The sequence below is a fragment of the Pelophylax lessonae genome (assembly GCF_965119305.1).
Source record: "Pelophylax lessonae genome assembly, chromosome: 4".
NCBI classification, from domain to species: domain Eukaryota; kingdom Metazoa; phylum Chordata; class Amphibia; order Anura; family Ranidae; genus Pelophylax; species Pelophylax lessonae.
Window position 1 is genome coordinate 629,034,709 of NC_138771.1, and position 144,179 is coordinate 629,178,887.

At 44.1% G+C, this 144,179-nt stretch overlaps 1 protein-coding gene across 1 annotated transcript; it reads left to right on the plus strand.

The window, feature by feature from the left end:
- The first annotated feature begins 2,100 nt into the window (after positions 1 to 2,100).
- Positions 2,101 to 97,374, plus strand: KCNAB3 (potassium voltage-gated channel subfamily A regulatory beta subunit 3). The gene is made up of 14 exons (XM_082257020.1): positions 2,101 to 2,440; positions 25,589 to 25,632; positions 37,049 to 37,086; positions 37,235 to 37,314; positions 44,610 to 44,654; positions 44,792 to 44,836; positions 47,343 to 47,386; positions 54,364 to 54,450; positions 62,077 to 62,162; positions 79,036 to 79,156; positions 86,103 to 86,197; positions 88,041 to 88,161; positions 88,243 to 88,331; positions 96,078 to 97,374. Exons 1-14 carry the CDS (start codon positions 2,220 to 2,222, stop codon positions 96,165 to 96,167), a joined length of 1,206 nt encoding a protein of 401 aa, XP_082113146.1. The 5' UTR covers positions 2,101 to 2,219; the 3' UTR covers positions 96,168 to 97,374.
- Positions 97,375 to 144,179: the final 46,805 nt, after the last annotated feature.

Here is a 144,179-nt window from a genome sequence, read left to right on the forward strand (position 1 = left end):
ACCTGCAGAATACCAGTCTGACCTCTCCTCACCTGGCACCTGCAGAGTACCAGTCTGACATGCCCTCACCTGGCACCCGCAGAGTACCAGTGTGACCTCTTCTCACCTGGCACCTGTAGAGTACCAGTCTGACCTCCCCTCACCTGGAACCTGCAGATTACCAGTTTGACCTCCCCTCACCTGGCACCTGCAGAGTACCAGTCCGACTTCTCCTCACCTGGCACCCGCAGAATTTCAGTCTGACCTCCTCTTTACATGGCACCTGCAGAATACCAGTGTGACCTCTTCTCACCTGGCACCTGCAGAGTACCAGTCTGACCTCCCCTTACCTGCACCTGCAGAGTACCAGTCTGACCTCTACCCACCTGGCACCTGCAGAGTACCAGTCTGACCTCCCCTCACCTGGCACCTGCAGAGTACCAGTCTAACCTCCCCTCACCTGGCACCTGCAGAGTACCAGTCTAACCTCTCCTCACCTGGCACCCGCAGAGTACCAGTCTGACCTCTCCTCACCTGGCACCTGCAGAATACCAGTCAGTCTGACCTATTCTCACCTGGCACCTGCAGAGTACCAGTCTGACCTCTCCTCACCTGGCACCTGCAGAATACCAGTCTGACCTATTCTCACCTGGCACCTGCAGAGTACCAGTCTGACCTCCCCTCACCTGGCACCTGCAGAATACCAGTCTGACCTCTTCTCACCTGGCACCTGCAGAGTACCAGTCTGACCTCCCCTTACCTGGCAACCGCAGAGTACCAGTCTGACCTTTCCTCACCTGGCACCCGCAGAGTACCAGTCTGACCTCTACCCACCTGGCACCTGCAGAGTACCAGTCTGACCTCTTCTCACCTGGCGCCTGCAGAGTACCAGTCTGACCTCCCCTTACCTGGCACCCGCAGAGTACCAGTCTGACCTTTCCTCACCTGGCACCCGCAGAGTACCAGTCTGACCTCTACCCACCTGGCACCTGCAGAGTACCAGTCTGACCTCTCCTCACCTGGCACCTGCAGAGTACCAGTCTGACCTCCCCTCACCTGGCACCTGCAGAGTACCAGTCTAACCTCTCCTCACTTGGCACCCGCAGAGTACCAGTCTGACCTCTCCTCACCTGGCACCTGCAGAATACCAGTCTGACCTCTTCTCACCTGGCACCTGCAGAGTACCAGTCTAACCTCCCCTCACCTGGCACCTGCAGAATACCAGTCTGACCTCCCCTAACCTAGCACCTGCAGAATACCAGTCCAAGCCCCTCCCCCTCCCAGCAGATCTCCCTCATCCTCTCCATCACCTGCAGTCTGCGGAGCTCCGCTCAGCATCACCCTTTAAGAGCATCCTCTCATCCTATCATCCTCATCCTAGCAGGCACCTGCTGTGCACCTCACATCTTCATTGCCTCCGCTGCAAAATGCAAGCCTCTGTCATCGCCTGCAGAGCATCGCTCTTGCCAGGGCAGCACAGCTTAGCCTCTCGCCGCCCGTCCATAAACAAACTGCATGCACTGCATGCAGCGTAGTGAGTGAATCAGGAGGAGGGGCTCCTATTAGCTGCATCGGTGCAGAGTGGGGGGATGAGAGCGAGAAGCAGGGAGGGAGAGGGATGTGTGAAGTCTGTACCCTTGATAACTGCAGAGCTGTCCCAACACTGCACATAGCCTGCCCTCTTCCCATTCCATCCAGCTCTGCAAGTCCTGCAAAAGCAACCTTCACCTCCTACACCAGTCCAATCCCTGGAATCTGCTCTGAACACCTCTGCTTGCAGCTCTCCCTAACCCACGCACCATCCTGCCATTCTCTATACATCCTTCTGGACTCCTCACTTTTTTTTGTCTTACTTCTCCCATCCCCCTCCCCTCCTCCCCAGTCTCTCTCCATCCCCCTCTGTCTTATTCTCTATATACCTCTCTTCTCCTTTCTTCAAACACATCCTCATGCGCTGAGTGGCTCATCGTCCTGGTCAACCCCCCCTCCCCGTGCCCAGGAATATTGTCCCCCCAGGCTACCCCTCCTTGCTGGACCCCCCTGTGCATAAGGATATTGACCCTCCTCAGGCTACCCCTTCTTGCTGGACCCCTTGTCCCCAAGGATATTGACGCACCTAGGCCAATCCCTCCTTACTGGAACCCCGACTTCTCTTACTCCTTTTATTAGCGGGACCCCTACACCCTGTTGCCCCATTCCCTGATTAAGCATCCTACCTTCCCCCTTTTACCTGTCTCAATATGCAAGTTTCATTTGCTTGCACTGAGCAGACTCTAAGAAGTAGGACCAGCGAGGACCGTCTTTGCCCCAATCGCCCCTCTGGGGGGCAAAATGGGGGAAACACTGGGCAGACTAAGCAGCGCACTCCCCCCTTGGGAACCAAGAACCCCAATCAGGTGTTCCCGCTGCTTACGAATATGCTACGGGAGTCTACGGGCAAATCTACGGGTATGAAGTACAGGTAAGAGGATGCAGAATACTTTGATTAGGAGGCTTCTGGGGTTTGACTAATTTGAAGGGAAGGTGACTTTCTCCTATTGGCATAGAGCTGATACATATATGGGCATAGTGCAGTAAATGACATTGGACTTCTTCTACGTATGTCTTCTATACTTGAAAATACCTGCTTCAGTAGGGCTGCAAAGTTTTAAGTACATTTAAGCTTGGCTATCTACTGAGTTCAGCCTGTTATGTACATATAACTACGTGGCCAACTAATTTAGAGCAAAATACACAATGTCACCTTATAATGTCCTGAAGTGACTAAAATTAATACAATTAAAAACTTCTTCACACTTCTAAACTAATGCAAAAATATACTGGCGGACCCCAAAGATTGTATGAGAGTGCGATATACCTGAGATAGTGCTGAGAGGAACATGAGATTGTGCTGCGATATACCTGAGATAGTGCTGAGATTAACATGAGATAGTGCTTCGATATACCTGAGATAATGCTAAGATGTACCTGGGATTGTGCTGGGATATACCTGAGATAGTGCTGCCTGAGAAAGTGCTGAGGTGTACCTGAGATTCTGCTGGGATATACCTGAGTTAGTGCTGAAATGTACCTGAGATTGTGCTCGTATATACCTGAGATAATGCTGAGGTGTACCTGAGTTAGTGCTGAAATGTACCTGAGATAGTGCTGGGATATATCTGAGATAGTTCTGAGATGTACCTGAGATTGTGCTGGGATACACCTGATATTGTGCTGAGATGTACCTGAGATTGTGCTGGCATGTACCTGAGATAGTGCTGAGGTGCACCTGAGATTGTGCAGAGATTTACCTCAGACAGTGCTGAGATGAACCTGACATTGGGCTGGGATATACCTGCGATAGTGCTGAGATGTACCTAAAATTGTAGTGAGATACACCTGAGATAGAACTGAGATGTACCTGAGATTGTGCAGGGATTTACCTCAGATAGTGCTGAGATGAACCTGAGATTGTAGTGAGATACACCTGAGATAGTGCTGAGATGTACCTGAGATTGTGGTGAGATACACCTGAGATAGTGCTGAGATGTACCTGAGATTGTGGTGAGATACACCTGAGATAGTGCTGAGATGTACCTGAGATTGTGGTGAGATACACCTGAGATAGTGCTGAGATGTACCTGAGATTGTGCAGGGATTTACCTCAGACAGTGCTGAGATGAACCTGAGATTGTGCAGAGATTTACCTCAGACAGTGCTGAGATGAACCTGACATTGGGCTGGGATATACCTGCGATAGTGCTGAGATGTACCTAAAATTGTAGTGAGATACACCTGAGATAGAACTGAGATGTACCTGAGATTGTGGTGAGATACACCTGAGATAGTGCTTAGATGTACCTGAGATTGTGCTGGGATATTCCTGAGAAAGTGCTGAGGTGTACCTGAGATTCTGCTGGGATATACCTGAGTTAGTGCTGAGGTGTACCTGAGATAGTGCTGGAATATCCCCGAGATAGTGCTGAGATGTACCTGAGATTGTGCTGGGATATACCTGAGATAGTATTGAGATTTGCCTGAGATTGTAGTCAGATATACCCGAGATAGTGCTGAGCTTTACCTGAGATAGTGCTGCGATATACCTGAGCTGTACCTGGGATTGTGCTGGGATATACCTGAGATAGTGCTGCCTGAGATAGTGCTGGGATATGCTTGAGATGGTGCTGAGATGAACCTGAGATTGCGGTGAGATACACCTGAGATTGTGCTGGGATACTCCTGAGAAAGTGCTGAGGTGTACCTGAGATTCTGCTGGGATATACCTGAGTTAGTGCTGAAATGTACCTGCGATTGTCTGGAATATACCTGAGATAGTTCTGAGATGTACCTGAGATTGTGCTCGTAATATACCTGAGATAGTGCTGACATGTACCTGAGACTCTGCTGGGATATACCTGAGTTAGTGATGACTGAGATGTACCTGAGATAGTGCTGGGAACTACCTGAGATAGTTCTGAGATGTACCTGAGATTGTGCTCGTAATATACTGTACCTGAGATAGTGCTGAGGTGTACCTGAGATTCTGCTGAGATACCTGAGTTAGTGATGAGATGTACCTGAGATAGTGCTGGGATATACCTGAGATAGTACTACCGGAGATTGTTCTGGTATATACCTGAGATAGTGCTGAGATAAACCTAAGATAGTGCTGGGATATACCTGAGATAGTACTAAGATGTACCTGAGATAGTGCTGAGATGTACCTTAGATTGTTGTGGAATGTACCTGAGATTGTGCTGGGAATATAGTGTACCTGAGATAGTGATGAGATAGCCCTGAGATAGTGTCAAAATATGTAATGACATTGTGATAAAATTTGCCTGAGACAGTGCGGAGACACCCCGGAGTCCTGAAATATACATCTGACAGCGCTGAGACACACAGGAGATATACCTCAGATAGCGCTGAATTCTTGCTACAGATATACTGTAGCTGAGATACACTTGAGAGATTGCTGAAATATACCTGAGATAATGCTTAAACATACCGTACCTGAGATAATGCTGAGGTATACCTAAAAATTCTGAGATATATCTGTAAGAATACTAAGATATACAGTATGTGAGAGAGTGTACCTAAAACAGTACTGAGATACGCCGGATACAGTACTGAGTTGAATCTGAGATGGTGCTGCGATATACCTAAAAAGCTTTGAGATACACCTGAGATTTTGCTCAAATACTGTACTTGTGATACTACAGAGATATATCTGAGATATTGTTGAGATATACACGAGATAGTACAAAGATATACCTGAGATAGTACAGATATAAACCTGAGATAGTACAGAGATACCCTCAAGATATACATGAGATAGTGCTGGGATTTACCTGAGATAATACAGAGATACACCTGAGATAGTGCTGGGATATACCTGAGATAATACAGAGATACACCTGAGATAGTGCTGAGATATATCTGATATAATACTGAGATGTACCTGTGATAGTATAAAGATATAACGGAAATAGTGTTCGGCTATACCTAAGATAATACAAAGATATACCAGGAATGGTGTTATGAAATATACCTGATATAGTACTGAGGTAGACCTGAGATGGTACTGAGGTAGACCTGGGATAGTACAGAGATGTATCTGGGGTAGTGTTGATGTATACTTGAGATAATGTTGAGATAAATCTCAGACAGTAAGTGCATAGGTATACTTGAGATAGTATTGAGCTATACCTAAGATAGTATAGAGATATACTGTGTGTATACCTGAGATAGTACAGAGACATACCTGCGATAGTAGAGATATACCAGAGATAGTGCCTAAATAGTGTGAGATATACCTGAGATAGTACAGTGATATACCGGAGAAAGTGCTGAGATATACTGTACCTGAGATAGTAGAGATATACCTGAGATAGTAGAGATATGCGTGAGATAGTAGAGATATGCGTGAGATAGTACAGCAATATACCCAAGATATACTTGAGATAGTACTGAGATACCCCTAAAATATTACTGAGATGTACCTTAAATAGTACTGAGATATAGCCAAGATAATACTGAGATACATCTGAGAAAGTACTGAGATACGCCTGAAAGAGTACTAGGATATGGCTGTATGAGATCCAACATATCTAAACTTGTGACCCACCTCACAGTTTAGATGATTTTCTATCTACTTCAGGCCAGGGCTGTCTTTAACACAGGGCAAAAGGGGCAGGTCCCGGGTCTAGTCATTGTTGTGGGGCCCAAAGCAGCTGCCCCTTGAGCCCCCAAATAGTTGATAAGTGGATTCAAGAGGGCCCAAGAAAATTTTTGCCCAGGGTCCAATCAAGAATAAAGACGGCCCTGCTTCAGGCAATAAGCATACCCGTAACGGAATCCTTTGGAACCCTTACGGCCCATTTTACACATATGGACCGTTCATCCGTTTTTCATCCATCTGTTGACGGATGAAAAACAGACAAAACTGATGACAACGGATGATCATTCATTTACATCCATTTTCATCCGCCTCCGTCCACATCCGTTTTTTTGAACCGATGAAAGCCCTATTTTTCATCCGTTCAAAATAAGGAATGGACGATAAACGGATGAAAAATGGATGACAATGGATGACAAAGGATAAAAAACTAATGACAAGGGATGAAAAATGGATGAAAAAATTATAATAACGGATGAAAAACTGAAGACAAATGAAAAACGGATGTGAGACTGACGTTGACTGAAAAAAACTGATGCGAAAAAAACGTGACTGAACTAATGAATTGAATGGGGTCCGTATGTGTGAAAGGCAGAGTTGTATAAAGTACTCGAAACCCATACTTGAGTAGAAGTGGAAGTGCTCGATCAAAAAGTGACTTGAGTAGAAGTACTAAAGTATTCAACATTTTTTGTACTTAAGTATTGCAAGTAGTTTTTTTAAAAATTTTGCTACTCAAGTACTGAAAGTAGAAGTACAAGTACTGTGTTATGTAGTTATTAAAGAAAGAAGTCAAAAGTTTGAACATCATATTGTTTTTTATTATTTCAAATGCAGCTTTTATTTATACATACAGTAGCATTTATATTCGTATGCGCTGATAATACACATGTTTTGAGCTTCATAAAAACCTGCCATCTACTGTTCTGGCAGTGGTAATTTTTATAATTGGAACGAGTAACTATGCAGCACAAAAAAAATATCAGAGTAGAAGTATTGAAATCATCGAAAAAATGTAGTGAAGTAAAAGTGGAAGTAGGAGAAAAAAATTCTACTCTAGGAAAGTAGATGGCAGGAGACCTCTACATATCTGGTGAAAGGGGCCTAATACTTCCATATTAGAGTGCTAATCCCCTTTCACCTTTGCTCCAGATATGTAGAGGTCTCCTGCCGTCCCCTTTTAACATGGTCGGTGAGTGATTGGTCCATAGTCCCACCACAAGAAGTCCTATTTGGGCTGAATGTTGCTTACCATACACAATCTCTTTTTGGAACTGGCAAGAGGCCAGTGAGGGTGAATGGAGACCTTTGAGTAGGGTGAACCTGCTCTGCACCATACAGTAAAAAGTACCCCTTTACCAGTTCAGTTTCTCCTTGGGGTGAATCCTCAACAAACATCTGTTCGACATGAATCTGGGGCTTTGACAATTAATTTGCTATGGTTTAGGCACCTTAACCACTTTACCACCGGAGGATTTTGCTGTCTTACGTCCAGGCCACCTTTTGCGATTCGGCACTGTGCGAATTTAACTGACAATTGCGCAGTCATGCAATGCCATACCCAAACTAAATTTACATCCTTTTTTTTCCCACAAACAGAGCTTTCTTTTGGTGGTATTTGATCATCTCTGCGATTTTTATTTTTTGCGATATTAATAAAAAAATTGTGACAATTTTGAAAAAATTAACAATATTTTTTTACTTTGACAGTTAAAAAATATCCAATATATTACATTTTTGTCATATATTTAGGCCAAAATGTATATAGCTACATGTCTTTGACAAAAAAATTCTCAATGAGCGTATTTTTAACCGCTTTAAGACCGGAAGATTTTACCCCCTTCCTGACCAGGCCATATTTTGCGATTCGGCACTGCGTTAATTTAACGGACAATTGCGCGGTTGTGCGATGCTGTACCCAAATTAAATTGATGTCCTTTTTTCCCCCAAAAATAGAGCTTTCTTTTGGTGGTATTTGATAACCTGTACGATTTTTACTTTTTGCGCTATAAACAAAAAAAGAGCGACAATTTTGAAAAAATAACAATATTTTTCACATTTTTTTATATGAAATTCCCCCCCCCCCCCCCAAAAAATGTAAAAATCTATATTTTTTAACATTTTAGGCCAATTTGTTTTCTGCTACATATTTTTGGTAAAAAAAATTGCAATAAGCGTATTTTGATTGGTTTGCGCAAAAGTTATTGCGTTTACTAACTAAGGGAAAGATTTCTGTAATTTTTGGTGTTTTTTTTTTAACGAGTAATGGCGGCGATCTGCGTTTTTTTTTGCGGGACTGCGACATTGCGGCGGACAGATCGGACCCTTGACTGACATTTTTGACACTTTTGGGGGTACCAGTGACATTACTACAGTAATCAGTGCTATACATATGCACTGTTACTGTAAAAATGACATGGCAGGGAAGGGGTTAATTTTTATTGGAGAGGGAGGGGTTAATGTATGCCTGGTGCTTACTGACGTGTGTGGGGGGAGGGGACTGAGTGACACAGGGACAGATCGCAGGTTCAGCTATGCTGAAATCTGCAATCTGACCCTGCCTGTCACTTAGGAGATCCGCCCGCTTTGTTTACACAAGCGGGCGGATTTCCACACTAGATCCCCTACGATCGGGGAAGAGCGGCGGTGATCACAATGAATACAGCGGGAGCGAGCCTCCGGCGGCGTGCGTGCGCTGCCGAGAGAGGGGATTGTTTGGTGACGTAGGTCTACGTCGCCAGACGATAACAAGTCACTGTGCCGCAGTATCGGCAATGTGAGCAGAGGTAAAGTGGTTAAACATCTGTTCATATAAGGTTATATAGAACAGAAGGTTTAACAATGAAAGACTTCACCTGGTTATTGAGAGTTGAAATAAATAAATATAAGATAAAACTGTGCATTCCTGAGTAGTGTGTAGAAGATCAAAGACCCCAAATGATAGGACAGAATGTAGGATTGATGCCTCTAGGATGATAGATAAACACATATGCGATCCCTTGTCTCTGCTAAATAAACACGCAGTCAATTAATATTTTATGACTCAAATTCAATTTAGTAAATCTATTAAACATATATCATGTTTATAGAAGAGCCAGTCATTATGAATTAATGCTGCCACTAGAAAAAAAAAAAAAACTCAATAATAAAATGGCACACTATAAAACTGGTCCAAAAATGCTTACATTTTATATGAGTCTGTCAGTACAATTAACAGACCAGTGACATCAAAGACATTTTATATTCATGAGAACACAGTCCATCCAATCACAAGGGACCAGTGACATCCTGAACATTTCATAAGGATGAGAACACAGCCTGTCCATTCACCAGAGACAAGTGACATCCCCAACATTTCATATTGATAAGAACGCAGCCCGTCCATTCACTAGAGATCAGTGACATCCCCAACACTTCATATTCATGTGATCTAATTACTAGAGACCAGTGACATTCCTAACACCTAATATTCATGAGAATACAGCTCGTCCAATCAATAGAGGCCAGTGACATCCCAAAAACATCATATTCACAAGAATACAGGCCCATCCAATCACTAGAGACCAGTGGCATCCCCAACACTTAGAGTTTCAGCCTCAAAAATGACTTTGGGCCATCTGCTTGCTAACATTCACCTGAAAAAGAAATGGATAATGACAATATTTTTTCTTTACTTACCTTGTTATTGAAAAAAATATACTCACCTTTCTTCCGCTTTCTCCCTCCGCGGCCGCGGCCCGCGCCGTCACTTCCTGCTTGCATTGATTCCTGGGAGCTGAACGTCATCGCTATCAGGAATCAATGCGCCTGCACCGGCCCCGCTCGTCAGTTCTGGGGCAGGGGAGTCATTCCCTGCTAAACAGCTTCTGGGCATGCCCAGAAGCTGTGCAGGGATGATGCTGCAGCCCCGGAAGTGACAAGCGGGGCCGGTGCAGGGCATTGTGGGACGAAGAGGACACGGAAGAGGACACCGAAGAGGACGCGCTGGCTTCAGCTGACCACACCTGAAATGGCAGCGCTGGACAAGACATTTTCAAGGTAAGTATTTCTTCTAAAAGGTAAGTGCAACCGGGGACAGTTCAGAGGCTATCCATTATGAAATGTACTAGCCCTGACTGTCCCGGGGGTATTTGTATTGAAAAATAGTTTCCGAGGCCGGAACTCCGCTTTAATATTCATGAGAACATAGCCTGTCCAATCACTAGAGACCAGTGACATTCCCAACACTTCATATTCATGAGAACACAGCCCATCCAATCACTAGAGGCCGGTGACATCTTGATTAATTTATATTCATGTAATCCAATTACTAGAGACCAGCGACATGCCCAACACTTAATATTCATGAGATCACAGTCCACCCAATTACTAGAGACCAGTGACATCATTAATACTTCATATTCATGAGAATACAGGCCCATCCAAAAACTAGAGACCAGTGACATCCGGAACACTTAATATTCATGTGATCCAAAAACTAGAGACCAGTGACAACCGGAACACTTAATATTCATGTGATCCAAAAACTAGAGACCAATGACATCCCAAACATTTCATATTGATGAGAACACAGCCCGTCCATTCACCAGAGGCCAGTGATATCCCCAACACTTCCTATTGATAAGAACACAGCCCGTCCATTTACCAGAGACCAGTGACATTCCCAACACTTAATATTCATGAGAACATAGCCCTTCCAATCACTAGAGGCCAGAGACATTCCCAACACTTCATATTCATGAGAACACAGCTCGTCCAATCACTAGAGGCCGGTGACATCTTGATTAATTTATATTCATGTAATCCAATTACTAGAGACCAGCGACATGCCCAACACTTAATATTCATGAGATCACAGTCCACCCAATTACTAGAGACCAGTGACATCATTAATACTTCATATTCATGAGAATACAGGCCCATCCAAAAACTAGAGACCAGTGACATCCGGAACACTTAATATTCATGTGATCCAAAAACTAGAGACCAGTGACAACCGGAACACTTAATATTCATGTGATCCAAAAACTAGAGACCAATGACATCCCAAACATTTCATATTGATGAGAACACAGCCCGTCCATTCACCAGAGGCCAGTGATATCCCCAACACTTCCTATTGATAAGAACACAGCCCGTCCATTTACCAGAGACCAGTGACATTCCCAACACTTAATATTCATGAGAACATAGCCCTTCCAATCACTAGAGGCCAGAGACATTCCCAACACTTCATATTCATGAGAACACAACTCGTCCAATCACTGGAGACCAGTGACATCACCAACACTTCATATTCAGGAGAATACAGGCCCATCCAATCACTAGAGACCAGTGACATCACCAACACTTCATATTCATGTGAATACAGGCCCATCCAATCACTAGACACCAGTGACATTCCCAACACTTCATATTCATGAGAACATAGTCTGTCCAATCACTAGAGACCAGTGACATCACCAACACTTCATATTCAGGAGAATACAGGCCCATCCAATCACTAGAGACCAGTGACATCACCAACACTTCATATTCATGTGAATACAGGCCCATCCAATCACTAGACACCAGTGACATTCCCAACACTTCATATTCATGAGAACATAGTCTGTCCAATCACTAGAGACCAGTGACATCACCAACACTTCATATTCAGGAGAACACAGCCCATCCATTTATTAGAAGCTAAAGGCGAGCAATAAATTAATAAAATGTGGGTAAACATTTTTAAGGATATTCAAAATGAAGCGAATTGCCTGTTTTTCTTGCCAATCATGTCTATGACACACAGCTGGGTCTGCCCAGTGGCATTGACCCCAATACTATGCAGGCACCCTCAGATGGGAGGTCACTCAGCCATAGCTCAAGGAACCTCCTAGTAATCTCTAGAAGAACCCTATGGTCCCACAGGACCCCGCTTGAAAATGGCTAGGCTAAAACTGGCCATAGACGGTTAGAATTTGGATCTAAGGTTTGTAGAAAAAGAATTAGCTAGGAAAGTTTGTTCGTTTTTCTAATCATAGTGGAGTCAAATTGATGTTCGTGAATGCAATGATAAAAAAAAAAATTGAAGGAGCAGACTGGAAATTTTTTCCTGTGGTTTTTATTCATTCATTCATTCCAAAATCAAATGTTAAAAGCAAACAAAATCTTTCAAATGACAATCAAATGTTCTGGGAGTTTTCGTATGAATTTTCCAAAGATGTTTGAAATTCTATCCATCTACTGTATGGCCAGCTTAAGCCATAGTGTGAGGGAGGTGCTGCAGATAGGAGTCACCTAATGTCCCTATAGAGGTATAGTGGTGGGACACTTTTCTCCTTAGAAATGACCATTTGTGTTACCAGTGGGCTGAGCTCTCAGGACACAAAAGCGTAATTGCAGAATCTGCTAAGCAACCAATATTGACACTTTAGGCCATTTTTTTCCTTCCTCCCTTTTTGTTTCTGAAAGGAGCCCCTTCCCCCATTGGGCCCTAGGGAGCTTCCACCGATGCCTTATCTTGTGCTTACATATGCAAGTACATCACCAAAGATAAAGGCTCTATGTAGACCTTTGGGAAAACAAAGAGAGCAGTATGCAGGAGCAGGGGGATATGTGTTTAATGATGTCCTGTCAATGGAGTAATGTTGCTGTTGTTAAAAAAAAAAAGACAGGAGGCACCCCTACTGTTTCCGTATGGGGATGATGGCATTAATTATTTTATTTAAAAAAAAAAAAAACATCTACATACCTTTAACCTAATCTATTGTCACATGACCCAGCTCTCTCCCAGCCAGGAGGAGCTTCCAGTCCTCTGATGCTGGTCAATTGTTAAAAAAAAAACAGCCTTTGGAATACAGAAAAAAATACAGTAAGTAAATAGGATCAATAAACTGTCTCAAATGGTCATACAAAAACAGTATATATATATATATATATATATATATAAATATTATATATATATATATATATATATATACATACATATATATATATATATATATATATATATATATATATATATATATATATATATGTACATATATATATACATATATATATGTATATATATATATATATATATATATATATATATATATACACATACATACTGTGTATATATATATATATATATATATATATATATATATATATACATATATATATATATATATACATACATATATTATCTATATCTATATATATATATATATATACATATATATCTATAATATATTTATATATATATATATATATATATATATACTGTATTTGTATGACCATTTGAAACTGTTTATTGATCCTATTTACTTACTGTATTTTTATTCTGTATTCCAAAGGCTGTTTATATATATATATATATATATATATATATATATATATATATATATACACACAGTATCCCACAAAAGCGAGTACACCCCTCCTCACATTTTTGTAAATATTTTATTATAATATTATATTTTATTATATCTTTTTATGTGACAACACTGAAGAAATGACACTTTGCTACAATGTAAAGTAGTGAGTGTACAGCTTGTATAACAGTGTAAATTTGCCGTCCCCTCAAAATAACTCAACACACAGCCATTAATGTCTAAACCGCTGGCAACAAAAGTTTGTACACCCCTAAGTTAAAATGTCCAAATTGGGTCCAATTAGCCATTTCCCCTCCCCGGTGTCATGTGACTCGTTAGTGTTACAAGGTCTCAGGTGTGAATGGGGAGCAGGTGTGTTCATTTTGGTGTTATCGCTCTCACTCTCTCATACTGGTCACTGGAAGTTCAACATGGCACCTCATGGCAAAGAACTCTCTGAGGATCTGAAAAATAGAATTGTTCCTCTACATAAAGATGGCCTAGGCTATAAGAAGATTGCCAAGATCTTGGAACTGAGCTGCAGCACGGTGGCCAAGACCATATAGAGGTTTAACAGGACAGGTTCCACTCAGAACAGGCCTCAACATGGTGGACTAAAGAAGTTGAGTGCTCAGCGTCATATCCAGAGGTTGTTTTTGGGAAATAGATGTATGAGTGCTGCCAGCATTGCTGCAGAGGTTGAAGGGGTGGGGGGTCAGCCTGTCAGTGCTCAGACCATACACCGCACACTGCATCACATTGGTCTGCATGGCTGTTGTCCCAGAAGGAAGCCTCTTCTAAAGATGATGCACAAGAAAGCCTGCAAACAGTTTGCTGAAGACAAGCAGACTAAGGACATGGATTACTGGAACCATGTCCTGTGGTCTGATGAGACCAAGATAAACTTATTTGGTTCAGATGGTGTCAAGCGTGTGTGGCGGCAACCAGGTGAGGAGTACAAAGACAAGTGTGTCTTGTCTACAGTGAAACATGGTGGTGGGAGTGTCATGGTCTGGGGCTGCATGAGTGCTTCCGCGACTGGGGACCAGAGTTGTATAAAGTACTCAAAACCCATACTTGAGTAAAAGTACAAGTGCTCGATCAAAAAGTGACTTGAGTAGAAGTACTAAAGTATTCAACATTTTTTGTACTTAAGTATTGCAAGTAGTTTTTTTTTAAATTTTGCTACTCAAGTACTGAAAGTAAAAGTACAAGTACTGTGTTATGTAGTTATTAAAGAAAGAAGTCAAAAGTTTGAACATCATATTGTTTTTTATTATTTCAAATGCAGCTTTTATTTATACATACAGTAGCATTTATTTTCGTATGCGCTGATAATACACATGTTTTGAGCTTCATGAAACCTGCCATCTACTGTTCTGGCAGTGGTAATTTTTATAATAGTAACGAGTAACTATGCAGCACAAAAAAAAAATAATGGAGTAGAAGTATTGAAATCATTGAAAAAATGTAGTGAAGTAAAAGTGGAAGTAGGAGAAAAAAATTCTACTCTAGGAAAGTACAGATACCGCCTTTCGGTACTTAAGTACAGTAGGGAAGTAGTTCTACTTAGTTACTATACATCTCTGCTGGGGACTACAGTTCACTGAGGGACCCATGAATGCCAACATGTACTGTAACATACTGAAGCACAGCATGATCCCCTCCCTTCGAAGATTGGGTTGTAGGGCAGTATTCCAACATGATTACGACCTCCAAGATGACCACTGCCTTTCTAAAGAAGCTGATGGTAAAGGTGATGGACTGGCCAAGCATGTCTCCAGACCCAGTGCTTTAAGTGCCCCAAAAGAGGTGCCGGTACTCTATTATAGCCTATACATTTTTTTTATATCAGGGCCCCCACAGAGCGCCCCCTCCACATTAGGGTCCCCACAGAGCACCCCCCATCCCACATCAGGGTCCCCACAAAGCACCCGCCCTCCTCACATTAGGGTCCCCACAGAGCCCCCCCCATCCCATTCCAACCCACATCAGGGTCCCCACAGAGCACCCCCCTCCTCACATTAGGGTCCCCACAGAGCACCCCCCTCCTCACATTAGGGTCCCTACAGAGCACCCCCCCACATCAGGGTCCCCACAGAGCGTCCCCCACCCCACATCAGGGCCCCCACAGAGCACCCCCCCTCCTCACATTAGGGTCCCCACAGAGCCCCCCCATCCCACATCAGGGTCCTCACAGAGCACCCCCCCTCCTCATATTAGGGTCCCCACAGAGTCCCCCATCCCATCCCACATCAGGATCCCCACCCACAGAGCACCCGCTCTCCTCACATTAGGGTCCCCACAGAGCCCCCCCCATCCCATTCCAACCCACATCAGGGTCCCCACAGAGCACCCCCCTCCTCACATTAGGGTCCCCACAGAGCACCCCCCTCCTCACATTAGGGTCCCTACAGAGCACCCCCCCACATCAGGGTCCCCACAGAGCGTCCCCCACCCCACATCAGGGCCCCCACAGAGCACCCCCCTCCTCACATTAGGGTCCCCACAGAGTCCCCCATCCCATCCCACATCAGGATCCCCACCCACAGAGCACCCGCTCTCCTCACATTAGGGTCCCCAAAGAGCCCCCCATCCCATATCAGGGTCCCCACAGAGCACTCCCCCTCCTCACAGGTTCCCCACAGAGCCCCCCCCCCATCCCATATCAGGGTCCCCACACAGCACTCCCCCTCCTCACAGGTTCCCCACAGAGCTCCCCCATCCCATCCCACATCAGGGTCCCCGCAGAGCACCCCCCTCACATTAGGGTCCCCACAGGGTCCCCAGAACTGCTCCTACTCACTGTGCTGTGCTGGCCTGGAGTAGCTGAAGGGAGGAGGTGGGTGGAGCCAACACTCCACTCGGCACGCAGCAGAGGAGGAAGGAGGCTCTGCAGTGTACGCCGGTGCCTCGCTCTCCTCCTCCTCAGATGACATCACTGGTTGCTAGACACCGAGCGGCGATAGCAACCAGTGCACTGCAATACAGGCCAGCAGCGTGGCAGCTCTGTCGCTGACCTGGGCTGGGACTCCGGAGCATGGGGACTCACTGGTGGTGACTGGTCTGGCTCTGGAGTGGGAAATGAGCATACCGGTACGCTAAGGCGCACGGAGAGGTGGCGGTATGCTCAAGAGCCATATTTGGAAGTGGCGGTACTGAGTACCAGTGCGTACCGGCCCACTTAAAGCACTGTCCAGACCTAAACCCTATTGAGCATCTGTGGGGCATCCTCAAACGAAAGGTGGAGGAGCGCAAGGTCTCTAACATCCACCAGCTCTGTTATGTCATCATGGAGGATAGAAGAGGATTCTAGTGGCAACCTGTGAAGCTCTGGTTTTGTGAGATAATGTATATGCACTGAACAAAATTATAAATGCAATACTTTTGTTTTTGCCCACCAGGTAGCCTGTATAGGGCCCTGTGATTTCTAACAGCAGCCCTGCATGGGTTGCTCAGATGTGATAGGGAAGAAATGCTCCGCATAGAAACTCGCTGAAAACTGAGCATGTGCGGAGTTGCCACCACAGCTACAGAATCCCTAGCTGAATTAAGGACAGAAGGGGGAGATAAAGAGCAGAAGGATCAACAAGGTATTTTTGCAGAATACAATGTAGCACTGCCCCCTAGAGGACTGCTGAGTATTACACTTTCTGGATTCCCCTGGGTTACCCTTAGCAACTGATAGCAGACAAATAGCATTAAAAGTCCTTGGCTCGGTCAATAATCAATCCAGGGGATGTTGTTTTTTTGTCTTTTTATTTAGAACTGGGATAGGAGAAGGGATGAGTGGGATACTCCAACTTATTAACTATTCACAATCTTGATGACAACTAGCTGTAGTGTGCGGCAAGGCCTCTGCTTCACCTTGTCACAGAAGTGAAGATAGACAATGTGATCCTATTTGAGTTACTCTTCAGGGTTCTAACTTGGCACCCCCTTTCTCACTTGCTGTGTGCACTGACACCTGTCCACTGACTCTCCACTGGAACGGTCCCCTTTCCTGGGCAGACCCCTGGCAAGTTTCCCGGTACTTACGGACACTGTTTTTCCCAAGGTTGCTCTGCCTCCAACTCCACTTGTCAGCTTCCTGGACCTCCTGGCTCAGCACCACACTCTTGGCTCACTAGGCCGCCTGCCTGTGACCACCTTCCACAACAGACAGGAGGAAATTCAGCCGTCACCCTCCTCCTGGGACCTGGCTTCCTGCCCAAAGACACCCTGCCACATGTGCTCTTGGCTTTTATAGCCTATCCCAGGATGCACCACTGTTTGTGCCATCCCACTTGGATAGTCATAAAAGCCTGTCACTGGCTGGGTTTCCTCCACTGTCCAACAGGCTCCCCTATTGGATACAGTGGGGACACTCCCTCAGCCCAGATGAATCACACCCTGAGCACATGTAACAGGCCTGACTACTGATCAGGCTCCCCTGATAATCAGATGGGAGCAGACTATGATTTACCTGCTACTCCCCTGTTAAGCAGGCAGAGCAAACTATTCTCCCTGCTACCACCTATCTAGGAGGGCGCTACAACAAAAATACAAATTTCATAGTGACTGAGTGAGTATGAACAGCATGGAATACAACATTTTTTGATGATTTTTTATGATGTGGGTTTAGCAAAACTTTAAATCTGACCTCCAGTCTTCCCTTTGAGTCTTGCACAGTTGTAGCGGCTCCTTTCCTGGGCTGAAATGGTTTACTGTGATTTCACTGCACACTGTGAGCTTCTCATTAGAAGATGAAGCAGGTCACATAGAGCTGGCCTCATTTCCCGGGTGGAAGACATCCGGCATCCTCTACCTCTTTTCTCCCCATCCCTGTTATTTATTGGATTTCAGTTCTTCCAATCATGGAGGCTCAGCTTAACATAAAGACATTTCCTAGAGTGGCAAATCCAGCCTGTCTAGGTGGCGCCCTCTCCTCCAGACTGGCCTCCACCCTTCAGTCATTTTGATATTTGCATAGCTCCTCCCTAACAGCAGGCCGCTGCTTGCATCAGAGCTAAGGAGTGGAGAGGAGTACTGGCCGGATGACCCGAACAAAGCGGCGCAGATTTTGAAAAATCCAAAGTATTCAAAAACGCAGAGCTTGGTGTTTTGAATACTTTGAAGTACAGTGGAGGTGTTTGGGGTCTTTTAGACTCCGATCCCTCCATAAAGAGTACCTGTCACTGCCTATTACTGTTTACATTCCTTATGATAGCAATAAATGATCAGATTTTTTTTTTTTTTTTTTTAAAGGTAGAGTGTAAAAAATAAATAAATAAAATAAATCGGAAAAAAAAAAAATATTTTTTAAAGCGCCCTGTTCCCGCATGCTCGCGCACCAAAGAAAACGCATACGTAAGTCACGCCTGCAAATGAAATAGGTGTTTAAATCACACATGTGAGGTATCGCCGCGATCGTCATAGTGAGGAAAATAATTCTAGCGAAAGACCTCCTTAGTAACTCCAAACTGGTAACCATTAAAATTTTTTAAAGTGTTGCCTATGGAGATTTTTAGGTACTGTAGTTTGCTGCCATTCCACGAGTGTGTGCAAAATTTTAAACCGTAACATGTTAGGTATCTTTTTACTCGGCGTAACATCATCTTTCACAATATACAAAACAATTGGGCTAACTTTACTGTGTGTGTGTTTTTTTTTAAATTCAGTAAAGTGTATTTTTTCCAGAAATATTACGTTTGAAAGACCGCTGCGCAAATACCGTGTGACATAAAATATTGCAACAACCGCCATTTTATTCTCCAGAGTCTCTGCTAAAATATAATGTAATATAAATTATATTATAATTTATATTATATAAATATATATAATGTTTGGGGGGTTCTCAGTAATTTTCTGGGAAAAAAATACTGATTTTACCTTGTAAACAACAAATGTCAGAAATGTATTTATTTATTTATTTCAGGTACTTATATAGCGCCGTCAATTTACGCAGCGCTTTACATATATATTGTACATTCACATCAGTCCCTGCCCTCAAGGAGCTTACAATCTAAGATCCCTAACTCACATTCTTACATACACATAGTAAGGCAAGTTTATACAGGATCCAATTAACCTACTAGCATTTCTTTGGAGTGTGGGTGGAAACCGGAGTACCCGGAGGAAACTCACGCAGGCCCGTACCATTCCTTCAGAGCCCTGTGCCGTGAACGGCGGCTCCTGCGCATCATCGTGGCTCCAGCCAATCAGATGGCTGGAGGACACGAACCCGGAAGTAAGAAGGCTCAACATGTCAGCCGTGTCACCGGTGAGCGGGTGGCGCTGAGGGGGCTCCTGTGCGTCTTTGGCTCAGAATCAGGCGCAAATCCAGGCAGAAATTCAGACCTGCTCCGCATCTAAATTGGTGAACGGGGACGCACTGGACCCCCTGCTGTGAGCCGTGGCCGCAGCATGTGTGAACCCGGCCTAAACATTTAATTAGCGTGTTGATGAGGCTACAGGGAGGCAAAAATAAGCAGATTAAGCTTTCATTTTTTTTTTGACACCTTGATGAATGGGCAACATTTTCTGCACTCTTCTTCCATTTTATGCTGATTTTCGCTGGCTCTCGTCTCCCCCAGTCTAGACTTGTAATGATTCTGTATCATTTATGTATCAACATCGAGACACGGAACATTCTGATCTGTACTCTCCGGGAGAGACCTTGGTAGATCTGTGCCAGCTTATGAGGGACATTCATCATAAAGCAGTTCATGAATATGGCAGGAATATTATTATTGGTTACTTATCAAAACTTACCACCGTGGAGGTTTGCACTGTGAGTAAATGCAGAATCATCACTGATAATAATAATAATGATTATACCAACAATAATAATATTAATAATGATGATTATACTAATAATATCATAATAATAATAATAATAAGAAGAAGAAGAATAACAACAACAATTATAATAAATAATAATATTATTAATGATTATCACAATAATAATAATAATAATAAGAAGAATAATAACAACAACAATTATAATAATAATAATAATAAAGATTATAACAACAATAATAATAATCACAACAAAAATAATAATAATAATAATAATGATTATAACAACAACAATAAAAATAATAACAACATTAATAATGATTATAACAACAATAATAATAATAAGAATAATAAGAATAATTATAACAATAATAATAATAATAATAATAATTATACCAACAACAATAATAATAATAATAATTATAACAACAGCAATTATAATAAATAATAATATTAATAATGATGATAACAATCATAATAATAATAATAATAATAATAATAATGATTATAACAACAACAATAATAATATTAATTATAGCAGCAATTATAATACTAATAATAATAATAATAATGATTATACCAACTATAATAATAATAATTATAACAAAAATAATAATAATAATAACATTAATAATGTTTATAACAACAACAATAATAATAACAACAACAACAACTATTATTATAACAACAACAGTTTAATAATAATATTAATAATGATTATAACAATAATAATAATAATAATAATAATAATAATAATAACAACCACAACCAATCTGGAAGATTTACCCCCCCCCTTCATGACCAGGCCATTTTTTGCAATATGGCACTGCCTTACTTCAATTGACAATTGCAACGCTGGAAATAAATACAATTTATATCCTGTTTTTCCCCACAAATAGAGCATTCTTTTGGTCTTATATGATCACCTCTGCATTTTCTATTTTTTGCGCTGTAAATAAAAAAAGGCAGACAATTTCGAAAAAAAAAAAAAAAAAACAATGTTTTTACTCTCTGCTATAAAACACATCCAATAAAATTTAAAAAAAAAAAATCTAATTTCTTCATAACTTTAGGCCAATATGTATTCTGCTACATATGTACGGTAAAAAAAAAAAAAACTCAGTAAGCGTATATTGATTGGTTTTCGCAAAAGTTATAGCGTCTACAAACTATGGGATATATTTATGGAATTTTTTTTTTTTATATACTAGTAATGGCGGCGATCAGCAACTTATAGCGGGACTGCGACATTGCAGTGGACAGTCTGTAACTAACTGACACTTATGGGAACCAGTGCTAAAAGTATGTATTGTCACTGTACTATTGACACTGGCTGGGAAGGGGTTAAACATCTAGGGCGATCAAAGGGTTAAATGTGTGCCTAGCCAGTGTTTATGTGCACTATGTTTGCAGCTTTTACTAAGGGACGTGGAAGATTTTATTCCTTGCTTTGCAGAGACACAAAATCCACCACATCTTTGCTATGAGAACAGTGCTCTGCCTTTTACATAGGCAGGGCTCCGTTTGGTGTCTCTCCTCACCGATCAGCGGGTGCCGGCGGACATCCATTGGTTGGCACGTGCTGATTGGCTTGTGCTGTGTCTAATCACAGCACAGCCATGGAGCAGGCAGCGCATGCCCCCTGCCCGGAAGCAAGAGAGCCACTTTGCCGCTGTGAAGCAGTCAGCAAACGGATAATAATTATTAATATTATTGTTAGTTATTTTAATTATTATAATATCATAATATAGTCAGATAAAAAGCCACACATTTGTGAACTTCTGCCCAGTGTTAATTTTAAAGTCAAATTTCGATTTAGTTTTAGTCATACTCTTTTGACTAAAATGCCATTTTAGTTTTAGTGGTATTTTAGTCAACTAAAATCAAATGGGTTTAGTTAAATTGTAATGCATTATTTAAACATTTTTATAGATTTTCCAAACTCATTATATACTCCTGGAGTAAAAATCTAATAACATGTTATTAGTGTATTTATGGTATTAAGGTTTGAATGCACTACAGACACAGATTTAGCCACTGTGATATATAACATTTTTATAAATAAAAAGAAGTTTCATAAAAAATTAAAAAAAATAATAAATATTGCTTTTTGACAAACAGAAGTGCAACTTTAAAATCTATTTAAAAAAAAATAAAAAAATAAACTTTTAAAATCTATTGGCTATAATACCAATGCACATATTACTGGAATATATTACCAACATTAATTATAAGGCAAAATAGATGTTTAAACTTTAATGTGCTATGATTATAGGCTGGGGATGGAATTGTGCTGACGATTTAGAAAAGGCCAGCAGAGCAGTGTTAATTTTGACATCAAATTTCAATTTAGTTTTAGTCATAGTCTTTTGACTAAATTGCCATTTTAGTTTTAGTGGTATTTTAATCAACTAAGATCAAAAGGGTTTAGTTAAATTGTAATGCATTATTTAAACATTTTTATAGAATTTCCAAACTCGTTATATACTCCTGGAGTAAAAATCTAATAACGTTATTATTTCTGGTATTTAGCCATTGCGATATATAACATTTTTATAAATAAAACCGTGTTTCATAAAAGATAAATAAAGATATAAAAATAGCTTTTTGACTTACAGAAGTGCAACTTTAAAATTTATAATAAAGAAAAAAAAAATCTAAAAATCTATTGGCTATAATGCCATTGCACATATTACCGGAATATATTACCAACATTAATTATAAGGAAAAATAGATGTTTAAACTGTGCTATGATTATAGGCTGGGGATGGAATTGTGTTGCTGATTTAGAAAAGGCCAGCAGAGCAGTGTTAGTTTTGACATCAAATTTCGATTTAGTTTTAGTCATAGTCTTTTGCCTAAAATGCAATTTTAGTTTTAGTCGGATCTTAGTCATCTGAATTGTTTTAGTCGTATTTTAGTTGACTAAAGTCTCCAGTACCAGTGTAAATTTTATTGCCAAAAATATTTTCGTAAACTAAATTAACACTGCTTCTGGTCATCATATACAGTATATATGAGATTGTTGTACATCCCATATGACCTCATGTGAGGTCAGGTACTCACAATCAGCATTCTAATTCATCACAAAGGTGTTCAGTAGGGTTGAGGAAGGTGTTCAGTAGGGTTGAGGAAGGTGTTCAGTAGGGTTGGGGAAGGTAGGGTTGAGGAAGGTGTTCAGTAGGGTTGGGGAAGGTGTTCAGTAGGGTTGAGGAAGGTGTTCGGTAGGGTTGGGGAAGGTGTTCAGTAGGGTTGGGGAAGGTGTTCGATAGGGTTGGGGAAGGTGCTCGGTAGGGTTGGGGAAGGTGCTCGGTAGGGTTGGGGAAGGTGCTCGGTAGGGTTGGGGAAGGTGTTCGGTAGGGTTGGGGAAGGTGTTCGGTAGGGTTGGGGAAAGTGTCCAGTAGGGTTGGGGAAGGTGTTAGGTAGGGTTGGGGGAAGGTGTTAGGTAGGGTTGGGGGAAGGTGTTCGGTAGGGTTGGGGAAGGTGTTCAGTAGGGTTGGGGAAGGTGTTAGGTAGGGTTGGGGGAAGGTGTTAGGTAGGGTTGGGGGAAGGTGTTCGGTAGGGTTGGGGAAGGTGTTCAGTAGGGTTGGGGAAGGTGTTCAGTAGGGTTGAGGAAGGTGTTCAGTACGGTTGAGGAAGGTGTTCGGTAGGGTTGGGGAAGGTGTTCAGTAGGGTTGGGGAAGGTGTTCAGTAGGGTTGAGGAAGGTGTTCAGTAGGGTTGAGGACAGGGTTTATACAGGTCACCCAAGTTCCTCCACATTAAACTCACTAAACCATGACTTTATGGAGCTGGCTTTGTGAACAGGGGCATACTCATGATGGAACAGAAAAGGGTCTTCCCCAAACGGGAAACATCTGAACTCAATTGTCCGGAGGTTGTCCCACATACATTTTGCCATGTTTCAAAAAATATGGAAAATTACTTTTTACATGAACTTATTATAGGAGATTTTCGTGATTAAGTGTACATCTACTTTAAGATTTCCTGAAGGGGAGAATTGAGACATTGGAGAAAGGGTTACAGAGTTTTAGAGTGGTATAAGTTATACTGGTGAACCAGCCCTATGTTCCTAACATTTGCTTTAGGTGCTGAAACAACAACACGAGGCTAGAAGATGTGAAAACAGAAATACCTTATGTCTACTGCCAATAAAATCACTAGGGTTAAGGCAGAAAATTTTTTAGTTTTTCATAGTTTGTTATCAAACTTTTAAAAACATGTCATTTTTCTCCTTCATTTATGTGCATTGATAGCTTGCACTGATAAGGCGACACCGATGGGCACTGATAGGTGGCACTCATGGGTACTGATTGGTGGCACTGTTGAAGGGCACTGGTGGGCACTGATCAGGAGGCACTGATGAGGCTGCACTAATAGGTTGCACTGCACTGATAGGCGGCACTGAAGGGCACTGATAGGTGGCACTAATAGGCAACACTGATGGGCACTGATAGACACTGGTAGGTGGCACTGATGACAAGGCACTGATGGGCACTGGTTGGCAGCACTGTTGGACACTGATAGGTGGTACTGGTAAGATCTGATTAGCAGTACTGATGGGCACTAGTAGGTGGCACTGGTGGACACTGGTTAGCAGCACTGGTGGACACTGGTTAGCAGCACTGGTGGGAACAGTGTGGGACTGATGTCCCTCTTACAGAAGCTGGTGTTCAGCTTTATTCTTTTCTCCAGCATGAGGGGAAAAAAAGCTGATGACCGGCTTCGGTTTACGATCACGTGATCAGCTGTCATTGGCTGACAGCTGATCACGTGGTAAAGAGTCAGGATTCCAAGGAATTGGCAATCATAGAGCATGCCACCCGCATGCCTCAGGCCCACGTTGTAACCGTCCTTCTGCTATAGTGCGGGCATGAAGTGGTTAAGGCCCTGGCTCCCAGGCTTTGCATCCATTTTGCAAGTTGGCAGAGTAGGGACAGGTACCTTATCTGTTAAGGACAGTAGTAGCATCAGGGAGAGGTTCCTGATGAGTAGGGAAAGCGTACGCTCGCATCTCTCCTGGACACCTCCCCGGTTGGGCAGTGGGCACTACTGTTTCTGTTTTTGGTGTCCATGCAGCATTTGTACATTACATATCATGACACCTGATGTGCATATTTGTTTTTGGCTAGTAGCTCACTAGTGAAGGAAGGACAAGCCTTTAAAATATAGGTCAGCTATGTTCTGTTGTTTTTTAAAGGGGTAAAAAAAGAAAAAAAAATCATAAAATTCAAACTATTCTTATACTGTATCAACCAAAATATATAATACTAAACTCAGTTCTGTCAAAAATTATCTTCAAATATTTTTCTTTTTTTTTTCTTCTAACAGGAATCTGGGGAAATCTGGATTACGTGTATCTTGTCTTGGATTGGGTAAGTGAGTCTTGAATCAGTCTCTTACTTCCTCCATTTCTGTTTCTTTCTTTTTCTCTTTATATACTGTATACAGTAATGTATTTACCGTATATACTCGAGTATAAGCCCAGATTTTCAGCATGTTTTTTCATGCTGAAAATGCCTCCCTCGGCTTATACTCGAGTCACTGTCTTTTTAAAAATGGCGCCGCCCGGCGCCAACGTGTCACCGCGCATGTGCCGCATGCCCGGGAATAGCCGAACGTGTACGGGCTTTCCCGAGCATCGGTGACGTATTGGCGCCGGGCGGCGCGATTTTTGAATCCAAGGCGCCTCACCGAAAGGTAAGTGAGACTCCTCCGCAGCCCCTGCATTTCCTCATGCAGTGCTGCGGGCATGGTACAGGATATTCTCCTGTACCATGCCCGCAGCACTGCATCTCCTGTGCCATGCCTGTACATACTGTGCCATGCCTATACCTACTGTGTCATGCCTGTACATACTGTGCCATGCCTATACCATCACCTGTGCTATGCCTATACCATCTCCTGTACCATGACCTGTGCCATGCCTGTACCATGACCTGTGCCATGCCTGTACCATGCCTGCACCATGAACTGTGCCATGCCTGTACCATGAACTGTGCCATGCCTGTACCATGCCTGTACCATCACCTGTGCCATGACCTGTGCCATGCCCTTACCATGACCTGTGCCATCTCCTGTACCATGCCCGCAGCCCCTGTTTTGTGTCTCGTGGTGGTCCAGTTGGGTCCAGTAGCTACTGCATTTCCCACCCTAGTCTTATACTCGAGTCAATCATTTTTCCCACTTTTTTGTGGTAAAATTAGGGGTTTCGGCTTATATTTGGGACGACTTATACTCGAGTATATACGGTACTGTATATAAAAGAAAGGGGGAAAAAAATCTGCTTACATCAAAAGTGACAAATAAATGAATACAATTAAAAACCAAATCCATGTGAAAACAAAAAAGCTGCAACCAATGGTGGACACAATAAATACAAATAACAAAAAGGGTTGCGCTAATGTGTCAAGAGATGATAATGATTATTAGATATGAATAATAAATAAAACAAATAAAATAACCATATTCTTCATATAAAAGTCCATATATTTGTGTAGAAATAGTAGTAATATAAAGCTAGTATGCAATTGTGTAGTTCTTCAGTGAAAAAGAGACCAACACCACCACTTGTGAATCCATCACCGAAAATAGATGGCTCCTTACCAGAAAATATGCCCATAAAGGTCTTCAACCGTTATGAAAGACACCACCAGGGCCTCTGGATTAGAAGACAAGCTTAAGATCCCAGTTCATATACAACTGTACTTCCAATTCCAATGGCTATGGATGTAACTCACCATGAAAAAGATAATCCGCCATAGTGTAAAATCGTAATTTACTTTATTGGTAATAAAATAATTGCACTTGAAAACATTCAAAAGTAGAAGGCAGTGACAACACCGAATGGTGAAACACAGTAAAATAAAGCCAGCCGGCTCTCACAACATTGCCCGTACTTACGGGATCGCACGCGGTGATGTCAGCACGTCTTGACCCGACATGTTTCGTCACAAATGGCGTCATCCTGGGGTAAAGTATATATATAGTAGGGTTGCTCCAATACCATTTTTTTACCTGCGAGTATGAGTACCGATACTTTGTGTAAGTACTTTCCAATACTGAGTACCGATACCTTTGCGGTGCAATTTGAGCTCATACAAAATGAATGTGCTCAAATCACACTGCAAAGAATCACATGCGTTTTGAACAGAAACGTGGTGCGATTCTTGTCTGACATGCATGCGGTTTCCCACACGGCTCCTGTACTGAACTCAGACTGAAGTCACTATGACTATACAGTTTCAGGTTTTGAAGCATTTGGTCGCGTAGTCGTACAAATGCTTAGTATTGGCACCAATACTGGTATCGATGTATCCCTAATATATAGCATCTTATATGTTACCCAGGCAAGCTAGTTTTGTGTCTAGAGAAAGGCTGGCATCTCATACATCTAATTATGCATACATGCTAGAGGAGAAGGTTAGAGAGATTTAGTATATACTACAGGGTCTAAAAGGTCAGTAAACTGGGGACATTATCAGAGATTGGGGGCATAATATAGGAGCTGGTCAAAGACTGGGGACATGCCACAGGAGAGGGTCAGAGAATGAGGGCCCCCCACGATGGAAGGGAACATCTATTATCTCTTTTCCTGCCAGTGACCACCTTGTTTTGACACCGAGTCAGGAAAGACTATACAGAACACTATTTGTGCATGCTCCAAAAGGTGAACTTAGGTGAAAAACACATTTTTTAATATTCAAAGCAAACTCACCCATCAATCCATGCTTTATTTTGCTGAGAAACCACTTTGAAAAACATTTCTGACCAGGGCCACATTGAGTAAGGGTAGATAATTCATGTAGCATTCCTGGAATCCATCTGCCCTAAGCTCATACATGCAGGCAGAAGGACATACTTAGCTTAGAAAAACCCTCCTCCCCTTCTGAAGACTCCTGGAATGTATGACATAATTTGTCTGACCGGAAAACCAGGAAATAACTGAAGAAATGTAAAAAAAATAAAAATAAATATGATATAGCTGTCTATCTATTTACTAATGCTAGTAGCATAAGGATTAAAAATAGTCAATATCGATTGAAAGAGTGAAGTTATGCTCTAAACTAATCCTATTCACAAATGTTTATTTAAACATTTCAGTTCAACTTAAAAAATATAGGGGCATTTGACATCCCTCTGGGGGTCACATATAATATTTAGTGTATGTAATGCTACAGACAATTGTCGTCAGAGACTGGGGTAATGCTACAGGTAACGATGAGAGACTGGGAACATATTACAGGTGATGGTCAGAAGCTGGGGACATGCTACAAGAGATTATCAGAGACTAGGGACATCATATAGGAGCTGGTCAAAGACTAGTCACATGAGATGGTATGCCACAGGAGATGGTCAGAAAATGATGGGCCCCAGGGCAGAAGGGAAAATCTTTTATCTCCATTCCTGCCAGTGACCAACTTGTCAGACTCAGCACTGAGTTGGAGACAGTTCGGGAGAGACTGTACAGGACCCTAGTCCTCCCACCAGTTCTTACTGACGCTTAGGTTCTTGTAGATTATGCCCGAAGGCTAGAAAGGAAGCCACCCCAGTACCCTCACAAGGCCTTGCTTCTCCGTGGCTGCAGGCTGTGACCCTAATACCAGTCCTGTGCCATGATTGAGGATCATATAATAGTAGTATTGCTTCCCGGGGGGGGGGGTGCATCCTAACCACCTGAACCCCACCATTGGGGGACCCTCTGTCACCTGGCCACAACATCTCCCATCTCAAACTAGTTGCTTCTCTTTTATTCTCCCTGCATCTTTAAATTGCTGGGACACGCTGATACAAGTATGGTTATAGACTGGGGACATTCTGCTGCAATGTTGGGTATAAACTTGGGACATGCTGCTACAAGTGTGGTTATAGACTCGGGGCATCCTGATAAAAATGTGATTGTAGACTGGGGACATCCAATTACAAGTTAGGTTGTAAACTGGGGACATGCTGCTACAAGTGTGGCTGTAGACTGAGGACATGCTGCTACAAGTGTGGCTGTAGACTGTGGACATGCTGGTACAAGTGTGGCTGTAGACTGGGGACATGCTGCTACAAGTGTGGCTGTAGACTGAGGACATGCTGCTACAAGTGTGGCTGTAGACTGGGGACATGCTGCTACAAGTATGGCTGTAGACTGAGGACATGCTGGTACAAGTGTGGCTGTAGACTGTGGACATGCCGCTACAAGTGTAGCTGTAGACTGGGGACATGCTGCTACAAGTGTGGCTGTAGACTGAGGACATGCTGCTACAAGTGTGGCTGTAGACTGGGGACATGCTGCTACAAGTATGGCTGTAGACTGAGGACATGCTGGTACAAGTGTGGCTGTAGACTGGGGACATGCTGCTATAAGTGTGGCTGTAGACTGAGGACATGCTGCTACAAGTGTACCTGTAGACTGGGGACATGCTGCTACAGGTATGGCTATAGACTGGGGACATGCTGCTACAAGTGTACCTGTAGACTGGGGACATGCTGCTACAAGTGTGGCTGTAGACTGAGGACATGCTGGTACAAGTGTGGCTGTAGACTGGGGACATGCTGCTACAAGTGTGGCTGTAGACTGGGGATATGCTGGTACAAGTGTGGCTGTAGACTGGGGACATGCTGCTACAAGTGTGGCTGTAGACTGGGGACATGCTGCTATAAGTGTGGCTGTAGACTGAGGACATGCTGCTACAAGTTTGGCTGTAGACTGGGGACATGCTGCTACAAGTGTGGCTGTAGACCGAGGACATGCTGCTACAAGTGTAGCTGTAGACTGAGGACATGCTGGTACAAGTGTGGCTGTAGACTGGGGACATGCTGCTACAAGTGTGTGTGGCTGTAGACTGGGGACATTCTGCTACAAGTGTGGCTGTAGATTGAGGACATGCTGGTACAAGCGTGGCTGTAGACTGAGGACATGCTGCTACAAGTGTAGCTGTAGACTGAGGACATGCTGGTACAAGTGTGGCTGTAGACTGGGGACATGCTGCTACAAGTGTGGCTGTAGACTGGGGACATTCTGCTACAAGTGTGGCTGTAGACTGGGGACATGCTGCTACAAGTGTGGCTGTAGACTGGGGACATTCTGCTACAAATGTGGCTGTAGACTGGGGACATGCTGCTACAAGTGTGGCTGTAGACTGGGGACATGCTGCTACAAGTGTGGCTGTAGACTGGGGACATGCTGCTACAAGTGTAGCTGTAGACTGAGGACATGCTGCTACAAGTGTGGCTGTAGACTGAGGACATGCTGCTACAAGTGTGGCTGTAGACTGAGGACACGCTGCTACAAGTGTGGCTGTAGACTGAGGACATGCTGGTACAAGTGTGGCTGTAGACTGAGGACATGCTGCTACAAGTGTGGCTGTAGACTGGGGACATGCTGCTACAAGTGTGGCTGTAGACTGGGGACATTCTGCTACAAATGTGGCTGTAGACTGGGGACATGCTGCTACAAGTGTGGCTGTAGACTGGGGACATGCTGCTACAAGTGTGGCTGTAGACTGAGGACATTCTGCTACAAGTGTGGCTGTAGACTGAGGACATGCTGCTACAAGTGTGTGTGGCTGTAGACTGGGGACATTCTGCTACAAATGTGGCTGTAGACTGGGGACATCCTGCTACAAGTGTGGCTGTAGACTGGGGACATGCTGCTACAAGTGTGGCTGTAGACTGGGGACATCCTGCTACAAGTGTGGCTGTAGACTGGGGACATTCTGCTACAAGTGTGGCTGTAGACTGGGGACATGTAACTTCAAGTGTGGTTGTAGACGGGAGACATGCAGCTATACATGGTTATAGACTGGGGACATGCTAGTTCAGATGTAGCTATGGACTGAGAACATTCTGCAGGTGTGGTCATAGACTCAGGACATGCTACAGGCATAGTTTTAGACTAAGGACATATTATAGGAGGGGTTATATACTAAGGACATACTACAGTCATGGTTATAAACTGAGAACATGCTGCTACAAGTGTTGATATAGACTTAGGACTTGCTGCACGTGCAATGAATGAATGGACGCAGGGGCGTAACTACAGGGGTTGCAGGGGTTGCGATTGCTACCGGGCCCCATGCTCCAGGGGGCCCAGTAGCAAACCAGTGGGTGAACTTCCAGGATTGCAAAAGTGACACTTGCGACCGGGCCCTGGCATTGCACCACTGTGGGGAGGCCCAAAGATTGCAGGAAGGGAGCCCACTGCAGAACTTGTGAAAGGATCCTGCTGCGGGACCGTAATAAAAGGCCATGCAACGAGAGTAAAGAGCCCCAGGATTAGTGGGAAGAGCCCTGGGCTTGAAGGGAAGGGCCACGGCCAGGGATCTGGGGGGGCCCTTCATGGTTTCTTGCATCGGGGCCCTGAAGGCTCTAGTTACGCCTCTGAATGGACGTGAAGGTTTATGGAGTACAGACATTCTACTGGTGTAGTTGTAGATGCTGCTACAGGTGTAGTAACAGACTGGGTACACAATGCCATATGTATGGGTATAGACTGGGGGTATAGTATAAATATAGGTATAGGCAAACGACATGCTTCTACAGGTGCGGTTGAAGACTGAGAACATCCTACAAGCATGGTTATAGACTGAGGATGTATTACAGGGATGGTTGTAGACTGAGAACATCCTACAGGCTTTGTGATAGACTGAGGACGTGTTACAGGTGTGGTTGTGGACTGAGAACTTCCTACAGGCATTTTGATAGACTGAAGACATGTTACAGGGGTGGTTGTGGACTGAAAACTTCCTACAGGCATGGTGATGGACTGAGGATATGTTACAGGTGTGGTTGTAGACTTAGAACATCTTACAGACATGGTGATAGACTGAGGACATGTTACAGGGATGGTTGTAGACTGGGAACATCCTACAGGCTTTGTGATAGACTGAAGACGTGTTACAGGTGCGGTTATAGACTGGGAACATCCTACAGGCTTTGTGATAGACTGAGGACGTGTTACAGCGATGGTTGTAGACTGAGAACTTCCCACAGACATGGTGATAGACTGAGGACGTGTTACAGCGATGGTTGTAGACTGGGAACATCCTACAAACTTGGTGATAGACTGAGGACATGTTACAGGAATGGTTGTAGACTGAGAACTTCCTAAAGGCTTGGTGATAGACTGAGGACATGTTACAGGTGTGGTTGTGGACCGAGAACTTCCCACAGACATGGTGATAGACTGAGGACGTGTTACAGGGATGGTTGTAGACTGGGAACCTCCTAAAGGCTTGGTGATAGACTGAGGACATGTTACAGATGTGGTTGTAGACTGAGAACCTCCTAAAGGCTTGGTGATAGACTGAGGACATGGTACAGGTGTGGTTGTGGACCGAGAACTTCCTACAGGCATTTTGATAGACTGAAGACGTGTTACAGGGGTGGTTGTGGACTGAGAACTTCCCACAGACATGGTGATAGACTGAGGACGTGTTACAGCGATGGTTGTAGACTGGGAACCTCCTAAAGGCTTGGTGATAGACTGAGGACGTGTTACAGGTGTTGTTGTTTATTGAGAACTTCCTATAGGCATGGTGATAGACTGAGGACATGTTACAGGGATGGTTGTAGACTGAGAACTTCCTACAGGCTTTGTGATTGATAGACTGAGGACATGTTACAGGTGTGGTTGTAGACTTAGAACATCTTACAGGCTTGGTGATAGACTGAGGACATGTTACAGATGTGGTTATAAATTTAGAACATGCTGCAGGAGACTGGTGACCTGTTACAAAAGACTGCTAGAAATCACTTCCACTACAACCCTTGGGCTATGGGGACTCTAGTTTTCCTATAAGATCGTAAATCCCCCTAACAGTAAGATTTACAAAACAGAAGGAAAAAGATGATAGCTTTCCATTTTAGATTTCTGTTGTTTGTATTCAGTCACAACATTTTTACTTCCCTTTCTAGGTGATAAATCCTTTTTGCTTTTACACATTTTAAATGAGTCTGTGCTGATGTAGGATGGCTGCTCTCTTTATAATCCCAAATAATATTTTTTTGATTTGTTTGAAACTCTAGTGATGAAAACGGCTCCATCTCTTCACCTCCCCAGAGCACAATAGATATTTTATTCTGAGAAGAAAAGGATGCCTACTATTCTTTAGTCAAACATCATCCCCGTGTCTTAAAGCAAGCGTATACTTTACGCTCCCCTGATGTCTCATTCGCTCGCTTGAGCAAAATCATTGTGTAGCTTTTAAAGCCGAAGCCGTACCGGGTTTACAGTATGTATGGATCCAATAGGCAAAGAAAGTGGCAGGGACAGAACACGCTAAAAACTCTGAATAGGCAAAGTACCGGTTCACCCTAAAGTCAGACTATATGCAAATTCCTTCTAGAAATTTGAAAGCCAAATTCCAGGCAGACATATAAAAGACACAAATTATTCCAGCCCTGTAATCAATACATCATTAAAGTAATTCTAAAGCCTAAGCATTTTCTACCCTAAGGGTCCTTTCATACGGGCTTTCCGCCCGGCGGACTCCTTTTTAGCTCTTCTCTTCCCTCACTTCTGTGTCTCACTGGCTTTTATGGGGTATCGGGAGCCATTGGCTCCCAGTGGTGTCAATCAAAGCCAGTGAGGAGGAAGCGAGGCTGAGTCCCGCTGCCTGTGTCAATGAACATAGCAGTGGGGCTCGGAAACGAGCATGCACTGGACAGAGAGGAGGAGCCAGGAGGATCCGAGAAGAGGAGGTTCAGGTCTGCTCTGTGCAATTCCATTGCACAGAGCAGGTAAATATAGACATGTTTATTATATATAAAAAAAAAATCCTTTACAATCACTTAAATGTATGTTTTTCAAATGCAAACATTGTAAGCAAATGAAATGAAGGAGTTAAGTAAGGTAAATATGAGTTACTGGGGGAACGGGCATTTAAACAAACCTATTGCTCAGCCCTGTATAGAGCTTTGTGGACATAGGCCATGGATCCCTAGATGCCCCTGCCCAATTTATAAACATCAGGTTGTGTCTGTCAACTAGACAATTGCACTGTGTCTAATTTGCGTGCCTCCATGATTATTCTTATTTATTTTAGGACATACAAAGCTTTTATGTAGTAAACTGATTTTTATAAAAACTCTGCTTTGTTTTTGGTTCTATTTTTTAACAATTATTGCTGTAAGTGTATCTGACAATTACAGTACTAAATAGATAGCACTACAGATTTCACTGGAGCCTGAAGGTGCTAAATATGTCAAAGCAGGTTCCATCCTGGATGTGATCACTAAATCAAAGCTCACATTGATCAATCGGCTGGGAATCAAGCTGATTGGTCACAGGTTGCCAATTTTCAGTGCGGTCAGCCAGTATTGAGAGACACGAGCCATGCAAAGTGTTAGCTGATGGCTCTCAAGAGAGGGACATTTCAAGTAGAAGTTCAGTCAAATCCTAACTATACTTAAAACTGCTCCCACCCCCATTCTAAGACTATTCTAACTACCCTAGGAAAGGAAAGATGTATATTGTGACATGCTGGTATTGTGACATGCCTAATGGTAGTGCCAAAACAGTGGCTCAATTATGGCAACTTTACGTCTCTGAATACCTGTTCAGGGTCCTCCTGACCATCAGTACCTTTTTGGTCCTTCTGACCAGGAAACCCATCCCAGTGCACAAATGCTGCACCTCAGCCCTACGTCTTCCCAGCTGCTCTGTCCCTTATGGACTCTCTCTCAGGCTTGGGCCTTGCTCTGTCCCGACCTGGACCCCATGGTGCACACCAGCACTTCTCACAGCTCCCTTCATGCACTGACCCCCTCTGGAGAGTGGGGCTATGAGCTCTATCTCTGGCTCTCAAATGAAGCCAGCACACACCTGTGCCATTAGTGTACTTGCTTCTTAGAAAATCTGGTGTAAACCATCAACCATTAAACAGTGGCACGGGCTCATCCTGCCACAGTATACTTACCTATTCTGAAGGCGCTACAGTCTGGCCACATGATCTCTCCAGCGGCCAGCTTCATTGAGGAGGAGAGATCATTGACAATGGCTGCAAAGCCTATGCCATGACATCACCCTTAAGCTTACTGTGGGGAATTCATTGTCGGCTGTCCCTCCTTCTGAAGCCGGCTCTGGTACCCGTTAATGTAACCAGCCCGAGTACCCTCAGCAAAGGTAGGTACAGAACAGGTTTTCAGGGCCCAGGACCCGGCCAGTGCACAATTGCACGGCCACTTTTTTATTTTCTATTTTATTTTTCTCCCACATTTGTCACCTTTTTAATTTTGTGTGTTTTTCTCATTGGGTGAAGGGTGTGAGCCCTCAGACTTGCCCTGACATCAAGGGGGAGGATGTGTGGCCTTCAGGTTCCTTCCTCCCCTGCCCCTGGGGGTCCTTTCTTTTGGAGAGCCCTTCGACCAAGTTTTCGATGATCGGCTTTGGCTGACCTAGAAGAATGGGGTCTGCCAGGCCTTCTGGCTCGGTAGACCATTGTAAATCCTTTGTCCCTGCCAGGAGCCTGTCATCCCGGGGGATCAAGGTAGAGGTCCTACCCCTTCAGGGGTGGACTAAAAGCACACCCTTAAGTGCACTTTTTAGTGTGTGTTTCACATGCATGTTTTTTGTTCACTTACGGGTTTTTTAGTTCTAGGTTTTGCACCACCATGGACAAAAAAAAAAATAGGTATAGAAATCTTTCCGTTCACAGGGTAGTTAGAATAGGTATAGAATGGGGGTGGGAGCAGGTTAAAGTATTGTTAGGATTTGACTGGTCTTCCACTGTAATCAGTGCAGCCGTCAGAAATTTTTAGGCCTTTTACACAGCTTTAGGCCTGGGCCCCCAAGGGCCTGTCCAATGGCCGTCCCACTGAATCCGACCACTGGTGATACTACCGAGTCCTTCAGTTCATCCACTTTTTTTTTAACACTCTTACAACTTAATATATGAAAATGAATCCAATGCAGCAAAGAGGCATCCCCATATATTTAGCAAAGCGATGACACAATACAGCAAAGAGACACTGCAATCCAGAAAAGAGAAGGCCCTATATATTCTGAAATGAGACATCCCAATCCAGAAATGAGACATCCCAATCCAGCAAAGAGACATCACAATCCAGCAAAGAGATATCCCAATCTAGCAAAGAGACAGACCCGTATATTCAGCAAAGAGACATCCCAATCCAGAAAAAAGACATCCCACCGGCTGCATTGGCTCACTCTGTGGCTGCCCTGCTCTAGCAATTGCTAATTACTACAGCAGCAATAACTCAGTCTCATTGGTTGGGGCCTGGGCGGTTGGGCCCCTAGGTACTTCCGGGCCCCCTACATATGTACGGCCTGTCCCCCCCCTGATGGCAGCCCTGACTGTAATAATAGCACTACAGATTCCAAAAAAGCCTGAAAGTGTCAGTTTTTATCTGTAGGATGACGGCTGATAATGTCAAAGCAGACACCATCCGTCATGTGATCACTAGGTCAAAGCTGACATATTGATTCCATGGTTGGGAACCAATCTGATGATTCAGCAGGGATTGACAGCCACAATCCATGCAAAGGGGTAGCCGATGGCTCTCAAATGGAGAGGTTTAATAATGAAGGGAGTGAAGATGTTAATATCACCTCTTGCTAGGTTTGTATTGCAAATGTACTAAAATACAGACAACCCCTAGAGGCAGTAAGTGCAGTAATCCATACCAGCCAATCAATATTCAGCTGACTATGATAAACCAAAATCGTATTGATGCTATGGAATGCTAAATGCTGCTTGATACCATTTCACCTCACTCTTTGTTATTGAACTATCTTGGGTTTATTTAATAGTTTTGTCCCCTGTCTTTCCTCTCTTGTAGGCACCTGGGTGACATTTGGATCTCAGATCACAGATGAGGTAAGGAGATAGCTGAGATTTGTAAGGAAGCCAGCTACTGTAGGTGGTCAGGACACTACAGAAAAAGCCAGCATGGGACATATGGTGTTACGGGAAACTCTGTGAAGACTGCTGAAACTACTAATCCTGTCCATTTATCTTCCACCAGATGGCAGAAAACCTCATGACAATTGCTTACGAACACGGGGTCAATCTGTTCGATACTGCAGAGGTGTATGCTGCAGGGAGGTAAGGTGTAAGCCCTAGAGCCAAACACCTGGTAGATGGGAGGAAGAATTGATTTGTTAGATAATGGTATAACAAAGAGAACGGCTGAAACAGGTTGTTACTTTTTTTATAGCACATTAATAAAAAATAAAAAAAAGGAAGAGTAAGATTTATAAGTATTGGAATATAAAGCCTAATTAAGTTACAGAACTACATGGGCAGTCAGATAGACATTGTAAGAACAATATGCATTTATAACCTTACTTAAACTTTGCTGTTATACAGTTGCATAAATATGGCAGTCCAATGCGCAACAAAGTTTGACCACACCGCCCAGTGCACTCAGTAATCTAACAGACTGGTCAAACATGGCCCCTTTCTTCTTTAACGCTACCTTTTGGCTAAGATCAAGTGTAGTATCTGTTCTTATCAGTGTCCAGTAGGGGTGCTGCAACACTTTTCTGGCCTTTTGGTAGGAATGACTGGCTGTATAGTATCTCTACTGGCATTATAGGGGGTTCTGAAGGTTCAACCGGCTGGAACAGAATTTGGAACACCTATAGGATGTGGGACACTGGAGTAATTTCCTGGGAAGAACTGGAGGGGCCCAGTGCTTCCTGATTTGAATGGGTCTAACTCATCTGGCCATGGGCTGGGAAGGCAGACAACCCACATTGTCGTTGCCCCGGTGTTGCTTGTAATATCACTTGGGCGTGAAAGATCACAAGGCCACGGCACAACTTTTTTCTGCACAGCGCTTCTATGGGCTAGGCCTTTTGGCTAAGTCCAGAGCAATTTCCAGTCAAGTCAATGCACCTGCACTGGCACTATTTATTTAAAGCGGAGTTCCACCCTGGATTTTTTTTTTTTTTTTTTAATCCCCCCCGGGACAGTCAGGGCTAGTACATTCCACAATGGCTAGCCTTTGATCTGTCCCGGGTTGCACTTACCTGTTAGGACAAATACTTACCTTGCAAACGTCTTGTCCAGCGCTGCCATCTCAGATGTGGGCAGCTTGAAGCCAGCGAGATCCCCTTCGGCGTCTTCTTCTGCCTTCTTTGGTCCCACGAAGCTCTGCGCCGGCCCCGACGTCACTTCCGGGTCACGCGCGTCATCCCTCTACAGCTTCTGGGCATGCCCAGAAGCTGTTTAGAAGGGGATGACGCGCGCGACCCGGAACTGACGTCGGGGCCGGTGCAGGCGCAATGATTCCTGGGAGCTATGACGTTCAGCTCCCAGGAATCATTGCAGAGCCAGGAAGTGACGACGGGCCGCGGCCGAGGAAGGAGGAAGAAGGAAGTAAGGTAAGTATTTTTTCTTCGCTACGAGGTAAGAAAAAAAAAAATATGCGATTATCCATTTCTTTTTCAGGTGACCCGGAGCGAGAAGATGGAGGTAAGTATAAAAATAGGGTGGAACTCCACTTTAATTAATTGATTTTACTCACTGTTTTGTCCCTTGCACATTTGTCTGTTTCTTTTTCTCACTAGAATGGAGGATGTGGGTCCTTAAGTCTACCTTGAAGTCTAGGGGGAGGATGTTTGGCCATCAGGTTCCTTCCTTCCCTGAACCAGGGGGAGGGGGGGGTCTCCTAAGGAGAACCCCTCACCTAGTGGTTGGCTTTGGCTGACCATAAGGACAGAGGTCTGCCAGGCCTTTTGGCTAGGTGGACCATGTCGAACCTTGCCCCTGTCAGGAGTCTCGTCCCGCGGGGGGGTCAGGGCAGAGTCCTACTATATAAGGAAGTGGACTAGAGACACACCCTTAAGTGTACCTATTTGTGTGCGTTTTTCACCTGCACTTTCTTTGCACACTTAGGTGTTCAGTTTTGCACACTACAGCAGGTTAAGAAGAAAAGCCTGTGGAAGGCTCTGTGTGAAGGGGGTGTGGCCTTTACTCAGCTATGTCGGCTAGATCATTGGAGCGGGAGCACTGCATACTTTAATAGAAAAGAGTATTTAAATGCATGTTCTAGTAAAAATGAGTTGAAGTCATCACATCAGTTGTTACAGGAATAAAAAAAGGGAAACAGAAGTGTGAAACTTCAAATGGTCACCAAATAAAAGTATGGAATACTTTAGGATGCTTGTGGACAATAGAGGCCCTACAAACATCCCATATACAGGATACCCATCATGGGATCTCAAAAACGAGATTCAAAAAAAGCTTGGCTTTAAATACACTTTAATTATAGCTGCCACTCACTTTAAGTTTAACTGCCACTCACGTTGAATAGGAAGTACCTCCAGATACCTCCCAGCCATGTTTCTTTACCTATCTAGTTATAACAATTTAACGCTGTGTCCAGATTCTTGCATAAGCCTGGTCATAACTGGTTTTCTATAACAGAACCAACCATCCCAACACCCAAACACCCATAGGCAAAATATTTCTGTGGACCTAACACACTTCCTGCCCTAGGGTGCTCCTTCATAGATACAGAATGGTGAGTGAGTGTTGTCACCCCAGAACAGTACCCGTGTGTTAATGGCTAAATCACCAAGTGAAAATGAAGGGTATAAAGCCTGCAAAAATAAAAACAATGCAACCACCACATCTAAGGACCAGTAAGCTGAAATATATGCCATTTTTGTTCTTGGGTTAAGATTAGGGATAGACCGATTATCGGCAAGGCCGATATATCGGTGGCCGATATGCACTTTTCCTGATATATCGGTATCGGCCCCGGAACTGGCCTATATTGCCGATATTTTTGTGACGTCATTCTGCCTTCTTAGGCCGCCTCCCTCGCCTTGGACAGCCTCGTCTGGAGTTGGGACTAGTCTCGCTGGAGTGTATCACAGCCATACAGCCACCCACAGCAGCCCGGTGCCAGACAGCCACCCACATCTACAGGCCCTGTACCAGCCAGCCACAGGCACTGCTCCAGGGAGCCAGCCAGCCACCCACAGGCCCTATGCCTGCCAGCCACAGGCACTGTACCAGCCAGCCACCCACAGGCCCTGTACCAGCCAGCCACCCACAGCCCCTGTGCCAGCCACCCACCCACCACAGGGTGGCAGACAGCCAGCCACCCACAGACAGGGTAGCAGACAGCCAGCCACCCACAGGCCCTGTATCAGCCAGCCACAGGCACTGTACCAGCCAGCCAGCCGCCCACATGCCCTGTACCAGCCAGCCACCCACAGCCCCTGTGCTAGCCACCCACCTACCACAGGGTGCCAGCCAGCCACCCACCACAGGGTGCCAGCCAGCCACCCACCCACAAAAGGGTGCCAGCCAGTCAGCCACCCACCACAGGGTGCCAGCCAGCCAGCCACCCACCACAGGGTGCCAGCAAGTCAGCCACCCACCACAGGATGCCAGCCAGCCACCCACCACAGGGTGCCAGCCAGCCAGCCAGCCACCCACCACAGGCTGCCAGCCAGCCAGCCACCCACCACAGGGTGCCAACAAGCCAGTCATTAAGCATTAAACAAAAATGAACATGTTCAGTACCAGGTTTGTGTCAAAAATTGTCTTTATTTTTCAAAACTTTAAATGTACAAAATATCGGCCCATACCGATACGTTGTGACCAAGATATCGGTATCGGCCCTGAAAAACCATATCGGTCTATCCCTAGTTAAGATACACTTTAATTTTCACCACTTGCAGTCACTAAGTCACGTGTGTCCACCTTAAGACCATCAAACCAATAAACCTGCTGTACTGTACATCCAGTTTAGGTATTTAAGTCTCTTCTGTCATCCTGTATTGCCTCAATTAGCTGAAATAGAATTGTGTGTGTAGTCAGCCTTCTCTGGCCCTCAGAAGACTATTGAATGCTTACTTACTAAGAGTGATTGAATAATACTGGATTAGTGATCCATTTCTATTCCTGTAGCCTCTGATGTCATGTTTAAGAACAGGTCAAAGAAAACGTAGCTCAAATAGATGATGTTACCTGTCAAGTGAATTCCCTTGTCTATATTGTTTGAAATATTGTCAATGCAACTCTGTGTACAACTAATACAGATCTACTTAAAAGGTGCATATATTCTAACTGAAATATAGGTATGCCAAATTTTCCATAGTTAAATTGGTCCATTTTTTGACCAATATAATTATACATATTCCATACCTGTGGGATCCCTGTGGAAGTGGAGAATCATTATAGCAGCTGCTGCTACTACAGTGATCCTCGCTGTCTTCTTGGGTCCCCAGCCTCCCTGCTTCATAGTGATGACAGGGGGGGTCAGGGGGTCACTTGCTCAGCACAGGTGCCATTCAGCGAAATTGTTCCTCAAAGTATACTCTGATTGGACGAGGTGGAGAGGTAGGATGGTGACGTCATGATGTCCACCAATTGGCCTAGAACCCGGAACCAAAAGACAGCAAGGATCTGTCAGGAGCGCGTAAACAACAGCTTTGACAGCTGCTGGTCTCATTGCAGGATCCTGAATTTGCATCTCTGCTTCACAACCAGAACTATTTCTGTTTAGATTGACCACATTTGCTCACCTTTGGCACAACAAGGAGGAGAGTTTCACCATAATACACCATAGATACTATCCTACTGAAGCAGCGCCAAATCCACTTCCAATTTCACTTCAATTCATGTCTGTCTGTCCACCTGCAAAGTGATTGATGTGACCAGTCTCGGAGTGGAGACCAAACCTGATTTAAGCCAGCCAAGGCTGCAGTCTCATGTTTGTGATAGTTCTAGTTACATGTGCTCAAGCTGCATGTTTGTCTGTCCTGCTTTGCTGCTTGGATTCCTTTGTTGATGACCTCAGATCAGATATCGGACTATTCATTGAACTCTGCTTGCCTTTTGACTACGGATTGATTCCGACTATTCTGAACCTTGCCTGCCTTGTACTTGGACTGTCATTGAACCACTCTGCCTGTCTGCCAACCGCAACTACCTGTTTGCTTTGCTCCTGCCCTCCAGCATGGTGGCCAGGCACTATAGCATTGCGCATAAGACTTAAGGGCAACCAAGTACTGGTAGACCTGCTTGCCTTATGGGAAAGGGGGCTGCTATAGGTGAAGAACACAGAAGCCAGCTACACTGCTTGACCATCTGCATTAGGGGTAAGCGTGACAGGATCACTGTAGTAGCAGCTGCTGCCACAAGAATTGGCCAGGGATGGCATATGCATACTTGCATTGGTCCAAGCTGGAGTTGCAAGGTTTCTCTCATGTTCAGTAAAGAGAAGGGAGTTTGAGCGATGAGATGAGAGATAAGGATGATTCAATTTAAATGGTTAGTCTACACAAGGCCATCTTACCGAATGGGCACACTGGGCAGTTGCCCGGGGGCCCCACTTGCCCAGCAACCCAGCCCCAGCTAAGTATTAGTCCTGATTCCCGTGTGCATCCCGCCGCCGAACTTAGCAGGTGGCAAGCGCCTGCACTGCTGTCAGGCCACTTGGGCCGTGGAGGGGGAGTCCACAACTGCAGGATTGCCTGTTCGCCTCCACAAGAACAGGCACACACAGGACAGTCGAGTCTGACTCCCAACCGTGTGTGTGTTCACCGGACCCAGCCGCCGAACTTGGAAGCTGTCATTAGGCTTGCACTGCTGTACCAATAAATATCGCCTTATTGATAATTTGCATTTTTATTTTCGTGGGTGATTGTGTAGGTGGGGCCCTAATGCATTGCATTGCCCGGGGCCCTTTACTGCTCTTAAGATGGCACAGAGTCTACACAGAAATTATTTTATTAATAAGAACTAATTTTAGATATATGTGGAGACTGGTCGGCACCTTGCTTATTAAATGTCTTGGATACTCCAAAAGTAAGATCTCTCTGCCACAATTCCTAGGATCTGTGTGTGAAACACACTCAAAAAGACTTAACACCCGGTGCATAAAAAGTGCACACACACAAACGTGAAGAACACAAAAACTGCACAGGGTGTGCGAATGGTCTGACCTCCGAAGAGGTTGGACCTATACCTTGATCCCCCGGGGCGCAAGACTCCTGACAAGGACTGAGGTACTTCCTATGGTTTGCCTGGCCGAGACCTGGCAAACCCCGTTCTCTAGGGGGACTGCCGAAACAGCCCACCCCAAGTACTGGGTGGGGCTCCCCCGAAGGGAGACCCCATGAGAGAGGGCGAACTAAGCCAGAAGGCCATGTCCACCCCCTCCCAAGACTTTCAAGGTAGGCCCAGAGACCCACACCGTACTCATCATGCAGGAAGAAAAGGTGAAAGTGAAGTGACACACTACAAAGAAAAACACACACAAACAAAAAGGTGGGGAAGGGGGAGTGGAGAGGTGAATTAGTGCCAATGTGAAAATACAAAGGTAGGCCTTAAAATAAAAATTCCTCTGGTCTAAGCCAAAAGGCCTATCCCAAGAGGCAGGTGCTGAAAAAGTGTGTAGGTGCAGTGACCAAGGTGCTGAAAAACTCAAGGCGAGCTGCCCCTCACCAGTGAGAATTAAGGCACCCCTGGGCTGCCACCCCAGGGGCACGTACACCACAGGCTTTTCCGATCTTGGCCCATGGCCAGACCCAGTGTAGCCCTATCCTACCAGGAGGCATCAAAACTTTAGACAGCTTAGGGAGAACCTGCCTTCAACTGGGGACAAGCCTTTTGCAAGGCCAGATTCAACCCAGGAGGAAAGGCTCTCCCACCACCGTCCGCCATTCCTTACCAATCACATCCAGAAGCAGTACTAACTGGCCACGGAACAAATCCAGTTTTCTCGCTCCCTTCAAACTGGTAGGGGCGGACCCATTCAAATCAGGAGGCAATGGACCCATCCGGCTTTCTCTGACATGGCTTACTTCCCGGTCCTCCAGTTACGCCCAGAGCGCCCGGGTACCTTTCAGCCCCATGCCAATACTAACCATCAAGGTCCATACCAACTGATAAGAACAGATACTAAACTTGATCTTAGCCAAAAGGCCGAGAAGCCATTGGGAATGTCCGATGCTTCTTGGTATGGGAGAACATGTGATCTTCTCTCCTTCCTCCAAGAATGCAGTGCTGGGGCCAGATCCCAACATTATTACATCAGGGAGAGGAGGAAGTCAATAACCCTATGTAGGCTCTGACACCACACAGAACCTATGTGGAGTTTGAACTCCGATGGAAAAATTAATTGGAAGGCAACACGGAAAGTCATTCTCCACTAATAATGAGAAAAGGGACATTGGGAGGCCAACATAATGGAAATAACAGTTGTGTAGAAATCTCGCCAACAGTGTCCCCAAAAGATAGCAGAGACTGGGGAAGTATTTCCTTAGCAATTACCAAAAAACCTAATTAGCTGCTTTAGGTAGACTTACTCTTTAAATGCATTCCACCTGCTGTTTATTTTCCTGTATTATTTGTGGTATGTGTTCTCCCAACAGGGCAGAGAGGACTTTGGGAAATATCCTTAAAAAGAAAGAGTGGAGGTGAGTGCTGTATAGTTCGCATAGACAGTCTAATAAAGTCTGTCACAATGATCTGACATACAGTACATAGCCAGCTAATCCCCCAATGTAAGGAGACCCCCTTTAAGTGTAATTTATCTTCCCTTTTCTCTCTGGAGGCGTTCCAGTTACGTAGTGACAACCAAGATCTTCTGGGGAGGACAGTAAGTCTATCTATCTATCTATCTATCTATCTATCTATCTATCTATCTATCTATCTATCTATCTATCTATCTATCTATCTATCTATCTATCTATCTATCTATCTATCTATCTATCTATCTATCTATCTATCTATCTATCTATCTATCTATCTATCTATCTATCTTTCCTCTATCATTCTCTATCTATCTATCTATCTATCCATCTATCTCAGGGCTTTTGCTTTTTTTCTCAGAGAGTAGGTGCAGGAACTCCCCCCTTCTGAGTCACCCCTTGTCTCCGCCCCCTACCCACCCCCAAGCACGTCCCTTGGTTCCACCCCCTGCCCACCTCTCAGTGCTGCCCCTTTTAGAAAACACAGAACCAAGTATCATTCTGTGGTGCTATGTAATTTGTTTGGATCTTGTTAATTATAACAAGAAAAGCAGCATAATAGATCCCCTGCAGCCAGCAACAATAGACCCCCCAGAAACAAAAGATCACCCACACAACAATGCCCCCCCACAACAAAAAACCACCTTAGCAACAATAGATCCACCCCAGCGACAATAGACCTCCAGCAGGAACATTAGATTCTTCAGTAGCCAGCAACAATAGACTCTCTCAACAGTAAATCCCTCCTAGCAACAACTGATTCCCCAGAAATAAAAGATTCTTCCCAGCAACAATATATCTTCCACCAGCAACAATAGACCCTCATGCAAAAATAGATCCCTGCTAGCGACAATAGTTCCCCCAGCAGCCATCATCAATAGACCCTCCAGCACCCCTTGCACTTACCTACATTCAATGTTGGAGGTGCCGGAACTGCGTTACCCCTGAAAAAAAGCCCTGATCTATCTATCTATCCTATCTATCCTATCTATCCATCTATCCATCTATCCAAACAGAACCTTGTGAACATTCCCCTGTGTACAAAGCCAGCACCATAAAGACCTGGTTTGATGAGTTTGGTGTAGAGCAGGGGCGTCAAACACAATTTCATATCGCGTCAAAGACAATTTCATAGCGGGACCCATCAGCATTATGGTTGTTCTCAAAAGGCCAGTTGTATCTGTAAGACTAGTTGTACAGAGCAACCCACTCCCCTACATCAGATGTCAAGAAGAGCCCCCCCACCATCAGAAGTCAAGAGCCCCCCACCCTCCCTTACATCAGAGTGCCCCCCCTTACCCTGTGCTGCTGAAGAACCTGGGAGGGAAGCTGGGAAACAGAAAGAGCAGGGTCTTGGGGACCAGAGGAGGGCTGGAGTCATCTACTGGTGTCTGCTGAATGCTGACATCAGGGGAGGCAGAGACAAGGGGGTGCCATGGCTGCACAGAGAGGTGCAGAATCTGTAGAAGGAGTTCTGTCCTCCTCTCTGCTGCCAACTGCTGAGATGGGGGGGAGGCAGAGATGAGCATCTCCATGGCTTCACAGAGAAGCACGGGATCTGGAGGAGGAGTTCTGTACTCCTGTCTGCTGCTGAACTGCTGATTCCAAGGTTTTGGAGAAAGCCTTCTGGGAAGAGTGTAGGATTTTAAAGATGCAGGAAAGTCCAACTCATATGAGTGCCCATGGTTTTGGTATGGGATGTTCAGCAAGCTCATATATGAGTGATGGTCAGCAGTCCATGAACCTTTGTCTATCTATCTATCTATCTATCTATCTATCTATCTATCTATCTATCTATCTATCTATCTATCTATCTATCTATCTATCTATCTATCTATCTATCTATCTATCTATCTATCTATCTATCTATCTATCTATCTATCTATCTATCCATACTTTTTGCTTACGTATCTATCTTTCTGCCTATATCTATTAATAATAACCTAATTTTAAGTGTAATTTATCTTATGAGCTTTTCCCTCTCCTTTTATTGTATTTTAACCCAATGTATGTAACTTGTACCACATGTTGGCCCACAGAATATGTTTGAGTAAAAGAGGTTGACATATAATATTAAGATCTTCTTTTGGAGGTCCAAGAACAATGGAAACAGTTAAACTTGGGACCAGTTTTTGGGAAGGCCAAAATTGGGTTGCACCCTAATATAAAGCTACCACTCTCACTGGTTCCCATTTAGGTCAAAGTGACAGGTTTTCTTGGAACAACAACATTCCTACCTGCTGATACCTTTGCCACTGGAGCCGTTGGGAATGTCCCGTACTTCTTGGTATGGGAGAGCATGTGACCTTCTCTCTTTCCTCCAAGGATGTAGTGCTGGGGCCAGACCCAAACACTATCACATCAGGGAGAGGAGGAAGTCAATAACCCTATGTAGGTTCTGACATCACACAGAACCTATGTGGAGTTTTGGAAAAATAATCGGAAGGCAACACAGAAAAGGTGAATCCTGATGAGTTGGGTGTTGTTCTTTTAAGATAACCTGTTACTTTTCCTGGAATGGACAGTGACTGGGTCTCGTCAACATATGGCTCTTAGGTTTTTTATACAATTCAAGAGAAGGCATTTAACAAAATGAATAACCAACTTTTCTACCAACTTTTCTACCTTGTGCAGGGCAGAGACTGAGAGGGGCCTTTCTCGGAAACATATCATCGAAGGTGAGTAATCCATCAATACACACAACAAATAGGCAAGAAAAATATAACCATAACGTAATATGCTTTAAAGCCCAACTCCATAACATATTTTTGGTTTTGGGTAGAGTATTTAGGGGTTAGAAAGCCTATTAGGTTTTTTTGCTGTCTGTCCTTTTTGGGAAGATATCTCCTCACTTGCTATCCTGGCGACTGTATAAGAAGTAATGAGACCCCTCAATGGGCACAGAGATGGCAATAAACACCTGACAATAGTTCCCAACCCAATCCCACTCTATATGAAAATATAACATTTGGTTTAGCGTTCTAAAGCAAAACACTGTTTTCACTAGTCAGAAAAATGCTTCTTGAATTTGGCATGTCTCAGTGATTTCACTGGTCTCTGGCAATTGGATGGGTTGTTTCCCCATGAATATGAAGTGTTGGTGATGTCACTGGTCCCAAGTGATTGGACAGGCTATGTTTTCATGAATATTAAGCGTCAGTGATGTCACTGGTCTCTTGTGATTGGACAAGCTATGTTCTCATGAATATTAAGCGTCAGTGATGTCACTGGTCTCTAGTGATTGGACAAGCTGTGTTCTCTGGAATATGAAGTGTTGGTGATGTCACTGGTCCCAAGTGATTGGCAAGCTATGTTCTCATGAATATTAAGCGTCAGTGATGTCACTGGTCTCTAGTGATTGGACAAGCTGTGTTCTCTGGAATATGAAGTGTTGGTGATGTCACTGGTCTCTAATGATTGAACAGGCTGTGTTTTCATGAATATGAAGTGTCGGTGATGTCACTGGTCTCAAGTGATTGGACGAGCTGTGTTCTCATGAATATGAAGTGTCAGTGATGTCACTGGTCTCTAATGATTGGACGGGCTGTGTTTTCATGAACATGAATTGTCAGTGATGTCACTGGTCTCTTGTGATTGGACGAGCTGTGTTCTTATGAACATGAATTGTCAGTGATGTCACTGGTCTCTTGTGATTGGACGGGCTGTGTTCTTCTAACTATGAAGTGGCAGTGTTGTCACTTGTCTGTAGCAATTGGACGGGCTGTGTTCTAATGAATATAAAGTGTCGGTGATGTCACTGGTCTCTAGTGAAAGGACAGGCTCTGAATGTTAGCTCTAAACCTGTAGGTGCCACAGATTTTTATCTGATTCTTCCCCAAACAGTGCAGAGACCTATCACACCGGCAACAGTTCATTCACTCAATTAAACAGTCTAGAGTAGGGGTGTCAAACTCAATTTCATCGCGGGCCGTATCAGAATTAAGATTGCCCTCAAAAGGGCCAGTTGTATCTGTAAGACCATATAAATGGATCTACTTTTTATCATAATAAATAATTCCCTCTGCATTCAATTATTACTAGTTTTTGTAATAAGTTAAGACTTAAGCTTTGAAGGACAAGTACAGACCGGCAAGGAGCCCACACACTCATGTAGCAGAGAATACAAGACTGAAAAGGAGGTTCGCACTTCGCAGGTATCATCCACAAGAAACTTTATTGGAGAACATTGGTTCTACCATGATGTTCTGAAGCTGCACAGAGAAGAGCAAGATCTGTAGGAGGAGATCTGTCCTCCTCTATGCTGCCGACTGCTTAGACAAGTTGGGGGCGAAGATGAGGGAGGTGCAGCAGCTGCAGGAAAGGTGTGAGGGCCACATGAAATGGACTTCTGTTTGACACATGTGGTCTAGGGCAGTGGTCCTCAACTCCAGTCCTCATGGACCACTAACAGGCCAGATTTTAAGTATTACCTTGGGAAGATGCAGACTAGAGTACTGCAATCACTGAGCAGCAAATTATATCACCTGGGATGTATTTCAGTTATCTTGCAAACCTGGCCTGTTAGTGGGCCCTGAGGACCAGGGTTGAGGACCACTGGTCTAGGGGGTGTCTTTTTAAGATGTATTGCTTGTAGAACTTGTAACAGGAGAGGGGTTGGGTGGTATCGGATACTCCAAAAGTGCTGACTTGTAACAGGACACATTTAATTCTGTGAAACTTCTTTGAACAGACCTTAAGCCAGAAACAAAGGGGAAGGACAGAACTGAGAAACTGTAAGAGCTGTCTCAGACAGATAGCTAACCACTGGCACTCCAAAAGTAGAACAGCTCATAGTTACTAGGATCCTGACCTGAGCTCAGGTTAGTATTCACATTATCCCTGGGCAGCTACACACCTTCCAGCCTCCCCCGGGCACTCTTCAGAGAATTCTCCAGACTAGATCCTTAGGTGAAACTGCTAAATTAGCTCCAAAGGTAATTAGGAATAGCTCCCTCCCCAGCTCTGCTATAGCTGGCAGTGCCGAGACAAGGTCATCCAACACCCAGGAAAGGATGCCAAACTGTGCCCCCCCTTCCCTTAGGGTTAGAGTGAAGGCGCCCTCCCCACCCCTGCAATAAACCATTGCGCCCAGGGCAACTGATCTTCCTGCCTACCCCTTGTCCCCACCCTGTTAGCTGGGACCTTGGTGAACATCAGCAAACTCCAGCAAAACTGCCTAAAAGGGGCAGGCAGCAACCCCTGAGGCTGGAAATTATCCAGCAGTACAAGAAGAGAGCTGCTCCAGACCTCAGACCATTTAGGTTCCCCCCGGTCACCTTATGGGCCCACCTCCTCAGGGATTTGCTGCAGCACAATACATATTCAAGCAGCTCATTTGACTCTCCCAGGCCTCTATATTCTGGAAGCCTCCAGAATGCAGGAGGAAGCAATCACTCCTGCAGCCTGTGAGATCTAAAATAGGCCAGAGAAATCAAAAGCTCCTCCAATGATTACAGATGGAGCCAAAAACAATTAAGTTACCTATCATCCTAGCAACCTACCTAGGGGGTGCTATATGAATATGAAGGATCTAGTGAATGGACAGGCAATGTTCTCATAGATATGAAGTGGCAGTGATGTCACTAGTTTCTATTGAATGGATGGATTGCAATTTTTTATGATGTGTCCATGATATTAAAAGAGAAATATGGAGGTTGGGAAAAAAAATATTTATATTCACCTAGAGGGATGTAGCATTGCAGGATTGCTGCATCTGTCCCACTGCCGCCTCTACACTGAGCAATCAAACACCACTGATCGCTCAGTTCTCCCCTCCGCTCTGAGAAGAGAGTGGTGACTGTCAGTCTCCACTCTCTGTTCTGCCCCTCCAGGGCTCACTGGTGCACCGGGCTGTGCAGGGGGAAGGAGCGTCTGGCCTAGTCTAACAGTGGCTTGCTGAGAGGCTGAGCCAGCTGCCAGTCCAGGCATCTGGGTGGATTATGACTGTAAGGTCAGGATAACACCAGCTCCTGGACTGACGATAGCTGACAGTGGACTTTAGCACTCTGTCGGCTGAAAATGAGTCACAGGTGTGCAGAACTAACTGTACCCCTGTGATCTATAGGAGAAGTAGGTCCAAAATAGTTTGTAAATGGATAGAAAACTGTCTAAAAGACAGAATTCAGAGAGTTTAATGTTGATAAATGTAAAGTTAGGGGGCTAAGAATATGCATGCATCATTCATACTAGGGGGAGTAAAACTGGGGCAATCCATAGTAGAGAAGGATCTGGGGGTTTTGGTAGATTATAAGCTTAATAATAGCATGCAATGCCAAGCTGCAGTTTCCAAATTGAGCAAAATCCTTTCTTGTATAAAGAGAGGCATGGACTCCAACGAGAGAGATATCCTTTTGCCTCTGTACAAATCATTAGTAAGACCTCATCTCTAGAATATGCAGTTCACTTTTGGGCACCAGTTCACAAAAAGGATATCGGGGAACTGGAGAAAGTGCAGAGAAGGGCAACCAAACTGATAAGAGGCATGGAGGACCTCAGCTATGAGAAAAGATTAGAGGAAATGAATTTATTCTCTCTTGAGAAGAGGAGATTGAGGGGGGATATGATCAACATATATAACTTTAAAGGGGTCCATATAGTGAAGGTCATCACAGAGGACAAGGGTATAGTGAAGGTCATCACAGAGGACAAGGGTATAGTGAAGGTCATCACAGGGCAAGGGGGCACTCTAGGTCTGGAGGAAAAGAGATTTAATCTCCAAATACCGAAAGGCTTCTTTAAGGCTTTGCATATGGGATTTTATGATTTTATTTTCCATTTTATTGGTTAGACTGGATGGAGGTGTTTCTTTTTTCAACCAGACTAACTATGTGACTACACCTTTTTACCAAACATATTGGAACGCCTGCCTTTACACACGCATGAACTTTAACGGCATCCCAGTCTTAGCCTATAAGGTTCAATATTGAGTTGGCCCAACCTTTGCAGCTATAACAGCTCCAACTCTTCTGGGAAGGCCAGTCAAGTTCCTCCACCCCAAACTCGCTCATCCATGTCTTTATGGACCTTGCTTTGTGCACTGGTGCTCAGTCATGTTGGAACAAGAAGGGGCCATCCCCAAACTGTTCCCACAAAGTTGGGAGCATGAAATTGTCCAAAATGTCTTGGTTTTAGGAGTTCCCTTCACTGGAACTAAGGGGCTAAGCCAAACCCTTGAAAAACATTCATACACCATAATACCCCTTCCACCAAATGTTTTGGACCAGTGCCTATAGCAAAGTCCATAAAGACATATGTGGGACGTATGTTGGATTGTATGTTTTTTTTCCCCCTTTTATTGGTTGAACTAGATGGACTAACTACAGTATCTCACAAAAGTGAGTACACCCCCTCGCATTTTTGTAAATATTTTATTCTATCTTTTCATGTGACAACACTGAAGAAATGACACTTTGCTACAATGTAAAGTAGTGAGTGTACAGCTTGTATAACAGTGTAAATTTGCTGTCCCCTCAAAATAACTCAACACACAATCATTATTGTCTAAACCGCTGGCAAAAAAAGTGAGTACACCCCTAAGTGAAAATGTCCAAATTGGGCCCAATTAGTCATTTTCCCTCCCCGGTGTCATGTGACTCGTTACAAGGTCTCAGGTGTGAATGAGGAGCAGGTGTGTTAAATTTGGTGTTATCGCTCTCACTCTCTCATACTGGTCACTGGAAGTTCAACATGGCACCTCATGGCAAAGAACTCTCTGAGGATCTGAAATAAAGAATTTTTGCTCTACATAAAGATGGCCTAGGCTATAAGAAGATTGCCAAGACCCTGAAACTGAGCTGCAGCACGGTGGCCAAGACCATACAGCGGTTTAACAGGACAGGTTCCACTCAGAACAGGCCTCGACCAAAGAAGTTGAGTGCACATGCTTAGCATCATATCCAGAGGTTGTCTTTGAGAAATAGATGTATGAGTGCTGCCAGCATTGCTGCAGAGATTGAAGGGGTGGGGGGTCAGCCTTCCAGTGCTCAGACCATACGCCGCACACTGCATCAAATTGGTCTGCATGGCTGTCATCCAAGAAGTAAGCCTCTTCTAAAGCTGATGCACAAAAAATCCCGCAAACAGTTTGCTGAAGACAAGCAGACTAAGGACATGGATTACTGGAACCATGCCCTGTGGTCTGATGAGACCAAGATAAACCTATTTGGTTCAGATGGTGTCAAGCGTGTGTGGAGGCAACCAGGTGAGGAGTACAAAGACAAGTGTGTCTTGCCTACAGTCAAGCATGGAGGTGGGAGTGTCATGGTCTGGGGCTGTATGAGTGCTGCCCACACTGGGGAGCTACAGTTCATTGAGGGAACTATGAATGCCAACATGTACTGTGACATACTGAAGCATGATCCCTTCCCTTCGGAGACTGGGCCGCAGGGCTGTATTCCAATATGATAACAAGCATGGTGGTGGGAGTGTCATGGTTTGGGGTTGCATGAGTGCTGCTGGCACTGGGGAGCTACAGTTCATTGAGGGAACAATGAATGCCAACATGTACTGTGACATACTGAAGCAGAGCATGATCTCTTCCCTTCGGAGACTGGGCCACAGGAAAATATTACAATATAATAATGACCCCAAACACACCTCCAAGACAACCACTGTCTTGCTAAATAAGCTGAGGGTAAAGCATGTCTCCAGACCTAAACCCTATTAAGCATCTGTGGGGCATCCTCAAACAGAAGGTGGAGGAGCGCAAGGTCTCTAACATCCACCAGCTCTGTGATGTCATCATGGAGGAGTGGAAGAGGACTCCAGTTTCAACCTGTGAAGCTCTGGTGAACTCCATGCCCAAGAGGGTTAAGGCAGTGCTGGAAAATAATGGTGGCCACACAAAATATTGACACTTTGGGCCCAATTTGGACATTTCCACTTAGAGGTGTACTCACTTTTGTTGCCAGCGGTATAGACATTAATGGCTGTGTGTTGAGTTATTTTGAGGGGACAGCAATTTTACACTGTTATACAAGCTGTACACTCACTACTTTACATTGTAGCAAAGGGGGAGATTTACTAAAATTGGACCACACAGAATCTGGTGCAAGTGGGCATGGTAGCCAATCAGCTTCTAACTTCAGCTTGTTCAATTCGGCTTTAACAATAAAACCTGGAAGCTGATTGGTTTCTATGCAAAGCTGCACCAGATTTTGCCCACTCCAGTTTTAGTAAATCTCCCCCAAAGTGTCATTTCTTCAGTGTTGTCACATGAAAAGATAGAATAAAATATTTACAAAAATGTGAGGGGTGTACTCACTTTTGTGAGATACTGTATATACCTATGTAAGGTATACAGCAGTTCACATAGAACACTCATTGTCATTACATTGTGATGTGTTGAAGTATAGAGAGTGGAGAATGTTGTAATAATCTGAGAAGAACATAATAGGGGGGTGGTTGATGGTCCCTAGGAGAGTCCCATCCTGACCTCTTCCACCATGGTGATATCTCCCTCCAGCTGGATGGGGAGATGTAATCCTTGCATCCTCCATTGTTAGCAGTGCCCAGGCAATGAACGGTGTGGCAGTGTATATATATATATATATATATATATATATATATATGTGGTTAATTCTCCCTTGCCTTCATATCTCTGTTCAGGTTCTCATTTCTCCTGACCCATCTCTAATTCCTCCTTTCTGCCCTGCAGGTCTCCGGGGGTCCCTGGACCGGCTGCAGTTGGAATATGTCGATATCGTCTTCGCCAATCGAATGGATGCAAACAGCCCCATGGAAGGTGAATCCATCTCATTACTGTCACCTTTTCTTTTCTTTACTTTCACTCCGGCCGTCCCTCGGTGACCCTGGCAGGGTGGATTGTTATTAATATTGATCTACAGGAAGTAGTATGGGCTGGTTATCAATACAAGGAGGCCGCTGTAATTACTTGTTTTAACCACTTAAGCCCCGGAAGATTTTACCCCCTTCCTGACCAGGGCCTATTTTGCGAATCGGCACTGCGTGACTTTAACGGACAATTGCGCGGTCGTGCGACACTGTACCTAAACAAAATTGACGTCCTTTTTTTCCCCACAAACAGAGCTTTCTTTTGGTGGTATTTGATCACCTGTGCGATTTTTTGATCATGCGCTATAATCAAAAAAAAGTGTCAATTTTGAAAAAATAACAATATTTTTCACATTTTTTTTATATGAAATTCCCCCCAAAAAATGTAAAAATCAAAATTGTTCAACATTTTCGGCCAATTTGTTTTATGCTACATATGTTTGGTATAAAAAATTGCAAAAAGCGTATTTTGATTGGTTTGCGAAAAATTTATAGCGTTTACTAATAAAGGGAAAGATTTTTGTCATTTTTGTTGTTTTTTTTTAAACGCGTAATGGCGGCGATCTGCGATTTTTTTAGCGGTACTGCAACATTGCGGTGGACAGATCGGACCCTTGACTGACATTTTTGACACTTTTGGGGTTACCAGTGACATTACTACAGTAATCAGTGTTATACATATGCACTGTTACTGCAAAATTACACTGGCAGTGAAGGGGTTAACTTTATTTGAGAGGGAGGGGCTGTGTGTGTCCCTAGGGGCGTGATTCTAACTGTGATTGGCTGTGGCTTGAGGTGTAGGAACAGTGATCAACGGTCCTACATAGTACAACCGTATGATCATTGTTTCTACACAGGGGAGAATGACAGGCAGCTTGTTTACATTAGCTGCCTGCCTTTCTCCCTCTGCAGCGACGATCTCCGAGTGACCGGCGGACATCGGGTCCGCCGGTCACATGCGCGGGGGGTCCATGACCGCGCGGGAGCAGGAGCGCGCCTCCGGGGGCGCACGCTCGCTCCCTAGACCCTCACAGGCTAGCGATGTAGTCCTACGTCGCTCTGCCTGTGAGGGGCTGACCGCCGCAGTAAATAGTCGTGCGGCGGTCGGCAAGCGGTTAAAGCTGAACTCTGGGCACAAAACACTTTAATTTCCGTAAATATATTCCTCAATAGTCACAAAGGATATAAATCCACTTTGTGGGCACAAAATACCTTTGCAAAAGCCAGATATTACTTTGTAAATGTAGCGGTGACATCATCACTGTACTGCACATAGCCTGTACAGCAGGGGTGTCAAACTCAATTTCATTGCAGGCCGCATCAGCATTATGGTTGCCGTTAAAGGGCGGATATATCTGTAGGGTTAGATGTCTAGAGCACCCAACACCTCCTTACACCCTTACATGAGATGTCAGGAGCCCCCCCCCTACCATCAGAAGTCAAGAGTCACCTACCCTTCCTTACATCACAATGCACCCCCTTACGTTGTGCTGCTGCCAGGAAGAAGATGTGGGTGGATCTGGAAAGAAGTGCAGGGTCTGGAGGAGAACCAGAGGAGGGCTGGAGTCAGCTTCCAGAGTCTGCTGAATGCTGAGACCAGGGGGAGGCAAGGTGGTGTTGCGGCTGCACAGAGAGGTGCAGGATCTGTAGGAGCAGTTTAACCCTCCTCTCTGCTGTGGACTGCTGAGAAGGGGGGGGGGGGGGTGATCAAAGACAAGCCTTTCTGCAGAGGCACAGAGGAGTGCAGGTTCTGGAAAACGAGTTCTGTCCTCTCTGCTGCCGACAGGGGGGCGCTGATGTGCTGAGGGGGAGTCTGTGGTTTTGGGGCTCTGACATGATAAGGAGGACTCTGATGTGATGGATGGGCTCTGATGTGATGGGGGGGGGGGAGGGGGTTCTGATGTTATGAGGGGGAGTTTGACAATATGGGGCTCTGATGTGATGGGGGAAGGGGCTTTGATATGATGAGGGGGCACTGATGGGGGGAGCTCTGAAATGATGGTGGGCACTATGTGCTGAGGGGGGAGTCAGAGGTTTTGGGGCTCTGACATGATAAGGAGGACTCTGATGTGATGGGAGGGGGGGGGTCTCTGACATGATAGGAAGGACTCTGATGTGATGGGGGGGGTCTCTGACATGATAGGGAGGACTCTGATATGATGTGGGGGGGTCTCTGACATGATAGGGAGGACTCTGATATGATGGGGGGGGGGGGTCTCTGACATGATAGGGAGGACCCTGATGTGATGGAGGGGGGTTCTGATGTTATGAGGGGGAGTCTGACAATATGGGGTTCTGACATAGTAAGGAGGACTCTGACGTGACGGGGGGGGGGGCTATGATGTGCTACGGGGGAGTCTGACATTTTGGGGCTCTGACATAATAAGGAGGTCTCTGACGTGATTGGAGGGGGGGGCTCTGGTTTGATGGGAGGGGACTGTGATGTGCTATGGGGGGGGGGAGTCTGACATTATAAGGAGGTCTCTGACGTGATTGGGGGGGGCTCTGGTTTGATGGGGGGGACTGTGATGTGCTATGGGGGGGGGGTCTGACATTATAAGGAGGTCTCTGACGTGATTGGGGGGGGGGGCTCTGGTTTGATGGGGGGACTGTGATGTGCTATGGGGGGGGTCTGACATTTTGGGGCTCTGACATAATAAGGAGGTCTCTGACGTGATTGGAGGGGGGGGCTCTGGTTTGATGGGGGGGGACTGTGATGTGCTATGGGGGGGGGGAGTCTGACATTATAAGGAGGTCTCTGACGTGATTGGGGGGGCTCTGGTTTGATGGGGGGGGGGACTGTGATGTGCTATGGGGGGGGGGGAGTCTGACATTATAAGGAGGTCTCTGACGTGATTGGGGGGGGGGCTCTGGTTTGATGGGGGGACTGTGATGTGCTATGGGGGGGTCTGACATTATAAGGAGGTCTCTGACGTGATTGGGGGGGGGGGCTCTGGTTTGATGGGGGGACTGTGATGTGCTATGGGGGGGGGGGAGTCTGACATTATAAGGAGGTCTCTGACGTGATTGGAAGGGGGGGGGACTCTGACGAAATGCTAACTCAGAGAGAAATGAAGCCAGAGAAAGCTCCTGGGGCCCCCCTAGGATGGCAGGATGGCAGGATGGGTGAGGACTCCGGGGGGAGGGCGTTGGACGTCATGGAGGACTTTTTTGGTCCATTTTAATAGTGTGACATTTCTGGGCCTCTTTTTACCGCCCTCCTTCTATTCCCATCCAAGCAGCCATAGAGGAGAGCACACTCCACCAGCTAATAAATCCCCCCCCCCCTCCTCCTCCCCGTCCAATCAGCTCCTTCCCATCTCCCTATAGACTCTCCATGTCCCCATCCTCATTATCTCCATCATCTCCATCTCCGCTGTCTCTTTTCTTCCTTCTCCCTTTCCATCCCCCGATCGCAGAATTTGTGATGACCTCAGCACAATGCAAAGCATCCCCCCCTCCCCCCCTCACCGAGCGTGCCGGTCCCTCTACAGATGGACAAAGGAACGGCGACCTAAAAATAGGCAATTCTATATTTATCTGAATATATCTGCAAGAATACGGAATCTTTTTCCAGGCAGAAAATTCCATCCTATAAGTCAGCGTATGCGGCGCGTCAAACTGACAGCCGTCACCGGTATTAGATTAACCTACATACTGCGCCGCGCGTAATAAGACCTGCGAGCGATCGATCCCCCCTCCCCCCCCCTCTCCGTATTGATGGCGTGATAGATGTTGAAATAACGAAATATAGTATAATAAACCCAATACCAAAACTGCGCAATTAAAAATGAACATTGGTCACACAAGGAAAAGCGAGACATTTGTGCTCAGCCGATGGACATCAGGGGCCCCTTCACACTGAGGGCCCATGTACAGATTTGTAAGACGTTAAGTCGTGTGTTAAAGAGGAACTCCAGCCCCCCCCCCCCCCCCCCTCAAATATTTAATACTTTTAATAGTAGGACTCTTACTTATCCGGCATCCAGCAGTGTCCTCACCCGAGCCGATTCTTTAATCAGCTATCGGGTGCCGGCTCCGCCATCTTAACTAAGGGAAACCAGAAATGAACCCTTGCAGCTTCACAGCTGGTTTCCTACTGTGCATGCACTTTAGGAATGGGCCAAAGTCTTCTGGGACCTGTGAAGTGTCCCAGAAGGGTGTAAGGGAAGGGGAAAGGGAGGGGGGACTTCTGGCTCAGTTTGCTGTAAAAAACAGGTACCCACTGCTCCCTCCCCCCTAAAAGGTGCCACTTGTGGCAGCGGAGGAGGGGGGGGGGGGAGACAGACAAGCTGAGCTTCCTCTTTTGGTGGAGCTCTGCTTTAACATGTGTTGCGTTGAAGCAAGACTCAACTCCCCCCATGCTTCTTACTTACCTGTAGTGCTCTTTAAAACACATAAGCTCAAGCCTCCCCCCTCCCCCCAAAAATATTAAGCGTCAGCAGCTACAAATCCAGCATCCAGCGGTGTCCTCACCTGAGCCAATTCTTCAATCAGCTATCAGGTGCTGGCGCCGCCATCTTACATAGTTACATAGTAGGTGAGGTTGAATAAAGACAATAGTCCATCCAGTTCAACCTGTGTAGGTGTGTGTGGCCGCAATCATCTCACATACCCCTGAATGTTCTGATCCTTGAGATGTAAGTCTAAGAGTCTTTTGAAAGCCACCATACTTCCCGCAGAAACCACCTCTTGTGGTAGAGAATTCCACAATCTTGTAGCCCTAACAGTAAAGAACCCCCCACGTTGCCTGAGGTTAAAATGCTTCTCCTCTAATCGCATTGTATGCCCTCGAGTCCTCATGCAATCCCTTGAATGAACAGCTTTTTTTCTAAGCTGAGATCACCATTGAGATGTTTATAAATTGCTATCATGTCCCCTCTCAGGCGTCTCTTCTCCAGGGAGAATAAATCGAGCGATTGCAGACGCTCTTCATAATTAAGGTCCTCCAATTCCCTAATCAGTTTAGTTGCCCTTCTCTGGACTCTCTCCAGCTCCAACACATCCCTCCTGAGGACTGGCGACCAGAACTGGACAGAATACTCCAGATGTGGTCGGACCAGAGTTTTATAAAGTGGAAGGATTATAGTCTTATCTCTGGAATACATCCATTTCTTTATGCATGCTAATATTCTGCCGGCTTTGGCAGCTGCAGCTTGACATTGCATGCTATTGCCTAGTCTATCCTCTACTAAGACTCCCAGATCTTTCTCCATTTTTGATTCCCCCAAGGGTTCCCCTCCTAGTATGTATTGTGCTTTTATGTTTTTAGTCCCTGAGTGCAAAACCTTACACTTCTCCACATTAAACCTCATTTGCCATGTCGTTGCCCACTCTGTTATTTTGTCCAGGTCATTCTGTAGGATATCTGCTTCATGCTGTGCAGTTATTGCCCTGCCCAATTTTGTGTCATCCGCAAAAACTGATATCGAACTACTGATCCCGTCCTCAATGCTGTTTATGAATAAATTGAACAGGGTTGGTCCCAGGACTGAGTCTTGGGGGACCCCGCTTACTACCTCAGACCAGTCTGAGTATGCTCTGTTTATTACCACCCTTTGGACACGTTCTTTTAGCCAGTTCCATATCCAAGCGCAAACCCTGCGGTCGATACCTGCAGACCTTATTTTATAAATGAAGCGTTTGTGGGGAACTGTATCAAATGCCTTAGCGAAATCCAAGTACACCACATCCACTGGTCTGCCCCTATCTAGCTCACAGCTCACCTCCTCGTAGAATGTTAAGAGATTGGTTTGACAAGAACGCCCATTTATAAACCCGTGCTGGTTACTGCTGATGATGTTATTGTCTTTAGCAAACTCTACGATATAGTCCCTTATCGTTCCCTCCAGAAGTTTACATACTATCGATGTCAGACTGACTAAGGGAAACCGTCAGTGAAGCCTTGCGGCTTCCTAATGTGCATGCATGAAGTGCACTGCTCCTTGTGAATGGGCCAAAGTATTCTGGGACCTGTGAAGTGTTCCAGAAAGCTGCAGGGGAAAAGGGGGGGGTCTTCTGGTTCAGGTTTCAGTTTTCCGCAGCGAACTGAGACAAAAGTGGGAGCGGGGGTACCTCTCAAAACCAAGTACCTGCTGCCCCCTCCCCCCCCCTAAAAGGTGCCAAATGTGGGTGCAGGGGAAGGTGGGGCAGACAAACGGAGCTTCCCTTTTTGGGCAGAGCTTGTAACGCTCATGCGTTTTTGTTAGTGGATGGATTTGCAGCTGCAGAATTGTCACACTCAGTAGTCGTGTAGAGATTCTGTTGAACAAACATATCCAACTCTCAGGACTTCATCACTGTGCACAGCCTGTTTATGCAATATACATACACTCAATCTGATGTTAATGGAGGGATAGTATATGTGAGAGTATATAGGTGAGAGGCAGGCTATAGTATGGTGAGCACCTAGGAGTAGTATTAGGAGAGTGTTTAGGTGATGGTAGTAAGCAGATAGGTTCTAATGTCAAGTATAGTGCAGATGGTAGGGGACAGCAGATGGAGTATACAAGACAGAGTAACCTAGTGCAAGGATAGTTGATGGTAGTCCCAAGAGCTAACAGTCTATGCAGATGATAGGAAATAGCTTAGATAGAGATAGTCCTGGTATATGCAGTAGATGACAGTAGAAGTGCAGGTTAGTAAGGAATCCCCTGTGGGGTACTTATCACTAGATAGGTAGTAGTAACAAAGTTCAGTAGTGAGAGGTGATCCAGTAGCGATATACGGATCGGCAGCGAGGTTCCGGTTCAGTTCAGGCAAAGGGAATAGCCAGCAGATCCAGCTTCGCAAGAGAAGGTGCGGTGAACATGCGGTTTGAACGAGCAATGAGTGAGAGAAAGCCGGCGATTGAAATAGCCGCTCATAGCGGCGCTCGGCAATGATGTCATTGCCCTTAAAGGTGTATGTGTCCCATTTGGATAGCAAGATGGGACGCAATATTAAGAGAGAAATGTGGAAATAAGGGTACCAGAGGTACCAGAACATTACAGAGCTCCGCTTTACCATGTGTTGCTTTAAAGCGGTACTCAACTCCCCACCAGAGGCGTAACTAGAACCTTCAGGGGCCCCAATGGAAGAAACCATGAAGGGCCCCCCCGGACCCCTGTAGTTACGCCCCTGCTCCCCACAACCCCCCCACATGTGTTTTTTTCTTACTTACCTGTAGTGCTCTTCAAAGCACATAATCACCTGCACAGTATACGTCATAAACATTCTTGCAAACTGAAATAAATCTCACTATATGTTTTCTAATAGATAAGTACTGTATATATAGCTCCATCTAGTGGCCAGGATGTGGTACAGTTTTCTGAAATACCTTAGTGAGAAATTATACCACCTTTGGCCACTAGATGGGGCTAATTATACAGGAGTTCATTTATTTGAAAACATAGGGACATTTTGGTCAGTTTGCAAGAATGTTTCTGACTTTCAGGCAACAAATGTTTTGTAAATAGGCCCTTAAGCACTAGGGTCTTGGTCTTTGGAGCTTACAGTCTAAAAAGGAGAAATGTAATGTGACAGAGCGGGCTGAAGTGTAAAGATCTGGGTAATACCGTGTTTCTCTTATTTCCAGAAATCGTAAGAGCCATGACGTTTGTGATCAACCAAGGGATGGCAATGTACTGGGGGACGTCCCGCTGGGGTGCAATGGAAATCATGGTACGTGATCCTCATTAACCAGGTAAAATCAACCTATCACTAAGTTTATGGCTCAATAATAGGGTTCCTGACATCACAACATGCAGCTCAGAAAAGCGCCACCTCCCCTTTAAGAGCTTTCAGATGCCAGGAGGCGGGCATTCAGGTCACATGACCGCTGTGATTGGCTGTCACAGAAGTCACATGATCAGAAAGCTCCCAATCGCAAGTATGAATGGGGGGTTTGGCAACTGTGCTGGAAGCATGGAAACACGCGTATATGCCGCCATTACAGCCCACCCGCCAAGAGCCAGCGGGAAGAGGTTACAAAAGCCACCCATGGGGTCCAGTCCAAAGACCTTACCGCTTCTCTACCGGAACAATTCTGACACTTCTTACATCCATGAAAAATCTACATTTTTTTTTTGCTAGAATTACCCCCTAAACATTATATTTTTTTTTTTAGCAGAGGCCCTATAGAATATAATGGTGAGTATTGCAATTTTTTCTTTTGCCACACAGTATTTGCGCATTGGTTTTTTGGGAAAAAATACACTTTAACCAGTTCTGGAGCGGAAGGATTTGCCCCCTTAATGACCAGGACATTTTTTGCCATTCGGCACTGCGTTATTTTAACGGACAATTACGACGCTGTACCCAAATAAAATTGATGTCCTTTTTTCCCACAAATAGAGCTTTCTTTTTGGTGGTATTTGATCACCTGTGCGATTTTTATTTTTTGCGCTATAAACAAAAAAAGAGCGACAATTCTTTTTTTTTTTTTCTAAAAAAAAAAAAACAATATTTTTCACATTCTGCTACATAACATTCCCAAAAAAAAATCTAAATGTGTCATCCTTGTAGGCCAATTTGTATTCTGTTACATATTTTTGGTAAAAAAAAAAAAATCGCAATAAGCGTATTTTGATTGGTTTGCGCAAAAGTTATCACATCTACAAAATACGGGAAAGATTTATGTAATTTTTTTTTTTTTTTTACTAGTAATGGCCGCGATCTGCGATTTTTAGCGGGATTGCGACATTGCGGCGGACAGATCGGACCCCTAACTGACATTTTTGACACCCTTGGGGGGACCAGTGACACTACTACAGTAATCAGTGCTAAAAATATGCACTGTTACTGTACTAATGACACTGGCAGGGAAGGGGTGAACCTAGGGGTGATCAAAGGGTTGAGTGTGAGCCTAGGGGAGTGTTTTCTAACTGTGTGGGGGGGAGGAGCTTGTGAATTGATCATAGAGACCTGTGATCCTATATAGAAGGATCACAGGGGCTCTATGATCATTCCAGGGAGAAGAACGGTCAGCTGTGTTTACAACAGCCGACCGTTCTTCTCTCTCAGTGGGGAGCGATCGCAGGTGCCTGGCGGCATCCCCGTCCCCAGCACCACTCCTGTGAACCGACGTACCCCTACATCGATTCGCGCAGCTGAACCAGCCTGTTGCAGTATATCTGCGGCGGACAATGAATGTTATTGCACACAAACACCATAAAATACCCAATTTTTCCAGTAAAATATAAAAGATGAAGTTGCGCTGAGTAAATAAACACCTATTGCGTAAGCCCGTGAAACTGCTCCAAACAATGGTACCTAAAATTCTCCATAGGCAACGCTTTAAACACCTTTATAGGTTACCAGTTTAGAGTTACACCTTTGCGATGATATCTCACATGCGTGCTGTAATAACCGTTTACATATGCGTGCAGGATTTGCATATGCGTTCGCATTTGCGCGTAAGCACGGGGGTGGGGGCGCTTTAAATTTTTTATTATTATTATTTATTTTTATCTAAGCCTTTTTTTATTTTTTCGTATTAACTATATTGCTATCACAAAGGATGACCAACATCCTTGTGACATCATGGGCCGTGACAGGTCCTCTTCACGGAGAGATCTGGGGTCTATTGGACCCCAAATCTCACCTCTGGCCTCCAATGCACACAGTTCAGTCTGATTGGCTGCTTTCTTGGCCGCTAACGGCCAGGTAAACAGAGAGAAATCCCAGTCGCTTCCGGTTTTCGGAGTCACAGAGAGGGGGGAACAATGTCAGTTCCTCTCTATCTGTGTATTGCAGTGGGAAAGGCAGCGGCGGCGTGCATAGCTATTTGTCCAGCAAAACATTTTGTACAAATAGGGCAAAATAGAACGTTCTCCTTATATTTCCTTTACTGCTCAAATGTTATTCAATGAGAAAAAGCAGAGTGTGAGCAAATACCGCATCATAGCCACTAGATGGAGCTGAGAATCATAGGATATAAGTATGATCCTCAGCTCCATCTAGTGGTTATAGTACAGTATTTTTCTAAAACAGTTTATATGTTATTGACTGAATAGCATTCAACCTGTGGAGGAAATAGAAAGAGAACTTTCAATGTTGCTCGATTCACAAAGAACGAATATATCAGCAGCTTCCCCTGGATAAATACCTGTGCAATTTTTTAAAATAAATACACCCCATAGTGTTACCCTCATTATCTGCTTCTGTCAGCTCTTTCAAACACTTTATTAATCCCTCATATAAGCCTATTAAACAGAACTACTGATATGCAAATGTTGACTTTTTGTTAAAAGCCAATGGCCCTCATCTCGATCTCAAACCCCTCCCCCAGTTCACTGAGAGAAGAGACAAATGGATGTTGCCCCCAGCTCCCTCCAGAATCCCCTACAGAGCCACCAAGTCTGCAGCAGAGTCCCAAAACCCCCTTCCGAACCCCCATCCTCGACAATTGCCCCCATTTACCTCCAGAATGTTCCCCTCAACATCTCACAATGCTCTCAGGCCCCCTGGGAGCCCTGAGCCCACAGTGCCCCTCCAACCTCCCACAGTGTCCCCAAGCTGGCTGCAGAGCCTACAGTCCCCTATAGTGCACCAAACTTTCAACAGTGCCCCACAGTGCCCCCTAGCTTGCTACACCTACAACCTACAACAGTGTCCCACAGTGCCTGCAGTGTTACCACAATGCCCATGGAATGGGCCCAGGCTCTGGAGAGACCCACAGCCCCCTACAGAGACCTCATCCCCACAGTTTCCCCCATATTCCTCCAGAATGTGCCACTTAACATCTCACAGTGCTCCCAGGCCCCTTGAGAGCCCTGAGTCCCACAGTGCCCCTTCAACCTCACGCAGTGTCTCCAAAATTGCCTGCAGACACCCATAGTGCCCCCAACCTTCAACAGTGTCCTATAGTGCCCCCTAGTTTTCTACGGAGCCTCCCCCCACCCCCTTATGGTGACTCTAACCTCCAACAGTGTCCCCTAGTGCCTGCAGTGCACTCCAGTCTACTACAATGTCCCTAGAATGCGCCCGCTTCCTGGAGACACCCACAGCCCCCTCCAGAGACCCCATACACTTTCAGAATCTTCTACAGAGCCACAAAGTCAGCTGCAGAATCCCCAAACTGCCTTCAGAACCCCGCTGCCCCATTGTTGCCCCCATATACCTGCAGAATGTTCCCCTCAACATCTCAAGGTGCTCCCAGGCCCCTTGAAAGCTCTGAGCCCCACAGTGCCCCTCCAACAGTGTCCCAAAAATTGCCTACAGCCACAAATAGTATCCCCAACCTTCAACAGTGTCCCATAGTGCCCCGTAGCCTGCTATGGAGCCTACACTCCCCCCCCCCCCCCAATGGTGCCTCCAACCTTCAACCTCTTACAGTGCCCCTCCAACCTCACGCAGTGTCCCCCAAATTGACTGCAGACACCCATAGTGCCCCCAACCTTCAACAGTGTCCTATAGTGCCCCCTAGTTTTCTACAGAGCCTCCCCCACCCCCTTATGGTGACTCCAACATTCAACAGTGTCCCACAGTGCCCCCCAGTGCCTGCAGTGCACTCTGGTCTACTACAAAGTCCCTGGAATGAGCCCAGCCTCCTGGAAAGACCCACCACCCCCTCCAGAGACCCCATATATTATCAGAATCCCCTACAGAGCCACAAAGTCAGCTGCAGAATCCCCAAACTGCCTTCAGAACCCCACTGATTGTTTGCTGCAGAATGTTCCCCTCAACATCTCAAGGTGCTCCCAGGCCCCTTGAAAGTCCTGAGCCTCACAGTGCCCCTCCAACCTTCAACAGTGTCCCCAAACTTGCCTGCAGCCACAAATAGTGTCCCCAGCCTTCAACAGTGTCCCGTAGTGCCCCGTAGCTTGCTATGGAGAATACCCTTCCACCACCCCTCCAATGGTGCCTCCAACCTCCAACAGTGTCCCACAGTGCCCCCCAGTGCCTGCAGTGCACTCCAGTCTACTACAAAGTCCCTAGAATGATCCCTTGAAAGCCCTGAGCCTCACAGTGCCCCTTTAACCTCACAGTGCCCCTCCAACAGTGTCCCCAAACTTGCCTGCAGCCACAAATAGTGTCCCCAACCATCAACAGTGTCCCATAGTGCCCCCTATCTTACTACCGAGCCTACACCCCTCCCTCCTTCCCCCAATGTTGCCCCCACAAAAAGTGTCCCACAGTGCCCCCCCCCGTGCCTGCAGTGTACTCCAGCCTCCTGGGGAGACCCACAGCCCCCTCCAGAGACCCCATACCAACAGTTGACACTCACAGTTGTTCATAATCCCCTACAGAGCCACTAAGTCTGAAGTCCCCAAACCTTCTTCTGAACCCCCATTCTATCACACTGACCCCCAGCCCCATTCAAAGCTTTCTAATATTTCAATAGATATTTGTATTCACATCCTTTTATTGTATTGCGATATATATACAGTATATAAATATATATATATTATTCATTTTTTACTGCTGGGGCATGGAAGGTTTCGGAAGAATTTCCTTGGCCCTTGTCTCACCTTTTTATCTATCCAAATCATTTCCACCATAAAGCCATCAAATGGCATCACTGGGAGCGTGCCTAAAAGCGTTTGCTTTATAAATGCCATTGGCAGACAAGGGGTTAAAGACTAAACATATATTATTTCTGTAATTATTATTTTTTTTTTTTACAGTTAGACCCATTCAAATTTTACAATAGATACAATGTACTTATTTTATTCTGCAATCCCCCCGGTTTCTTATATCCTATGCCCTCAGCTAGTTAATATTTTAAAACGACTTCTGAGAGCAGGGCATCATGGGAAAGACTGCGGACCCTGAGAATTGAAACCAAAGCCAGAGGGTCAACAAAAGCAGCCAGTCCATTAGCATTTCAGAAGGAGGTCAACAGTGGCATGACAAAGAGGCAGGGCAGATGGTCCATAGAAAACTGGTGACACAGTGACCCCTGCTGGACAATACTGACACAACACGTTACAGTTATTTTTGTCGCAGTGATTTGCTTTTCATTATCCAGTTACCAGCACGGTGAACTTTCTCACATCTTCACACAGCTCTGCTGCTGTTTATAACAAATCGCTGCGCTTTTCTCAACTTTTCCTGTAAAAAAAATAATGGAAAGAGACGTGCGAAGCCGAAAAACGCGGCTTTGCATAAAGAGGGAGAATTGTTTTATTTTTATCAGCAGGCTGCAAGGTATTTCATTAACCCCTTCAAGGTTTTCCCCCTTAATGACCAAGCCATTTTTTGTGATACGGCACTGCGTTACTTTAACTGACAATTGTGTGGTCGTGTGATGCTGTACCCAAATAAATTTGACGTCCATTTTCCCCACAAATAGAGCTTTATTTTGGTGGTATTTGATCACCTCTGCAATATTTTTTATTTTTTTTGCGCTATTAAAAAAAAAAAAAAAATATATATATATATATATATATATATATATATATTTTGGTTTATAACGCAGAGGTATATATATAAATAAATAAAAAATAAATTATAAATATATATTTATTTATTCATATGTATATATACACACCTCTGCAATATATTTTTTTTGCATTATAAACCAAAAAAAAAAATAAAATATATATATATATATATATATATTTTTTTTTTTTTGGTTTATAACGCAACAAAAAAAATATTGCAGAGGTATATATATATAAATAAATATATATATATATATATATATACACACATATATGTTTATATATTTATATGTATATATAGCTTCCCCCCCTTAATGACCTGGCCATTTTTTGCGGTACCGCACTGCGTTATTTTAACTGACAGTTGTGCGGTTGTGCGACGCTGTACCCAAATACACAAATAGAGCTTTCTTTTGGTGGTGTTTGATCACCTCTGCAATATTTTTTTTTGCGCTATAAAAAAAAAAAATATATATATACACATACACACACATACATATAAATATATATACAGTGGGTACGGAAAGTATTCAGACCCCCTTAAATTTTTCACTCTTTGTTATATTGCAGCCATTTGCTAAAATCATTTAGGTTCATTCTTCTTCCTCATGAATGTACACATAGCACCCCATACTGACAGAAAAACACAGAATTGTTGACATTGTTGCAGATTTATTAAAAAAGAAAAACTGAAATATCACATGGTCCTAAGTATTCAGACCCTTTGCTCAGTATTTAGTAGAAGCCCCCTTTTGATCTAATACAGCCAGGAGTCTTTTTGGGAAAGATGCAACAAGTCTTTCACACCTGGATTTGGGGATCCTCTGCCATTCCTCCTTGCAGATCCTCTCCAGTTCTGTCAGGTTGGATGGTAAACGTTGGTGGACAGCCATTTTTAGGTCTCTCCAGAGATGCTCAATTGGGTTTAAGTCAGGGCTCTGGCTGGGCCATTCAAGAACAGTCACGGAGTTGTTGTGAAGCCACTCCTTCGTTATTTTAGCTGTGTGCTTAGGGTCATTGTCTTGTTGGAAGGTAAACCTTCGGCCCCGTCTGAGGTCCAGAGCACTCTGGAGAAGGTTTTTGTCCAGGATATCCCTGTACTTGGCCGCATTCATCTTTCCCTCGATTGCAACCAGTCGTCCTGTCCCTGCAGCTGAAAAACACCCCCACAGCATGATGCTGCCACCACCATGCTTCACTGTTGGGACTGTATTGGACAGGTGATGAGCAGTGCCTGGTTTTCTCCACACATACCGCTTAGAATTAAGGCCAAAAAGTTCTATTTTGGTCTCATCAGACCAGAGAATCTTATTTCTCACCATCTTGGAATCCTTCAGGTGTTTTTTTTAGCAAACTCCATGCGGGCTTTCATGTGTCTTACACTGAGGAGAGGCTTCCGTCGGGCCACTCTGCCATAAAGCCCCGACTGGTGGAGGGCTGCAGTGATGGTTGATTTTCTACAACTTTCTCCCATCTCCTGACTGCATCTCTGGAGCTCAGCCACAGTGATCTTTGGGTTCTTCTTTACCTCTCTCACCAAGGCTCTTCTCCCCCGATAGCTCAGTTTGGCCGGACGGCCAGCTCTAGGAAGGGTTCTGGTCGTCCCAAACGTCTTCCATTTGAGGATTATGGAGGCCACTGTGCTCTTAGGAACCTTAAGTGCAGCAGAAATCTTTTTGTAACCTTGGCCAGATCTGTGCCTTGCCACAATTCTGTCTCTGAGCTCTTCAGGCAGTTCCTTTGACCTCATGATTCTCATTTGCTCTGACATGCATTGTGATCTGGAAGGTCTTATATAGACAGGTGTGTGGCTTTCCTAATCAAGTCCAATCAGTATAATCAAACACAGCTGGACTCAAATGAAGGTGTAGAACCATCTCAAGGATGATCAGAAGAAATGGAAAGCACCTGAGTTAAATATATGAGTGTCACAGCAAAGGGTCTGAATACTTAGGACCATGTGATATTTCAGTTTTTCTTTTTTAATAAATCTGCAACAATGTCAACAATTCTGTGTTTTTCTGTCAGTATGGGGTGCTATGTGTACATTCATGAGGAAGAAGAATGAACCTAAATGATTTTAGCAAATGGCTGCAATATAACAAAGAGTGAAAAATTTAAGGGGGTCTGAATACTTTCCGTACCCACTGTATATTACATTCTGCTATGAAACATATCCATTAGAAAAAATGTAAAAAAAATCTAATTTCTGCATAAATTTAGGCCGATATGTGTTCTGCTACATATGTTTGGTAAAAAAAAAAATAAAATAAATCCCTATAAGCGTATATTGATTGGCTTGTGCAAAAGTATGGGATGTTTTTATGGCATTTTTATTTATTTTTTACTAGTAATGGCGGCGATCAGCGATTTTTAGGGGGACTGCGACCTTGTGGGGGGACAGATCAGACACCTGACACTTTTTTTAGGGACCAGTGACATTATTACATTATTACAGTGATCAGTGCTAAAAAAAAAAAAAAAGCACCATTACTGTACTAATGATACTGGCAGGGAAGGGGGTTAACATCAGGGGTGATCAAAGGGTTAAATGTGTTCCTAGGGAGTGTTTTCTAACTGTGAGGGGGATGGTCTGACTGTGGGAAGACAGAGATCTGTGTTCCTGCTTAGCAGAAACACAAGATTTCCATCTTCTCCCCTGTCAGAATAGTGATCTGCCTCTCTTGGGATCAAATGTTGGTGGCCAGCAGACATCGGGTCCAGGCAGTGGGCACAGGGCCCTCTAGGGGACGTCGGGCCCTCAGGCCACCCTCATGAAGTCTGTTTTTGATTGTTTGGTCAGAGATATTCACACCAGTGGCCTGCTGGAGGTCATTCTGTAGGGCTCTGGCAGTGCTCATCCTGTTCCTCCTTACACAAAGGAGCAGACACCGATCCTGCTGATGGGTGAAGGACCTTCTACAGCCCTGTCCAACTCTCCTACAGTAACTGTCTGTCTCCTGGAATCTCCTCCATTCTCTTGAGACTGTGCTGGGGGACACAGCAAACATTCTGGCAATGGCATGTATTGATGTGCCATCCTGGAGGAGTTGGACTGCCTGTGCAGCCTCTATAGGGTCCAGGTATCACCTCATGCCACCAGTAGTGACACTGAGCCTCGCCAAATGCAAATCTAGTGACAAACAGTCAGAAAAGTTGAGTAGGGGAAAAAAAATGTCAGTGGCCTCCATCTGTAAAACCATTCCTGTTTTGGAGGTCGTCTCATTGTTGCCCATCTAGTGCACCTGTTGGTAATTTCATTAACATCACAGCAGCTGAAGCTGATTAACAACCCCCACTGCTACTTAACTGACCACATCAATATCCCAGAAATTTAAATGACTTCATGCTATTCTCTGATTAACCACTTCTGGACCGGAAGGATTTGCCCCCCTTAATGACCAGGTCATATTTTGCGTTTCGGCACTGCGACGCTGTACCCAAATAAAATTGATGTCCTTTTTTTCACACAAATAGAGATTTCTTTTGGTGGTATTTGATCACCTCTGCGATTTTAATTTTTTGCGCTATAAACAAAAAAAGAGCGACAATTCTGAAAAAGAAAAAAATTTTCACATTCTGCTATATGACATTCCCAAAAAATAAAAAAAAAATAAAAATCTAAATTTTTTAACATTTTAGGCCAATTTGTTTTCTGCTACATATTTTTGGTAAAAAAAAAATTGCAATAAGCGGATTTTGATTGGTTTGAGCAAAAGTTATTGCGTTTACTAAGGGAAAGATTTCTGTCATTTTTATTGTTTTTTTTTTTTTCACTAGTAATGGCGGCGATCTGCGATTTTCTTGCGGGACTGCTACATTGCGGCGCACAGATCAGACCCCCAACTGACATTTTTTACACTTTTGGGGGTACCAGTGACATTACTACAGTGATCAGTGCTAAAAATATGCACTGTTACTGTAATAATGACACTAGCAGGGAAGGGGTTAACACTGTGGGTGATCAAGGGGTTAAATGTGTACCTAGGGGAGTGATTCTAACTGTGGGGGGGGCGTGGCTTGAAAAATGACCATTGAGACCTGTGGTCTTATACATTACATATTTAGGGCTCATTTACATTTGCTCTGACTTTAACACACATTAAAGCGCCTACAACATTCTTCAGTGGTGCTTCAATGATGCTTCCGCAATGCTTTTTTGAAGCTTTAATGAAGCTTGGCAAATGCCCCGTGTGTAATGATTTTCCATTTGTTTTAAAAGGGGCCCAGTAGATACCCAGCTCAGTGATACCCACACTCAGCAGATCCCCAGCTCATTAGTACCTCTGTTTAGTAGATCGCTATCTCATTGGTACCCTCGTTCAGTACATCCCTAGCTTATTAGTACCCACGATCAGCAGCTCCCCTGCTCAGTAGTCACTCCCAGCTCTGCTGATCCCACGCTCAGTAGTGACCCCCATCTTTGCTGATCCCTGCTTAGTAGTAACACCCAGCTCTGCTGATCCCCCATTCAGTAATAACCCCCAGCTCTGCTGATCCCATGCTCAGTAGTAACCCCCAGCTCTTCTGATCCCATGCACAGTAGTAACCCCCACCTCTGCTGATCCCACGCTCAGTAGTGACCCCCAGCTCTGCTGATCCCACACTCAGCAGTGACCCCCAGCTTTGCTGATCCCTGCTTAGTAGTAACACCCAGCTCTGCTGATCCCACGCTCAGTAGTAACCCCCAGCTTTGCTGATCTCACGCTCAGTAGTAACCCCCAGCTCTGCTGATCCCACACTCAGTAGTAACCGCCAGCTCTGCTGATCCCCTGCTTAGTGGTAACACCCAGCTCTGCTGATCCCCCATTCAGTAGTAACCCTCAGCTCTGCTGATCCCCTGCTTAGTAGTAACCCCCAGCTCTGCTGATCCCCCATTCAGTAGTAACCCTCAGCTCTGCTGATCCCCTGCTTAGTAGTAACCCCCAGCTCTGCTGATCCCCCACTAAGTAGTAACCCCCAGCTCTGCTGATCCCCCATTCAGTAGTAACCCCCAGCTCTGCTGATCCCCCACTAAGTAGTAACCCCCAGCTCTGCTGATCTCCCACTAAGTAGTAACCCCCAACTCTGCTGATCCCACACCCACCCCCAGCTCTGCTGATCCCCCACTCAGTAGTAACCCCCAGCTCTGCTGATCCTCGTGAAGCAAAGTCCCGCTGCTCACAGGTGAGTCGGCAAGGCTGTGATCCAAGTCTGTAATCTAAAGAGTAGGGTGCACGCCCTGTTACTGACACAGAGATCAGGGTAAATGAAAAATTTTGATGGCTGCAATCCCAAAAACAGTACAAAACTACTTTATTTAGCAAAAAGTAAAAACCACTGCAGGATAGGGGTCCTGATCCTTTCCTCCGTCCCCTGCCTGTATAGTCGGAAGGACAGTAAACTGGCCCTTTATTTTTACATTTTGGAGACCCCTTACCTTAGAGGGATTCTTGATGCAGTTTGTGTCCCCTATGCTGGCCTATATCGTTCCCTATAATGGACACCCTCTCCAGAGTCATTGATAAGAGCTGGTAAAGCCCAGGAAAAGAAGAGACAAGTAAGAGGTTTTATTTGTAAGGGAGCTTAATGTCCTCTGATGGAGGAGATATAATTCTGAAAGCATGATTATCCTTTATGGAAAGAAAAGATAAGTTGGCGGTATTAAGCTGCATTAAGGAGGTCACCCCACTCCAAGCCTCCGCTATCCACTACTTTATACATTAATACACAGCTGCAGCTTCAAAGATCTGAGAATCATGGAGCATCTTCACAGCAATCCCATTCCTTTTCATGTCTGTCTTTGATGAGGAGCAATGATCTCTTCACTCCCGGAGCGCCCCCTGTGTACGTCACGTGTATGTACGCTCTCCGGGCCCGCAGCGTTCTCTGCCTCCTTTCATGGGTGGTCTTACAGAACAAATGTAATGGTTTTAGATCATTTTAATTTTATATTTTTAAGCAGATGTTTTTTCTGAATATTTTTTTTTTTGCTACTATTTTATAAATCTGTTTTACAAATGAACATTTAACCACTTCTGGACCGGAAAGGATTTGCCCCCTAATGACCAGGCCATTTTTTGCCATTTGGCACTGCGTTACTGACAATTGCGCGGTCGTGTGACGCTGTGCCCTAATAAAATTGATGTCCTTTTCCCCCCACAAATAGAGCTTTCTTTTTGTGGTATTTGATCACGTGTGCGATTTTTATTTTTTGCGCTATAAACAAAAAAAGAGCAAAAATTCTGAAAAAAAAAAAAAAAAACAATATTTTTCACATTCTGCTATATAACATTCCCAAATAAAAAAAATAAAAAATCATAATTTTTGTAATATTTTAGGGCAATTTGTTTTCTGCTACATATTTTTGGTAAAAAAAAAATCGCATTAAGCGTATTTTGATAGGTTTGCGCAAAAGTTATTGCGTCTACAAACTACGGGAAAGATTTATGTCATTTTTATTTATTTATTTTCTTTACTAGTATTGCCGGTGATCTGCGATTTTTAGCGGGACTGCGACATTGTGGTGGGCAGATCGGACCCTTAACTGACGATTTTGACACTTTTGGGGGGACCAGTGACATCACTACAGTAATCAGTGCTAAAAATATGCACGGTCACTGTACTAATGACATTGGCGGGGAAGGGGTTAACCCAGGAGTGATCAAAGGGTTAAGTGTGAGCCTAGGGGAGTGTTTTCTAACTGTATGGGGGAGGGACTTGTGGAATCAACTCAGAGACCTGTGATCCTATTAATAGAAGGATCACAAGGGTTCTGTGATCATTTCAGAGAGAAGAACGGTCAGCTGCGTTTACAACAGCAGACCGTCGTTCTTTCTCATCGGGGAGCGATCGCAGGTGCCCGGCGGCAATCCCGGCCACCGGCCCGTGGATCGGCATCTCCGCTGCCTAGCGGGGGGCGGTAGCGGCGGCGGCAGTGAGCGCTCGCCCCCAGGAGATCTCCAGCGAACCGACGCACCCATACGTTGGTTCGCGCAGCTGAGCCAGCCTGCCACAGTATATCTGCGGTGGGCAGTCTGCAAGCAGTTAAAGTGGTTGTGAACCCTTACATATACCCAGTGAAGTGACTGGCTTCAGGTGATACACAGAGACGAATAAAAAAAACCTCCTACATAAGTTGTACCTGTTTATCTACAGCGATCTTTCCTCTTCTTTCATTCAAAGTACAGAATTTACACAGGATTTCTAAGCTCTAATAAGCAGGGGGCGAAGACCTGAAGTTACATCAAATTAGGAGAGTGTTGAGAGCTGATTGGAGGGAAGGGACACACCCCACTTCACAAAGCTCACAGGAACAGAGCTGAGGCTGTCAATCAGCTGGAGGTCCCTCCCCTGTCACCATTTTTCTCTTGGTGTCAGGAAAACTTGTCAGAAGGGATTCATGCTGATAGCAGAGGAAGGAGGCAGTAGACAGAATTAACACTTAGTGCTCAAGTTGAGACAAGTACACACTAAAGAGCAATGGTTTCCAAACTGTGGGTCAAGGTCCAGATGCAGCCCTTTGCTTGTCTTTATCCAGCCCTTGGGGCACCTTTCCTTCCAATGATCCAAGGCACTATTACTCCCACTGACACCAATGATGGGATACTTTTCCTCCCACTGATACCAATGATGGGACACTTTTCCTCCCACTGACACCAATGATGGGGCACTATTCCTCCCACTGACACCAATGATGGGGCACTATTCCTCCCAATGATACCAATGATGGGGCACTATTCCTCCCACTGACACCAATGCTGGGGCACTATTCCTTCCACTGACACCAATGATGGGGCACTATTGCTCCCATTGACACCAATGATGGGGCATTATGCCTCCCACTGACACCAATGATGGGGCACTATTCCTCCCACTGACACCAACAATGGGGCACTATTCCTCCCACTGACACCAACAATGGGGCACTATTCCTCCCACTGACACCAACAATGGGGCACTGTTCCTCCCACTGACACCACAATAGGCTTTGCAGAAACACAGGATCAATGCCTTCCTCTGTTTACATAGACAGATCGCCATTCTTGCTCTCTGCCTAATGATCAGCGGGTGCCAGAGGACATCGACTCTGCTGTACCCACAGATCAGCTCCCGCTGTGTATAATCAAAACAAACAGAGGGCGCCTCTAAGTGCAGAAAACAAAAGACTTTTATTGCCAAAGGATAAAAATGCACTTACTAGCATTAAAATAAACCATTATAGGATGTGTCAAGGAATCCAGTGATGGTCTTAGGGGTGGTCCAATGTGCAGCCTAATGCATGAAGAAGGAGCCAATCGACGCTCCAAAATGCGTACCGCCCTTTTGACATCACTTCCTGGCAATTGTATTCCACGGCCATCTTTCCTGGTTCTTTCTCCTGCGCCAGCCCCAACCCCCCCCCCACCCTCTGCTGGTTGGTTGGGATCTTCACCATCGAGCTGCACATTGGATCACCCCTGGGACCACCTGTCACTGGATTCCTTGCCACATCCTTTGATGAGCCTGGTTTATTTTAATGCTAGTAAATGCCTTTTTATCCTTTGGCAATAAAAGTCTTTTGTTTTCTGCACTTAGAGGCCCCTTTTGTTTTCTTTTTACCAGAGTTTGCTTCCCTCTTGGAGTTGCTGCCCTAGTGCTGCTGAGACGCCTACTTGCCTGTTCTGTATCCAATCCATTGTGGACATCACCTCTGGGCAGAATCCACTATCCAGAGCGCCCTCCACCTCCTCATCATTGCTGTGTCTAATCACAGCAGGAGCGGGTCACCGGTGGCGCTCCCCAGACCCAGAAGTGCCGGGTCACGTACTAGGTACATGATCTGGTGCAGAGTGGCTGCCCTGCTGCAGGATATGCGGTGCAGGCGATCGTAAAGTGGTTAAAGAGGAGCTGCACCCTGTAAACAAAAATGGCATCAGCTACAAATACTGTATCTGTTGACCTTTAAAAAACACACTTGCCTGTCCCAGGATCCAGCGATGTCCTCACCTGACCCGGATCCAGAGTTGCATAAAGTACTCGAAACCCATACTTGAGTAAAAGTACAAGTGCTCGATCAAAAAGTGACTTGAGTAGAAGTGGAAGTGCTCGATCAAAAAGTGACTTGAGTCGAAGTACTAAAGTATTCAACATTTTTTGTACTTAAGTATTGCAAGTAGTTTTTTTAAAAATGTTGCTACTCCAGTACTGAAAGTAAAAGTACAAGTACTGTGTTATGTAGTTATCAAAGAAAGAAATCAAAAGTTTGAACATCATATTGTTTTTTATTATTTCAAATGCAGCTTTTATTTATACATACAGTAGCTTTTATTTTCGTATGCGCTGATAATACACATGTTTTGAGCTTCATGAAATCTGCCATCTACTGTACTGGCAGTGGTAATTTTTATAATAGTAACGAGTAACTATGCAGCACGAAAAAAAAATATCGGAGTAGAAGTATTAAAATCATTGAAAAAATGTAGTGAAGTAAAAGTGGAAGTAGGAGAAAAAATTCTACTCCAGGAAAGTACAGATACCGCCTTTCGGTACTTAAGTACAGTAGTGAAGTAGTTCTACTTAGTTACTATACATCTCTGCCCGGCTCTTTGCCTGTCTTCAGGTCCAGGCGCCAACACCTTAACTGTAAGCAGCCGACTTTGACTCCTCGTGGCTTCACAGCCGGCTGAAGGGTCCCGCAGTCTCCTGGGACTTGTGATGTGTCCCCCCAGAGCCTGGGGGAAAAGGAGAGGGGGCGGATTGCTGCTCAATTAGCCGCAGTGAGCTGACTGGAAGTGGGAGGGGGTACCTGTCAAAATCAAGTACCTGTTCCCCCCCAAAAAAATACATTCCAGTTATAGGAAAGGACGAAGGGGAATTAGAACTTCCCCTTTTTGGGTAAAGTTCGGCCTTAACCGCTTGCCGACCGCCGCACGACTATTTACTGCGGCGGTCAGCCCCTCACAGGCAAAGCGACGTAGTACTTCGTCGCTAGCCTGTGAGGCTCTAGGGAGCGAGCGTGCGCCGCCAGATGCGCGCTCCCGCTCCCGCGCGGTCACGGACCCCCCGCGCGTGTGCCCGGCGGACATCACTTGCGATCGTCCGTTGCATCGGAAGAAAGGCAGGCGGCTGATGTAAACAAAGCCGTCTGTCATTCTCCCCTGTGTAAGAATGGTGATCATACGGTTCTACTATGTAGGACCATTGATCTCTGTTCTTACACATCAAGCCACATTCAATCACAGTTAGAAACACGCCCCTAGGACACACTTAACCCCTCCCTCTCCAATACAGTTAACTCCTTCACTGCCAGTGTCATTTTTACAGTAACAGTGCATATGTAAAGGACTGATTACTGCAGTAATGTCACTGGTAACCCCAAAAGTGTCAAAAATGTCAGTCAAGGGTCCGATCTGTCCGCCGCAATGTCGCAGTCCCTCAAAAAAAATCGCAGATCGCCGCCATTACTCGTTAAAAAAAAAAAAACAACAAAAATGACAAAAATCTTTCCCTTTGTTAGTAAACGCGATAACTTTTGTGCAAACCAATCAAAATATGCTTTTTGTGACTTTTTTTACCAAACATAGGTAGCATAAAACAAATTGGCCGAAAATATGTTAAAAAATTTTGATTTTTACATTTTGTTTTTGGGAATTTCATATAAAAAAATGTGAAAAATATTGTTATTTTTGCAAAACTGACGCACTTTTTTTGTTTATAGCGCATGATTAAAAAATCGCACAGGTGATCAAATACCACCAAAAGAAAGCTCTGTTTGTGGGAAAAAAAGGACGTCAAATTCGTTTAGGTACAGGGTCGCATGACCGCACAATTGTCCGTTAAATTCACGCAGTGCTGAATCGCAAAATAGGCCCTGGTCAGGAAGGGGGTAAAATCTTCTGGGGCTTAAGTGGTTAAAAGAAAACAGCAGAACAATATTATCTAAAGGGAGAAGGGGAGGAAGGAGTTAATTAGGACCAATTAGGATTTACTAAGGGTTAAAAGGAAAATGTAAGGTCATATGCAGAGCAAAGGTCACACCTTGGTTTCCTTAGTTGGTTTAACTCATCTCAGCCAATGAAAATGTAATCTGGTGATTTTTCATTGGAGAATGAATGTGAAATGCTAAATGTTGAATTTGATAAGAAAATCGACTATTTCCATCCATACTGTATGTTTCTGATGATGTTCTGCTGTCTCTAATGTGGCAGGAGGCGTATTCCGTGGCCCGTCAGTTCAATCTCATACCTCCGGTGTGCGAACAAGCCGAATATCACTTATTTCAGCGGGAAAAGATAGAGACTCAAATGCCGGAGCTGTACCATAAGATAGGTGAGTCCTTCTGTATAATACACAGAGCTGCCTCCTGTATACTCCAGACAACTGAAAAAAGAAAAAAATGTATATTTTCTTTTTGTTATAAAACATATACAATAAAATCTATTTTTTTCATAAATTTAGGCCAAAATGTATTCTGCTACATGTCTTTGGTAAAAAAAAAAAAAAAAAAAAAATTCCAACAAATGTATATTACCTGGTTTGTGTGAAAGTTAGGGAGTCTACAAACTATGGTATATACAGTATCTTATAAAAGTGAGTACACCCCTCACATTTTTGTAAATCTTTTATTCTATCTTTTCATGTGACAACACTGAAGAAATGACACTTTGCTACAATGTAAAGTAGTGAGTGTACAGCTTGTATAACAGTGTAAATTTACTGTCCCCTCAAAATAACTCAACACACAGCAATTAATGTCTAAACCTCTGGCAACAAAAGTGAGTACACCCCCTAAGTTAAAATTCCCAAATTGGGCCCAGAGTGTCAATATTTTGTGTGGCCACCATTATTTTTCAGCACTGCCTTAACCCTCTTGGGCATGGAGTTCACCTGAGCTTCACAGGTTGCCACTGGAGTCCTCTTCCACTCCTCCATGATGACATCACAGAGCTGGTGGATGTTAGAGACCTTGCGCTCCTCCACCTTCCGTTTGAGGATGCCCCACAGGTGCTCAATAGGGTTTAGATCTGGAGACATGCTTGGCCAGTCCATCACCTTTACCCTCAGCTTCTTTAGCAAGGCAGTGATCATCTTGGAGGTGTGTTTGGGGTCATTATGTTGGAATATTGCCCTGGGGCCCTGTCTCCAAAGGGAGGAGATCATGCTCTGCTTCAGTATGTCACAGTACATGTTGGCATTCATGGTTTCCTCAATGAACTGTAGCTCCCCAGTGCTGGCAGCACTCATGCAACCCCAGACCATGACACTCCCACCACCATGCTTGACTGTAGACAAGACACACTTGTCTTTGTACTCCTCACCTGGTTGCCGCCACACACGCTTGACACCATCTGAACCAAATAGGTTTATCTTGGACTCATCAGACCACAGGAAATGGTTCCAGTATGCCATGTACTTAGTCTGCTTGTCTTCAGCAAACTGTTTGCGGGCTTTCTCGTGCATCATCTTTAGAAGAGGCTTAATTCTGGGATGACAGCCATGAAGACCAATTTGATGCAGTGTGTGGCGTATGGTCTGAGCACTGACAGGCTGACCCCTCCCCCCTTCAACCTCTGCAGCAATGTTGGCAGCACTCATGCGTCCATTTCACAAAGACAACTTCATTGGTCGACCATGGCGAGGCCTGTTCTGAGTGGAACCTGTCATGGTAAACCGCTGTATGGTCTTGGCCACTGTGCTGCAGCTCAGTTTCAGGGTCTTGGCAATCTTCTTATAGCCTAGGCTATAGAGCAACAATCCATTTTTTTAAATCCTTTAGAAAGTTCTTTTCCTTGAGGTGCCATGTTGAACTTCCAGTGACCAGTATGAGAGAGTGAGAGTGATAACACCAAATTTAACACACCTGCTCCCCATTCACACCTGAGACCTCGTAACACTATTGAGTCACATGACACCGGGGAGGGAAAATGGCTAATTGGGCCCAATTTGGACATTTCCACTTAGGGGTGTACTCACTTTTGTTGCTAGCGGTTTAGACATTAATGGCTGTGCATTGAGTTATTTGAGGGGACAGCAAATTTATACTGTTATACAAGCTGTACACTCACTACTTTACATTGTAGCAAAGTGTCATTTCTACAGTGTTGTCACATGAAAAGATATAATAAAATATTTACAGAAATCTGAGGGGTGTACTCACTTTTGTGAGATACTGTATATTTGAAAATTGATCAATTGACTCCCCATGACCCCTTTTAGAAAAAGTAGACAGTCGGAGGTATTTAATAAGAGGCATGGTGAGTTTCTGAAGTTGTAATTTTTTGTCGCAATTTTTTGGAAAATAAGAAATGTAATCTTTTTTTTTTTTTTTTATTCTGTTTATTTAAATTTGTATAGGATGAAACAATCAAGATGGTGACATACCACCATTGAGATGGCAACACAGGGTCGTAAACATCCTAAAAAAACAAAAAACAGCTATTCTAACTTTGCTTAAAGTAAAACCCTAAATAACGGAAAATTCCTATCAGATACTTACCGTAATTTTCCTTTCCTGATGGTCTCCATGGCAGCCTACGTGTGGGTTAACCCTCCTCTCCAATGGTATAGGACCCCCCTCTATAAATTTCAGCTTGCAGGTACAGCCAGTGGTCCATATCTTAGCCGAATCCAAGACCAGAGGGTGGGACCTCCGGCTGCCATGGAGACCATCAGGAAAGGAAAATTACGGTAAGTATCTGATAGGAATTTTCCGTTTTCCTGACAGTCTCCATGGCAGCCTACGTGTGGGAAATAACTAGCCCAAACCACACGGGTGGGAATGCTTTAACAAAGAAAATGTTAATTCAAATTATTAGCAGACAAAACAGTCAAGCCAAAATTAACTGAAGATAAGGAGGCTGGCTCCACACAATAATGTGTCATAAACGTATTAACAGAAGACCAGGAAGCTGCTCTGCAGACTACTTCTGGCACAACATGTTGTGAAGCCGCACAGGACGTCGAGATGCTTCTCGTTGAGTGGGCTGTCACCGCCTCCGGAGGAGCCAAACCCTCTACACAGTAAGCTCGTTGAATAGCAGACACAATCCAGGCTGCAATAGACCTTGACGAAGCCCGCTTTCCTCTATTTCTGCCCGAGAAAAGGACAAAGAGGTTATCTGACTGCCTGAAAGAAGCTGTTGACTGGAGGTAGTCCCTTAGAGTCTTCCCTACATCCAAGGGATGAGGTTCGTTATCTTCAGAAGATCGAAAGGTAGGAAGAACAATCTCCTGGTTCTCATGAAAAACCGATGTCACTTTTGGATTGGAATTGAGCATCGGAATTAGGACCACTCGATCCGGAAAGAACGTAAGGAAAGGTTCTTTATGACCAAGGGAACTGATCTCAGAAACCCTTTTGGCTGAAGTGATTGCCACCAGAAAGGCTGTCCTAATGGTGAGTTCTCTGATAGAGATAGGATCCGTTGAACTAGATCTTGCAAAGACGTTAAGGACAAGAGGAAGGTCCCATTTCGGAAATCTTGGTTTCCTCTGAGGTCTGAGTCTGACCGCACCTTTGAAAAATTGTTGTATAAGTGCATGCTTGGCCCAGGGGAAGCCTGAGAATACCGACAATGCTGAAATTTGAACCCTGAGAGTCCCGACTGAGAGAGATTTATCCAGTCCTGCTTGGAGGAATTTCAGAACATCTTGAACTCCGAACTCAGAGGAAGAATTTCCCTCTGGATACGTAAATTCGAAGAATTTAGCCCAGACTCTGCAGTAAACTCTGTACGTGCTTGGTCTTCTAGAGTTCATTAAGGTAGGGATTGCCCCAGGAGGGCACCCGAAGGATTCCAACCTCTCCCTCTCAAGAACCAGACCGTTCGTTAACCGGAGCAGAGCAGGGCAGGGGTGGAATGTCGATCCCTGTGAGAGAAGGTCTGGTCTGAGAGGAAGGGGAATCGGGTTCTGATAACTGAGCTGCAGGAGAAGTGGGAACCAGGGCCTGTTCGGCCAATGAGGGGCCACCATGATGATCTCCACATCTTCTGCTTGGAGTCTTTGTAGAAATCTGAGGATGATGGGAAACGGGGGAAAGGCATATGCCCTGCTGAATTCCCATTTGTCGGTCAGAGCATCTGTCCCGCAAGATTGGTGGCATCTGCTGCGTGTGAAGTACCGGTCCAGCTTGTGGTTGCATGGAGATGCAAACAGGTCTACTTCGGGTGAGACCCCCTAGTGACAGAATCCACTCGTGATTCAACTGGACTCTGGAAAGGAAATCTGCCTGGACATTCTGTGGCCCCGGAATGTAGGCTGCCGAGATGTTGGACAGATGGACCTAGGCCCATGTCATGATTGGGTCTACCTCTTGAAGAAGGGAGAGACTTCTGGTTCTGCCCTGCCTCTTCACGTAAGCCACTGCCGTAGTGTTGTCCATTCGGAGGAGCACGGATTTGCCCTCTATCAGATAGCGGAAGGCTTGAAGCGCTAGAAAGGCCGCACGGAGCTCCAGGATGTGGGAGACCAGGGAGTAGGCTTGTGGAGACCACTTCCCTTGAGCCACTTCTGCCATGCAATGGGCTCCCCAACCAGAGTTGCTGGCGTCTGTTGTAATGATAACCCAAGAGATGGGGACTAAGGAATGGCAATTGAGCAGGTTCTTGCGTTGGAGCCACCATAACAGGCTGTTTCTCATGCTGTGGGAAATAAAGATACGCTGCTCGTGCTCTTCCAGAATCCACTGCAGAAGGAAGCCCCTTTGAAAAGGCCGTGTTCGCCATAGTGCCCATTTGACCATAGGGGCCGTTGAGACCATAGTTCCGATGATCTTGAGACACTGGGATGCCGTCAGAAAGGTGGAGGAGAGGGCCGGATGAATCCTCTCTCGTACCACCGGGATTTTCTCTAGAGGCAGAGAAAGTGTACCTTGAACGGTGTTGAATTGAGCCCCTAGATCAGCGGTCACTAAATGGCGGCCCGCGGTCCATTGGCGGCCCGCGCGATGCTTCCGCCCGGACCGCCACCTGTATTCTGCCCCCTCCTCACTGCGGCTCCCAGCTCACTTGCAGCCGGTGTCCTGTCAGGCCGCGAGCCGCGAGCCGCGAGCCGCGAGTAGGGGCGTGACGTCACGCGCGCGCCCTGCCCCCTGCTCCTGACTGATAGACATTGCGGTGTAATGTCGGGCCGCGAGTAGGGGCGTGACGTCACTCGCGCGTCCCGCCCCCTGCTCCTGACTGCGGCTTCCTCTAAGCAGGGCAGCGAGCTAGGGTGTGACACTATGTGCACGCCCCTCCCCCCTGTTCGCGGCTTTTGGACAGCTCCTGGCTCCAGGTATGTGGAGCACATTTTTAGAGGGGAATATCTGCATTTAAAAAAAAACCTCTCAAGCTTTAACAAGTGTGCAGACAAGTGGCATATTTTGTTGTGCTCATTAGAGTGCCCCATAAAAGAAACAAAATATGCCCATCAGAGTACTCCCTTGACATAAAATGTGCCCCATATTTTATGCTAAGGGACAAGCTGATGGGCATATTTTATGTTAAGGGGCAGGCTAATGGGCATATTTTATGTTAAGGGGCACGTTAATGGGCATATTTTATGTTAAGGGGCACGCTAATGGGCATATTTTATGTTGAGCGCAACGCTGATTTACACGTTTTGTTTTGCCCATCAGAATGCCCCCTAACATAAAATGTGCCCATCAGAGTGCACCTTATTTTATGTTAATGGTCACGCTGATGGGAATATTTTATGTTAAGGGGCACTCTGATGTGCATATTTATGCTGTGGTACACACTGATGGGCATATTTTATGTTAAGGGGCACTCTGATGGACATATTTATGCTATGGGGAACTCTAATGGGCATATTTTATGTTAAGAGCAACGCTGATTTACACGTTTTCTTTTGCCCATCAGCGATCCCACCATCATAAAATATGCCCATCAGGGTGCCCCCTAACATAAAATGTGCCCATCAGCATGACCCTTAACATAAAATATGCCCATCAGCGTGCCCCTTATTTTATGTTAAGGGTCACGCTGATGGGCAAATGTTATGCTAAGGGGCACGCTGATGGGCATATTTTATGTTAAGGGTCACGCTGGTGGGCACATTTTGTTCTGCCCATCAGAGTGCCCCTAACATAAAATGTGCCCATCAGCGTGACCCTTAACATAAAATATGCCCATCAGCGTGCCCCTTATTTTATGTTAAGGGTCACGCTGATGGGCAAATGTTATGCTAAGGGGCACGCTGATGGGCATATTTTATGTTAAGGGTCACGCTGGTGGGCACATTTTGTTCTGCCCATCAGAGTGCCCCTAACATAAAATGTGCCCATCAGCTTGCCCCTTATTTTATGTTAAGGGTCATGCTGATGGGCATATTTTATGTTAAGGGGCATGCTGATGTGCATATTTATGCTGTAGTACACACTGATGGGCATATTTTATGTTAAGGGGCATGCTGATGTGCATATTTATGCTGTAGTACACACTGATGGGCATATTTTATGTTAAGGGGCATGCTGATGTGCATATTTATGCTGTGGTACACTCTGATGGACATATTTATGCTATGGGGCACACTGATGGGCATTTTTTATGTTAAGGGGCACTCTAATAGGCATATTTTATGTTAAGAGCAACGCTGATTTACACGTTTTGTTTTGCCCATCAGCGTGCCCCCTAACAAAATGTGCCCATCAGAGTGCCCCCTAACATAAAATGTGCCCATCAGCGTGCCCCCTAACATAAAATGTGCCCATCAGAGTGCCCCCTAACATAAAATGTGCCCATCAGCGTGCCCCTTATTTTATGTTAAGGGTCACGCTGATGAGCAAATTTTATGCTAAGGGTCACGCTCTCGGACACATTTTATGTTAAGGGGCACTCAAATGGGCATATTTTATGTTAAGAACAACGCTGATGAACACGTTTTGTTTTGCCCATCTTTCTGAGTCATAGCACAGACTTCAGATCCGGACCTCGGCCCAAAGAAAATTTTAGCGACCGGACCTCCTTGAATTTTAATTCATTACCCCTGCCCTAGATAGACCAGATGTTGAGTAGGATCCAGATGACTCTTTTGTAGACTCAACAACCATCCGAACTCCATCCGATCATATTTTCCGTCGTACAGAAATACCAGTATAGGAGCTCCTAATCTGTTTAATGTCTAAAGGTTACTCCCAAAATATCAGAAGACAAAATAAGTTCCAAGTACAGAGGAATGGATTAGGAAAGTAGATAACATATGTGATATACGTAGAAGAGAAAGGCAAAAAAAAAAAAAAGCTGAGATCTCATATCATAATCTTCTCTTTCAGGCGTGGGCTCCATGACGTGGTCTCCGCTGGCCTGTGGTCTAATCACTGGAAAATATGCCGACACCATCCCCGAAAAATCCAGAGCTTCATTCAAGGTAACTTTGGAACTTTGTATGAACATGGAAGATCACATCTTGTGCATTTTTTAAGCAGCATGGCCACAGGAGGGACACTTCAAGTGGTTGTAAACCTCAGACATGAAAAATGAACAAAGCATATCCCTCCATAGTAGGGGTCTTCAAACTATGGCCCTCCAGTTGTTCGGGAACTACAATTCCCATCATGCTTATTAATGTCCGTGGATGTCAGAGTTTTACAATGCCTCATGGGATGTGTAGTTCTGCAACAGCTTGAGGGCCATAGTTTGAGGATCCCTGATCTATAGGGTATACTTGTCTCTATCCAGAGCACTAAGTGTAATTTCTGTCTGTTGCTTTGTTCCTCTGCTATCTGCATGAGTCACTTCTCATAAGTTTTCCTGACACCAAGATTGTTTTTAGGAAACTCTATACAACACTCTGCTGACTCCTCCCACCAGCCATGATCTGTCTGCATTGCACAGTGCACAGAGGAGATAGTGTCACTGGGTCCAAAAATAGGGTGTAATAGGGTTTAGCCTAGGTTCACACTGAGACCGTTTTGAAATCACACGATTTCAAGCCGGGATTTCAGCCCGACTTTGGGCAATTTCACAGACATCTTTGTGGGTTCCTGCACAGATGTTTATTGAAATTGCCCCCCAAAGTCGCCAAAAATAGTACAGAAACTACTTTTGGGAATCGGTACCGCGCTGCAAAGTCGGCGACGCACCGATTCGGACGGAGCAATCGGCTCATATTTGTCAAATCACATGTCAAATTGGACCAATGTGAACGTGGGCTAAAAGTGGTTGTGAACCCACACATATACTCAGTGAAGAGACCCCCCCCTCTTTTTTTTACATAGCACACAGGAACAGAGCTGAGACTCTCAATCTAATGCTCTGTGCTGAGCTTCCTCGTCAACTTTATATCTCTTAGTGTCAGGAAAAAATTAGATAAAGTAACTCTTATCCATTATCATTGTTCCTATCTATGTCTCTGGACTACAGAACACCTTCCACCGTGGAAAAGAGGATCTTTCCTATCTCTGTCTGTAAGAAAAGAGGGGAGTTTTGGAACTTTACGTCTCCATCCCAGAATCTAAAGCAAAAGCAGGGGAATAGATAAGGCATAATGAACTGTCCATAGTGCATCAGATGAGCCCTACGCATTTCGTGGAATTGCTCCACTTCCTCGGGGGGCAGATGCATCAAATATCTGTGAAGAGACATAAGAACCAATATGGTCTCGTGTTATATACCAGAGAGTAGGAGAAGATTGTAACTAAGAGGAGGTGAATAACCCTCCCTTTAAAATACTCACATTTGGGCTAAATGTGAAGTGAGTGAGCCTGCAACAGGAAGGCCGCTTAAGAAGTCTGTCCAGGGAGCTGTGGTATGGTGGCCCGAGGAACAAAAGAGGGCGAGGAGCTATAGTTTTACACAGCAGAGCTCAGTGGGGAGAACTTTGAGAGCTGCTTGGAGGGAAGGAACACCCCCCTTCCCTTTACACAGCACACAGGAACAGAGCTTAGGCTGTCAATCACATGCTCTGCGCTGAGCTCCCTCCCTTGTCAACTTTTTATCTCTTTGTTTCAGAAAAAAATCAGATAAAGTAACTCTTATCCATTAGCATTGTTCCTATCTCTGTCTGTAAACACCTTCCACCGTGGAAAAGAGGAGAGGGGGAGGTGTTCTGTAGTCCTAATACACTTCCTGGATATCCACTGGGCCCTAGACTCCTGCCTAGGTTGCCTTGTGGATGATCCAGCTCTCCACAGGAGCCCTGTTTGATTGCATGAGTGCCTGTTCCTTTCATCTATTGTACCAGACGAGGGAATTGATGTATTTTTGTTTAGGGGTATCACTGGCTGAAAGAAAAAGCTGGGAGTGAAGAAGGCAAGAAGCAGCACTCCAAGGTAAAAGAACTCCATCCTATCGCCGAGCGTCTTAACTGCACAGTCACCCAGCTAGCTATCGGTAAGGAGAGGTCCTCTGGGTTCACCTTCTTCTCCTTTAGCTGTCTGTTATATGTCATGACTGGTCTCTCTGTTTTACCAGCATGGTGCCTGCGCAGCGAGGGAGTCAGTTCTGTGCTGCTGGGCGTCTCCAATTCTGACCAGTTAATGGAGAATCTGGGATCCATTCAGGTAAGAATGCTTAATGCTGTACACCTGTAACCCCCCCCAAGGACCCAAGCAATCTATACATTTCTGCCTTGGGGCCATTGACTAGGCGATACATTTGTGTTTAGAATAGTGATGGGCCGAAGACCCCCCCCCCCTGTTTGGTTTGCACCTGAACATCTCGTACAGGGAAAAGTTGTAGCGAACATGGGAACTGTACTAAAGTCTATGGGACACAAACATGAAAAATCAAAAGTCCTCATTTTAAAGGTTTATAAGCCAGTTTTTGCCATAAAATAACGTAGCCCTCGTTTACGTCACCCGGTGACACCGCCCCCTTCCGACGTTACTTGACGTCATGTGACATCAGAAGGAGGCGGTGCCACAGGGTGATGTAACCGGGTGGCCCCGTCCCTTGCCTATAAAAGAACTGTCAAAGCTGGAGATCGGGCCAATGGCAAATATCTTCTGAAGAGGCGAAGCGTTTTTGAATTTTTTTCTATTTTTCGGGTCCAGTGGGCGTCGTGATTGACAATGGATTTACATTGAGGGACACTATTTTTTTTCTTTTTAATAAAGGACTTGTCAAAAAACTGTTCTGTAGTCTTTACTTTTTTACACTTTTTTGGTGAATGTGTAGGGGTAACATGTACCCGATACCCATTCACATGGGGGGGGGGTGGGATCTGGGGTGGGATCTGGGGGCCCCCTTGTTAAAGGGGGCTTTCTGATTACAATAAGCCCCCCACCCACAGACCCTGACAACCACAGCCCAGGGTTGTCCGGAAGAGGCCCTTGTCCCCATCAACATGGGGACAAGGTGCTTTGGGGGGCACCCCAAAGCACCCTCCCCTTGTTGAGGGGAAATGGTCCTGGTATGGTTCAGGAAGGGGGGTTGCGTGGAGTTCCCCTTAAAATCTTTGCCAGACCCAAAGGGCCTGTTATAGATTTTTTGGAGGGGGGACCCCATGCCATTTTTTTTAGAAATTCTGTCATAGGGTTCCCCTTAACCACTTAAATACAGGGCACTTTCACCCCCTCCCTGTCCAGACCAATTTTCAGCTTTCAGTGCTCATTGGCATCTATGAGAAATATTGGTCAGCTTTGCATGGCACTGCTCCCCTTCTTTAACCACTTTAATACAGGGCACTTTCACCCCCTTCCTGCCCAGACCAATTTTGAGCTTTCAGTGCTCGTTGGCATCTATGGGAAGCCTTGGTCGGCTTGGCATGGCACTGCTCCCTGTCTAACATTGGCTTCTATGGGAAATATTGGTCAGCTTGGCATGGCACTGCTCCCGAACTTTGTGACAGGGAAGTGACAGGGACACAAAACTTGGGGAGCACCAAGAGGGGACTCAGGACTAAAACATATCCATTCATTATAAAAGTGGGGTATACCTGAACACTACACTGACTGCACTAAACTGACTGAACACACTATCCACTAACTACCTGCCTAATCTTACACTGTCACACACTATACACGGCTGCCGTGTAAGAAGCAGCCTTATATAGTGTGGTGCGTGAACTTAGCCCCTGAGCCATGATTGGCCAAAGGCACTCTGCCTTTGGCCAATCATGGCTCTGACAGGACATTGTGCTGTGAGTGGCCAAAGCATACAGGTCAGGTGCATGCTTTAGCCAATCATCAGCAATCAGTGCACTGCAACAGTGCAGTGCATTATGGGCGCTCATCGGCGGGCAAACTTCCCGCTGAGTGCCCCATTTGTTTGTGTGTTCTGCAAACACACAAACAGCTGATGTTCACGTCGAACTGAACACAGAGCCCATCCCTAGTTTAGAATACCTGTACTTTTGTTGGGGAAAGAAACAATCCCCTCTGGGTGATCTATGTATATTGCAGGACTTTTAACCAACTTTGTTGCAGATTCCTACCTTTTGTTGAAGAAATAGCTGTTTGTTTCACCATGTATTTTGAAAACTAAATCTGAATGGGAGGGTCTGGTTCATTATAATCATCTGCTGCACTCTCACTGTTAAAAACCCTTGAAGACTAAGCCTTTTTCTGACACTTGTTGCTTGTAAGTTAAAATCAGCATTTTTTGCTAGAAAATTACTTAGATTTTCCAAACATTTTACATATATATATATATATATATACATATTACATAGGAGGTCTAGAATTATTGCTCTTGCTGTATTGATTGTGGTGATACCTCACATGTGTGGTTTGAACACTGTTTGCAGGCGTGACTAACTGTATGTATGCGTTCGCTTTGTGCACGAGCACGGAGAGGCGGGGCGCTTTAAAAAAAAAAAATCTTATTTATTTTATTGTATTTTTTATTTTTACACCGTCCCATTATTTTTTTTATTTTTTTTTTCTTGATCACTTTTATTGCTGTTACAAGGAATGTAAACATCATTGTGACAGTAATAGGCAGTGCCAGGTACGCTTTATGGGGGGATCGGGGTTTTATAAGACCTCAAATCCCTCCTTTGCACTTAAAAGCATTCAAAACGCCAAGTTTGGCTATTTTCAATACTGTAATTTTTTCTTTTATTCTGGCGCCTTTAAGGCTCCAGTAAACAGGAAGTGATGTCATGACATCGCTTCCAGGTTACTAGATCCAAGACCCGATCAAAGCCGACTCCAGCTTTGTTCGAGTCTCCGGCCAGCCTTCGGACATTCCGACTGGTCACTCGGCCCCCCATTCTATTCCCTTATCTGAGCATGCAGCCTGGCTCAACCCTTCCACCCTGAACCATACCTGGATGCATGCCCTTAAGGTGGGGGGGAGTGCTTTGGGGCAGAGGGGCTCTGCCCCCACCCCCCAAAAGCACCTTGTCCCCATGTTGATTGGAACAAGGGCCTCTTCCCCACAACCTTGGCTTGGTGGTTGTGGGGGTGAGGGGGGACTTATTTCGGCCACAGCTCTTTACCCATGTGATCGGCTGTGTCCAATCACAGCCAATCACATGTAAAAAAGAAAATGCAGTTTATCGGCTTTTCCTCTCTCACACTGATAGAGTGTGAGGTGAGGAGAGCTGAAAAACAGCATCTGCTCACAGGGAATATGTGTAAAGGTAATCAAGGCACTGATTACAATGCAGCCCCAACAGTGCCCATCAGTGATGTCACTCTGTGCCCATCAGTGACATGAGTCTGTGCCCATCAGTGACACCAGTCTGTGCCCATCAGTTATGCCAAACGGTGCTGCCTTTCAATGCCCATCAGTGCCTGCCCATAAGTGCTGCACATCAGTTCCCATCAGTGCCCCCCATCAATGTCCATCAGTGCCACCCCTCAGTGCCCATCAGTGACACCTATCATTGCCCATAAGTGTCCCCTATCAGTGCTCATCAGTGCCACCTATCAGCGCCCATCAGTGCCACCTATCAGCGCCTATCAGTGCTCATCAGTGTACCTTCCATGGCAAATGGAAAGCCTTCTTTTTTTGCCAGCACCCTCCCCCCTCCCCCAACACAACCAATTGTTTGCACGCAAATCCCATTAGATTGCCCAATTCTCATGGACTGGAGTGCATATTCATGGCATTTCATGCTCCCCACTCTGCCACAATGATGTCACCTGCACCACCTGGATGTGTCAGTGGCAGAGGTTTTTTTTCTGTTGGGGGGGGGGGGGGGTGGTCCTGGGGCTGGTAAGAAATGCAGACCTTTTATATGCCATGGAAAGTAAGCTTTAGCCAGCAGTAAGAGAGTTTTTAATAAACCCTCCCTCCCCTCTCTAGGTATAAACCCTCCCTCCCCTCTCAAGGTATAAACCCTCCCTCCATTGTCTAGGTATAAACCCTCCCTCCCTTGTCTAGGTATAAACCCTCCCTCCCTTCTCTAGGTATAAACCCTCCCTCCCCTCTCTAGGTATAAAACCTTCCTCGCCTCTCTAGGTATAAACCCTCCCTCCCCTCTCTAGGGATAAACCCTCCCTCCCTTGTCTAGGTATAAACCCTCCCTCGCCTCTCTAGGTATAAACCCTCCCTCCCCTCTCTAGGGATAAACCCTCCCTCCCTTGTCTAGGTATAAACCCTCCCTCACCTCTCTAGGTATAAAACCTCCCTCCCCTCTCTAGGTATAAACCCTCCCCCCCTCTCTAGGTATAAACCCTCCCTCCCTTGTCTAGGTATAAACCCTCCTTAGCCTCTCTAGGTATAAACCCTCCCTCCCCTCTCTAGGTATAAACCCTCCTTCCCCTCTCCAGGAATAAATCCTCCCTCCCCTCTCTAGGTATAAAACCTCCCTCCCCTCTCTAGGTATAAACCCTCCCTCCCCTCTCTAGGTATAAAAGCTCCCTCCCCTCTCTAGGTATAAACCCTCCCTCCCCTCTCTAGGTATAAACCCTCCCTCCCTTTTCTAGGTATAAACCCTCCCTCCCCTCTCTAGGTATAAGCCCTCCCTCTCCTCTCTAGGTATAAACCCTCCCTCCCCTCTCTAGGTGCTTATACTATAAAGTAATTCATTGTCAACAACAGCGTCCCGAAAGTCACGTTTAAGTGGTTTGGAACACCTTATAGCTCCTGTTGTGTGTTTGCATTAGACAGCAGCCAAGATTTTGCTCTGTATGGAAAAAAAATGAGATTTCAGTACTTCTGTTGTGAACTTTAAAGAGGAATTGTTCCACAATCCTTACAGCTACAGAGATAAATGAGAATTTGCTTTGAGGTGCTTTTACTACTTGTTCAAATTATGTAAATACTTTATTGTCTGGGCACATGTTCTCCATCAAGAGACTCTATATCGTCTTATCTTACTAATTCTTACAGGGAGACTTAGTGTTAGGGTTACAAGGGGGTTGGTGTTAGTGGTACAGGGAGTGTTAGTGTTAGGAGAGGGGTTAATGGTATGGTGGCAGGAAGGATCAATGTTAGGGCAGCAAAGAGGGTTAGAGTTTGGATTAATGTGAAATGTAAGTTTAGGGTTACAGGGACGGTTCATTTTAAGGTTAAAGGGAAGTGTTCTAATTACAGAAAGGGTTAGTGTTAGGGTTACATGGAGGGTTGGTTTTAGAATTACAGAAAGGATTCATGTTAGGGTTGAAAGGATGTTTATTTTTGGGGTAACAGGGAGGGTTAATGTTGAGGTTACAGAGGGGTTAATCTTGGGGTTACAGGGAGGATTGGGCTTTGGTTTACAGGGACGGTTACTGTTAAGGTTTAATCACTTCAATACTGGGCACCTTCAACTCCTTCCTGCCCAGGCCAATTTTTTAGCTTTCGGCGCTGTTGCACTTTGACAATTGTGCGGTTATGAAACACTGTACCCATATCAAAGTTTTATCATTATTTTCACACAAATAGAGCTTTCTTTTGGTAGCATATAATCACCACTGGGTTTTATTTTTGCTAAACAAATAAAAAAAGACCGAAAATAAAAATAAAAAAACAAAAAACGTTTTTCTTAGTTATAAAATTTTGCAAATACATCACGTTTCTTCTTCAATGATGTGCACTGATGAGGCTGCACTGATGGGCACTAATAGGTGGCACTGATGGGCACTGATGAGGAGGCATTGATGAGGAGGCACTGATGAGGAGGCACTGATGAGGCGACACTGATGGGGAGGCACTGATGGGCACTGATGAGGAGGCACTGATGGGCACTGATGAGGAGGCACTGATGAGGCGACACTGATGGGCACTGATGGGGAGGCACTGATGGGCACTGATGAGGCGGCATTGATGAGGAGGCACTGATGAGGAGGCACTGATGGGCACTGATGAGGAGGCACTGATGAGGCGACATTGATGGGCACTGATGAGGAGGCACTGATGGACACTGATGAGTTGGCACTGGTGATTAAGGGATGGGTAAAATTACAAGAAAAGTTTTTGTAGCACTGTCCCCGCAGAGCTTGCTGTGTGTGATTACTTTTTGGGCCTCCTCTGATTACCAGCAGACAGTCACTTAGGGTACAGTTCACACATTCATCCTTACTCCCAATTACTCATTACTCAATGAACAGTCCAGGGGTATTGGTTTTTGGTATTTACTGTGGAACTTAGATGGGAGAAGGGAATAATGAGATACTCCAACTGGAACTATTTACAGTTGATAAGGACAATTCTCACTTGGCCTCACCAGGTTACTTGTGGAAGAAGTCACACTGCTTTGATCATACTGGCAAGTGTATGGAAAGGGTTAAGTCTCCTTTCTCTTTCTCCAGCAATAGACTTGGTGAAATACTATCTTCAGGAGACTCTCCAACATCCCCTTTACTTATACCCATCCACTAACTCTTCTAGCTGCAGGGATAGCCCCCCTAAGGTCAGGCCTCTTGACACAGATCTGTACAGTACTCACTGTATGCAGAATCAGATCCTTCCAGTGTCTCCCTTCCAGTCAGCTCTGCAGGACCTCCGGGTTCAGTTCCTCTCTAACTCCCCATGGCAACTCTCCAGCGGAAAGACCCCGAGCACATGTGATCTTGGCATTTATACAGTATTCCAGCATGCACCAAAGCACTTTCCTCTGCCAATCACCAGGACTGTACTAAATGCCTGTGTACTCATTCGTCAGGTTTCCTCATACTTTCCAATATGCCTCCCTATTCGACCAGTATGAAACACTTCAGACAAACTGAGCTTCACCTGAGCACAATAAGCAGACCCCACTAGCAGATCCTGCTCTCTCGTAGGCAGAGAACAATATAGATTTACCTGGCAATTCCTTTAGTAAGCAGAAAAGATCCAAAACTATACTCTCTCTCTAGCACCTACCTAGGCGGGTGCTACATCTATACTAGAGTTATAGAGAGGTTTAGTGTTAGAAATACAGAGAGGAATATTTATAGGCAGGGCTTTTTTTTTCAGCAGGAACGCGGTGGAACGCAGTTCCGGCACCTCCAGCACTGAATGTATGTAATAGCAAGTGGTGTGGGGTGTGTTGGAGGGTCTCTTGATGCTGGCTGCTTGGGGATCTTTGTTACTGGTAGGGATCTGGTATTGTGTGAGGGTCTATTGTTGCTGGGGGGGGGAGATCTTATGTTGTTTGTAGGGCTCTCCTGTTGAGGTAGAGGTCTATTGTTGGCTTATCTATTGATACTGGTTGCTGGGAGAGTGGTTGTTACTACTGGAGGGGGTCTAATGTTGCTGGGGTGGATCTTTTGTTTCTATGTGAGCTATTTTGCTGCTGTGCATGGAAGGTGGGTAGGGGGTGGAACCAAGGGACAATGCTCAGAGGTGGGTAGTGGGTGGAGACAATGGGTGACTCAGAAGGGGTGAGTTCCTGCACCTATTCTCAGAGAAAAAAAGCCCTGTTTATAGGGTTACAGAGAGAGTTAGTGTAAGGAATATAAAGTGGCTTCACGTTAGGGTTACCGGAAGGTTTTTATGAGGGTATAAGGAAGGTTAGTGTTGGGGTAAGGGTTGCAGTAACAAGGAGGGTTAATTTTAGAGTTTTAGGATAGGTTAATATTAGGGTTGGGGTAACAGGGACGGTTAATATAGGGATTACAAGCAGGAACAGTGTTAGGTTACCAGACAAGGTAAGGTTTAGGGGTACATAGTGAATTAGAGGTAGGATTACGGGGTGGGTTAAGGAGAGGGTTAGTGTTTTTTCGAAACAGGATTGAAGTCCATGCTATCATTAACATGAGACTGAAAGGTGGTAAGTGGGAAGCCTCTTAGGTCAGTTGGTCAGAAGACCAGGGAGTTTCCTGCTGGGTCTGAGATCAAGGTGCAAGACCAGTGTTCCACTTTGCCTAGACTGCTGGAGTTTACTATTTCAAAGCTTCTGACATGATTACTGGAGACAAAATCTATCCTTTCTGTCTTTCATTTTTTTTCAGGTTCTGGCCCATCTGACACCACCAGTCGTAGTTGAGATTGACCAGATTCTCGGCAACAAGCCCAACATAAAGAAAGACTCGCGTGCGTGAGGAGCTCCTCGGCACACTCTGGAACCGGCGTGCGTTCTTCGAGGCATGGGGACAAAGGACATATGAAATTACGCTCACCTCGTGCATGGTTCCCCCACTCTGGCAGTGCTGAGAGAGCGGGAGAACATTTACCCAGCAATAAGGGGAGGAAAATCAGCTGCCTGCTTAGTTCTCTGGGGTCAGTACATGCATTACTTCATGTCACCCTGCAAGGGGAGGGGCAAAGGATTCAGGATGTATCTAACAAAGAGGTGAAAAGGACATATGGGATCGGTCAAGGTTTAGCATGAGCAGGACTTACAAAGAGTCCAAATTTATTGTAGCTTTATGGCATCCCCAGTACAGAGAGCCAAACCGATAGCTCTTCTCTGTCTGAATCACAGTGACATTTCAATTCTAGGTGGACACAGCTGGGCTGAACTACCCTCAAGCTTAAAACTCAACGGGACTCTGGTGGTAAGATCTGTGCACCTGAGTTCCCGTCTCCATTCACCTTTCACAGCCTTTAAAAGGGGTCTAAATTTGGTCATAGCCCCTTCTGTCTGTATCACCCTGCAGGAGGAGGACAGACTCATAGCTCCCTTCTGTCTGTATCACCCTGCAGGAGGAGGACAGACTCATAGGCCCTTCTGTCTGTATCACCCTGCAGGAGGAGGACAGACTCATAGCCCCCTTCTGTCTGTATCACCCTGCAGGAGGAGTACAGACTCATAGCCCCTTCTGTCTGTATCACCCTGCAGGAGGAGGACAGACTCATAGCCCCCTTCTGTCTGTATCACCCTGCAGGAGGAGGACAGACTCATAGCCCCCTTCTGTCTGTATCACCCTGCAGGAGGAGGACAGACTCATAGCCCCCTTCTGTCTGTATCACCCTGCAGGACGAGGACAGACTCATAGCTCCCTTCTGTCTGTATCACCCTGCAGGAGGAGAACAGACTCATAGCCCCCTTCTGTCTGTGTCACCCTGCAGGAGGAGTACAGACTCATAGCTCCCTTCTGTCTGTATCACCCTGCAGGAGGAGGACAGTCTCATAGCCCCCTTCTGTCTGTATCACCCTATAGGAGGAGGAAATTCTCTTCTATCTCAGCAGGAATAGCACAAAGTCAACACCATTTCATCTTGCCTCCAGACTGTGTTTTCTGTGGTTACCCCCTATGGGTAGAACATAAAGTGGACCTGTCTCTACATGTAATTTTAACTGCAAAAAAAGAACCACACCATCAGATATGGATCATCAAAATGCATGTTCATACCTACAGCATCAGGAGCTGCATTAAAATTTGCAATGGGTGCCATTAAACTGTGTTATTGATGGGTATGAATATATAACTACACCTAATTACTGCAACAGGTCTATACAATAGGGCAAAGTGTGGGGAGACCATTCAACAATTAATGCTCTAACTACAAGAAAGTATTCAAAGCTGAAATGTTATTGGTTGCTCTGGGTTAGTGCATTTAGGGTTGTCAGCAGGTTGGTATTTAAAGAGGCTATCGCCTCACCATTCATTGAAAAAAACAGTCAACCTAAAAGATTATATGTGCATTTAACATACACAATATTACCAAAAGTATTGGGACACCTTCCTTTACACGCACATGAACTTTAATGGCATCCCAGTCTTAGTCCGTAGGGTTCAGTATGGAGTTGGCCCACCCTTTGCCGCTAGAATAGCTTCAACTCTTCTGGGAAGGCTGTCCACAAGGTTTAGGAGTGTCTATGGGAATGTTTGACCATTCTTCAGAAGTGCATTTGTGAGGTCAGACTCTGATAAAGGAGAGAAGGCCTGGCTCGCAATCTCCGCTCTAATTCATCCCAATAGTGCTCTATCGGGTTGAGGTTAGGCCAGTCAAGTTCCTCCACCCCAAACTTACTCATCCATGTCTTTATGGACTTTGCTTTGTGCGCTGATCCAAATCATTTGGTGGAGGGGGGTTATGGTGTGGGGTTGTTTTTCAGGGGTTGGGCTTGGCCCCTTAGTTCCAGTGAAGGAGAATCTTTTTTTTTGTTTAATTTCTGTTTATTGAAAAATTTTTCAAGAAGACAAAGAAAAACAGAACATAGACCATACAATCCGACATGAAATACGGTAAGAAACCATGGAACAGTATCAATGAGTGCATGAGTATCTCAGTGTGTGCCAAGCACACCCAGTCATCCAAAATCCGAAAAAACATAATGATAACATAACATCTTACATAATAAAACCAATGTCGGAGAGAGCCCAGAGGAAAACGAGGGGATAGCGTAGAGCATAAAAGAAAGGGAAAGAAAAGGAAAGAGCAGCCAGAAAGAAAGGGGACAAGAGGTGAGGGGGGGGGGGAGGGGGGGGGGAAATTAGGCCACGGGTGACTTATATACCACACAGTAAAAACCTCAATCAGATATGATTACATTAGAAGGCGATAAACCAGTGGAGGTGTCCTCAGTGAGCAGGGCCACATAGGATGAAGTGTTTTTAAAAGAAGACCAAGGATACCAGGCAGAGTAAAAACGGTCCAGTTTGCCACGGGCTATGAAAGTAAATTCCTCTACTTGGTATGTCTTATCTACCTTCCGTAGCCATTGACATATCGTGGGAATGGTCTGTGTGCCCCAGAAGGTGGGAATCAGGGCTTTAGCCGCATTAAGCATAGGAGGGATCATAGATCTTTTGTACTTAGAGATCGGCGTGGTAGTTCCATGCAGCAGGACAACCCATGGATCGAATGGAATAGTAACTTCCGTGATTATTTGAATAAGTCGGAGAACTTCCAACCAGAACGGTTGAATTACTGAACAGTGCTACCAGATGTGTGCGTGTGATGCGGTATCTCCGCATCCTCTCCAGCATAACGGGGAGATGGCCGGAGAAATTATGTGCATTTTCCGCGGAGTATAGTACCAACGGGACAATAGCTTGTAGTTGGATTCCGCCACCTTGGTGGAGAGAGAGGAAATATGAGCCAATGCAAGAACTTTGTCCTTCCGAGCATCAGAGATTTGAGATCCAATATCCAGTTCCCACTTGTGTAGAAAGTCCGAGTAGGGTTGGCCCTGCAATGAAATAAGGGCCTTGTAGAACTGTGAAGTGGAGTGAAGAGGGGGGTCCCGAGGATATAATATTGCCTCAATAGGATTAAACTCTTTGGAGTCACGCAACGGACGTGGAAGAGCAGCTATGAACGTGGTTAACTGCCTGTGTCTCCATTGGTCCATGACCGTTGCAGAACTGGAGCCCAAGATGTGGCTATGAAGGAGAATCTTAAGGCATTAGCATACCAAGACATTTTTGGACAATTTCATGCTCCCAACTTTGTGGGAACAGTTTGGAGATGGCCCCTTCCTATTCCAACATGACCAGTGCACAAAGCAAGGTCCATAAAGACATGGATGAGTGAGTTTGGGGTGGAAGAACTTGACTGACCTACACAGAGTCCTCACTTCAACCTGATACAGCACCTTTTGGATGAATTAGAGTGGAGACCTCGAGCCAGGCCTTCTCATCGACATCAGTGCCTGACCTCACAAATACACTTCTGGAAGAATGGTCAAACATTTCCATAAACACACTCCTAAACCTTGTGGACAGCCTTCCCAGAAGAGTTGAAGCTGTTATAGCTGCAAAGGGTGGGTCAACCCAATATTGAACCCTACGGGTTAAGACTGGGATGCCATTAAAGTTCATGTGCGTGTTCCATTTTATGCATGGTATATACCTGTTAATTCCTTCCTAGTTAGACATCCAAAAGCCCGGAGACTACTGCTAGATGTCGCCATTTTGAATGTGATGTCGGCAGCCCCACACTCACTCAAGCTTTGCTCCTCAAACAGCAGCTATATAAAAGGTTATGTAGGAGGGGAGGGGTGAAGGAGCTGGGCCAGATCACACAATAATTGGACACTCCCAGGAGAAGTGGAGACTATGATGTCTAAGGAGGGGGAGGGGGCTGTGCTAGGGATCTGACTTTTCCTGGGGTGTCAATTCCCTAGTAAATTTAGGGGCATATAGTAAGTCAATAAAAAAGAAAAAAAAAAAACATTAATGTAAAAGGAAAAATGATGCAAGCATTTAAAATTATTCTGCGAACACAGTGAAATATTGAAAAATGTTCTTTTAACAAGCCTATTTAATATTTAAGTAAATACTAAAATAGTTCAAAAACATTTTGTGGGGTCCCAGTAGATACATAAAAAAGTAATTAAAAAAAAAATCACAAATACCGTGACAATATTATTTCACAAAGTATTCATCACTCCAGGCATAATAACTCTTTTATTTGTGATTTTTATTATTTTTGAAGTTATCTGCTGGGGCCCCATGGTATTTTTTTTTCTTTTTACAATTTTGATATTTAATGACATTTTAAATAGGCTTTTTCATATACTACGAGGGTCCCAGTAGATACATTAAAAGATAATTTAAAAAAACACAAATAAAATGGAATTATTAGTTCACATAGTTTAGATCATTTCTAGCAGCATATCTCCTTTATATTTGATTTTGTATTATTTTTTACGTTATATGCCAGGGCTCCAGGATATTTTTTATTTTACTATTTTGCTATTTAATGTAATTTTAAACAGGCCTATTTTTATTATAATTTAATGTATTCTCGGTTTTCACTTTCTATAATATTAGATCTCTGAGTGAATAATATTATTATTATTTTATTTTATTTTTGTTATTTATTAGTTTTTTAATATTTAGTGGGTTTTTTTCCTATTGAGTGGGGGCCCTTTGACACAGAACTATACCTATTTTTCAGCATTTTAAATACTTGACTTTTCTGTGTTTTTACGTACAACATTTGAGAAAAGCACAAAAGCTGGTGACCTGATCTCTTGGGACTTTTTTCATCAATGTTGTTCATAGGAAAGAAATCATAAAATTTATATTTATCCATCATTCTAGCACCATATCCCCTTTATTTGTGATTATTATTATTTTTAAAGTTATTTGCCAGGGCCCAGGTTTTTTTTTTTTTTTTTAACTATTTTGTTATTTCTTTCAATTTTGAATAGGTTTATTTTTAAAGTGTTTTCAGATTTCACTAATATTAGATCTCTAAATTAATATTATTATTATTTATTTTTTATTATTAATTATTTTTTATATTTAGTGGGTTTTATTCCTATTCAGTGGGGGCCCTTTGACACAAGACTATACCTAATTTCATAAAAGCATTTTAAATACCTGATTTTTCTGTGTTTTTATCTACAATTTTTGGGAAAAGCACAAAGGCTGGTGACCGGATCTCTTTAAGCAGACTTGCTGGTAAAAATGGGACTTTTTTCATCAATGTTGTTCATAGAAAATAAATGATAAAATTGATATTTTTCCATCATTTTTGAAGTTATTTGCCAGGGCCCAGGGTTTTTTTTTTTTTTCAACTATTTTGTTATTTTAAATAGGTTTATTTTTAGTGGGTTTTATTCCAATTGAGTGGGGGCCCTTTGACACAAGACTATACCTAATTTCATAAAGGCATTTTAAATACTTGATTTTTCTGTGTTTTTACCTAAAATTAAAAAAAAAAAACACAAAAGCCGGTGACTGTTTTTTTTTTTTTTTTTAAGCAGACTTGCCGGTAAAAATTTGACTTTTTTCTGCAATTGTTCATAGGAAATAAACCATAAAACTGGTATTTTAGGTGGCAAATTTATCTTCATATCATTATTGTTGGTGACCTTCATTTGGCAAGCCTGGTAGTGACTTTAGGAGAGAACATAGGATGCCCCCTAAAATTTTTTGTATTCAAATAATTTATTTTGCCTCCGGCATTGAAACCCCTTGAGTTATGTTATGAGCAACTTCCCTTACAATGAATTAATAAGAACGTGGTATTGTACAATCCGCTTTGTAGCCCTTTCCCCAGACACAGCGGCAGGGTGCGTTCTACCTTCTCTGTACTCTCGGAATTCTGCCGATTTCAGATCGTTTGCATGATTAGCCTCAGGCAATTAGGAGGAATGTCTTGTAGAAGGTGGAAGCCGATTAAGCAGAATTTTTATTTGATTGGGTCTTATCTACAGTAATTAAGTATTTATGTTAATTAGAAAGAGATGGGGGAAACTTTGTAAAAATAAATAAATAAATATATATCTATATCTACATATATATATATATATATATATATATATATATATATAGCTATAAAAAAATATATATATATATATATAAAAAAAAAAATATATATATATATATATATATATATATATATATATATATATATATATATATAGCTATAAAAAAAAATATATATATATATATAAAAAAAAAATATATATATATATATATATATATATATATATATATATATATATATATAGTGCCTTGCGAAAGTATTCGGCCCCCTTGAATTTCTTCGACCTTTTGCCACATTTCAGGCTTCAAACATAAAGATATAAAACTGTAATTTTTTGTGAAGGATCAACAACAAGTGGGACACAATCATGAAGTGGAACGAAATTTATTGGATATTTCAAACTTTTTTAACAAATAAAAAACTGAAAAATTTGGCGTGCAAAATTATTCAGCCCCTTAAGTTAATACTTTGTAGCGCCACCTTTTGCTGCGATTACAGCTGTAAGTCGCTTGGGGTATGTCTCTATCAGTTTTGCACATCGAGAGACTGAAATTTTTGCCCATTCCTTCTTGCAAAACAGCTCGAGCTCAGTGAGGTTGGATGGAGAGTGTTTGTGAACAGCAGTTTTCAGTTCTTTCCACAGATTCTCGATTGGATTCAGGTCTGGACTTTGACTTGGCCATTCTAACACCTGGATATGTTTATTTGTGAACCATTCCATTGTAGATTTTGCTTTATGTTTTGGATCATCGTCTTGTTGGAAGACAAATCTCCGTCCCAGTCTCAGGTCTTTTGCAGACTCCATCAGGGTTTCTTCCAGAATGGTCCTGTATTTGGCTCCATCCATCTTCCAATCAATTTTAACCATCTTCCCTGTCCCTGCTGAAGAAAAGCAGGCCCAAACCATGATGCTGCCACCACCATGTTTGACAGTGGGGATGGTGTGTTCAGGGTGATGAGCTGTGTTGCTTTTACGCCAAACATAACATTTTGCATTGTTGCCAAAGAGTTTGATTTTGGTTTCATCTGACCAGAGCACCTTCTTCCACATGTTTGGTGTGTCTCCCAGGTGGCTTGTGGCAAACTTTAAACAACACTTTTTATGGATATCTTTAAGAAATGGCTTTCTTCTTGCCACTCTTCCATAAAGGCCAGATTTGTGCAGTATACGATTGATTGTTGTCCTATGGACAGAGTCTCCCACCTCAGCTGTAGATATCTGCAGTTCATCCAGAGTGATCATGGGCCTCTTGGCTGCATCTCTGATCAGTCTTCTCCTTGTATGAGCTGAAAGTTTAGAGGGACGGCCAGGTCTTCCTAGATTTGCAGTGGTCTGATGCTCCTTCCATTTCAATATTATCGCTTGCACAGTGCTCCTTGGGATGTTTAAAGCTTGGGAAATCCTTTTGTATCCAAATCCGGCTTTAAACTTCTCCACAACAGTATCTCGGACCTGCCTGGTGTGTTCCTTGTTCTTCGTGATGCTCTCTGTGCTTTAAATGGACCTCTGAGACTATCACAGTGCAGGTGCATTTATATGGAGACTTGATTACACACGGGTGGATTCTATTTATCATCATTAGTCATTTAGGTCAACATTGGATCATTCAGAGATCCTCACTGAACTTCTGGAGAGAGTTTCCTGCACTGAAAGTAAAGGGGCTGAATAATTTTGCACGCCCAATATTTCAGTTTTTTTTATTTGTTAACAAAGTTTGAAATATCCAATAAATTTCGTTCCACTTCATGATTGTGTCCCACTTGTTGTTGATTCTTCACAAAAAATTACAGTTTTATATCTTTATTTTTGAAGCCTGAAATGTGGCAAAAGGTTGCAAAGTTCAAGGGGGCCGAATACTTTCGCAAGGCACTGTATATATATATATATATATATATATATATATATATATATGCTTACTTTTAGGGTTAATATGTCTGTGAAGGTTCTTATTGGTCCAAGTTTTGGTATATACAGCGGATAAAATAAGTATTGAACCCGTCACCATTTTTCTAGGTAAATACATTTCTAAAGGTGTTATGGACATGACATTTTTTACCATATGTCGGTAACAACCCATGCAATCCATACATACAAAGAAACCAAAACCAATAAGTTCAGAAATTAAGTTATATGTAATGAGGTTAATTGATACCGGGAAAAAGTATTGAACACGCTAACTGAAATGAATTAAATACTTGCTACAAAATCCTTGGTTGGTAATGACAGCTTTAAGACGCCTCCTGTATGGAGAAACCAGTCACATGCATTGCTTAGTTGTGATTTTGGCCCATTCTTCCACACAAACAGTCTTAAAATCTTGAAGGTCCCATGGGCCTCTTCTATGAACTCTGATCTTTAAGCCTCGTATGCCACGATTATCGGCCGACCGATCGTCCGAGTTTTGTCCAGAGTGGTGTTTTGTTGGTTGGAATGTGCCTAGACTGCACGCGAATTTTCTCGGCCAACAAAATTCTACTTCAGAAGTGATGTCATGTGTTGGTTTGTTTTCTTTGTGTTCTTTCTTCTCTGAGTATGCCCAGTCTTGCTCATCAGATTTTTCCCTGTCGAAATCTGTACTGACTGCACGAAAATCGGCCATTGTGTTGACGGCCAACAAAAATTTTATAATATGCACACCGTTTTTTTTTTCGGTCGAAAAGTCGGAGTCGGTTGTCGGAAGCATCATACTAACAAGCCGAAAATCGGCAGATCGGACATTGGCCGAAAATTCCCTGCCAATTTTCGACGAGTGTGTACGGGGCTTTAGTTCTTTCCATAGATTTTATATTGGATTCAAGTCAGGTGATTGGCTGGGCCATTCTAGCAGCTTTATTTTCTTACTTTCAAACCAATTGAGAGTTTCCTTGGCTTTGTGTTTGGGATCCGTGTCTTGCTGAAATGTCCACCCTCGTTTCATCTTCATCATCCTGGTAGAAGGCAGCAGATTTTTATCAAGAATGTCTTGGTACATTTTTCCATTCATCCTTTCTTCAATCATATGACGTTCTCCAGTACCGTATGCTGAAAAACAGCCACACACCATGATGTTCCCACCTCCAAACTTCACTGTTGGCATGGGGGTGTTTTTGGGGTGATGTGCAGTGCCATTTGACCTCCAAACATGGTGTGTATTATGGCATCCAAAGAGTTAAATTTTGGTCACATATGACTTTATTCTCCCAGTATTTCACCGGCTTGTCTAAATGTTGGGCAGCAAACTTTAAACAAGTATCAACATGCTTTTTCTTCAGCAATGGAGTCTTGCGTGTTGAGCGTGCATAAAGGTCATGGTGGAAGAGTGCATTACTTATTGTACCTGCTAATTCCAGGTCTTTCTGAAGCTCTCCACAAGTCATCATTGGCTCTTGGATGACTTCTCTGATAATTCTTTTCACTCCTCTGTCAGAAAACTTAGGGGGAGCACCTGGTCGTGGTGAAATTATGTTCTTTCCACTTGCGGATTATGGCCCCAGCAGTGCTCACTGGAACATACAGAAGCTTAGAAATGTTTCTGTAACCAATGCAATCAGTATGTTTTGCAACAATAAATTTGTGATGGTCTTGAGAGAGCTCATGAGATGTTTCTTGTGTTACACCTTGGTAATGAGACACATTTTTATAGGCCATCAGTTGAGACTGAACCAGCTATTAATTTGCACTGACAAGGGGAAGGATTGCTTTCTAATTACTAATAGATTTCAGTTGGTGTCTTAGCTTTCCATGCCTTTTTGCACCTCCCTTTCTTCATGTGTTCAATACTTTTTCCCTGTATTACACATAACGTAATTTCTATATGTATTTGTTTTGGTTTCTTTGTATGTATGGACTGCATGGGATGTTACCGACATGTGGTGAAGGTTTCATGTCAATAGCACCTTTATAAACCTATTTACCTAAAAAAAAAAAAAATGGTGTCGTGTTCAATACTTATTTTACCACTAGATCTAGTAGTAGTTAGTCACATTCAACTGGACTTGTTCTGTTGAAGAAAATCCCTATAATAATTAGCCCCATCTAGTGGCCAAATGCAGTATTTTCCTTTTTAAATCAATGAAAATCAATCAACCAGCACAGAAAATAACAACTAGCAAATTGCAATGCAAATTTTCAACGACTACATTTGTTAGAGTTTATTTTCTTTACAAAGCAGCTACATCCTGACTAGAGCTCTCCAATCAGCAGGGATCATGAGCTTTAGGTCTGACTAAGCAGGGGGTGTGTCCAACTTTGGCAAAGAGAACACTCTATCCACACAGAGAGCAAGGGCCCTCTTCTTTAGCCTGAAAGCAAGATACTACATGCAGGGGGGATTTACTAAAACTCGAGAGTGTAAAATCTGGTGCAGCTGTACATGGTAGCCAATCAGCTTCTAAATTGTTCAATTAAGCTTTGACAAAGAAAAAACCTGGAAGCTGATTGGTTTCTATGCAGAGCTGTACCAGATTTTGCACTTTCCAATTTTAATATATCAACTCCACAATGCTGCTACCCAGGACTGCTGATAGGGAGGGACCACCTGTAGGGGGCCCGGGCAAACAGGGGGGGCCCAACATTTGCGGTGCGGTCGGGCAGAGGGCAATTACAGAAGGAAGCCCTGTGAGGCTCTCTGCAGCAGTTGAAAGCCAGTTTCTCCCCCTCCTGTCAGCTTTCAGCTGTATTTGCTTCTCCGAAACCGACCCCCCTCCCTGTTCTTATCCCCCCCTCCTTGTGTGCCCCCCTTTCATTGTGCCACCCCCCCTCCCACAGCACTGCAAGCTTCCCCGTCCTGTAAAAAAATAACAAATTGTAAAAAAATAAAATAAATATTAACTAAACATTGTAATAAATAATTAAAAAAATTATAAAATAAAATAATTGTAAACATTTTTCACATTAAAATATATATATATATATATATATATATATATATATATATATATATATATATATATATATGTTTTTTTATTTTTTTTTAATTTATTTTTTTTTTTTAAAACAATTAAAGAGGGCTAATTCACACAGGTTCTCTGTTATGTTTGTGCCCACTAATAATGATTTTAGTGTATTTATTTGTGAAAATATTGTCTTGATATTGTCGCGGGCCCTGCTAAGTAGGCTGTGCGGGGTCCCGTGATTTCTAACAGCAGCCCTGCTGCTACCTCCACTTCTCAATCAAGTTGAGTATGATCACCAGTGCTCGGCTGCTTCAAGCCTTGTAGGGTTTGAATCTTAATAGAATCTCAGCACTTCGGTAAAATCCACAAGCAGATAACCTTTGTTTAGGAAAAACAACACAAAAAATCCACAGAGAAGACTTATGGGCCATACACACTATAAAATTGTCTTTAGATTTTTTCCTTTAGACTTACCAAAACCATATAATATGAGGTCAAACCTAAACACTTTCAATTTGTATGCAATCAGGCAGGCCCCTGAACTATAAACAGAAAAGGTAAATCTGAAGGAAATCTACCAACAAAAGTTGTATAGTGTGTATCCAGCCTAAAACTTCAGAAGACCAACACGAAGACCTAACGGCAGAAATGCATTGCACGTCTTCATGGATTTTATGCATTGTTCTTCCTAAATAAAGGTTATCTGCTTGTGGATTTCACCAAAGTGCTGCCATTTCTATTAGGATTCAGCCTTCTTTATAGCATGCTCAGTGCTGCTGTTGGAAATCACAGGGCCCCGTACAGCCTACCTGGCAGCCCCCTCCGAATTTGTTAAGACAATATTTTCTCTAAAAAAATCTATTATCAGCACAAAGTACTAACTTTCACCGGGAGAATAAACCTTTACTTATTAAAAATAGTTTTAGATTTATGACAGGTTTATCCTAAAGGATCAGTCCTTCCAAAACGGATTATTTCAGTGTCTCCTGGATGTTAGAGAACCAAATCTCCCACTGAGTTTCCAAACCCCATCAGGGTCTGCAAACCTGAATTATACTGAACAAAATTATAAATGCAAGACTTGTTTTTGCCCCATGAGCTGAACTCAAAGATCTAAGAAAACCGGGATTCATCCGTGAAGAGAACACCTCTCCAAAGTGCAAGACACCATTGAATGTGAGAATTTGCCCAATCAAGTCAGTTACGGCGACGAACTGCAGTCAGGTGAAGACCCCGATGAGGAGGACTAGCAGCAGATGAGCTTCCCTGAGATGGTTTCTGACAGTTTGTGTAGAAATTCTTTGGTTATGCAAACTGATTGTTGCAGCAGCTGTCCGGGTGGAGGTCTCAGACGATCTTGGAGGTGAGGATCCTGGATGTGGAGGTCCTGGGCTGGTATGGTCACACGTGGTCTGCGGTTGTGAGGCCGGTTGGATGTACTGCCAAATTCTCTGAAACGTCTTTGGAGACGGCTTATGGTAGAGAAATGAACATTCAATTCACGGGCAACAGCTCTGGTGGACATTCCTGCAGTCAGCATGCCAATTGCACGCTCCCTCAAAACTTGTGACATCTGTGGCATTGTGCTGTGTGATAAAACTGCACATTTTAGAGTGGCCTTTTATTGTGGCCAGCCTAAGGCAAACCTGTGCAATAATCATGCTGTCTAATCAGCATCTTGATATGCCACACCTGTGAGGTGGATGGATTATCTCGGCAAAGGAGAAGTGCTCACTAACACAGATTTAGACAGATTTGTGAACAATATTTGAGAGAAATCGGCCTTTTGTGCGCATATAAAAAGTCTTAGATCATTGAGTTCAGCTCACGAAAAATTGGGGCAAAAACAAAAGTGTTGCATTTATCATTTAGTTCAGTGTAGAAAAGAGTCCCTCGCTCCACAAATTTTTAGTTATCTTTTTTTTTTTTAATGAAAAAAAACAGTACTCCAAAAATCACTGTTGTAGCAACACAACTCAAAAATGGGAAGGAACACAACAAGGAATAATGTATATTTCCCCAACTGCCCCTCTTCTTTCTACATAAATGATCTACAACCAGCGGCATAACTATAGCCATAGCAGACCAAAAGGCTGCTATGGGACCGGGAGGTGGGAGGGGGCCCCACTAGAGAGTTTGTCGGGGCAAAATCTGCAAGCCTAGAAGTTATCAGGCTAATCTCTAGTCACAGACCCTCTTTGCTTTTTTATATATATATATAATGATAGGACTATTAAGGGCGAAGGAAAATGTGAGGAAATGTTCTAATATTTATAAATGTATAAAAGACTCCCTTGTTGGTCATATTAATAATCGAAAGCTGCATTAATAATTGTTGTATCAAAAAGATTTGGATACTTTAAAAAGGACTGATGTAGTACTCTATGTTGAACACAAGATGGCAGCAGAAAGTTGTCAGTGAAGATCAATTAGTTATTAGTACAACTACCCCATAGTTGAAGTATAGCTTCCGCATACAAGGAAGTAGACTTTGAAGGGAATTTTCAGTTTTCCTAGAACTCTCCTACTAGTTTTTCCTGGGAAATGGAGCTATAAAATTTACTCATTGGTTTTTACATAACCGATAGATAAAGGTAACTCAACATCGAAGGATAGGAGCACACGTTGCAGAAGGGCCCCTAAACCAGTTCCCGCCCACCTTTACTTCCTTGCTGTCAATGCAAATGTAAGATTCTGAGTGTTGGGGCTCAATGAGAATTCCTCATGCACCCCTGTGCCTGGTCATGTCATCTGTCATGTCATATGCCCAGGAGTATGTGTTGCTTGTGAAAGGGCCACTTTTCTGCAGCATCTTTAAAGCAGAGTTCCACTCAAAAGTGGAACTTACCCTTATCTCTCCCCCCCCCCCCTCCGGTGCCAAATTTGGCACCTTTCAGGGGGGAGTGGGTACCTGTTTTTGACTCCTCCCTCTTTGACACCTACCCCTCCCTCTCCTTCCTGGCCAATTACCGAGCGCAGTGCGCTTTGCGCATGTGCAGTAGGGACCGTGCATGGCCGGGTTCACTTACCGGTAATGGTAGCGACAGCGCCTGACAGCCGATTGAAACATTGGCTGTGGTGCTGACATTGCTGGACTCCAGGACAGGTAAGTTTCCTAATATTAAAAGTCAGCAGCCACAGTATGTGTAGCTGCTGACTTTTCATTTTTGGAGGGGGGGCGGAATACCGCTTTAAAAAAAAATCTTCCTAATTGTGAAGTCACTGTGGGGACACCACCAACTGTGTATAACAGGTAGTGACTGGGTAAGGCACAGCAGGACCGCTGATAAGGCAGTACAACTGGTCCTGCTGTACTGGGCCCAGACCTCATCAGCTTAACGGGGGGGCCCAGGACTGCTTTCATTTCTGCCTTAAAAAAAAATTAATGTTATTAGACCACACCCCCAATCCTACTTGCTTACCAGGACTTAAATTACACTTCCCTGGGCCCCATCACCTCAACAGAGGGGCCCAGGCGGTGGGAGCAGAGGAAGGACTTTTTTGTCGGGGCGTAGGTGGATAAAGTCAGTGCTGCTGTTCCCCTGCACCTTGTGGGTGGAGGCGGGGTTGGGGGGGGCCCTTTCAGGAAAGCTGTATGGGGCCCCATTTTTTTCTAACAGCAGCCCTGGGGCACAGGCATACAGAAGGCAGGGGTGGACTTGGTACCTTTAAAGGAGCTCAGGAATGGACGGGGCTGGATGACCAGACGGTTGCAGAAATTGCTATTTTAATGCATAGGCCACTGACAGCTCCATTAGAACACATTATAAAGCAGGAGTGCTGGTGCTTCTGTACTGTGGGAAGGCTGCATTGTATAAGTTGGAATTCCCCTTAGAAGGAAAATATATACTTATTCATTTTGTGTTTTTGTAACATTTCCCTGAACATCAGAAAAATTGCCAAAGCACTTTTATCGTATTTTCAGCATGATGCTTGCTGATCTAACTGAGCCAGCCTGGACCGCATCACTGATCTGGCACAAATATGCAAATAATAGAATGTTCATACTTACAGTAAGTACAAATGGGTTCACTGAGGGACACAGTGGTTCTATTGAGATCAAGTAGAGAATAGTGGGATATGCTGCCATCTAGAGTAGTAGGAGTGTCCCCCCACCCCTTGAACCCTTTAAAACTCCTAAAGTGAAGCTTTTTCTGGAGAAAAATGGGGACTGTCATTGCACAGGTTTCCTTTAAAAGCCCAAATGAATTTTCGGTTTTATCAGCATGTTACAAACCTTCCTGTTCAGGTGATTTATCAGCTCTGTGATAGTTTGACTGACAATTATACTCATATAAAAAGTGCTTTCTTTTGATAATATTCATTAGGCACTTTTCTTTTACTTTAATAGCTAAAACATTTAGAACAAAATCTGTTCATTGGGGAGGATGTCATATGTAGAAAGATGATCCACACACCGGTAGTTGCTCTTAAAAAAAATCTTCATCTTTATTCAGGAACCACAAAACACAACTGCTGATAAGATCTGTAGACGTGTTTCAGCCTATAAGGCCTTAGTCATAACGTTATGACTAAGGCCTTATAGGCTGAATTGCGTCAACTGATCCTATCAGCAGTTGTGTTCTATGGTTCCTGAAAAAAAAAGATGAAGATATTTTTAGAGCAACTACCGGTATAGTTCATCTTCAGCTTTTTTTCACCTTTTTTTGTCAGGAACCACAGAACACAACTGCTGATAAGATCTGTTGACGTGTTTCAGCCTATAAGGCCTTAGTCATAAAGTTATGACTAAGGCCTTAAGCTGAATTGCGTCAACTGATCCTATCAGCAGTTGTGTTCTATGGTTCCTGAAAAAAAAAGATGAAGATTTTTTTAGAGCAACTACCGGTGTAGTTCATCTTCAGCTTTTTTTCATCTTTTTTTTCAGAAACCACAGAACACAACTGCTGATAAGATCAGTTGATGTGTTTTAGCCTATAAGGCCTTAGTCATAACGTGAGTTATGACTAAGGCCTTATAGGCTGCAACGCGTCAACTGATTTTATCAGCAGTTGTGTTCTGTGGCTCCTGAAAAAAAAATTATGAAGATTTTTTAAGAGCAACTATCGGTGTGCGGATCATCTTTCTACATATGTACTTAGTTAAACGGCTGTGGATTGGGCACCTGGGAGCTCGTTTTTTGGTGAGCTGCATGAGTAGTAGCACCGCTCCTTCTGTTTACCTTTTGGAGGATGTCATATGCATCCAAACTATGTTCTGTGAGGTTTGGGGGTGTCATACACATGTACAGGCAGGAGGGGCACTGTGAAGTTCATCTGGTGGATCTCAGTTGCTTCTTTTAACCTATGGCAAAACTGTGCTTAGACTACACTGTCAAATGAGAGTGATCCCCAGGTGGAGTTGAACAGGGCAAGTAGACAGCCTGTAACCCCACTCCCATCCCCCCATCATTTGTGGTCAGTGGCACTTTAACCCCTAGGTGCCCAGGGTACGCAAATATATGGCCTCCCAGCAGGTGGTCCTTGGTGCAGAGAGGCTGCATATTTGCGTACCAATTTGCAGACACAGCTGTTAAAAGAAAGCTCCCAATCGCAAGAATGTGCCACCAATCACAGCGGACATGTTCATAAACCCCGCCTCCCAGCATCTGAAACCTCTTTAAAGGGCCACCAAGACTGTAAAAGCCCCTCCTTGAATTCAAGCTTCTGCTTGCTCTCCTGCCCTGATCTGCTCTTGCTCTTCTTCCTGCCTTCTGTGAGAGGAAGGGGAGGGCTGATTTCTGTAGACAGCAGTGGGCGTGTCTGACAGCTGAAGAGAGACCACTGCTTCCTCACAGAGAGGAAGGTTCCCACTCTCCAGCTGCTGGTAGCAGACAGACTTTTCTACCCAGAGGCTGTGGCTGCTTTAGACAGATATTGAGCTGTAAGGGCCAGTTCACATCGCATGCAGTCCAGTGCGTTTTTCTTTTCTGCATCAAAAACGCATGGATAGTAGGTTATATGGTCTTCAATGGCATAGTTCACACCAGTGCTTGCAGTTCCAGTGCATTCCAGTTCCAGAAAAAAAAAGTAGAACATGCTGCATTTTTCCTGCACTGGACTGTACTGGAACGCTGTAATATGCATTAAAAATGCACTGGAACGCACCAAAAACGCACTGGAACACACATGTTCTTATTTAAGGGTTAAGAAAAGAGAGGGGTAAGAAAATGCACTGGACTGCATCAATAACGCACCTAAATGCACCAAAAACACACTGGAACACATTCTTATTTTAAGGTTAAGAAAAAAGAGGGATAAAATATGTACTGGACTGCATCAAAAACGCACCATAAACGCATCAAAAACCCCTGGAACACATCAAAAATGTGTCAAAAATGGGCATGCAGAAAAGCATCTGGAAGGCCTCCGGACTGCGTTTTTGGTGTGAACTGGCTCTGAGACTTTGCACTCCTTTTGATGTACCTGGAATGTATTTAGCTGATTTAAACTGAAATTTCAATTGGGCTTTAATGCATATTTGTATTCGGAACAGTGAAAGTCTCGGATCTGCGGAAGCTTTATGTGCATGCAGCATCTTTGCTAAGAAAAAAAAAAAATGTTTTTTGACAATCCCATTGCAGAGAAACATTATGAATTTGGGTTTTCCATATAACGGCCTTAAGCAAAGATGGACAGTATAGTCCAGGCATTGTGCTGCACTCCTATACAGGATATGAAAAGCATGTGTATGCCAACATGTAAGCTGTAAAACATTAGCATATGAAATAATACGGGGTTAAGGAATATAGCACAAAACTCATAGATTACGTATCGCAGTTATCTTCTGCTCAAACTTGGCAAATCTTCAAAGCACGATCCTCCAGTGTGGGTATATATGGGCGCTATGAGCCCTGGTCTGATACACAGTTCTCACATTGTCAGTGTTAATGTGGACTCGAAGCAGAGAATTCCTAAATGCCCTTAGAGCCAGGAGCAAGAGTTCGGCACTTCAGCATAGCAGTCCCACCAAATTCTCAGGGTCAGCCCTGGATTAAAGGATATCTAAACTCATTAACAAAAAAAATAAAAATATTACGGATTGCAGGTCCTTAGATGTGGTGGCTGCATTTGTTTTCCTTTTTCGGCCTAATGACATTTTCAGCAAGTACAAAAAAATAGTTGTTGCTTCAGCCAGAAATGTAATGTCCTTGTAACTTCTTGTGCACTGGACCATGCTATTAGCTGTCTGTGAACTATGTGTATGTATGCTCCGTATGTTATGGAGATGAAGAGTGTGGAAGGTGTTTATTGTCCTAATCAGGAGAGCAGCCCAGGGTGGCAACATTGTTTCCCCATGGTCACAGTATGCATACTTGCCTACTATGCCAGATTTGCTGGGACAGTCCTGCATCTTGGCCCTCTCCCGAATCAATGCTGCATCCCGGGCCATGTCCCGGGATCACAGCGTTACTGGGTATGATGAGATGCGGTCTGGGTGGGATCAAATCAAAAGAGCAGCCTAAAGTGATAACATTGCTTAGCCAAAATCACAGTATGCCATATGCCAACTGTCCCGGATTTGCTGGGATAGTTCCGCATCTTGGCCCTCTCCTGAACCAATGCTGTGTCATTGGCCATGTCCCGGGATCACAGCATTAATAGGAATAAAGAAATGGGGTCTGGGTGGGATCAAATCAAAAGAGCAGCCTAAGGTGATAACATTGCTTAGCCAAAATCACAGTATGCATACATGCCAACTGTCCCGGATTTGCTGGGATAGTTCCGCATCTTGGCCTTCTCCCGGACCGATGCTGTGTCGTTGGCCATGTCCCAGGATCACAGCGTTACTGGGTATGATGAGACGGGGTCTGGGTGGGATCAAATCAAAAGAGCAGCCTAAGGTGATAACATTGCTTAGCCAAAAATCACAGTATGCATACATGCCAACTTTCCCGGATTTGCTGGGATAGTTCTGCATCTTGGTCTTCTCCCGGACCGATGCTGTGTCGTTGACGGTGTCCCGGAATTACAGCATCAATCTTATTTGGGTTACTGAACATGCACATTCTGGGGATCAGGTTGCAAGTGAGTGGCCCCCACATATTTAGAGTGTGGGTGTGACTGACCTGAGAGGTGGGTATGATGGGCGGTCCCCACATTTTTTGAGGTGGGGTCTGGGTGGGACCAAATCAGAAGAGCAGGCTAAGGTGATAACATTGATTTTCCACAATCACAGTATGCACACATGCCAACTGTCCCAGATTTGCTGGGATAGTTCCGCATCTTGGCCTTCTCCTGGACCGCTGCTGTGTAATTGGCCATGTCCCGGGATCACAGCATCAATCTTATTGGGGTTACTGAACATGCACATTCTGGGGATCAGGGTTGCAAGTGAGTAGCCCCCCACATATTTAGAGTCTGGTTGTGACTGACCTGAGAGGTGGGTATGACGGGCAGTCCCCACATTTTTTGAGTTGGGGTCTGGGTTGGACCAAATCAGAAGAGCAGCCTAAGGTGATAACATTGATTTTCCACAGTTACAGTATGCATACATGCCAACTGTCCCGGGAGAGTCCTGCATTTTTGACATTAATCTTGGCCATGCACACAACATCAATCTTATTTGGGATATTACACATGCACATTAATTGTGGGGATCAGGGCTGCAAATGGGCAGCCCCCACATTTTTAAAAGCAGGGTCTGCGTGTGACTAACCTGAGAAGTGGGCATGATGGGCAGTCCCTACATTTTTTGTGGCGGGGTATGGTTGGGACTAAACCAGAGGAGTAGCCTAGGGTTATAACATTGCTTTTCCACAGTCACAGTATGAAAACATGCCAAATGTCTCGGATTTGCTGGGACAGCTCTTCATCTTGGCCTTGTCCCCCCTGATGTGTGTCCCGGGCCATGTCCCAGCATCACAGCATTAATCTTATTTGGATTACTGAACATGTGCACTGTGGGGATCAGGGCTGCAAGTGAGCAGACATACATTTAAAAGCAGGGTTTGTGTGTGACTAACCTGAGAGGTAGGTTTTTTTGGAGGTGAGGTCTGGGTGGGACCAACCCAACCCAAGTGAGCACGATTTGAGAGCATGCCCACCAAAAAGTTGGTGCACATAAAGCATGCAGAGTTAACAGTGTCCTGGGATCCAGGACCATAATGTTAGTATAAGTTTGGTGATTAAGTGTGGTCACTCTAGGACAGAAAGTGTGTTACTGCAGGATCAACATGAAGAAAATAAAGGGAGAAAAGCCTGAAAAAGAAAACAAATGCAGCCACCACATCTAAAGATTGATAAGCTGCAATGAATTCATTTTTTGTTCTTGGGTTTAGATTTATACCTTAAGTTTGGGCTCTTTACTAAATCTAGAAATGTTATCATATATTGGTCTAAGAGGACCTGTCTGGGAAGTAAGGAAGATGTTGCAGGTTGGTCCTGCAACTTTTTGATTGGGTTATAGATGGTCTTCATGAACTTTTCTAGCTGTATATTGACTTGGATCTGGGATTCAATGCCATTTTTCTGAACAGAACTCTTAGCACAGGAAGCTCAGGAAGCATTGAGTGATGTGATCTGCATGGATGGGAAGGAAGAATTTGGATTGAAAAATATGCAAATTAATGACAATTATAATGTATATCTGGAGGGCAGAAAATTCATTGCTCAAGCTTGCTTCTATAAAATGAAATTAAGAATACCAATAAAGAAAATATATTAAGCCAATCTTTGCTCGTGTTCAATTCTGTTTCCAAAATGTTGCAGTTTACCATATACAGGGTTGGGTTAACCATGAGGAACAAGAGGCATATTCCTATAGGGGGCAGAGGAAAATCATTTTCCTTGTATAGTTATTGGCTACATGTATTATTTTTGGATTTCGCTTCTTGGCCTTTTGGCTAAGATTCAAGTTTCCAGTAAGGGTGCTCCACCATCATTCTGGTCGTTTGAAAGGAATGGTTGGCTGTGGGGGATGTGGCCAAGGTGGGCATGTGAGCAGACCGGTCTCACGGTGCTCCCACATGATATCCAGCCAGAAATCCTTTCCCCAGCCTTTTTCGGTTCTACCACTACCACTAACTGCAGCGGCCTCTCAGGATTCTAGGGCAGTGATGGCGAACCTTGGCACCCCAGATGTTTTGGAACTACATTTCCCATGATGCTCATGCACTCTGCAGTGTAGTTGAGCCTCATGGGAAATGTAGTTTCAAAACATCTGGGGTGCCAAGGTTCGCCATCACTGTTCTAGGGGGTACCCCGGGACACCAGCTTACCCGCCGCCATGACCTGAAAAAAGAAGGAAGAAGCTGCAGTCCTGGACAGCCAACATGGTGCGGCTGCAGCCCTGCCTCAGAGAACCATGCGGGATGCTGACAAGCCCAGGGACCCAAGAGCTAAAAGTAAGCTAAACTGCCCTGCAGGCAAAGACAATCCTGAAAACTTCTTATATTATACTAAAAGTTGTCTGAATTACAGCGGCAGGAGGTGGAAGGAGAGGGCACTGATCCTGTAACAGCACAGGCTGAGTCTGATACAGTGCAGGGAACTGAGGCAGAGGCCATGTCACTGCCTGACTCTGATCAGCTACTTTGCCCTAAGGACTCTGCTGAGGGAGAAGAACAACCCACCCTGCACAACAGGAAAGTAGAGCCAAGGCTATGAATGTGGAGGGTGATACAATGCTGCTGGATTATTTGAATGACTTCCACGGGGCTTCTACCGAACCCAAACACCAGTTTGGCCCCTGCAGATTGGAACGTACCCTGTTACCTGTGCCCAGCTGCTATATTGAAATTTCAGCTCTGAGAAATACCTTATTTTCTTTGGATCATGTCCTAATATAAAAATATAATATAAAAAAATATATATAATAACATTTAAAAAAAAAAAAATCTTAGTTTTGAGGAGATTTCCACTTACCCCTCTATTATGACACTGGGACAGAAAATGAGGTGACATTTCTCCAATGGGGACACAGGCAGCAACAAGAACCTGACAAACCTTCTGGATAGAGTTCCACTTAAAAAAAACACAGTTCTCGTTCTGCCACCAGTCTGCTGAATGGACAATGAAAGAGAAGCAGCACAATGATGAAGATACCCTCCCGATCTTATTCTCCCATCTGCTTCTATTATTAGATTGACAGGACTTCACAATCCAACCCCCACAACTGCCTCACACTGCTATCAATCCAAGATTCAAGTCCTCATGCTAGCTATATTTAAAGATGAACTCCAGCCAAAATAAAGGAATAAAAATGAATAGTACATTAAAACAGTGATCCTCAACCCTGGTCCTCAGGACCCACTAACAGGCCAGTTTTGCAAGATAACTGAAATACATCCCAGGTGATATAGTTTGCTGCTCAGTGATTGCAGTACTCTAGTCTGCATTTCCCCAAGGTAATACTTAAAATCTGGCCCGTTAGTGGGCCCTGAGGACCGGAGTTGATGACCACTGCATTAATAGATAAAAATCAGCTTTTGATGCAATAGTCACCTTAAATCCAGAGATTTCCTCACAGTAGATTTCTGTTACTAGATGTCCCCAGTCTGATGGCCAGCATCATTCAACCCTACTGCCTCTGAGCCCAGGCCATCCCGGACAAGCCCTGAGCCCATTAGTAATGATTAAGCACACATTGTAGTGTGTGAAACGCGTCTACATTGCCACCATTTGTCACACCGGGATGTCCAGTCAATAAATCTGGATTTTGACCTCATCTGGAGTGCAGCCGTTCCTTTTTTCTTTACTGATTATCCACAAAGACGAGCCGGGCGTGCACCGGTGTGTGTCATCAGGCTTTCATACCACCTTGAGCAGTGAGTTTCTTTTCTTTGATTGCCCCGAGCCCATGACTGGACAGTGAAAGGAGAAGCAGAATAGTCATAAGCTCATCTTTCTGTCTGGAGCTTGGCTTTAAAAATGCAACTTAGGAATTTTCAATGCATAGCTAACTATTCAATGGTAATCTTTCATATATGCCTGGAGTCCAGCTTTATAATTTTGAGATTTGAACAGATAATAAAACTCTGAAAACAGGGGGGAGAAGAGGATCAATGTGCACATCCAGGGGCTTTTTACAGGAATACATTTCCAAACCCGGGACTGTCCACAGAAATCCGTTACAATACTTCCTGGACTTGTAGCCAGTTCTTTGGTCCAAAGATCCTTTATTAAGAAGATCATTTGAAACGATACTGAAATGATACTGAAATGATACTGAAATGATACTGAGAATACACATGGTCATGGGGCAGATAATATTAAATAGTGCCACCGCAATGAGCATGCATGGCAATGAGCATGCACTGTGTTTTTTTTTTTTTTATCATTCGATCAGCTGACAAAATAAATAGAGTGTATATCTCTATCAAAACAGGAAAAATCTATTCCTATTGAAAAAAAATTCCACATTGACTCAAATCCACATCTTTCTTAACCAGCAGGCCTCTGCAAATTAACATTTCCAAGCACAAGACCTGAAGGCACCAAAAGAAACATTATTCTCGGTTCCCCATTTGATAGCTGGGAATGTGCACCAATGTGCGCTCCTAGCAGTCAGATTGTGGTTCTTGATCATGTGATCAGCCTGATAGTTAGAACCACCATCTCTCACACTTTATGTGTACATAGAAAGAAATATACAGTTAAAAAAAAAATGCACATTCAAAAAAAATAAAAAAAAAGTAGTGTATTTAATTTATATTCAATTTATTAAAAAATAATAAAATAAATAATTAATTAAAAAAAATGTAAGCATTTTAATAATATATACACACTAGAAATATACTGTACACACACACACACACACACACACACACACACACATATATATATATATATATATATATATAATCTATATACAGTATCTCACAAAAGTGAGTACACCCCTCACATTTTTGTAAAAATTTTATTCTATCTTTTCATGTGACAACACTGAAGAAATGACACTTTGCTACAATGTAAAGTAGTGAGTGTACAGCTTGTATAACAGTGTAAGTTTGCTGTCCCCTCAAAATAACTCAACACACAGCCATTAATGTCTAAACCGCTGGCAACAAAAGTGAGTACACCCTTAAGTTAAAATGTTCAAATTGGGCCCAAAGTGTCAATATTTTGTGTGGCCACCATTATTTTCCAGCATTGCCTTAACTCTCTTGGGTATGGAGTTCACCAGAGCTTCACAGGTTGCCGCTGGAATCCTCTTCCACTCCTCCATGACGACATCATGAGCTGGTTGATGTTAGAGACCTTGCGCTCCTCCACCTTCCATTTAAGGATGCCCCACAGATGCTCAATAGGGTTTAGGTCTGGAGACATGCTTGGCCAGTCCATCACCTTTATCCTCTTTAGCAAGGCAGTGGTCGTCTTGGAGGTGTGTTTGGGGTCATTTTCATGTTGTAATATTTTCCTGTGGCCCAGTCTCTGAAGGGAGGGGATCATGCTCTGCTTCAGTATGTCACAGTACATGTTGGCATCCCTGGTTCCCTCAATGAACTGTAGCTCCCCAGTGCCGGCAGCACTCATGCAGCCCCAGATTATGACACTCCCGCCACCATACTTGACTGTAGGTAAGACACACTTGTCTTTGTACTCCTCACCTGGTTGCCGCCACTCATACTTCACACCATCTGAACCAAATAAGTTTATCTTGGTTTCATCAAAACCACAGGACATGATTCCAGTAATCCATTGTCTTAGTCTGCTTGTCTTCTGCAAACTGTTTGCGGGCTTTCTTGTGCATCATCTTAGTTCATGCAGTATGCGGCCTATGGTCTGAGCACTGACAGACTGACCCACCACCCCTTCAACCTCTGCAGCAATGCTGGCAGCACTCATACTTCTATTTCCCAAAGACAACCTCTGGATATGACGCTGAGCATGCACACGCAACTTCTTTGGTCGACCATGGTGAGGCCTGTTCTGAGTGGAACCTGTCCTGTTAAACCTCTGTATGGTCTTGACCACCATGCTGCAGCTCAGTTTCAGGGTCTTGTCAATCTTCTTACAGCCTAGACCATCTTTATGTAGAGCAACAATTTTTTTTTCAGATCCTCAGAGAGTTCTTTGCCATGAGGTGCCATGTTGAACTTCCAGTGACCAGTATGAGAGAGTGAGAGCGATAACACCAAATGTAACACACCTGCTCCCCATTCCCACCTGAGACATTGTAACACTAACGAGTCACATGACACCGAGGAGGGAAAATGGCTAATTGGGCCCAATTTAGACATTTTCAATTAGGGATGTACTCACTTTTGACATTAATGGCTGTGAGTTGATTTATTTGGAGGGGACAGCAGTTTTACACTGTTATACAAGCTGTACACTCACTACTTTACATTGTAGCAAAGTGTCATTTCTTCAGTGTTGTCACATGAAAAGATAAAATAAAATATTTACAAAAATGTGAGGGGTGTACTCACTTTTGTGAGATACTGTATATATATATATATATATATATATATATATATATATATATATATATATATATATATAAATATTATAAAATTAATAAAAAAAGAAAATAAAATATTTTACAATGCAATGTAAAAGCAAAACTAAAATGTAAAAGTTTCGGTTGGACACTGTATGCGAAAGACCTGGGGCAAGTTTCGTTCTTCAGAAGGTTAAAAATACCAAAAGTATGTCATGTATGTTTAAAAAATGAGGAAACTGTAAAAAAACAAACAAAAAAAAAAAAAAAACGTGCAGTGATCACACCCTGTGTTTTTTCTTAAGGGGTGTTAAAAACTCCCCCCACCACTCTGTATACCTGATTATAAGTGTTGTATATTCACCTTCCAATGAGTACTAAAGAATATTAAACATCCTTGTTGGGAATGAGGTCAATGGATTAAAATATTATACAAACTACCAGCTGTATATAACATGAAAGAAGTTTGATTCTTGATGAAGTGACCATTTTTAAATAATTTAATATGTGCATTTCTGATGGTGATCAGTCTTTGTATTCTACAGAATAGGAATTATTGAATACGGAGGGTCCTAAAAGCAGTATGATTTTTTAGATGTAAAAGGTATACCCTGGTCTAAATGGTTTTGTATTAGAACTGGCTGCTATTTCTTATTAATTTGTAGCACCCTCTAGTGTGCTACTAGTGTGAGTGCAGGAAATTTATGTTGTGGCTTGTGAGTTTTAATTGGGTCATGGGTTTACTTTAGGTCAGGGCTGGATGACCCATACAGGCAGGTCTCTGGTGCCTCCCTCCTGGTTCTGGGAGTTTGGAGAAACTTCTGGAAGCTGGAGGGTGGAGGCCAGGACTGTTGATCTGCATATTCAGGAGAACTTAGCCAATCCCCGGCAGTGGGCCTAAGCCACCCCTTAAATATGGATAAATCATGCCAGGAGGGGGATCTGGTGGAAGATGGAGAGGAAGTGCTGAGGAGACTGTTGGTGACCCTTGAAGTGAACCCCTGCCGGGGGGGGGGGGGATTCTGCCTGGGGCCCATGATGGCTTAGAAGGATCCTGACAGTATTGCAGTTTGAAAGGATTATTTTCCTAAGCAGCAGCGGGAGCAAGGAGGACAGTGTGAGTACGTCAGCATGGTTAGGGACTTACAAGGTCAGGGGCTTACTGTAGCAGGTCTCTCTGGAAGACATCATTGTGCTGCAATCTTTCTTCAACCTTTTTCTGTGGGATCTCTGAAGCAGTCGGGCAAGCTGGTGGAAGAGGCAGCCGGGTAGACTGGTGGAGAGGCAGCCGGGTGGGCTGGTGAAGAAGCAGCAAGGTGGGCTACCATTTCCGGTGGTTACTAGAACTGGGATCTGTGTCTACAAGGAAGTTGGAGGTACTCTGGGATGCAGTCTACAACACTTTGTGCAACTTTCTAAAGTCCTTAAAGTGGTTGTAAACCCTCACATATACCCAGTGAAGTGAATAACCTCAGATGATACACAGAGATTAAACAAATCTCCCTACACAAGTTGTACTTGTATATCTGCTGTCTTTCCCTTTCTACAATCTTTAGAAAGTGCAGATCATGTTAGAAATCTTTCTTCCTCTTTCCACAGCATATAGAGGTGGGTGGGAATACTGGACTTACACTGTGTGAGAGCTGATTGGAGGAAAGGGACACTCCCCCCTTCCACATAGGCAAAGGAACGAAGAAACATGCAGAGCTGTAGTTTGGAATAGACAAGTTCCCGACTTATCTTCCTCTAAGCACCCTCCCCAACACAAATTTACAGCTACTGTTATCTCATGTGTGGGAGAACTTGTCAGAAGTGACTCATGCTGATAACAGAGGATCGGAGCACCAAAGAGAAACGACACTTAGAGCTTTAAAAAGAGATAAGTAAACACTACGCTTACAGTATATCTGCTTAGTTCAACTTTCATGAATGGGGTTTACAACCACTTTAAGGGACTTTTGCATCTTTTCAATCAGAGTCTGGAGTGGGACAAATCTGGAGTTGTACATAAAGAGGAAGTTGTTGCTATCAAGTTGGGCATCCCATAATTCTTATTTCCCATTCAAGTTATTACCCCTAATAAAACATAAAAGATAAGCTGAAAGACTGTTCCTTGTGTCTGGAGAAAGTGTGAAGAATACCTATTGCCTGGCTGTGCAGGGGTGGGGAACCCAGTCATCTGCGACCCTTGGAGGGGTAGTGCTACACATATTTTTAGGATAAACATTAAAAAAAAATATATTTTTGATATCATAACACTGAGCATCCATTGTAGCCATTTTACAGCAGTTACCTATTGGAGTCGTTTTGTTAGTGAGTAGTATGTAAATAGAGTGCAGGAGTCAGGATTAGAGATGTAAAATTTGCAGGAAATTTTGAAGCCATGGGAAAAAAACATTTTTTTCTCTGTTTTTTTTCCTGGACAAAATGGACATTTTCTGGGAAATTAAAGAAAAAATTCAGTGTGGAGGAGTTTTACAAATTGAAAGTAATTTTGTTACACTGGGAAGGTGAAATGAAGTGTGTATAAACAGTATTATGCTTGAAATAAATGTACAGCTTATTCAGTAAAAAAACAAAACCTGTTTTTTATGTAGCACTGTCCCCGCGGGGCCTGCTGAATATTGCAGTCCCGCTAAAAATCACAGATCGCCGCCATTACTAGTAGAAAAAAAAAAAAAAATGACATAAATCTTTCCCCTAGTTTGTAGAAGCGATAACTTTTGTGCAAACCAATCAAAATATGCATATTTAAATAATTAAAACCTGCATTAAATCTAAGAATGTTAAAGGTGCAAAATTAATTAATGTGATATATTTTAAATCATTTTAAATTAAATTAATATTTAATTTAAATAGCAGCTGTTGTTCACCAAGTAAAAACACAGACACAAATAACCAGCAAAAAAAAAAGCGTTTGCAATAGAACAATATGCAATAACAATTTTACAGTGCAATAACTCATGTGCAAAAAATTGGTGTGAAAATAACTCAAAAGTGTACAATTTATGGACTATTTTATAATCACTAGTGCACTTTTGAATTATTTTCACACCAATTTTTGTACATGAGTTATTGTACTGTATAATTGTTATTGCATATTGTTCTATTGCAAACGCTGTTTTTTTGCTGGTTAAAATACGCTTATTGCGATTTTTTTTTATCAACAATATGTACCCTATACAAATTGGCCTAAAAGGATGAAAAATTAAGATTTTATTTTTTTTGGAATGTTATATAGCAGAATGTGAAAAATATTGTTTTTTTTTCAGAAATGTCACTCTTTTTTTGTTTATAGCGCAAAAAATAAAAATCGCAGAGGTGATCAAATACCATCAAAAGAAAGCTCTATAAAAAGGACATCAATTTTATTTCGGTAGAGCGTCACACGACCGCGCAATTTTACGTTAAATGGCCTGGTCATTAAGGGGGTAACACCTGCGGGTCCAGAACAGGTTAATCCACACTGCCATAAGTGTAGAAAGGGTTAAGTCTCTTGCTCTTCACTTCCTAGTAAAACGCCTTAGTGGATGATAGCTTATCTTCAGTACACTCTCTCACTAGCATCCCCTTTCAACCGACACCCGTCCACTGACTATCCCAGGAGCAGGGGTGGCCCCCCTTAGGTCAGGCCCCTTGACATGAGATTCTGTACTCGCTGTACTGCAGAGACAGATCCTCCAGCGTCTCCACTCTCAGTCAGCTCCTCTGGACCTCTGGGTTCAGTTCCTCAGTGCTACTCTCCAGGCCCCCAGGACGACCACCTGAGGCTGCATCGCACCTCTACAGAGGAGGAGGCAGCTGCCTCCCCTCCCTCCAGGACTTCGCTATCAAGCACATGTGCTCCTGGTCTTTATACAGTATCCCAGCATGCACCAAGGCACTTTCCTCTGCCAAATCACCAGGGCTGTATCAAAAGCCTGATCATCCATTCCTCAGGTTTACTCCCACTGTCCAACATGCCTCCCTATTGGACCAGTGTGAAACACTCTCCAGACAGAATGAGTTGCACCTGAGCACAATGAGCAGACCTCACTAACAGATCCTGCTCTCCGGTAGGCAGAGAACATCGTAAATTTACCTGCAGCCCCTCTGGTAAGCAGACAGAGTTCAAAACTATACGTTCTCCTTAGCACCTACCTAGGAGGGTGCTACATATAAAATTTTATTTTTTACTACAAATGAAACAAGGAGCATATTGTATATTTTTTGGGAGGCGTGGTCTGTAACGCTTCCTTACTTGAAGATGCTTCTGGTAAAGAAATACTTTGTGATGATCCAGAAGCAGCAGAAAGAGCGTTTCAGAGATGAGAACTCTGGAGGGAAAAGCTCCTCGCATTTTCATTATGCTCCTTATCATTTCATTTCATAAAGTATTTCTAATGTCTTTAGGGCACCTCTGGCATGCCAGGATGGTTTTTGTCATCCTTGTAGCATTTGGAAAAGAATATTTCTTCCCACAATATTTGCAAATTGCAGCTTTGCTTTCAGCAGAAATTGCATTGTGGTGATGTTTCGAAACTCTAGATCAGGGCTTCTCAACCAGGGTTTCTCCTGAGGTTGCTGGGGGTTCCTTGAGCAATGGGCAACTTCCGCCTCTCAGATAAGTTCCCAGTGACACCATTGTTCCTTTTATCTATCTGTAAGGGGGTAATTCTTTCCAATGATGACAAGAATAAGGAGCATTCTTCCCACTAACTGTCACACTAATGTGTCCATGAGTTGTAGATTTTTAATTTTTAGCCGGGGTTCCCCGAGACCAGTACTGTGTTGAAATGGTTGAGAAAGGCTGGACTAGATGTTGGTCTCACCATTTTACTGAGAGGAGGAAATTTACTGACCAGACTATAGAGAAACATTATGCAGTGATGGTGGAGAACATTAATAGGAATCATTTAACTGCTTCCGGACTGACCCACGCACATATACTGCGGCAGGGCGGACATTCAGCGCAAAATCAGGTACCTGTATATCTTTATTGTTTCCGCGTTTGCAGTGCGCATGCATGCCACCGTCAACACTCTCCCACTGTGATTGGACACAGCGGCAGCCAATCAGCGGGACCGATGTGCGCTGGCACCTGGCAATCATTCCCGAGAGAGGCAGAATGGCGGTCTGTCTATGTAAACAAGGCAGGTCGCCGCTCTGTCACAGGGGAAGATGGAAGTCTTGTGTTTCTGCTAAACAGGAACACAGATCTCTGTCTTCCCCCAGTCAAAGTACATTCCCCACACAGTACTCCCAGGGAACACATTTAACCCTTTGATGTTAACCCTTTCCCTGCCAGTGTCATTAGTACAGTGACAGTGCATATTTTTAGCACTGATCACTGTATTGGTGTCACTGGTCCCCAAAAAGTGTCACTTTGGCCCCTTTCACACAGGCGGACCATTCAGATCCGCCTGTCCGTTTTTTTGGCGGATCTGAACGGTCCCCCCCATACATTCCTTTGGGGCATCGGATGTCAGCGGAGACATGTCCGCTGACATCCAATCCGATCCGATCCTGTCCGTCAAATCTGGATGGATGGAAACCCTATTTTCCATCCGTACAGCGGATCGGATTGGATCGGATGAGAACGGACCGACGGTCTGTTCCCATCCGATTTCCCCCATAGAGATGGATGGGAAACTGACATATGTGTCTCCGCACACAGCACGGAGACACAGCTGTCATCCTTCTGCTCAGCGGGGGATTGGCGGATTGATCCCCCGCTGAGAAAAGCGGAGTCCGTTTGACGGACATCCTGTGTGAAAGAGCCCTTAGGGACAATCTGGTGCAGCTCTGCATAGAAACCAATCAGCTTCCAGGTTTGATTGTCAAAGTTTAATTAAACAAGTTCAAGTTAGAAGCCGATTGGCTAGCATGCACAGCTGCACCGGATTCTGTGTGCATCGGTTTTAGTAAACCTCCCCTTAAGCCCCGTACACACGTACTGATTGTCGGCCGTAAATATTCGGCCGATGGCCGATTTTCGGCTTGTTAGTATGATGCTTCCGACAGCCGACAGCGCACTTTCGGCCGAAAAGAATCTGTCGTGCAGACTTTAAAATTTTTGTTGGCCAACACCAGAACGGCCGATTGTTCGCCAGTCAGTACAGAATTCGGCCGACAAACAGCAGATTAGCAAGACTGGGCATGCTCAGAGAAGAAAAAACACAGGGAAAGTTAACCATCACATGACATCACTTCTGCAGTCGGCTGTTGTTGGCCGACAAAATTCGTGTGCAGTCTTTTGCAGTTTTCAACAGACAAGACAGCTCTGGACAAAAGACGGCCGATCGTTCGGCCGACGATCGGTACGTGTGTACGGGGCTTTAGTGTCAGTTTTGTCCGCTGCAATGTCGCAGTCCCGTTAAAAATTGCTGATCGCCGCCATTACTAGTAATAAAAATGTAAAAATTCCATAAATCTTTCCCCTAGTTTGTAATTGCGATAACTTTTGTGCAAACCAATCAATATACGCTTATTGGGATTTTTTTTTTTTTTTACCAAAAATATGTAGCAGAATACAAACTGGCTTAAAATGATGAAGAAATTTTATTTATTAATTTTTTTTTTACATTTTTTGTAACTAAATATGTTTTAGGGCAGAAAGTAAAAAAAAAATATATATTTTTTTTTCAAAATTGTCGCTCTTTTTTTGTTTATTGGTCAAAAAAATAAATACCGCAGGGGTGATCAAATACCACCAAAAGAAAGCTCTATTTGTCGCGAAAAAAAAAGAACGTACATTTTTTTGGCGTACAGCGTCGCACGACTGCGCAATTGTCAGGTAAAGTAACGCAGTGCCGGATTGCAAAAAATAGCCTGGTCCTGAAGGGGGGTAAATCTTCCGGAGCTGAAGTGGTTAAAGGTTATAAAGATAAACAAATTTTTCAGACAAATTCACCCTCTTGCCTGTCAAAGGCCTGCGAGGACAGAAACTATTATCTATTGTATCCCAACAATCCCCTCCACTGAAGGACTACAAGGTGGAGCCCACAAGCAAATTAAACTGGAGCATTTCCCCTGCAGTGCCCCCTAGTGGCATAAATGCATTATTTCTCTTGTTTGAGAACTGCATTGAGAAGTACAGTGTTACTTGGACTGTATTTCAGGATTTGTCTTCAGCTGAGAGAACTTGCAATAATTGAAGACTTTACATAAAGTCTCAGAAATCTTTCAGGTGTTCATGTTATATGGTTTGGCTTCCATGTAATAAATATATGCCTTATTACTGTAAAAAAACATATTCCACATTTTTTTAATATTTCCAGAAAAAAAAAAAAAAGAATGGCCAAGCCTTCTCACCTCTAGACAGGACTAACACAGAGTTTAGGGATTAGTAGTAAGTAACACAGAGTGCAGGGTTCTGGAGAACAGTAAATAATGCAGAGTGCAGGGGTTAGTGATATGTAACAGAGAGTGCAGGGGTTAGTGATATGTAACAGAGAGTGCAGGGGTCAGGAGTAAGTAATGCAGAGTGCAGGGGTCAGGAGTAAGTAATGGAGAGTGCAGGGGTCAGGAGTAAGTAATGGAGAGTGCAGGGGTCAGAAGTAATAGAGTGCAGATGTCAGTAGTATGTAATGCAGAGTGCAGGGGTCAGGAGTAAATAATGGAGAGTGCAGGGGTCAGAAGTAACGCTTAGTGCAGGGGTCAGAAGTAATAGAATGCAGATGTCAGTAGTATGTAATGCAGAGTGCAGGGGTAACAGAGAGTGCAGGGGTCAGGAGTAAATAATGGAGAGTGCAGGGGGTCAGAAGTAACGCAGAGTGCAGGGGGAAGTGATATGTAATGCAGAGTGCAGGGGTCAGGAGTAAGTAATGGGGAGTGCAGGGGTCAGAAGTAATAGAATGCAGATGTCAGTAGTATGTAATGCAGATTGCAGGGGTCAGTAGTAAGTGATGCAGAGTTCAGAGGTCAAATGTGAGGAATTCAGAGTGCAGATGTCAGTAGTATGTAATGCAGAGTGCAAGGGGTCAGGAGTAAATAATGACGAGTGCAGGGGTCAGAAGTAACGCATAGTGCAGGGGTAAGTGATATGTAACGCATAGTGCAGGGGTCAGACGTAATAGAATGCAGATGTCAGTAGTATGTAATGCAGAGTGCAGGGGTCAGGAGTAAGTAACAGAGAGTGCAGGGGTCAGGGGTAAATAATTGAGAGTGCAGGGGTCAGAAGTAACGCAGAGTGCATGGGTAAGTGATATGTAATGCAGAGTGCAGGGGTCAGGAGTAAGTAATGGGGAGTGCAGGGGTCAGACGTAATAGAATGCAGATGTCAGTAGTATGTAATGCAGAGTGCAGGGGTCAGGAGTAAGTAACAGAGAGTGCAGGGGTCAGGGGTAAATAATGGAGAGTGCAGGGGTCAAAAGTAACGCAGAGTGCAGGGGTAAGTGATATGTAATGCAGAGTGCAGGGGTCAGGAGTAAGTAACAGAGAGTGCCGGGGTCAGAAGTAATGCAGAGTGCAGGGGTAAGTGCAGGGGTCAGAAGTAACGCAGAGTGCAGGGGTAAGTGATATGTAATGCAGAGTGCAGGGGTCAGGAGTAAGTAATAGGGAGTGCAGGGGTCAGAAGAAATAGAATGCAGATGTCAGTAGTATGTAATGCAGATTGCAGGGGTCAGTATTAAGTAATGCAGAGCTCAGAGGTCAAAGGTGAGAAATTCAGAGTGAAGGGGTCAGTAGTAAGTATTGCAGAGTTCAGAAGTCACTAGTAATCACAAATCCCCCCCTCCCTCTGTACAAATGTACTTTTCAGACCTCAAATGCTGCAGTACCCGGTGTGGACACACTGGGAGAGGGGGCAGACTAATATGAAGCATTACAGGTTGCAATATGTCCTCCCTTTTGTCGCCAGGTAGCAGCATGTCCTTCCCTCTGCCTCATATACTGAGCTCAGAGGTGTCTTTGGGGCCCTCAGGGGATGCTGGGGCCCCACACACACACCTTGTCACCCCAAAACTCTCATCTTCCCCACAAGCCACTTTCAGTCACTGAGAAAACTGTAATCCCTGGGCTGAGAGCTGCCAGCCCAAAAATCACTCAGCTGAGAGCCACCAGTGTGCCAGTGGGGCGGGACATCACATGACCAGGGTGGATCGGTGGTTACATGGCTAGGATGCTTTATTAGGGATCTTAGCAGGCTAGGAGGATTGGGGGATCAGATTCCTTTTCGCTGATTGGCTCAGGTCAAGATCAGAACTAATGGGTAGATTGTGATTGACCAGTTACCAAACCCTGCTTTACCATACCCTATATTACCAAAAGTAACCTGACCTCAACCCCATAGAACACCTTTGGGATGAATTAGAGCAGAGACTGCGAGCCAGGCCTTCTCATCCAACATCAGTGCCTGACTTCACAAACGCGCTTCTGGAAGAATGGTCAAACACTCCCATAGACACTCCTAAACCTTGTGTACAGCCTTCCCAGAAGAGTTGGAGCTGTTATAGCTGCAAAGGGTGTGACAACTCAATATTAAACCCTACGGACTATGACTGGGATGCCATTAAAGTTCATGTGCGTGTAAAGGCAGGCGTCCCAATACTTTTGGTAATATAGTGTATTTATTACCCCCCACAAAGATCAGAGTACTCCCTACTCTGGGCTCACATTTAACCCTTTGATGGCCCCTGGTGTTAACCCCTTTCCTGCCAGTGTAATTATTACTGTAACAGTGCATATTTTTTGCACTGATTACTGTAGTAATGTCACTGGTCCCCCCAAAAAGTGTCAAAAATGTCAGTCAGGGGTCCGATCTGTCCGCCGCAATGTCGCAGTCCCGCTAAAAATCGCAGATCGCCGCCATTACTAGTAAAAAAAAAAAAAGAGTGGGATGGGGCAGAGGACGGGTTCTCCTCCGGCGGCGATGGACGAGGCGTTTCCTATGAGTCGGCGTCTCTTTGTTTTGCAGTCAGTAGATGGAGATTTCCTCTCTTATCTGAACGATCGTTGGAGGATTTTCTCTCCCGCAGTCGTTGTTTTCTGACCTCGTCTTATTTTTGTTCTCGTTTCGTTTTCCAGACTTTTTACTTTTTGCCTTTTTCCTGTAATATGTTTCAGTATGCACGCGTCCTCCCCTCCCCCACCGAAACTTCACTTGTCAGTCATTACCTTCCTCGCTTCTCCAATCACACGTCTCCGGGGAAAGCCCCTATATGGGATCCCCCCCCCCGGGGCCCGGACGTGCTATATATGGATCATGTGCAGGTCCCAGTCCAATGTCCTATGACTCATCATACCATGACATCATCCTCCAATCACGTGCCACGCCACCATGCTGAAATGTCAGGTGACCCCGCCCCCTCCCCTTACTTCACCGCATACCTGGAGTACCTTACCATTAACCCCTCACCTGCCGCCCAACACAAATGTTATATCATTAACCCCTCACCTGCCACTCAATGCACATATTATATCATTAACCCTTTAACTGTCACTCAACATACATATTATATCATTAACCCTTCACCTGCCATTCAGCACACATATTATATCATTAACCCTTCACCTGCCACTCAACACAAATGTTATATCATTAACCCCTCACCTGCCTCTCAACACACATATTATATCATTAACCCTTTAACTGCCGCCCAACACAAATATTGTATCATTAACCCTTTAACTGCCGCCCAACACAAATATATTATTAACCCCTCACCTGCCGCCCAACACATATATATATCATTAACCCCTCACCTACCACTCAACATACATATTATATAATTAACCCCTCACCTGCCGCCCAACATACATATTATATCATTAACCCTTCACCTGCCACTCAACATATATATTATATCATTAACCTCTCACCTGCCACTCAACACACATATTATATCATTAACCCCTCACCTGCCGCCCAACATACATATTATATCATTAACCCCTCATCTGCCGCTCAACAAAAATATATCATTAATCCTTTACCTGTCGCTCATAAAAATATGATATCATTACCCTTTACCTGTAAGTCAACAAAATAATTATATCATTAAACTCTTTTAGTATATCATTAACCCCTTACCTGCCACCTAACTATGCTACCATTACCCTTATATTATTAACCCCTCATTTGTCACTCAACAAAAAAATTATATCATTAAACCCTTTCCTGGCACATAGCTATTATGTCTTAAACCTCTTTTACTATATCATTAACCCCTTACCTACTAATTAACTATGCTATCATTACCCTTATATAATTAACCCCTCATCTGCCACTTAACTATTTTATCTTTGCCCCCTTTATTATATAATTAACCCCTTACCTTCCACTTAACTATTCTATCATTAACCCCCTCACCTGACACTTAGCTATTTTATAATTAACCTCTTTTAGTCTATCAATAAACCCTCATCTGCACCCTAATCATTCTATAATTAACCTCTTACATAATATCATTAACCCCTACCTGCCACTTAACTGTTCTATCATTAATCCCTCACCTGTTACTTAACTATTCTATCAGTAACCCATTATATTATATCATTAACCCTTGCCTGCCACCTAACTATTCTATCATTAACCCCTCTTCTTCCACTTAACATAGGTATAATATGAATAACCCCTTTTTTGCCACATAACAAGTCTATCAGTAACCACTCTTCTCTATGTATTATGTTATTAGTCCATCACCTGCCACTTAACAAAAGTTTTATATCATTAACCCCTCATCTGCCATTCAACGGAAGTGTTATGTCATTAACCCCTCATCAGTCAGTTAACATAGGTAATATATCATTAACCCCTCATCAGTCAGTTAACATAGGTAATATATCATTAACCCCTCATCAGTCAGTTAACATAGGTAATATATCATTAACCCCTCACGTGCCAGTGCAATATTATTTTATTGACCACTCATCTGCCATGGAGCAAAAGTTTACCATTTTTAACCCACCACCTGCCACCGAACAACATCCTCAATACCTTTTTCCCCTTTTTATGTAAGTGATCACATTCACTCTGTTCTCAGCTGCATAAGGACTGTAATGAATGTGCAGGGGGGAGCGTACCAGGACAAGTCTGATCATTGGAGGAGAGTACACTGAGTTCCCAGCACAACTAGAGAACTGACCATGCTGTGCTCTCTTGTTTAGTGTGGTCAGTTGTTAATAGGAAAGCAGAGGACTGGCAGGAACACCAGAGATTTAACACAAAGGAAGCAATGCAAAGAGAACAAGATACTTACTCATACAAGTACATGGTACAGCCGGCACATATTAGGAATATGAAGTGTTGGGGTAACAAACACTTTAACAAAAGCATTGCATTATTAACCTTTCATCTGCCACTATATGAAGGTATTATATTATTAGCACTTCAAAATCCCTGATACCTAGTGCCATCTAGTGGCCAAATGCAGTATTTTCCATTTTACATCTATTAAAACATTCATCAGCACAGGGTGTAGCCTAATAACATTATTTTTGCCCCATGTGCATTTACTTTCACTGGGAGAGTTTCTATGCAATTTTTTTTTTTTTAATTCACCCCCATGTAAATAAAACAGGTAAAAAGCAAGTAAACAGGTAAGCAGCAGCTTTTATCATTACTGTTTTTTTCAGTAAGGATAGATTCAGACAAGATTTTAAACCCGCCGCTCCTCTGAACAGTAATCTGCAATCAGATTGCTTTTCAGAGGTGATTGACAGGCAGCGGGGAGGCTATGCGATGCCCCATTTTTGCTGTCAAAAACGTTGCAACGACGCTTGCCGCCTGCTAGTCATGTCATGTTGGATAGCTTTTGCTGCGGCCGCGAAGCATGTAAACAGCCCCGCCTACCGCCATTGCAGCTGAAGGAGGGGGCCGTAATTCTTAAAGTGTTAATAATCGTGTGGCAATCGCAGCCGCCGGCCCCATGGATTGGCTTCCCCGCTTCCTAACGGGGGCAGGAGTGCACGCGCGCCCCCCAGGAGCGCTCCCGAGAACCACTGTGCAGGTACGGCGGTTTGCGCAGCCGAGCCAGCCTGGCGCAGTATATCTGCGGCAAGCGGTCGGCAAATGGTTAAAGAAGATGAGAATTAGAGAAGACAGGATCAAACAGCCTTTATACACAATACAGAGGATTAACCCCTTAGGTTCCACAGTGAGTATAACAAGCATGCTTTACTGCATATACAGACAGATTTTAGTGCTGTGGGTTTAGTAACACATTAACTCAGCCTTATGCTATGTGACTGGGGACATGTAACCAATATAAAGTAGGCGCTATCCTAATTTGGCTGCAAAAGTGGAAAGTCACTTTGGAATTCTTACAATATGGACAAGGATTGCAGCCCAGGAAATTGATAATCTATTGGCTTAGAGCACCCACGATCGCTCCCCGCTGAGAGAGAAGAACGGTCGGCTGTTGTAAACACAGCCGACCGTTCTTCTCTCTGGAATGATCACAGAGCTCCTTCTATATAGGAACACAGGTCTCTGTGATCATTTCACAAGCCACGTCCCCTCACAGCTAGAAAACACCCCCTAGGCTCACACTTAACCCTTTGATCACCCCTGGGTTAACCCCTTCCCTGCCAGTGTCATTATTACAGTAACAGTGCATATTTTTAGCACTGATTACTGTAGTAATGTCACTGGCCCCCCCCCCAAAACTGTAAAAAATGTCAGTTAGGGGTCCGATCTGTCCGACGCAATCTCGCAGTTCCGCTAAAAATCACAGATCGCCGCCATTACTAAAAAAAAAAAAAAAAAAAAACAATAAAAATGACATAAATCTCTCCCGTAGTTTTGCGATAGCTTTTGCGCAAACCAATCAAAATACGCTTATTGCAATTTTTTTTTAATCAAAAATATGTAGCAGAAAACAAATTGGCCTAAAATGATGAAAAAAAATGATTTTTACATATTTTTTGGGGAAATGTTATAAAGCAGAAAGTGATAAATATTGTTTTTTTTTTTTTTCAGAATTTTTTTGTTTATAGCGCAAAAAATAAAAATCGCAAAGGTGATCAAATACCACCAAAAGAAAGCATTATTTGTGGGGAAAAAAAAGAACATCAATTTTATTTTGGTACAGCGTCGCACGACCGCGCAATTGTCCGTTAAAGTAACGCAGTGCCGAATCCCAAAAAGTGGCCTGGTCATGAAGGGGGAAAATCCTTCCGGTCCAGAACTGGTTAAAAGCACACGGGATTCAGAGACAAATTATGTCCTACTGCCACCTATTGGAGGATTTAGACCCGATCCTCCAGTAGAGGGCAGTATAAGCCCATAGTCTCTGAATTCTGTGTCTCCCAAAGGAGAAAGGAAACTGATTTGTTTTTACTTACTGTAAAATCTGTTCTAAGAATCCATCGAGGGACAAAAAGTCAATTGTAAAAAAAAAAGGTCTTTACTGTAATATTCATCCTATATATGAAGAGGGTGAATGTTACCGCTCCTGAACATTCACCTGACAATCTGTTTTTTTTTTATTATTTAATAAAGCTTCTTTTTTGCTATTTGATTGCTGGGAGTTGTAGTCCTGCATTTACTGTATGCTGCCACATGGACACTGGGATTGCTGGGAGTTGTAGTCCTGTATTTACTGTATGCTGCCACATGGACACTGGGATTGCTGTTACTTGTAGTCCTGTATTTACTGTATGCTGCCACCTGGACACTGGGATTGCTGGGGGTTGTAGTCCTGTATTTACTGTATGCTGCTACCTGGACACTGGAATTGCTGGGACTTGTAGTCCTGTATTTACTGCATGCTGCTACCTGGACACTGGGATTGCTGGGACTTGTAGTCCTGTATTTACTGTATGCGGCCACATGGACACTGGGATTGCTGGGACTTGTAGTCCTGTATTTACTGTATGCTGATACCTGGACACTGGGATTGCTGGGAGTTGTAGTCCTGTATTTACTGTATGCTGCCACCTGGACACTGGGATTGCTGGGAGTTGTAGTCCTGTATTTACTGTATGCTGCCACATGGACACTGGGATTGCTGGGAGTTGTAGTCCTGTATTTACTTTATGCTGATACCTGGACACTGGGATTGCTGGGAGTTGTAGTCATGTACTTACTTTATGCTGCTACCTGGACACTGGGATTGCTGGGACTTGTAGTCCTGTATTTACTGCATGCTGCTACCTGGACACTGGGATTGCTGGGACTTGTAGTCCTGTATTTACTGTATGCTGCCACCTGGACACTGGGATTGCTGGGAGTTGTAGTCCTGTATTTACTGTATGCTGATACCTGGACACTGGGATTGCTGGGAGTTGTAGTCCTGTATTTACTGTATGCTGCCACCTGGACACTGGGATTGTCGGGACTTGTAGTCCCATTTGGCTGTGTTCTGCTATTTTGAACCTGGGACTTATAGCTCTGTATTGGACATCTTCTGTTATCTGGGCACTGGGATTGCTGGGACTTGTGGTGCTCCCCTTATATAAGTGTAATTGTTGCTGGAGTCGGTGCCCCCTCCCCCTGGATTTGAGTTTTGGATCTTTGATCCACGCTTACCTGTCTCCTCCATTCTGCCCCCTCCTGGCCTATTGTGGCCTGACACCCCTCAGTATCCCCCCCCCCCCCCCCCATGGGTCATCTCCTGTGTGCCCAGCCGCTGTCTGTGATCTCTCTCCGCTCTCCATGTCCATCATCTCCTACAGACACATCGCTGTCACAAGATGTGACCGTCCGCACTGACATCATGGGCTGATTGGAATCTGGAAATTCCCTGAAGAGAAAAACAAAAACAAACATTACTACGATTTTTATATTTTTATTTTAGACTTCCTGTAATCACAATTGTATATAAACCGAGCATGCGAAAAAAATATACACAAGGTATATAACACGCGCCTGAAAAAGGGTTCCAAGTGAATATATAAATATATAAATAGGATAAATACTATTAAATGGAAATAAAAGCAGCTGCTGTATAAAAAAGGTATAGTGTAAAAAATGGACTTTAAAAGAAAGGCCACATACAGCGCTTGCTAGCTATAATTTAAATAAATTATGTATACAGAGATTCCCAATAATGATAAACAGATAGCATGAATGACTGAATAAATGTATAAAATATGAATTCCACAGTAAATTCCATAATAAGTGAAAGTGATTTGTGCTCAAATTATATCCCTTAGTTCAGTGCTCCCCAGCCTTTTTATCGCCGCGGACCGATAAACGTTTGATAATTTTTCTGTGGCCCGCTTGTTTTGATTTAATAATTTTAATTTAATTGTATTTAAACATGCCAGCGTGCCCCCTTTCAATGCAGAAATGCCAGCGTGCCCCCTTTCAATGCAGAAAGACCAGCGTGCCCCCTTTCAATGCAGAGATCATCGTGCCCCCTTTCAATGCAGAGATCATCGTGCCCCCTTTCAATGCAGAAAGACCAGCGTGCCCCCTTTCAATGCAGAAAGACCAGCGTGCCCCCTTTCAATGCAGAGATGCCAGCGTGCCCCCTTTCAATGCAGAGATCATCGTGCCCCCTTTCAATGCAGAAAGACCAGCGTGCCCCCTTTCAATGCAGAGATGCCAGCGTGCCCCCCCTCCCCCCACGAGACATGTGCACTTACCTCTGGCAGCGGCGGCTTCTACTCAGTCCCCCGGCGTCTCCTCGAGTCCTCCCGCCTCGGCCAATGGCATGGGGTTTGCCTTTCGGCCAATCAGGAAGCGGGAGGACCAATGGGTGGGCTCGGGGCGCACTGCTCTGTGCTCCGGCCGCCACTGCTGAGACAGTAAAATAATTTAAAGTTCCTCGGGCGGCCCGGTACCGTTTATTCCACGGACCGGTACCGGTCCGCGGCCCGGGGGTTGGGGAACACTGCCTTAGTGCATATGTGGCTGTGACATGAATTATTATAAATATAAATGATATAATATGTATATACAATAAATTATTGTATACTGCGGTATACGTAAAAATACAGTGAAATCTTTTTTTAACCACTTCCATACCGAGTCATGTAAAATGACGTCGGCAAAGTGGTTGTCTAGATCCGGGCCGCCGTCATATGACGGCGGCCCGTTCTAGCTGCTACTGCGCGCCCCCGGCGGCGCGCAGCGGCGCGATCAGGGATGAGGCTCGTCCCTCGGACATAGCCCATCCCTGATCAAGGTAAACAGCCAATAGAAATTGGCTCTTTACCACGTGACCGGCTGTGTCCAATCACAGCCGGTCACAAATGTCAACAGAGAACACGGTAACTAGCTGTCACCGTGTTCTCCTCCTCACACACTGATCCTGTGTGAGGAGGAGATTGTGGTAACAGTTAGTTACCAACTACAGTGCACCCCAAACACACTGATTGCCCCCCCCCCCAATAAAGAGCACCTGTCACTAGCCCATCAAAGTACCCGAGTACCTGTCACCAGCCCATCAGGTACTCAGATGACAGGTACTTGGGTACTCTGATGGGCTGGTGACAGGTATTCGGGTACTCTGATGACGGATACTCTGATGACAGGTACTCGGGTACTCTGATGACAGGTACTCGGATACTCTGACGGGTACTCGGGTACTCTGATGATAGGTACTCGGGTACTCTGATGACAGGTACTCGGGTACTCTGATGACGGGTACTCGGGTACTCTGATGACAGGTACTCGGGTACTCTGATGACAGGTACTCGGGTACTCTGATGACGGGTACTCGGGTACTCTGATGACGGGTACTCAGGTACTCTGATGACGGGTACTCGGGTACTCTGATGACGGGTACTCAGGTACTCTGACAGGTACTCGGGTACTCTGATGACAGGTACTCGGGTACTCTGATGACGGGTACTCGGGTACTCTGATGACAGGTACTCGGGTACTCTGATGACAGGTACTCGGGTACTTTGAGTACCTGTCAACGGAGTACCCGTCATCAGAGTACCTGAGTACCTGTTGCCTACCCATCAGAGTACCCGAGTACCTTCCACCTGCTCATCAGAGTACCTGACGCCTGAAGTACCCAAGTACTTGCCGCCTGCTCATCAGTACCCATCACTACTCATCAGTACCTATCACGTATCAGTACTGATCATCAGTACCCATCAGTACAGTATCACCTATCAGTCAGTGAGTACTACTCATCAGTACCTATCACCTGCCTGTCACCTGCCCATTAGAGTACCCGAGTACCTGCCACCTGCTCATCAGTACCAGAGTACCTGTCACCTGCCCAACAAAGTACCCGAGTACCTGTCACCCTTCATACAGCCACCATGTCCAAGTCCAAAAAGGTTTATATACGTCCTCCGTTTAAACCTAAATACCGGTGTTATGGCAGCAGATAGCTGCCATAACCCTGGTATTTTTTTAAACGGTGGACGGTTGGCTTTCCGATAAGGGTGGTCCCAGCGGCGGATTCGCCGTGGGATCACCCTTCCGGGATGGCGGAAGAGGCGCCCCCCCCCTCCCGACGCGTTCCGTTCCTTTTCCCCGCTTACCGGACCCGCCGGCAGCGGGGAAAACGATCTGGTCCCGAATCCTCACAGACAGGATGTCGAGTGAGGGCAAGCTTGCCCTCACTTGACTCTATGGTCTTGGAGGACCGGAGCTACGGAAAATGTTGTTGCCTAGCAACCGGTTTAAAGGTCCTTTTTTTTTTTTTTTTCATTTTATATAATAATTATTATTATTTTTTTTTTTTTTCTATCTTTTAGTGTACTTGTGAGATCTGAGGACTTTTTGACCCCAGATCTCACAAAAAAGAGGTCCTGTTGTGCCTATTTCTATTACAAGGAATATTTACATTTCTTTTAATAGAAATAAAAATGATAAATTTTTTTTTTTTTTTTAAACGGTGTAAAAATAAAAAATAATAAATAAAATAAATAGTAAAAAAAAAAAAAAAAATTAAAGCGCCCTGTCCCCGTTAGCTCGCGCGCAGAAGCGAATGCATACAGAAACCCCGCCCACATATGTAAACGGTGTTCAAACCACACATGTGAGGTATCGCCGCGATCGTTAGAGCAAGGGGAATAATTTGAGCCCTAGACCTCCTCTGTAACTCAAAGATGGCAACCTGTAGAAATTTTTAAATTGTCGCCTATGGGGATTTTTAAGTACCAAAGTTTGTCACCATTCCGTGAGCGTGCGCAATTTTGAAACATGACATGTTGGGTATCTATTTACTCGGCGTAACATTATCTTTCACATTATGGAAAAAAATTGAGCTAACTTTACTGGTTTCTTATTTTTTAATTAAAAAAAGTGAATTTTTTCCCAAAAAATTGCGTTTGGAAGACCGCTACGCAAATACGGTGTGATAAAAAATATTGCAATAATCTCCATTTTATTCTCTAGGGTCTCTGCTAAAAAAAAATATATAATGTTTGGGGGTTCTAAGCAGTTTTCTAGCAAAACAACTGATTTTAGCTTGTAAACACCAAATGTCAAAAATAGGCCTAGGCAAGTGGCTAGGATGCATGATGATGCTCCTTGGATGTTAGGCCCCTCTATATGGCTAGGCTGTGAAAAAGTCTCACACATGTGGTATTGCCATACTCAGGAGGAGTGGCAGAATGTATTTTGGGGTGTCATTTTTGCTGTGTACATGCTATGTGTTAGGAATATCCTATAAATTGACAACTTTGTGTAAAAAAAAAAAGTTTTCATTTTTTTCCCACATTTTCCAAAAACCTGTGGAAAAAAATGATATGTTCAAACGACCCATAATGCCTCATAGAATATACGTTGGAGTGTTTGCTTTCCAAAATGGGGTCATTTTGTGGACTTTTCCATTGTATTGGTGCTCTAGGGCCTTGAAAAGTGTGATAGGTAGTAAGAAAGTTTTATATGTATTTATGCTCCTAGAACGCCTGAATGTGCTTCTTGGACGTGGAGTCTCTTTTTGTGGCCAGGCTGTGTAAAAGTCTCACACATGTGGTATCGCCATACTCAGAAGGAGTAGCAGAATGTATTTTTGGGTGTAATTTTTTCTGTGTACATGCTATGTGTTAGAAATAGCTTATAAATTGACAACTTTGTGGGAAAAAAAAGAAAAAAAAATTTTTTTCTTCATTTTCCCAAGAATTGTGGGAAAAAATTACAACTTCAAAAAACTCACCATGCCACTTACTAAATACCTTGGACTGTCTACTTTACAAAAAGGGGTCATTTGGGGGGTATTTGTACTGTCCTGACATTTCAGGGCCTCAAGAAAGGAGATAGGCAGTCAGTACATCTGGTGTGATCAATTTTCAGTAATTGGTACCATAGCTTCTAGACTCAATAACTTTCACACAGACTAAATAATATACACTAATTTGGGTTAATTTTACCAGAGACATGTAGCAGTATACATTTTGGCCCAAATGTATGAAGAAAAATTTATTTTTTGCAAAATTTCATAATTGAAACTAAAAAAAAGTGTTTTTTTTTCAAAATTTTTGCTCTTTTTTTGCATATATCAGGAAAAAAAAAACCCCCAGTTGTGATCAAATACCACCAAAAGAAAGCTCTATTTGTGTGAAAAAAATGATAAAAATTTTGTTTGGTTACAGTGTAGCATGACTGAGCAATTGTCATTCAAAGTGTGAGAGTGCTGAAAGCTGAGAATTGGTCTGGGCAGGAAGGGGGTCTAACTGCTCTGTATGGAAGCGGTTAAATATATATATCAGAACATATATGAATATAAATATTTTTGAACAGTCCGATATGAAGTAGTGATTTAGTGCTCAAAAATTATAGTCCATAGTGAGAGTGATTCTTCACAATAGAAAAGTGCAAATGCTGTGACTTGATTGGCTACGGTGTCGATTCCTTCTCCCAAATGAATGAAAGGATTGGGTCACTTACCGGATACAGTGGGTCTCATATGTCATATGACATTAAGACCATTCACGCTTGGTGGCCTCCTGGGCCAAAAAGAAGTTCCCCTTTGGACGGTCCTATAGGCTAGTGAAGCTCCTCTGGACTCCAGTGTACATCAGCTCAGTGTTATAGAAAGGAGAAAGAAAGCTCCCAATAGCGTAATAAAGTCAAAAATTATAGTTTATTACCCTTACATAGGGTGCCGAACATGAACGCACAAGTAAAAACACTCCCTGGTGGTCAGCGGTGCGGGCTGCGCGTCCTCCTCGCGGTAACAACGGGCTACTTCCGGCTTGCGTTCCACTTAGGGCAGCGTCGTGACGTTATGCGATCCAAGCTGACGCGTTTCGTCACATCCGGTGACGTCTTCAGAGCTTCTGCGCCAGTACACACCACAGATTACCCCACCGCTACTGGTCAGCACATTTCTGGACTGGTATCTGTGCCTAGAAAGGGTGTTCACCCCAGAGAGCATTGCAGCTGCTATCTATTCCCAGCTCATTCTCTACTCTACTCAGGGAAAATACCCCATTATGGCCACTAGATGGTGCTAATGAGCACAGGAAATTATCATGTTAGAGCAACACTTCTCAGCCTTTTTACAGTTGTTGCAAAATCCTGACCCCCCCTCCCCCCAATATACAATGTTACTTATCAAAGTGAGTCCCCCCTTCACATCAGAGTCCCCCCTTGGTGTCAGAGACCCCATCACATCAGAGTTACCCCTTCACATCAGAGACCCCCCATCACATCAGAGTCTCCCCTTGGTATCAGAAACCCCCAAAAACATCAGGCATCCCCACTTTACATCAGGGTCTCCCCTTCATTTCAGGGTCCGCTCTTCACACCAGAGTTCCCCCTTCACATCTGAATCATTATTACATTAAAGACCTCTCTTTACATCATGTATCCCCCACCATTACCTTTACATCAGACGCCCCTCCTTAATTTCAGAGTCCACTCTTCACATCAGATGTCCCTCATTACCTTGGAGTCCCCCCTTCACATCAAAGACCCCTCCCTTCATGTTAGAGACACCCCTTCACATCAGAGTCCCCATCACATAATAGAACCCCTGCTTTCATATCAGAGACACAACTTCACATCAGAGTCCCTATCACATCAAAGACCCCCCTTCAAATCATAGATTCTACCTTCACTTCAGAGTCCCCCGTTCTTGTCAGAGAGCCCCCTTCATATCAAAGACCCCCCCTTAACATCAGAGTTCCCCATCACATCATAGACCCCTCTCCACATCAGAGTCCCCCCTTCATAGTCATGTAAGGGAGGATTGTGAAGTGATGGGGGACTATGATGTGATGGAGGGATTATGATGTGATGGGGGGACTATGATGTGATGGGGGACTATGATGTGATGGGGGATTATGATGTGATGGGGGATTATGATGTGATGGGGGGACTATGATGTGATGGGGGATTATGATGTGATGGAGGACTATGATGTGATGGGGGGATTATGATGTGATGGGGGGACTATGATGTGATGGGGGATTATGATGTGATGGGGGGACTATGATGTGATGGGGGATTATGATGTGATGGGGGGATTATGATGTGATGGGGGGATTATGATGTGATGGGGGGACTATGATGTGATGGGGGACTATGATGTGATGGGGGACTATGATGTGATGGGGGATTATGAAGTGATGGAGGGACTATGATGTGATGGGGGATTATGATGTGATGGGGGATTATGATGTGATGGGGGACTATGATGTGATGGGGGACTATGATGTGATGGGGGATTATGAAGTGATGGAGGGACTATGATGTGATGGGGGATTATGATGTGATGGGGGATTATGATGTGATGGGGGATTATGATGTGATGGGGGATTATTATAGGATGGGGGATTATGATGTGATGGGGGATTATGATGGAATGGGGGATTATGATTTGATGGAGGGACTATGATGT

Excerpts from the sequence above, each read along its gene's own strand:
- KCNAB3 (XM_082257020.1), top strand. The coding sequence starts at position 2,220 with ATGCAAGTTTCATTTGCTTGCACTGAGCAGACTCTAAGAAGTAGGACC. Across the intron at positions 62,163-79,035 it reads GGGGTGCAATGGAAATCATG|GAGGCGTATTCCGTGGCCCG; the intron begins GTACGTGATCCT and ends CTAATGTGGCAG. Across the intron at positions 79,157-86,102 it reads GGAGCTGTACCATAAGATAG|GCGTGGGCTCCATGACGTGG; the intron begins GTGAGTCCTTCT and ends CTTCTCTTTCAG.